The sequence below is a fragment of the Microtus pennsylvanicus genome, chromosome 1, assembly GCF_037038515.1.
Source record: "Microtus pennsylvanicus isolate mMicPen1 chromosome 1, mMicPen1.hap1, whole genome shotgun sequence".
Lineage (NCBI taxonomy): Eukaryota > Metazoa > Chordata > Mammalia > Rodentia > Cricetidae > Microtus > Microtus pennsylvanicus.
Genome location: NC_134579.1, coordinates 115,037,463 through 115,168,149, shown reverse-complemented (window position 1 = coordinate 115,168,149; position 130,687 = coordinate 115,037,463). Strand labels below are relative to the sequence as shown.

The window sequence follows — 130,687 nt, the reverse complement described above, 5'->3', positions numbered from 1 at the left end:
ACAGCCTCATGGTATTTAGAGTCAGTCAACTCTAAACAGAACCTAGAAGTGAGTATTTCTAATAAAAAGTCCGCTGCTGAGGGGTGGAGGGAACTTTAGAAGCGACTTGGGACCTTTGAAGGAATATGGAGTTCAGTCTTCTCCACCGTTCTTGAATTCCCTACCCTAGGCATTGCCTTCTTTGCCTATTGATACACCGCAGAAGGTCACCAGACTACTCTAGCCACGTATTATGATGAAGGAACAAAAGAACCTTTAATTTTTTTTTTTTTAGACAGGATCTCACTGTGTAGCCCGGACTGACCTCGAACTCATGACAGTCCTGCCTCAGTCTCCAATGACAGGCATGTGCCACCACACCAACCTCCATTTCTTTGTTTTTTGTTTTGTTTTTTCAAGACAGGGTTTCTCTGTGGTTTTACCAACCTCCATTTCTGCCTTTATGATTGATTATATGAATTGGGAGGTTTTCTTCAAGTCCTTCTTTTTTCAAAAAGTTTATTTATTTATAGATTTTATGTATATGAGTGTTTTGTTCATATGCATGCACACCAGAAGAGGGCAGCAGAACTCGTGAAACTAGAGTCATAGACAGTTGTGATCCGCCATTGTAGATGCTGGGAATTGAACTCAGGACCTCTGGAAGAGCAGCCAATGCTATAAACGGCTGAGTCATCTCTCCAGCCCCTCCTTAAGTCTATTTATTTATTTATTTAAATTTTATTTTTGAGACAAGGTTTCTCTGTGAAACAGTCCTTACTGTCCTGGAATTTGCTTTGTAGACCAAGCTGGTCTTGAACAAACTCACAGAGATCCACCTGCCTCTGCTTCCCAAATGCTGGGATTAAAGGCGTGTGCCACCACTGCCTGACTTCTCAAGTCTTAAAGCCTCATGCTTTCAAACATTTTGTGGAAAGTCCTCAAAGTCCTCTTGTCCAATTGCAATCCCTGATAAACTCAATGTAATTTTTTGACATTTGACTTCTTTACAAGTCAAAATATAGATTGCATCTGCTCCTACATTTTGCAAGCCTTAGGGACAATGGTGACCATTTCTGTTAGACTATTTTTTTAAAAAATCACAGTTCCATATTTTGCCCAAAACGCTGGTATGTGGGTTACCTAAACTGTCCACCTAGGAGCTAGAGAGATGACTCAGCAGCTGGGAGCACTTGCTCTTGCAGAGGATCAGGGTTCAGTTCCCAGCACCTTCACGGTGTCTCACTGCTGTGGAACAATCTGCCACCTGTTAATCATGTGACTGTGGATTTGTTCTGTGTGCTCAGATTCCTATAGGAAACAGTGACAGCGGTAAAATGTGGGGTGGCATGGCACTAATCATTAATAAGTTCTCAGAAGGCTTGAAAACATTTGCCGGGGAAAGGGGTAGAGGTCCAGATCTGGAAATGACAGACGCAGGCTGATAGAGTACACACAAAAAAACTAAAGAACCGGGGGATGGTGGCGCACGCCTTTAATCCCAGCACTTGGGAGGCAGAGGCAGGCGGATCTCTGTGAGTTCAAGACTAGCCTGGTCTACAGAGCTAGTTCCAGGACAGGCTCCAAAGCTACAGAGAAACCCTGTCTCGAAAAACCAAAAAAAAAAAAAAACTAAAGAAAATGAAACATCGCTCTGAAGTTGACGGAACTTTGTTGCGTCTTTCCAAACTGTTGTTCTTAACATTCCAGCGCCACCTTCTACCTGCAGGTGGCAGCATTTATCATGAAACTGTTCTCTTAGCCCAGCTGGCGAGGGTGGGGGTAGGGTGGGGGGGGGTGAGAGGGGGTGGGGGGTGAGAACACAACTATTTTTTCATTGGCTCCCGTTTATTCCACGAATGTTAATTGAGCACATCCTAGGCAGTGAAGTGCCAGCGAGACCACAGTAGCTGACCACTTAAGGTCTGGGAAATGGTCCAGTGGGTAAAAGTGTTTCTTGCCAGACTGGACAACCTGAGTTCCAGACCCAGAACCCACAAAGTGGAGGTCAAGAACTGAATCCAGCAAGTTGTCCTCTGACTTCCATCCCCCCCAATATAGAAAAAACAAGTTTTTAAGGACACTTAGAATTTACCATGGGCATGGACTCTAGAATATTCTTTCAGAGAAGCCAAGAGGTCCCCCCGAAAATTATTCAGTTGAGCATTGTTAATTTGAGGCAGAGCCTTAACTGGGATTCTCCCTCAGAAATAAAATGCTTCTTTTCATACACACACATAAAAAAAAATCTGTAAAAGACATTATTTACTATAACTTTTGTAGATTTTGGTTTGGTTTCATTTTTTTGTTTTTGTTTGTTTGTTTATTTGTTTTGTTTTGTTTTTTGAGACAGGGTCTCTCTACTAGTAGTTCTGACTTTCTTGGAAATCACTATCTAGACCAGGCTGGCCTTGAACTCAAACTCACAGAGATCTACTTGCCTCTGCCTCCTGAATGCTTTGCTAGGATTAAAGGTGTGCAAAACCATGCCTTTTATTTTTAATTTTTATTATTATTTGGAAAAGCCTACTTGCATTTTGAAAGCAGTTCAACTGGGCATGGTAACCTGACCCACAACTCCAGCACTTGGGAGGTGGAGACAAAAGGATCAGGAGTTCAAGGTCATCCTATGTTTCACAGTGAGTTTGAGCCAGCCTAAACTACATGACACCCTGTATCAAAAATCAAACAAATAAAAAACCCTAAAGTGTAAAAATATACAAACAAGTGAACACGCTTAAGAAAGAGATCAGTAAGTTTCCTTAATCTCCACCTTCAGAGGAAAGTGCTGAAATACCAGAAGACACTGGTACTGTCACCTGTTCAGTGAAGGGAGAGGAGGGTACAAATGAAGATACGGGAACTGGAGGTGAGAGAGATTGCTCAAAAGTGCTGCCGGGACTGGAAGCCAAACTATTTCCCTTTTAGGAAGAACATCCAAAATTCGGAAACAAAATCGAGAGATAACAGTCTCCTTGGTGCCTGGTACGTGACTCCCTTCGAGAGACTCACAGGGCTTCACGTGCCTTGGCCTTCAGAGTGCTGGGATCAAAGGTGTGTACCACCACACCTGGCTAGCTTCACCATTTGAACTGTTTGGTCTTTGGTAAGCTGAGTACCTTCCTGCAGTGTGTGTCTGTCTGTCTGTCTGTCTGTCTGTCTGTCTGTCTGTCTGTCTGTCTGTGTGTGTCTGTGTATCTGTCTGTCTCTGTGTCTGTGTGTGTGTCTGTCTGTCTGTCTGTGTGTGTCTGTGTATGTATGTCTGTGTCTGACTGTCTCTATGTATGTATCTGTGTGTGTGTATCTGTGTGTGTCTATGTTTGTATCTGTGTGTGTGTCTCTGTGTGTGTATCTGTGTGTGTCTGTCTGTGTGTCTGTCTGTGTGTGTCTGTGTGTGTCTGTCTCTGTGTGTATCTCTGTGTGTCTGTGTGTCTGTCTCTCTGTGTGTGTCTGTGTGTGTGTATGTCTGTGTGTCTGTGTCTGACTGTCTGTGTGTGTGTGTCTGTGTGTGTGTCTGTCTCTCTCTGTGTGTATCTCTGTGTGTGTCTGTGTGTGTATGTCTGTGTGTCTGTGTCTGACTGTCTCTGTGTGTGTGTATGTCTGTGTGTGTCTGTATGTGTATGTCTGTGTGTCTGTGTCTGACTGTCTCTGTGTGTGTATGTCTGTGTGTGTCTGTGTGTGTATGTCTGTGTGTCTGTGTCTGACTGTCTGTGTGTGTGTCTGTGTGTGTGTCTGTGTGTCTGTGTCTGACTGTCTCTGTGTGTGTGTCTGTGTGTCTGTCTGTGTGTCTGTGTCTGACTGTCTCTGTGTGTGTGTCTGTCTCTCTCTGTGTGTATCTCTGTGTGTGTATGTCTGTGTGTCTGTGTCTGACTGTCTCTGTGTGTGTGTCTGTGTGTCTGTCTGTGTGTCTGTGTCTGACTGTCTCTGTGTGTGTGTGTGTGTCTCTCTCTGTGTGTATCTCTGTGTGTGTATGTCTGTGTGTCTGTGTCTGACTGTCTCTGTGTGTGTGTGTCTGTCTCTCTCTGTGTGTATCTCTGTGTGTGTATGTCTGTGTGTCTGTGTCTGACTGTCTCTGTGTGTGTCTCTGTGTGTGTGTCTGTCTGTGTGTCTGTGTCTGACTGTCTCTGTGTGTGTCTGTGTCTGACTGTCTCTGTGTGTGTGTCTGTCTCTCTCTGTGTGTCTGTCTGTGTGTGTGTCTGTCTGTGTGTCTGTGTCTGACTGTCTCTGTGTGTGTCTGTGTGTCTGTCTGTGTGTGTGTATGTCTGTGTGTCTGTGTCTGACTGTCTCTGTGTGTGTGTGTCTGTGTGTGTATGTCTGTGTGTGTCTGTGTCTGACTGTCTCTGTGTGTGTGTGTCTGTGTGTGTGTGTCTGTCTGTGTGTCTGTGTCTGACTGTCTCTGTGTGTGTCTGTGTGTCTGTGTGTCTGTGTCTGACTGTCTCTGTGTGTGTCTGTGTGTGTGTGTGTCTGTGTGTGTGTCTGTGTGTCTGTGTCTGACTGTCTCTGTGTGTCTGTGTGTGTGTCTGTCTGTGTCTGTGTGTGTGTCTGTGTGTGTGTCTGTGTGTGTCTGTGTGTCTGTGTCTGACTGTCTCTGTGTGTGTGTGTGTCTGTGTCTGTGTCTGACTGTCTCTGTGTGTGTGTCTGACTGTCTGTGTGTGTGTGTCTGTGTCTGTGTGTGTGTCTGTGTGTGTCTGTGTGTCTGTCTGTGTGTGTATGTCTGTGTGTCTGTGTCTGACTGTCTCTGTGTGTGTGTCTGTGTGTGTGTCTGTCTGTGTGTCTGTGTCTGTCTGTGTGTGTGTGTGTCTGTGTCTGACTGTCTCTGTGTGTGTGTCTGTGTGTGTGTGTCTGACTGTCTCTGTGTGTGTGTGTCTGTGTGTGTGTGTCTGACTGTCTCTGTGTGTGTGTCTGTCTCTGTGTGTGTGTCTGTGTGTGTGTGTGTGTATGTGTGTGTGTAGGTTATTCTTTGTTGTTCTTCAGGCACTGCCCATCTTGTGTTTTGAGACTGGTGCTTGTCAAGCAGACAGGATGTGGGGCCAGTGAGCCCCGGGAGCCCCGGGAGTCCTCCTGTCTCGGGACTGCAAACTACTCACCTCCCATCTAGACATCTAGCATCAATCAGGTAGGTTCAAAGGCTCAAACTCAGGTCCTCACGTTGTGCAGCCTTCTCTTCAGTTCCTCTGTTTCCACTCTCCATGTTTCACCAGTCGTAGTTTAGAGTCAAGCGCTCTCCCTATGCTGTTGGAGCAAGCCTCTGTGCTGCAGGCACCTCCTGTGGACTCCTGTGAGCAGGTATCTCTTTTTATTTATTGGATACAAGGAAATTTTTTCTGAATTTGTTTGTGGGCATTTAAACTTTTTCTGTCATTACTATTTCTTTATTAATGTGCATTTGTTTTATATTCTAGATGGGAATTCCTTCTGTGTGCATGTGTCTGACCTCTGAAGCGGGAGTTACTATCATGAGTGCTGGGAACTGAACTTGGGTCCTTTGAAAGAGCAGCAAGTTCCAGCCACGGAGGCATCACCTCAGCCCCTAGATACAAATTCTCTATTCATTGTATGCATTATGGATTATTTTTCTCTTCCAGCTTTCAGGAGGCTGAGCTGAGGATTGCTGTGAGTCTGAGGCTAGCCTGGGCTACATAGTGAGTTCCAGGCCAGATTTGGATATAGAGTGAGACCCCCCCAACCCTGAATCAAAGCCCAAACCAGGGGTTGGGAATGGAGAGATGTCTCAGCAATTAAGAGCACTGACTACTCTTCCAGAGGTCCTCAGTTCAATTCACAGCAACCACAAAATGACTCACAACCATCTCTCGTGGGATCTGATAGCCTCTTCTGGCATAAAGTTGTACATGCAGATAGAACATTCATATTCTTTTTTTAATTGATTTTATTGAGTTATACATTTTTCTCTGCTTCCCTTCCTTCCTTTCCCCTCCCCTTCAGCCCTCTCCCATGGTTCCCATGCTCCCAATTTACTCAGGAGATCTTGTCTTTTTCTACTTTCTACTTCCCATGTAGATTAGATCCATGTATGTCCCTCTTAGGGTCCTCATTGTTGCCTAGGTTCTCTGGGATTGTGAATTGTAGGCTGATTTTCTTTGCTTTATGTCTAAAAGCCACTTATGAGTGAGTACATATGATATTTGTCTTTCTGTGTCTGGGTTACCTCACTCAAAATAATGTTTTCTAGCTCCATCTATTTTCCTGCAAAATTCAAGCTGTCATTATTTTTTTCTGCTGTGTAGTACTCCATTGTGTAAATGTACCACTTTTTTTTTATCCATTCTTCGATCGAGGGGCATTTAGGTTGTTTCCAGGTTCTGGCTATGACAAACAAAGCTGCTGTGAACATGGTTGAGCACATGTCCTTGTGGCACGATTGAGCATCCTTTGGATATATACCCAAAAGTGGTATTACTGGGTCTTGAGGAAGGTTGTTTCCTAATTTTCTGAGAAATCACCACACTGACATCCAAAGGGGTTGTACCAGCTTGCACTCCCACCAGCAATGCAGAAGTGTTCCCTTTACCCCACAACCTCTCCAGCATAAGTTGTCATCAGTGTTTTTGATCTTGGCCATTCTTACAGGTGTAAGATGGACTCTCAGAGTTGTTTTGATTTGCATTTCTCTGATGACTAAGGATGTTGCATTTCCTTAAGTGTTTTTCAGCCATTTTAGATTCCTCTGTTGAGAGTTCTCTGTTTAGGTCTGTACTCCATTTTTTTATTGCATTATTTGTTCTTTTGATGACCGATTTCTTGAGTTCTTTGTATATCTTGGAGATTAGACCTCTGTCTGATGTGGGATTAGTGAAGATCTTTTCCCATTTTGTAGGCTGCTGTTTTGTCTTGTTGACCGTGTCCTTTATTTTACAGAAGCTTTTCAGTTTCAGGAGGTCCCATTTATTCATTATTTCTCTGTGTCTGTGCTACTGGGGTTGTATTTAGGAAGTGGTCTCCTATGCCAGTGCATTCAAATTTACTTCCCACATTCTGTTCTATGAGGTTCAGTGTAGTTAGCTTTATGTAGAGGTCTCTGATCCATTTGGACTTGAGTTTTGTGCATGGTGATAGATGGATCTATTTTCATTCTTCTACATGTTTATCCAGTTATGCCAGCACCACTTGTTAAATATGCTTTTATTTTTCCATTTGATATATTTTGCTTCTTTGTCAAAAATCAGGTGATTGTAGGTGTGTGGATTAATATTTGAGTCTTCGATTTGGTTCCATTGTTCCTCCTGTCTGTTTTTATGTCAGTACCAGGCTGTTTTCAGTACTGTAGCTCTGTAGTAGAGTTTGAAGTTAGGGATTGTAATGCCTCTAGAAGTTCCTTTATTGTACAGGATTGTTTTGGCTATCCTGGGTCTTTTGCTTTTCCATATGAAGTTGAGTACTGTTCTTTCGAGGTCTTTGAAGAATTTTTCTGGGATTTTGATAGGCATTGCATTGAACTTGCAGATTGCTTTTGTTTTCTTTTTAATATTTATTTATTTATTATGTATACAATATTCTGTCTGTGTGTATGCCTGCAGGCCAGAAGAGGGCACCAGACCCCATTACAGATGGTTGTGAGCCACCATGTGGTTGTTGGGAATTGAACTCAGGACCTTTGGAAGAGCAGGCAATGCTCTTAACCTCTGAGCCATCTCTCCAGCCCCTAGATTGCTTTTGTTAAGATTGCCATTTTTACTATGTTAATTCTACCTACCCAAGAGCATGATGGATCTTTCCTTTTCCTGGTATCTTCTTCAATTTCTTTCTTCAAAGATTTAAAGTTCTTGTCATACAGGTCTTCCACATGTTTGGTTAGAGTTACTCCGAGATATTTTATGCTATTTGTGGCTATTGTGAAGGGTGATGTTTCTCTGATTTCTTTCTCAGCCCATTTATCATCTGTGTAAAGGAGGGCTGCTGATTTATTTGAGTTAATCTTGTATCCTGCTACATTACTGAAAGTGTTAATGAGTTGTAGAAGTTCCTTGGAGGAATTTCTGGGATTGCTTATGTAAACAATCATATCATCAGCAAATAGTTGAGTTTGACTTCTTCTTTTCTGATTTATATCGCCTTTGATCTCCTTTTATTGTCTTGTTGTTCTAGGTAGGATCTCAAGAACTGATGGAGGAGGGTCATCTGTCTATTTGTTACTTTCATTGGTTAATAAAGAAAACTGCTTGGCCTGATAGGTCAGAACATAGGTAGGCAGGGTAGACAGGAACAGAATGCTGGGAAGAAGGGAAGTGAGTCAGATGCCATGGAGCCAGCCACCAGGTCAGACATGCTGAATCTTTCCCGGTAAGCCACCACCTCGTGGTGCTACACAGGTTATTAGAAATGGGTTAGTCGCCGGGCGGTGGTGGCACACGCCTTTAATCCTAGCACTCGGGAGGCAGAGGCAGGCGGATCTCTGTGAGTTCGAGACCAGCCTGGTCTACAGAGCTAGTTCCAGGACAGGCTCCAAAAATCACAGAGAAACCCTGTCTCGAAAAGCCAAAAAAGAAAAAAAAGAAATGGGTTAGTCAAGATGTGAGAATTAGCCAATAAGAGGATGGAACTAATGGGCCAGGCAGTTTTTAAATGAATACAGTTTGTGTGTTGTTATTTCGGGTGTAAAGCTAGCCATGCAGGATCCAGGTGGGATGAAAAGCAGGCCTGCTTACCTCTTCAAATGGCGCCCGCATGGCAGCTCACAGCCATCTGTAACCCCTGTTCCAGAGGATCTGACAGCCTTGTACAGACATATCTGCAGGAAAAAACCAATGTACATAAAATGCAAATAAATTTTTTAAAAAATTTTCTTTTGTTACCTGGAGTTTGTTTTCATTTGCCTTTGTTTCTTCTTCATTTTGTTGAATTTATTTATTTATTTATTTTGTTTGTTTGTTTTTCAAGACAGGACTTCTCTGTAACTTTGGAGCCTTTCCTAGAACTAGCTCTTGTAGCCCAGGCTGGCCTTGAACTCACAGAGATCCACCTACCTCTGCCTCCCTAGTACTGGGATTAAAGGTGTGAGCCACCACCGCCCGGCCTGAATTAATTAATTAATCTATCTATTTATTTATTTATAAATATTTATTTATTTATTGTGTATACAATATTCTGTCTGTGTCTATGCCTGCAGGCCAGAAGAGGGCACCAGACCTCATTACAGATGGTTGTGAGTCACCATGTGGTTGTTGGAAATTGAACGCAGGACCTTTGGAAGAGCAGTCAATGCTCTTAACCACTGAGCCATCTCTCCAGCCCCAATTTTTTGTTTTTGTTTTCTTCCCCAAGGTGGGATTTCTCTGTGTGTATTCCTGGCAGTCCTGGAACTGGCTCTGTAGACTATGATGGTCTCATACTCACAGAGGTCCACTTGCCTCTGCTGCCCAAGCACTGGAATTAAAGGTGTCCACCATCACCACCCAACTCTTTTTGAGGAATTTATACATAAAGTCAGAGATCAAATAACTTTTATTTTGATCCAAAGTCTCTATATGTAGTTTAGGCAGGCTCTGAACTCTTTGTGAAAAACAATTACCATGGTGTGTGTATTTACACAGGTACCATAGTGCAGATATGAAGACCAGAGGACGACTTGCAGGTTCCAGGGATCAAGCTCAGGTCATTAGTCTTGGTGGCGAGTGCTTTACCTGCTACTTCAGCTTCCAGAGAGTGGAACTATAGGCTTAAGTCACAAAACCCAGGTTTCAGCTTAAATCCTCCCAGAGGGATGACTAATCTTGACACACACAGACTCACACACACACACACACACATACACACACACACACACACCTCAATTTCTTCTTGGGTTTCCTAAGACTTGTGGGTCTTTTGTCCCCTCTTAAAGCCTCTTCGGGAGCCTGGAAAGCTTCTATCCCTCTCACACCTGCTGGGTCTGTCTCCTGGGAAAGGCTTCCAACCTAGGCCATCCTGGCAGGTGACAGGAAGCATATCTAAGAACAATTCAGTCCTCTTTGACGTCAGGAGCAAGCCTGTTTCCCTCTGCCTGCGGCTCTCAGGCATCAGCTTCCTTCACTCTTTTCATTTTCTGCTTTGCGTGGAAAGACAAGGACCTACTTCCACTTGTCTTTCTTACATATTCTACTCATTTATGGTCTCAGCATGTAGCCCCGGCTGGCCTGGAACTCTGTGTAGACTAGGTTGGCCTTGAAAGACTTATTTATTTACGTGTGTGAGTACTCTCTTTGCACGTATGCACGCATGATGGAAGAGGGCACCAGACAGAAGAGGGTATCAGATCCCATTGCAGATGGTTGTAAGCCACCATGTGGATGCTAGGAACTGAACTCAGGAACCCATAAACCATCTCTCTAGCCCCCAGGCTGGTCTTGAACTCAAAAAGATCTGACTGTCTCTGCCTCCCCAGTGCTGGGATTAGAAGCCAGTACCACCGCCCTCGACCCTTTTCATTTTTTAAATTTCAAAATTTTAATTTATTTATTTGGAGGCAGAAAGGGCTGGGAGTAGTACAGGGGCAATGTTTGGCTAGCATTCAGGAGGCCATGAGTTCAATTCCCAGCATCACCTAAAAAACAGGGTGGGGCTGGTGTGATAGTTTAGCAAATAATGGTGCCTGCTGCCAAGCCTGATAACTCCAGTTTGATCCCAGAGATCCACATAATAAGAATTAAACTGGCAGAGGTAAATGAAAGAATAAATGCTTAGATCCGCCTTAAGGGCAAGAGCCAACTTTTTGTTTGGGGGCATTTGAGGGCAGAGGTTAGTTCTGGGCTTCCAGGATAGGGTTCCTGGGATTGAACTCAGATCACTAACACTTGGTTGCAAGCTCCTTTGCCTGCTGAGCCATCTTGCCCGTCAGAGCCAACTTTTACTGGCCTGAGAGGGGTGCCCACTGCCGCAGGAAACTGTCATGCGTAGGGGGCAGGGCTTCCCTGATCCAGAAACTGTTTTGCTGGATAAACAACTTGTCCAAGATGAGTCAGATTGCCTGTTTTTGCAGCCTCTAGGTATGTGAGGTGGGTTAGCCATTGTTCAGGGATTTCATGAGCAGCAGACTTCCTGTACCTTGGGCCTGTGTTAGAACCCTGTTTTGGGGGATGGGGGTATTTTCCCTAAAGATAGTTGAAGGAGAGAGCTGATTCCTGCAGGTTGTCCTTTGATTATACACTATAGTCAAATATATAGTCAAATATACCCATGGCATGTGAATGCACACATATATACAATTAATAAATGTAAAAAAAAAATGTTCAGACAGGGTCTCACACTGCTGCCCAGGCTGGCCTCAAATTCATCATCTTCCTGCTATTGCCATCTTGAATACTTACGATACGGCATGGGTCACCCTGCCTGCCTCATTTGTGTTCACTAATAAAAACGTACTAATATGCTATGGTCAAATACTCCTATATCCATGGCTAGGGTTATACAGCTTGTCTGGAACACACTGCAGGCAGTGAAATCTCCATCGACCGGCACCTAGCAGTTTAGGCAGGCCTCCTCTGGGACAGACAGGCTTTTCCCCAATCATATAATCTAGCTACCTGCTGAGGTCAAACTCTGTGTGCCCTCTCCCCTCACCCTTTCCTCCTGCAGGTGAGTTCCTAGGCCAGCCCCAGAAGCCTTTGTCCTTAGATCTTTGCTGGTTACAACCCAACAGAACAATTTCGGCTATCTCTAACCACCCAGAATCTACAGTTAAATTATCTTTAAGCCTAAGACCCCGATTGCACCAAAAATCTGATCTTTGTGTGTTATTTAGCCCCCCTCAAGGGTTGATCCTCGTGTGTGCCTCTTGGAGCTCTCCGAGAGCAACATCAGTGAACATGTTGGGTTTTGTGGGGAGACAGACACTGGTAACATTGCTGTGCAAATCAGGACACTAGAAATCTCAACTCTGTGTGCAAATCTCACAGGAGACCCAGTTTGGTCAGACACAGCCTCCGTCGGGATCAAACTAACTTTGCTAGTCCCAGCCTGGGTTACTTTAGGGACTAGGTATCTAGCGTATCAGTAGAAGGCATGCTTCTGAGGGTTTGGACAGTTCGAGAAAGAAAAAGGAAGGACAGGTTACACACCCAGCATCTTGTTCGGGCTCTCCAACCAGGTGCTTGCCAGAAGTCAGAAATTTCCTTCAGTGATTTCAGGGCTGAGAGACACCTGTTCCCTCTCTATGCAAATAAGTGGAGACGCTCCCTCTTCACAGCCGCTTTGTGGTGGGAACTTTGTTCTGGACTCTGTTCGGGTAGCCACGGGAGCTAGTCACGTGGTGTGTCTGTTATGTCTCCATTTTGCAAGTCAAAGCCAGAGGCTTAAGTCCTAGGTGAACCTCTTGTGATTTGTGTTTGAGGGAGGCTGGGTTTTACAAGGGGCTTCAATGAATGCCACAGTTGGTTCTTCCCGAGAAGCCCAAGAGGCAGAGTCCCAGGTTTGAATCTCATCTGCTCACTTTCTACACGATCTCAGAACCGGTTTCGTTGGTTTCACGCTGGTCAGGTGCTTCCTTTTCCGACCCATGACTCTGACCATGAGAATATGAAGTGCTGACTGGCCAGAACCAGGTCCTGTCTCTACTTTTTGTATGAGCGGGACGCATTCCTGAGTACGTGTGCACAGGAGCAAGCGCGTGTGCACATGCATGCCTGTATGGACAGAGGCTGAAAGTTGATGTCAGATGTCTTCCCTGATGGCTCTTCACCTTCTTTTTTGAGTTAGTATCTCTCACCAAACCCAGAACTCCCCAGTGAGCACCAGGGATCCTGTCTCTGCCTCCCCAGCACCAGGGCTGTAGATGCACAACCACTGAACCAGGGATCCTAGCGTAGGTCCTCATGCTTGTCAACCAAGCCATCTCTCCAGTCCCAGTGTGCTTACTCGTGGAACATTGCTCCAAGTGCACAAATCCAGAGAACAGACTTCTATTTTTAGAGAATGGAGAGGAGGTTACGGGTGTCGTCTGGAGGGGAAAGCATGACCACCCCATCCCAGCAAAGCAACCTGATGGAGCCCAGTTCCATCCTAGCCATAGCCTCCAGGAGGAGCTCAGACACCTCCCCAGCTCTCCAGTTTAAACCAGTAACACCCAACCATCCATTGGCTTCTTGGGGGAAGTTTTGGAGGATTTTTTTTGTTGTTGTTTTGCTTTCAAGACAGGGTTTCTCTGTGTAGCTCTGGCTGTCCTCAAACTCAGTGTGTAGGCCAGGCTGGCCTCAAACTTACAGAGATCTGCCTGCCTCTTTCTTCTGTGTGCTGGGATTAAAGGTGTATGCCACCATGCTTAACAAAAAAAAAAAACCAGAAAAAACACAATGTCTCACTATTTAGCCCTGGCTTGCCTGGAACGCTCTATGTAGTCAGATTCATAGAGAGCCACCTGCCTCTGACCTGAGTCTTGGGATTACAAATGTGCCTCCATGTCGCTGTGGGATAACTTTTTTATTCACCCCCCTTTCCTCAGCTGTAAAGCAGATTGCTTGTTCTTTGTGACCTCAAAGGTTTACTCAGGTTGGTCTGTCATTAGATGTTTACTTAGTGCCTGTTAAATAGCAAGCGTTCCACTGGGCCCCTGAGATAAAGTGCTGCAAGAAGCAGATACGATTCCTTGCTCTTGGGGAAACCTCACTTTTACCCAGACACTAAAGAAAATAAACGTTATGACCAAGTGAAGATGGGACAGGACTGGTGTGTGTGTGTGTGTGTGTGTGTGTGAGTGTGTGTGTGTGTGTGTGTGTGTATCTCACAGAGTCCAGAGTTTGCAATAGGAGGTAGTAAAGTAAAGCATTGTCAAGGGTGAGTGGGCGAGTAAGGGGCCACGAGGCATTGGATGGTTTCAGTGTCAGAGGCACTGTAAGCAAAGCATACTGTGCAAGCTCGGTATATGACACCACCCAGCCCTGATTTCCCATCATTATCACTCCTGTTAACTGGGAGAGTGCAAACGGTCGGTAGCCAGGTGTGGGGATGCAGACCTACAATCCCATTACTCAGGAGGCTGAGGCAGGAGTACTGTGGGCTTAAGGGAGCCTGGGAAACCAGGAAAACCCCTTTCAAAATAGTTAAAAGGGGTTCGGGGCTGGGGATGTCACCCAACAGGACAACACTTTCTTGGTGTACTAGTTGCTTTTCTTGATGCTGTAATAAAATACTGGACACAAGCAATAAGGGAGGAAGGGCTTGTTTGGGTTCACACTTTGAAGGTACAGTCCACCATGACGGGGAAGTCTGGTGGAAGGAGCTTGAGGCAGATATCATGTGGCATCTGTGGGATGGGGCCAGAGAGACGGCTTAGCAGGTAAAACCTGAGACTCTGAGTTTACCCCTGGAACTCGGTAGGAGCTGAGAATCCTGACATCCAGAGTCAGGAAGCAGAGGGAGATAATCGCCCGTGCTCAGCTCGCCGCCTTTGTTTTACTCAATGTGGGAGCCCAGCGCAATGGAATGGTACTAATGTAAGACTTTAAGACAATCCTGAAGCCATTTTTAACAATTCTGAATCCTCTCAGCCTCTGTGCCACAGTGCTTCCCCTCCTCCCCTGGGAACCAAGGACCTAACAGCTACACTAGCACGTACTCAGTTCCTGAACAATTGCACATATACATATGTTTTGATTCAGTCCCCTGGGAAACGGGATCAAAATGACCTCTTACCTCATCTGATCTGGCAACAGCTCTCCAGTCAATTATTGGTAATAGCCCTTTCGAATAAGCCAATCATAATAGTCAAAGAACAACCCCCCTTGCTTCTGTGGCCCCTTAAAAAGTAGACTGTATCAGCTATTCGAGGTCTCTCGGCTTCCCAAATGCTGGGGGACCCTGTCATGACAGAATTAATAAAATCCTCATGCTTTTGCATGCGCTGTGGTGTATGAGATGGTCTCTGGGGGCGACTCCTTCTCGGTGTTTGGAGGCCAGAGTCCAACACTACATTGGGGTGGAGCTTCCCACCTAATTAGCCCAGTCTAGAAGTCCCTTATGCCCAGAGCTTTGTCTTTTTTTTTTTTTTTTTTGGTTTTTCGAGACAGGGTTTCTCTGTGGCTTTGGAGCCTGTCCTGGAACTAGCTCTGTAGACCAGGCTGGTCTCGAACTCACAGAGATCCGCCTGCCTCTGCCTCCCGAGTGCTGGGATTAAAGGCGTGCGCCACCATCGCCCGGCCAGAGCTTTGTCTTGTATGCGAGTCTAGATCCCTACAAGTTGGCACTCAATTCAAACACCACACCTAGCTTGCTTGAGGTTTTAGGTTCAATCCCAAGAACCACTAAATAAACACTAAGTAAATAAATGAAGCGCGGGGTACCTGGGTTGGTATTGTGTACCCCCAAGCTAGCATGGGTGACCCTTTCTTGGTCCTTTTTAATTGACATATATTTCACACTCCATGAAGTTCTCTTTACAGTCTACTATTCAATGGCTATTACGGACTTTATAGGACTGGGCCACCACTGTCACTATGTGATTCCAGAATCTGAAGTCCCCCAGAGCAACCTCTGCCACATTGTCACTCACTCTCCAGCTTCCTCTCCCATCAGGCCTGGCGACACTAATCGCTTTCTCACTGAATGGACTGGCCTATTCTGTACATTTATAGAAGTGGAAGCTTGGTGTCTGGCTTCTTTCTTTTTTCTTTTTCTTTCTTCTTTCTTTCTCCTTCTTCCTCTCTCTCTTTTTTTTAGACAAGGTTTTTCTATGTAGCCCTGGCTGTCCTGGAATTCAGAGATCTCTCTGCCTTTACCTTGGGATTGAAAGTGTGTTTCACTCTACTTGGCATCCATCTTTTTTTTTTTTTTAAGACTTATTTATTATGTATACAATGCTTTGCCTGCATGTCTGCCTCCAGGCCAGAAGAGGGCACCAGATCTCATTACAGATGGCTGTGAGTCATCATGTGGTTGCGGGGGTGGGGGGTGGGATTGAACTCAGGACCTCTAGAAGAGCAACCAATGCTCTTAACCTCTGAGCCATCTCTCCAGGCCCCACGTCTTTTTTAAAAAAAATTTTATTATCTATTGTACGTCTGAATGAGAGTATGCCTTGGCACACATGGAGACAGTGGAAGACCACCTTCAGGAGTGTATTTCCTCCCTCTACCATTTGGGTCCCAGAGATTGAAACAGGTCTAGCAGCAAGCACCTTTGCCCACTGCACCATCTTGACAACCTCAGCTTCTTTCACTTAAAGGGTTTTTAAGGTTCATTCTTGTTGTCATGTATACAAATACTGAATTCCTTTTTGTGAGGAAGATGTGCATTCTGACCTTCCTTGCTCACTGTTACTGGATCTCTTTTAAATCCTGGGCTTAATTTTAAGTCCCACTCTGCCTTGCCTTTGGGACAGCAATCCCTCTTCCTCCTGCTTTTTGTTTCTTCTTTCAGAAAGGGTCCCAAAAGTCCAGTCATGGTGGTGCACACCTTTGATTTCAGCATCTGGGAGGCAGAGGCAGGCAGATCTCTGTGAGTTCGAGGCAGCCTGGTGTACAGAGCAAGTTCCAGCATAGCCAGGGTGACAGAGAAACCCTGTCTTGAAAAAAAAAAAGAAAAGAAAGAGAAAAAAGGAAGAAAGAAAGGGTCTTAAGCAGCCTGTGCTGGCCTGGAACTCACCACACGGCAGAGGATGACCTTGAACTCCCCTGCTTCCACCACCTCCTGAGTGAAGAGAGTACCAGTATTCCATGGTTTCCGTGTGCTAGGGATAAACCTGAGGCCTCCTGCGTGCTTTGAGAACCCTACCTGCTGAGTGCCACCTCCTAGGAGGCTACTTCTTCGTGTGTTCTGCTGTTCTCCACCCTTTGGGGCAACTTCTCCTTCCTGATCCTGCCTCCTTTACTTGACTGATAGAGGTTGCTTTTTCTCTCCACCCTCTCAGGGTCAACCTCCTCCCAGCCTTGCCTCAGCGGCTGCTTTTAACCTAATGAGTGCTTAGCAAGTATCTGTTCACTTGCCTGATATTGCCATAACTCACTGGTGTTAAGCCAGCAATGATTGTATCCCCAGGGGTACTGCCAAGAGCTCAGACATTTTCAGTTATCCCTCTGGGAGGGGCAGAGTGTTACCAGCATCTTGTGGAGATAAATCCGGGGATGCTGCTGCCTGTCACCTCTGGTGTCCAAGGCAGCCTCTCCATCAAAGACATAGCCTGTCCCAAATGTCAGTAGTATCAGTGTTGAGAAATCTGACCACCAATTAATGGCGAGTGTTCCTTTTGGTTAGGCTAGCAAAAAGGAGAGCAGGAAGCTCTCATTAGAAAATACATGCCTCTTTTTTCCTTTCTTAGGAGACCAGGCTATGGCAATCCCCGTGCAAAGCTTTTTCATAATGCCACAGAGGTGCCCCGAGAGCCCAGATGATATTTTCACCACTTCTTGGCCCCTGAGAGCAGCAACTGACCTCCCAGGAATCCTTGAAGTGCTAGGAATGTAACTCAGCTCAGGGTTTCTCAAGTCCAGCAAAATGTCAGATCTGAATTGCAGCCTGAGGGGAGGGCTGAGAGAGAGAGGTGTTTGCAAAGTCCTCTCCCCTGGCTTCTCTGGTGAAACTTCAGAGCTGGTGCTGGAACTGGTGATTCCAGGGAACCTCTTGTTTAACCCCCCAACCCCCAAACACAAAAGCACACAGGAGCTCTGAGAAAGGACTGCTAGCTACATGCCTTACAGAGCAACCAGCCAGCAGGAATCTCAGTGGCTTCAAATTCTAGGCATATGATCCCCGAAGTCACCACACTGAGACCAGCAGCCCCATCACGGCAGAGGTTACTGGCTATCTTGGGACGGAGGTTATGGCAAATGCCAGGCAAGTGAGCCACCTGTGTTCCCACTGGCCCAATCCAACCGGTTCTCGTGACTGACACGGAAATTGGGTAATTATACACGCCTTGAAAATAAGTTTGACTGGTCTGCAGGAGTCGGACAAGGCAAGGAACAGGGGTTGACGTGCCGTCTTAAAAAAGCTTGTCCTTGGGGTAGGATTACCTGACTGGCTGGGGCTGGCTAGTGGTGTGCGTGGTTTAAAGAGCAACCTTTAGCTCAGTTGGCAGAGACAGAAATGCCAGAGGATTCCAGAGAGGCACTGCCCTTTCTTCTGGACATGCACCGATTCTTGAAGCATATATACATGTATATATAGCAAGGGCGGATGCTTTCCTTTTTATTCCAAAAGTGAATTATTTTAACTGTATATCCAACTATAGGCCACTCACTCTGAAAAGTGATTTATCAGGCTAAATTCTGATGGAAACTGTTGTGTTCCAGAAGCTTGAACTTGGCACACTGTGAATTGCATAAATGTTTAAGGATGAGAGGACTTAGGGTGACATAGTAATGTGTGTTGAGTGGGTAATTGGCAGGACTGTAGGTGTTATTAAAAAGCTATATATATATGTGTGTGTGTGTACATATATATATATATATATAATATTAGTTTACAAGACAGGGTTTCTCTGTGTAGCTCTGGCTGTCCTGGAACTTGCTCTGTAGACCAGGCTGGCCTTGAACTTAGAAAGATTCACCTACCTCTGCCTTCCAAGTGCTGAGATTAAAGTCATGTACCACCATTGCTCAGCAAGAAAGTATAATTTTTTAAATGGAACTTTACATAGGAATCTCCAAAGTAGCTGTCATCCTGTTTGAAGGGAATTTGGGAAAAGGCAAATATTCCTGGATGAGATATTTTTATGCTACCATTAAATTACGGGGCTTGAGAGTTGGCTCAGCAAGTACAGACACTTACTGTGCAATTCTGGAAACCTGAGTTTGGTCCTTAACCCACATAGAGGCGGAAGGAGAGAGTCAGCTCCTGATAGCTGTGCTCTGACATTACACTTGCACCATGGCATGCCCCAACTCTCCACATCATGTGTATGCAAGTGTGCATGATGTGGAGATGCAGGCGCACAAGCACGCACATGCACACACACAGAGGCTTGTACGCAATAAATTAAACTAAAATTATTCAGTCCTGAGTTACTAAAGGCCAGTTCTATTTGTGAATTCCATCTATCTAACCATTTCCTTCCATCCTTTTATTATGTGTGATTCCAAGCCCATTGTTCTTTCTTTTACCCAACAGACCAGACATTTACAAACTCCTCTCTTGTATGTCAGGCATTACATTAAACCCTGACAATAGGATGTCAGTTTATCTCTACTCTTGAGGAACCTGAACTGTGATGAAATACTTATTCATTGAAAGAACTATTGATTGTTTGCCCAAATGGTCTGGGAACACAACAGAAAACACAGGACCCTCAGCTATGGAATTACATCCTAATTGGTAGGAGACTAAGGACAGAGGTACGGAGGCAGCTGTGTGCGTAACAGGAGGCCAGTCAGCAACAAAACACCAAATTGGTAGAAAAGGTATTTGGGACCTAGATTATATACCACACCTACCGGCTAGGGTGGAAAACCTGTCCAAAAATGCATAACAGTATTATATATATGAGCTAAATGGGGCATGGTCTATAAAGCCCAGCAATTGGCACGCGGAGACAGCAGAATCAGGTGTGAGTTCAAGGTCAGCCTTGACTAGATAGAAAATTCAAGGTTAGCCAAAGTTACAGGAGACCCTGTCATAAAAATAAGGTAATTATGGGCTGGAAAAATGATTCAGTAGTTAAGAGCATGGGCTGTTCTTCTAGACACCTGGGTTTGATTCCCACCACCCACAAGGCAGCTCACAACAGTCTGTAACTCTAGTTCTAAGGGACCTAACACTCTCTTCTGGCTCCCATGGGCAACTGCACACATATGACACATAAAATAAAAAAATAAATCTTCAAAAATTCCCTTAAAATAATAAGAAAGAGGCTGGGCAGGGTGGCACCCCTTTAATCCCAGCACTCGGGAGGCAGAGGCAGGTGGATCTCTGTGAGTTCGAGGCCAGCCTGGTCTACAAGAACTAGTTCTAGAACAAGCTCCAAAGCTACAGAGAAACCCTGTCTTGAAAACACCCCCCCCCCAAAAAAAAGAAGAAAGAAGAAAAAGAATCCTAGCTAGCTGTTATTCAACCGAAATAATTTCTGAGGGAAATAACTTACAGTAGTCAGAATTTGAGGAAGGCTGCTTAATATTTTTGTTAGAGCTAGGCTGAGAGCTTTAGAAGAAAATAAAAATAAGTGGCCCCTCTTTCCTTCCTCCTCTGTCTGGTTTTGTGTGTGTGTGTGTGTGTGTGTGTGTGTGTGTGTGTGTGTGTGTGTGTGTTTGAGACCGGGTCTATGTAACCTTGACTTCCCTGTAACTCACTATGTAAATCAGGCTGACCTCAAACTGGGAGATCTTCTTACCTTTGCCTCCCAACTGCCAGGGATTAAAGAGATGTGCTGTCACACCTGGTCCTTTCTTTCTGCCAAGAGATGGGCCTCTTAAGAGGCAGCAGCTGTGGCAGGAGAGCGAAAGGGGCCTCATTACTGTCAGTTCTCAGGCCTCCACAGTGTCTAACTCAGAGGTAGGGAGACTGTCAAGCTTAGGACCCCAGCACAGACGTTTTAGACTTGGGCTTTCAAGGTATCTTAATTGTGGAAATGTTAGGTTTGTATACTGCTGTTTCTTACTGCATATTGCAACATATAGAACCTCAATCTTGGTTTCTTACACAGTTATGTAAAGGAATGAATGGTGTGTGGGTGTGAAAGAAATTGTTAAACCGGGGATGGTGGTGCACAATTTGTAATCGCAGTGCTTGGGAAGTTGTAGGCAAGGAGATCAGGAGTTCAAGGCCAACCTTGGCGACAAAGTGAGTTTGAGTTCAGCCTGGCCTCTATGAGACTCTTAAAAATCCGAAAAGAGGAGCAAAAGAGATAGGGAAAAGAGGAAAAAAAGGACTCTGATCTTATCTCCCCCCCAAAAAAAGAAACAAAAAAAAAAAAACCAAACCAGTCTACTCTTCATTCTTATTAGTTTAAGATCCTATGGGAAATCAAAAGCCTGGATCCCAGGTAGCCAAGACGAAGGCTACTATAACTGGCTGAACTACAACTCCCAGGAGACTCCGCGCCCACACCCTTTGCGCAAACTCAATTCCAATGACTACATTGGGCTGCGACCCAGCAGGGGCGGGGCTTGGACTTGGGCCGCGATTAGGGGGCGGGGACGGGGCGGGGCCGAAGAGGGGGCGGCGCTGCCGGCGCGGCCCGGAACACGCTAGTGGAGCGGAAGATGGCGGCGGTTGCGGCGGATGCAGCCGGGACCCCAGTTTGGCTTAGGCGGAGAAGCCGCCGGCTCTGACCTCGCTCTGGCTCCAGTGCGTGCGGCGGAGCGTGTGCGAGGCCCCGTGCGGCGGGCAGGGGCGGTGGTGGCCAGTGCGCGCCGCCCCGAGGAACGCCCCGGCGGCGCTGCTGCGGCTGAGGAGAGAGCCGGCTCCGGGCCTCGGCGTCCTCCGGTGCCCCGGGCCCCGCGCCTCCTCGGGGGGGCGGCGGCGGCGATGTTCTCGGTTCTGTCGTACGGGCGGCTGGTGGCCCGCGCCGTCCTCGGCGGCCTGTCGCAGACCGATCCCAGGGCGGGCGGCGGCGGCGGCGGTGGCAGCGGCGACTACGGGCTGGTGACCGCGAGCTGCGGCTTCGGCAAGGACTTCCGTAAGGGCCTGCTTAAGAAGGGCGCATGCTACGGGGACGACGCGTGCTTCGTGGCCCGCCACCGCACGGCCGATGTGTTGGGTGAGTCCCTCGGCCCCGGGTCCGCCTCCTGAGGACTCCGGAGTGCGAGGCTTCCCTGCCTCCTCCGCGGAGCGCAACGCCCCGCCAAGCACCCCAAGAATCGTTTTCTGCCTCACGATCCCCCCCCCACTTTAGTGGTGAGGAAACCGAGGGGCAGAGCGGTGGAGCCACGTGCCCAAGGTCACCGCCTTGGGAATGTGTCCAGTCTGTCCCGGTGCAGAGCCACTCTCTTATTAGTCACAGCCCCCATGCGACCTCGTCCTCCTTGCTCGGCGACACCTGCAGGCTGCTAACCTCGCTTTGCTTCGTTCCCTCCTCCCTCTGCGCGCCCCGGGAATCCCTGCTTCTTGGCGAGCTCCTGATGCCACGGTCGGGCCCCAGCTGCGGGATCCGGAGCAGACCGAAGACGGACGGCGGGAGCCCTCTGGCCCGCTTTGTTTCCCCCCACACCCCTCTGCCTCGACCGTCCCCCGATTTTCATCCTTTTCGGGAAGGGCCTTGGGGTTGGGGGTCGACAGCTAGCCTGGTTAGAAATTCTAGCAGTGCTCTCTCCCAAACCGAACTTGTCTACTTGGGGTCACTTGGGGTGGCAGAAGGTCTCCTTGACCCAAAATAGAATGGCCGGACCTACTTGTAGGCTACAGCCAAGACTCGTCACCGCTTTTTAGGCCACAGGTGCTTCCTAAGACCTAAACCAGTTACACCTTGGGTGGAGGAGACAGGAGAGAGCTGTCCAAACGGCTAAACAACCCACAAGCAATCAGAAACTTTATCTAGTGTATATGCCCTTGGAGATTTCGTGTATGCCATTAAAGCTCTTTCAGTTCATGAAGCTCTTCCTTTGAAATTGAAGGACATGCTGTCATTGGCTCTAGGTTCAAATGTCACTTTGGTTTCACTTCTCCGGTGACATTGAGTTTTTAGTTACTTAAAGTTTCATATGCTAAGACAAAATTTGACATTGGAGCAAATAATTGTTTTGGGGACACTAATTGCTTGCTGCTTTTTTTTTAAAAAAAAAAAACAGCGTTTTTTGTTACCCACTTGCTGTGTACTGGAAGCTGACCTTGAACTACTGAGCCTCCTGCCCCCACCTCCGAAGTACTGAGGATACAGGTGTGTGTGTGCCATAACTCCCATTATTTTTTAATCAGATCTCAGAGAGCCTTCCTCGAGATTAGGTTTTGAAATTATACAAACTCACTGTGAAGTCTGTCTAGACTCAGGATCCTTCTTAAGAGGCTGCCATTAGTTGTCATTGCGAGTCACCTAGGTAGCACTTTCAGTGACCTGAGGATCTGTGCTACCACATATTAAAATTACAGTCAGCTGTGGGCGGCTCAGTGTAGACTGCTTCCTTGGACCATGCCTGAGGTTCTGCTTCAAGACCCAGCACCACCAATAAAACGGTGTCAGGAGTTGTAGTCAGCCAACAGATTGGGAGATAGTGAGCTGGGAAGTTTCACTTGATAAAGCTGAGAAGATAGTTGGGGTTTGTTTTGTGCTTGAAAAACCTGTGATTTGATTGATAATTTGGGAGTATAGTAGTTTCTATTTCTAGTACCTGAGGTCTGAGAATATTGTAAGATCCCAGCAGTAAACCTTTCCTAATTTTTAAATTGCATGCAGTCCTGAGTATTGAGCCGGAATCTTGCATATCTACCCAGGGGTTACTGTTTGTTTTGAGACAGGATCTTACTGTATTGCCCAGGGTGGCCATGTTTTTCTGGCCTCAAGCAACCCTCTTGCCTTGGCCTCCTGAGTAGTCCTGTGGTACTAGGACTACAGGTGAGCATGCCATACCCGATCAGGTTGTCTTGTTGTTGGTTGTATTTGCTCTAAATTGACCACCAGTTAAGTCACTGAGAAACCATCTTGGTTATCAGATCAAGTGAAGATGTAGGGTACTAATTTGTATAATGTTTTAATTTTAGCAAATGTTGTTACTATCTTACTGTACCTAATTTATAAATTATACCTTATTATAGATATGTATTTTAAAAAGAACTTAAAGGGTTCAGATACCCACTATGGGCCTTGAATGTATCCCTCAAGGAGAAAAGGGGCTACTGTATCTCAATGTATGAAATCCTTATGCTGAATTTTAATGTGCTACTATTTTGGTATTGTGGCATATTTACAAGGATACAGAAGATAGTAGTCAGACCCTTTCTAAAAAAGCACAAACATTTCATGTTTCATGCTCTGGCACTCTGGCAGGAGCCATACCTGGTTTGAGGTTAAGCTTTGCAACTTAGTTGATTTGTGATCTTTGGTGGACTAAGAGTTTGCCATTTCTTACCTGTAGAAGATGAAAGGAGTGGGCCATGAGACCTTGAGGCCTGGCTCTGGCAAGCCAGTCACATTTTCCTGTTGTCCCTCTAATAGCATGCATTCGTATGCCATTGCCACAGACACCTTCAGCAGATTTGTTTGTATGTAGCAAAGAGCTCTAAGTTCTTAAATTACCTTGGTCTCTTCTGTGGAAGGAACCTCTCCAGAGAAGAGGGCATAGAGACAGGCTTGCACAGACTCTGGTCTTCAGTCCTGCAGGTAGACCTGCATGTGGCTCTGAAGGCACAGGCTTTGGGGTCTGATGGAGATCCCTAGCTTCTTGTCTTGCAACTAGTGCTATAGGGCAGCCACACACACAGCTGCTATGTGACCAAGAAGAGATCAGTCAGAGTTAACAAATCATGTGCGCGCGCACACACACACACTCTCTCTCTCTCTCTCTCTCTGTCTCTCTCTCTGTCTCTCTCTCTGTCTCTCTCTGTCTCTCTCTGTCTGTCTCTCTGTCTCTGTCTCTGTCTCTGTCTCTCTCTCTCTCTCTCTCTCTCTCTCTCTCCAAATGGTGGAGTGTATGGGAACATTGAGAGTCATGTTTTCTACAACTATCCTGTTGTGGAGGAGCTCTTCCAGAAAGTCATCCCGAGAGTCACCTGAAACAACTTCCTAAGCTTGTCTCACTTGATCTTTGGCAGCCATAACCAGTTCATCAGCTGGTGGCCTCTGCTCTATTGACACTATCCCATCACATGCCAGACTAATGGGAGTTATGAGCTGAATTGTATTAAAGAAGGCGAATCTCTGTGAGTTTGAGGCTAGCCTAGTCAACATAGTGAGACTTTGTCTCCGAGACTCTTTTTTGCAGTTTGATCACTCACTGTGGGCTTCTCTTTAACTGTTAGGAATGAAAGTTAGTTTCTTTTTTTTTTTTTTTTTTTTGGTTTTTCGAGCCAGGGTTTCTCTGTGGCTTTGGAGCCTGTCCTGGAACTAGCTCTTGTAGACCAGGCTGGTCTTGAACTCACAGAGATCTGCTTGCCTCTGCCTCCCAAGTGCTGGGATTAAAGGCGTGCGCCACCATCGCCCGGCTAGTTTCTTTTGTATGAGAAAGAAAATATTATTTTGATTTTTTTTTTTTTAGAAATTGAAATTTGCCAGGGGTAGTGGCACATACTTTCTTTTAATCCTAGCACTGGGGAGGCAGAGGCAAGCAGATCACTGAGTTTGAGGTCAGCCTGGGCTACAGAGTGAGTTGTAGGTCAGCCAGAGCTATACAGAGAAACTGTCAAAAAAAATAGTAAAAATGGAAACTGATCTGCCCTGTTAGTCATGATGAAGAGTACTTGATGCTCACACTGTTATTGTCCCCATTGGACTTCTTTTAGGAAAAATTGGCTGTGGTGGGTGTGGTGAGACTAGGCACCACTCCCATCCCGTGGAAAATTGGCAAAGGCTCATTCTCTCTATTGGGCTAGCAGGAGTAGCCCACACGGGCACAAGCTGTAGGGACGTTTCTTGTTCCTTCCTCCCTGTAGCTTTGTTACTCTGCATGCTGTGTCTTCCTAGGTACACAGAATCATGAAAACTACCTGATGCCATCTCTGAGTTCCCTAAGCCACAGCAGCATCATTGAAAGGCTGTTGAGAACTTAGGACTTCAAAACCTTGGAGTTCATTTCTTTCATGTTTTGGTGATGAGCAAATAGAGGCCTTCAAATGGTTAGGTGACTTCAAAGAACCACTAGTTATTGGTAAAGACGGGCCTCTCTGCCATGCTTGGGAGGGCTGGAGAGGAGAAAAGACGGAGAGAGAGAGAATGTGAATGTGTTTGTAATTGCTTTATTCTCTCTGACTCATAACTGGAAAGCAACAAAAACTTCCCTGCATGCTAAACACATCTTGCAGAAACCATTGATTTGAAAATGGTCGGCATGGTCTGTACCATATAAGTTCTGACCTCTCAAGATTGAGCTGTGAAAGTGCTCCTAAAAAGCCAAGGGATGTTTGTTTAAGCTCAATTTAACTTGGAACATAAACATGAAAATAAAAGTTTTGTATTCCAGCCTTTGGTTTCAAGTTTTTACTGGGCCAGGATTCTGAAGTGTTTCTGTGAGTCTTGCCAATTTTAAAAACATTCTTTGGGGTGGTGGTGTTTGTAGGTTTTTTGTTTTTGTTTTTTATTTTTGTTTGTGTATGTTTTAATTTTAAAAAAGATTTATGCCAGGCGGTGGTGGCGCACGCCTTTAATCCCAGCACTCGGGAGGCGGAGGCAGGCAGATCTCTGGGAGTTCGAGGCCAGCCTGGTCTACAAGAGCTAGTTCTGGGACCGGCACCAAAAGCTACAGAGAAACCCTGTCTCGAAAAAACCAAAAAAAATAAATAAATAAATAAAAAATATTTATGTTGTGTGTTTGTGTGTTTTGCCTGCATGTATGTACCACATGCATGTCTAGTGCCCTTGGAGGGGATTAGGTTCCCTGGACTGGAATTCATGAGCTACCACATGAGTGACGGTAGTCAAACCTGGGTCTTCTGCAGGGGCAGCCTGTGCTCTTGACTGCTCAGCCATCTCTTTGCCCCTGCTTCTGTTTTTGAGACAGGGTCTCACTATTATATAGCCATGGCTGACCTAGAACTCACTATGTAGACTCAGAAGAGATCCACCTGCCTCTGCTTCCCGAGTTCTGGGATTAAAGGTGTGCAATACCATGCTTGGCTTTTGAATTTTAAGGTATGAAGATGAGGTGAGCTACATATAGATCTGGAGTGAGTTTGATGTGTCTGAGTCTGAGCTGCACTTTGTATAAGTGGTCACTGGGAGAGTGACCGATTCCAGCGCCTCAGGGAGGCTTCTCTGGAATCTCAAGTCCTGCCAGGAAGTCTGTGTCAGTTTATAGCCACAACTTCCTAAAAGTCAAATCTACCTGTTGATGATGACCTTGAGTTTTTGTTGTTTTAAGCTGAACTGCGGGACTGGGAAGACGGCTATGTTGGTAAAGGTGCTTGTCACCAAGCTTAATGACCTGAGTTTGGGCCCCAGGACCTACATGGCAAAAGGAGACAACTGATTCCTCAAGCTATCCTATGACCTCGACACTCTAGCCCCATAATACATGTCCTAAAAAGCCAAAATTGAGTTGCAAAGTCACAGTATGACATTCACCCTTTAAACATGTATACTCAGTTTTTAAATCCAGAAGGTTGTACAGCCTTACCTACTGTCTTGAGTCCAGAACCCGTTCCCTGCTCCTCTCCCAAAAAGCCTGCCGTTTGCAGTTGCTCTCAGCTTGTGAATGTTTCTTAGCCCTGGTAGTAGCTTGTAGATTCTCTGGATTTGCCTGTTCTGGGCGTTGTATGTAAATGGATTCCTAGAGTACGTAATTTGTGCTGTTTCCCTTCACTTAGCTTTTCTTCTTTTTTCTCCTTTTGTTTGTTTGTTTTTGAACTGGAACTCACTATGTAGACCAGGCTGGCTTTGAACGTACAGACTTTCACCTGCTTCAGCCTCCTAAGTGCTGGGATTAAAGGCATGGGTCACCACTGCCTGGCTCACTTAGCTTATTTTCAAAGTTCAAGTTAGAGAATGTGTTAGTACTTCATCTTTTATGATGGCTGCATAAAACTGTATTTCAGGGATCAACAACCCCATTTGTTGGTATCTGTGGGTATTTTTATATACTGGCTATAGTAAATTATGTTTGGTATTTTTGTATGTAAAGTTTTGTGTAAGTAGGTGTTACACTATTTTGGAGTGTGTGTGACCATTTACTGTATAGTCCGGGCAGGTCTTTTTTTTTTTTTTTGGTTTTTTCGAGACTGGGTTTCTCTGTGGTTTTGGAGCCCGTCCTGGAACTAGCTCTTGTAGACCAGACCAGGCTGGTCTCGAACTCACAGAGATCCGCCTGCCTCTGCCTCCCGAGTGCTGGGATTAAAGGCGTGTGCCACCACCGCCCGGCTTCCGGGCAGGTCTTGAATTCTCAGCAGTTCTTCTGCCTCAGCTTCTTAAGTGCTGGGATTGTAGGCATGCACTTGGCTATGCTCATGTGTTTTTAATCTTTTCAGGTATATGCCTTGGATAGATGATAAATTGGTATAGTTTGAATATATAATTATTTTATATAAAGAAAATTATCTTTAAATTACAATAATTAAATATATGAGGTCAGATTAATCAGTACTTTAAGTATATCTGATGTTATAATCTATATATCTTCAAGAGAAAAACGTCAGCTGGGCTTAGTAATACACACCTTGAATCTCAGCACGAGAGGCAGAGGCTGGAGGATCTGAATTTGAGGCCAGCCAGGGCTATATAGCAAGACCCTGTCTCAAAGAAAAAGAGCGTGAACTATTGAGGAAGTGTGAGAAGTGTGGTCTTAGAGGAAGGGCCTGTGAGGGCTGACTTTGCAGATACCGTTGGAAGATGACAGGTTTGATGTAGAGACTGTTTGCTGTGCCCTGCGCCTCCCCGCCCTGCTGTGTAGATGAGTTATACTTTGTGTAAGGGGCTTATGAGGTGCCTTCACTTTCACCATTGCCTTCAGCTATTTTTTTTTTTTTTTTTGCTTTTTCGAGACAGGGTTTCTCTGTGGCTTTGGAGCCTACCCTGGAACTAGCTCTGTAGACCAGGCTGGTCTTGAACTCACAGAGATCCGCCTGCCTCTGCCTCCCGAGTGCTGGGATTAAAGGCGTGCGCCACCACCGCCCGGCTGCCTTCAGCTATTTTTCCTGTTCACCAGTTTGTAATCTGTAAATTTTGGGCTCAATTTGACATTGTCCTGACTTTCACTTTTCTCTCGAGGCTTTAGTAATCTCTAGAGGGCTCTGGATGGGTCTTTCTGCAGAGTAAACCACTGGATTTTAGAAGTATAAATGCTTATACTTTTTAGATAGATGTTTCAGAGGGTTGTTAAATCCCAAGGAAAAGTAGGGTGCAGATGGGTTCCTGCTGGGGAGGGATTTGGGGTGGGAGGAGGCTGTCCCTGAACTTCAGCGTGGTATCATGAAACTAGGCAGCATGTAATCTGAATGTCTGTAGCAGTGTCCAAATGGACTTGGTGCTGGTGTGTGGCTTCGGGAACACTACACCAGGTCAGAATGTGACCTACAACCATGTCCTCTGGCAGATCAAACACTTGTCAACTTCAGGCTAAATGCCAAGTTCCTTTCATGTAGTTTCTCCAATGTCTTTTCTAAAGGTCTTTTCTCAGGCTGTGCCTAGGCCATAAGATTAGAATACTCAGGAAATGTTTTGGGAAGGTAAGTTCACAGTATTTTATTTCTGAAGAAGTTGGGGTGAGGTTATCTTTTAAAATCTGTGTTAATGTCCCATCATTTTGAGAAGTGATGTGTGGCATGTAGGGCACTGCTGCTGTTAGGAGCATTTATGAGTGTGAGCTTCATGTCCTCACTGTTGCTAAAGTTATAAAGTCAATCATAAGTCCAGAGCCTTCGCAAGGCTGAAGAGGTCACAGCACTGATGACAGGCAAGACACTAGTCACTTGGACTTGAGCTGGCCTTTTGATTTACTTTAAAATCTTACTGAAGAAAAGAGGTGCTGAGTGCTTCCATAAGATCCCAAGCAGGATTTGGTGGTGCACTGGAGGAGGAAACAGGTCCTTTTGTGTGAGGAGTGAAGACCTCACTTGGTCACTTGTGTCTTTTTCACACCTGACTTCGGAGTCTGCCGCCTCTCCTGAAAGCAGCACTGGAGATGGCAGATCACTTCCCTTGCTCTTTTGAAATGTGCACAGCTCCAGACGGCTGTACTAACCCATCTCCTCCTATGGTTCGTCTGTAAAGCTGACAAATCAAGGAGGTTCAGTACAGTTAGTGTTAAAGACTGAACCTAGGGCTCAGTTGCACTGACAAGTGCTTTGAAATGAGTGCTTCTGTTTTGTGCTTGTAAAGTAACACCTGCTCAGAAAACTCCTGCATAAAACACCTGTAGCATATACCTTGACTGTAATCAGTGTGACGTCCTCTGGCTTTTGCACATATAAGTGTGTATACCCTTTTGAGCAGCATTGTTAGCTGTGATTTAATGTGGATGTTTCTATACTGACGAGCAAAGTTCATCACATTTCCTGCCTTATGCGCTAGAACTTACTGAATTGGCCCTCAACTTTCAGTTATTTAGGTTGTACCTATCGTCCTGTTGTAAAGTGACAGTGGGGTGAGCCTCTCTTTGCATTGGAATAGCTCCTAAGAGCTTACTCCTTGAGGAACTCCGCAGCAGGCCAGAGTGCAAGGGTCTATGTACATAGCACCTGGGAACCTTCCAGAAAGATTGCATGTTTGATGCTCATCCAGGTGCTGAGGATCACTTTCTCCAGTAAGCTTCATGTCAGTCTGGAAGGTGTTACACTTAATATGTATGTATATACCAAGCTCTCCACAATTTCTATCTGTTCTTGGTGTGAATCCCAAGGACTGCCAAGAGACTGCAGCTTTGCCAGAGTCCACAAAAGTGGCTTCCTACAGAATAGGTTGTGGTGGGTCGAGGAATGTACAGACTGTTTTGTTGACTGCTTGTTTTGACCTTTCGAGGCTACCATCACCTAGCATGTTTTTGTTTTCTGACTTCCCAGAATCATTTCTGCACATCGTCATTTGAGGTAGCTGCCGAAGGTTGGCTGCTCTGAATGAGGCAAACAGAAAAGCGCTTGTGTTTTCACTTCAGTGTTTGGACAGCAGCTCTGGGTCAGGCTTGAGCTGTTCCCTAAAACCTGGACTTGAGCTTTGGCCACTACTGGGTAATAGGTCTCAGAGGTTCCCTTTGAAATGAGGTCTCACCAGGGATGCACCTCTCACAGGGTACTGTGTCTTTTTTGGTGATGTGTGATTTCAAATTCAAAACTGATTGACCCATGTTCTCTTAGTGGAGAAAAGCTGTTCAGCATTTTAGCTAAGTCAAATCATTTTTTACTCTTCTGAGTTGTTGTTGACACTTCTCTGAAAATACACACATGGCTATGTGACAAGCGCAAGGGATACTTGTTGGGAGCTAAAAACAAAGCCTTTGCCTCCAAAGTAGTTCCTGCAGTAAATAAATATGAAGCCATATGTGAAACAGGATGACTAGGTTTGTTCGCCTCTTGTCTTCTGAGGAGTTTCTAAACAGTTTCATACTGTGCCAGTATGCTTTGGAAGCCCGGAATCAGTTCCTCCCCTTTTCTCCTGGTTGTGAAGCTCCTCACTCCAGAGGCAAGCAGCATTATGTTGAAAAGAATGCTTTTACTGGGCTGGGAAGATGTCTCAGCAGTTAAGAGCGCTGGCTGGTCTTCCAGAGGACCCAGGTCCAATTCCCAGCACCCACGTGGCAGCTCACGACTCTCTCTGATTCCAGTTCCAGGGAATCCAACACCCTTACACAGATGCACATGTAGGCAAAACACCAATGCAAAGGAAAAAATAATGCTTTTACATATACAAGCGATTACGTAAGGATGGCCTGTGCATGGAAGGATTTTGTTTACAGGGCTACATGGGTATGGCAGTGTGGGAACAACAGATGGATGCTTTGGAATAGAACAGGTAGGAGCTGCTGAAAAAGCTGAGCTCCAAAGGGCTGTATCCAGGACAGTTGGAAGGAGCTGGGTGGGCTCCAGGCAGTGCAGACAGAATCAGCAGAAGTTAGTGACACAGGACACTGAGGAGGGAGGGAGAGAAGGGAGCTGGGTTGGCACCCAGCAGATTCTCAAGGTTTCTACTCTGGAAGTGCAGGCTGAAGGCTGCTTGTGACAGGCTGGGATGTGCAAGGGAAATGGCCAAGTTTGGGAATGAAAGGTGGGATTGCTTAGTGACCTTTGGAGGCGGGATCTCTGGGCTTGTGGAATGCTGAGTCCTGAAACAGCAACACCTGTGAGAGTCACCTATGCTGTGCAGGCATAGAGAGGGGGTCAGGGCTGTGAGGGACATCTCAGCCTGCATTAAGGCTTAGGAACTGCTGGGCCAGGTGTTGGCCAGACACAGAGGGGGGAGGGTCTGTGAGATGATGTTAGCATTCATTGAAGTTATGAAAGTGACTGAAGAAAATGGTTAGCCCTTTGTATATTGCTCATCGTCTAAAATTCCCATTTAAAACAAGCCCTACACAGTAGACAACATGTGCCAGAGACACTTGTTAAATGAAGTTGCTTCTGGAGAAAAGCCAATCCATTTCTTCAAAGTGTAGGTGCACCGTTTTGTTCTTTGTGCTCTTTGCAGACAAATAAATGCTTCTTCCTTAGTACTTGTAAATGTCACTGTTGAATTTTTAATGAGCTATTGAATGACAAGCTTGGGGAGTTGACTGGAGAACCAAATGATCTGCTCACTCATCTTTTATACATTATCTGTAAGTGGACATTGTCTTTTGGTTGTGACCACAGACCAGTGTCTGGAGAGCTGGTGGCTTACAAAAGTCAGAAAAGCTCAACAAAGTCCAAACACTCCCCTGGTTGCTGTAGACTGTGCTGGCCTCTGTGCTGCTCATCGCTGGTTCCTTTTTTTTTTTTAATCTTTATTACTACTTTATGTGCAAGGGTATTTCGCCTGTGTGTATGTCTGTACCTGGTGCCTACATAGGCCAGGAAAAGGTATTGGATTCTGGGTCTGGAGTAATAGATGGTTGTGAGCCACCATGTGGATGCTGGGGATCAGATCTAGTCCTCTGGAAGAGTAGCCAAGTGCTCTTAACTACTGAGCGTCACTTCCAGTTCCAGTTGTTTCTTTTTAAAATCATCTTCCCTTTTGGCTGTTCTAGGGCCCCAAGCCTTGCCGTGCTTCACAGTGCTCTGCCTCTGCGCTACAGTCATCCCCACTTGTGTTGATGTGTTTGTTTGAGACAAGACCTGACATATCTCAGGCTGACCTTGAACTCTTTATGAAACCAAGAACAACCTTGAATGCAAGATTTTTCTGCCTTCTTCCTCCCCAAGTGCTGAGATTACAGGTGTGCACCCTAATATCCAGAAGCTGGCTTTTCTCACAGAGCTAGTTGTGAGCAGTACACACTGTGAGCCTGTGTTCTGACAAGCAAGACAGTGGAGTTCCCTGCTGACTTCGGACAGCCAGGGTAGGAGACCTCGCCTATGAATGAAGTGGGTGAGGCTGGTTCTGGACTAAATTTTAGCTGGAGTTTCTCAGAGCTATCTCAGAGCCTACCTTGGCCCCACTGTCACTTACAGGAGACGGATGGTAACTTCTTTTATGGAGTTGGTTTTTGCTAAATCTCAGTACTGTGCAGGTGTCAGCTCTGCCTAAGCTACTAACAAAGCTCTTGATTGAGACAAGTAAGAGCCTTGTGTTGGCTTTGGTGGCAGCAGATCTGCCTTCCCTCCAGGGGAATCTCCTGAGTGCCTGGCTCCTGTGCTGCATTATTGGGCTGACTAATAGTGAGAGGTTCTTGGCATGGGTGCAGTAGGCATTTACCTAGAGGCCAAGTTTCTGCACATGGGACTCTCTCCCTGAGCCTCTCTGACTTGTGCTTTAGTTTATCCCTCTGGGTGAAAATGGCAGGGAACTCCTCAGCATCTTTCTAACTCAGGGTTCCATCCTTCAGGTTCATTTTAGACGCTTTCCCATACCTTCCGTTAGATCATAATCTGTTCAGGATTTTGTTTTAGTTTTGCTTTTTGAGGCAGGATCATGTAGCCCAGGTTAACTTCGCCTCTAATCATAGCATGCAGGAAGCAGAGACAGGCAGATTTCTGTAAGTTCAAGGCTAGTCTGGTACACACAAAGAAACCCTGTCTTGAAAAACCACCACAAAAAAAAAAGAAAGAAAGAAAGAAAGAAAAAAATGAAAAGTGTATCTTCACCCATCCCATGTCAGGCTTCTGTGGAGACATTTTCTTAATTGACAACCGCTCTTCTCAGATGGTTTTAGCTTGTGTCAAGTTGACATCAAACTATCCAGCCCAGACAATTCAGTGTTTAAGAGCACTTCACTGCTTTTGTAGAGGATCTGAGTTCTGTGTTCTGTTTTTAGCACCCACATTAGCTCACAGCTGCTTGTAACTCCAGCTCTAGAAGATCCTACCCCTGTTTTGGCATCTGAAGGTACCTGCATACATGTAGTATACATAGAGACACATATACAGATAAATAAAATGAAGATCTTAAAAAGAAAACCATACAAAAAAAAAGAAGAAGAAGAAGAACTGACTCACTTCCTGGCTGCTCTGAGGTGTTCACTTACTGCAACAATGAAATGGATGCATGTTGGAGTTGGGCCGCCCTGCACATGGCCAACCATTGGAGAAGGATGCTTTGAGGGCAGCTCTACAAGGGCTGCCTGCCTGGGTGTTCAGCCTCACCCAGGGGATGCTGTTCTTGTCAAGCCCTGCTCTTCATTTTACAGGAGATACTGGAATCAGGTTAAACATACATGGTTTTGTGAGGTGTTCTGTTTCCTGTTGCTGAGTTGGACAGGTGAGGCAGGAGGATTGATTGAACATTAGGGCCAGCCTGCCAGACTTTGATGTACAGGGTTGGGAGGAGGTAAGGGTTCACTTATTAAGGGCCAGTGGTCTAGATCTAATCTTACCAATTAAAAAGAGAAGGAAAGCCCTTCTTTCAGCCTAAGGGGCTAGTGCAGGTAGATACATGCCACCCAGAAAAGTAACCAATGGACAGCTCTTCCAGAGGCCCTCCACTCTGAACATATTAGTGCCAGCACTGATCATTGGCTTGATCCAGGACACCTGTCCTCCAGGTGATCTGTCGGTCGCTTCCTCTAGTTCCGAGAGTGTTGCTCACAGCACTTCACATTGGAGAAGATTGTGGTGCAGGCCAAAAAGGAATGAAGTGGCTTCGGAGAGACAACCTTCAGCTCTGTAGCTTGTGGAGGAAATCTGGTCAATGATTTTTTTACCAACTCTGGAGGTTACCGGTTCCCCAAGCTGTAGTTGGCACTTGAGCCAGAGTAGATCATTTCCCACTAAATCTTTGCCTTTTTTTTTTTTTGGAGACAGGGCCTCACTATGTGTCCCTGGTTATCCTGAAACTTTTTATGTAGACCAGGCTGGCCTTCAGGTCTGGCCTCACAGAGATCCCAACTATCTCTGCCTCCCAAGAACCGGGATTAAAGGCATGTGCCACCACACCCAGCTGCTTTTTTCTTTTCCTTTCTATTCTTCTTTGTTTCTTTCTTTCGTTTTTCTTTTTTTTAGTTTTATTTTTATTATTTGTCTGTGTGTGTGAGAGAGAGAAAGAGAGACAGAGACAAAGAGAGAATGAGGATGTGCATGATATAGTAAGGGTGCCCTCTGAGACCAGAGAAGTGAGATCCCCTTGGAGCTTGAGTTATAGGTTGTAATGAGCTAAAGTTGAGACCATGTCTCAAGAAATAAGAGGAACTATTGCTCTCCATCTTATTTCTTGAGACATGGTGTACTACGTTAGCCTCTTGCATGTACACATACACACACACATGCACCACACACATACACATGCACACACACGCGCACACACACGCGCACACACATACACATGCACACACACATACATGCACACACATACATACAGACGCGCACACACACATACACATGCACACACACACATGTGCGCAGAAGTTATTTCTAGTTTGTCTTCACACTCTTGCTTCCTAACCCTCTTTTCAGCATTTTTTACTGCTTTTAAAAACAAAGTAACTGACCAAAATAATGAAGGAAGGTAGGTGTGTGTGTATGTGTGTGTGTGTGTGTGTGTGCGTGTGTGTGTGTGTGTAAGAGAGAGAGAGAGAGAGAGAGAGAGAGAGAGATTACAAAGTAGTCTCATATTTACTGAGCTAACAAGAAATAGGTGGCTATTTTGTTTGTTTTTTTGTTTTCCCAAATTCTGAAACCTGAAGTAGACCATTGGTTCTTGCTTGAATCTTTTTGCTTGTTGCCCATTTCCCTGGGCAGCCTATTTTCTCACAGGATCGACCCTTTCTTTCTACCTTTCAGCTTGATCTTACCTGTTAGAGATCTAAAGAGCTTGATGGAGGCCCAGTCTCTGGAGGCAAAAGACACAGGTTTCGTTGTGATTAACGCAGAGTGGTTGCTTTGGGGAATCTCAGTGCAGAGGGAATTCCTGGCTTGTTGAGGCAGGCAGAACATTGTAATCCCTGTAATTTCTCTAGAGAACTGAGGACTGTTTGTCAAAGCAATCACATTGTGAGCAGCTTGATGGTTGACTGTGTGTATCTTTTTTTTTTTTAAGTAATCTTGCTCTTTTTCATTCCCTTTGGGATAACCTTTTGCAGACACATTTCCCAGTCCTATGTCACAGGGGAGTATTCCCCAATGCCCTAATAGTTGAAGCTACAGAAATGTTGCTGTAAATATGACTGTTTGTTCCTGTTGACACAGAATCAACTATGTGCTTCTGTCTATCTCATTTCCTTCTGACCGTAGTCTTTGTGTTGTGGTGTCCTGTCAGGGTTGCAGGAGAGCAGTGGCTCGGATGAGAGCCTCGGTCTCTACCCAAGTGCTATAGCACTTGGAGAAGCCATGCTAAGTGCTCCTCAGCAGGGGCTTAGTTCATCACGCAGGAGTTCCCTTCGTTAGTAGCACTCATGTCCAAGTCACATGGGAAAACCCATCCCGGAGAAGCAACTTGCTTCTGTGGAGTTTGAGGAGCCCATGTCAGTGAGCCACCCTCTGAAGGGTGATGCTACATAATTTTTCCAGTTTTGTCATCTCCTGTATTAAATGTGTTGGATGAAGAAGAATGGCCATGTTTCCTTCACTGGTGTTTATATCAGAACTGGGATTTAGTATTCTCTAGGTGTTGTTGTCCAGAATGACCTCATAAATAATCGCAGGTCAGTTTAAAGTTGTATGTGAGAGGGAATGTCAGAAGCTCCATGCTTAAGAGAGCGTAGCACTCTTTTTGTTTTTTGTTTTTCCAAGACAGGGTTTCTCTATGTAGACCAGGCTGGTCTTAAGTTTACAGAGACCCTCCTACCTCTGCCTTCCGAGTGCTGGGATTAAAGGTGTGTGCCACCACTGCCTGGCAAGTGTTTCACTCTTTCAGAGGGCCCAAGCTTGGTTGCCTGCCCCAGTGTTGAGTGGCTCACCACCAACTATAACTCCAAGGGATTCTGATACCCTCTTCTGGACTCCTCAGGTACCTACACTCATGTGGCACTGGAGCATGTGTGTGCGCATACACACACACACACACACACACTCATACACACATGGACATCTTAAAAAAATACACAACATGCACCTGCCATGGCTGGGAGTGCGGGGCACTGTTGGAGAAACTTCACTAATGGCAGCTTAGCTTAGGAGCCTACCCAGGGTCTGTCTCCTTCTGCAGCTTCACAGTTAGGTAGCCGTGTGCAGCTGGAGAGGTAGGATTTTGAGGTTCCGCAATTTGAGTTTATTTACCAAACCTATCTTCCTTGGACTTTTGCTCAGAATAAAACTGTTATATGAAATTAAAGATGAAAAACTGAGTGATTATTTTACAGTAAAGAAAAGCTTTGCCTCTCTGTGGTGCTGAGGATTGAGCCCAGGGCACAGGCATGTGGAACTTACATTGTGCAGCTGAGCTCCATCCCAGCCCTCCAGCTCTATTTTTATATGGTTGTAACTGTGGCAAAGATAGAAGCATGGTAATTTAAAAAAATGAAAATTATTACTTAGAATTCTACTTATAAAAGCAATTAATTAGAGCAGAACAAAGAACGATTTGATAAGGAAAGGGGAGAAAGAACTCCTGGGAGTGAGAGGGGCTCCAAGAAAGGAGTGCTCACAGTGGACACCTTTAGATAATGAGAGGTAGGCAGAATTGGCTTTGCTGCGTGCTTAGTTTTTATTTCTCCACTTTAGGAAAACAGTGTATGGAAGACTTTATTTTTATTTTATGGTGTTTTTACCTGAATGTATGTTCTTATGAGAGTATTGGATTCCCTGGAACTGGAATCACATAGTTGTGAGCTGCCATGTGGGTGCCAGAAGTTGAACCCAGGTCTTCTGCAAGAGCAGTCAGTGTTTTTAACCACTGAGTCATCTTTCCAGCTCCAACACTATGCTTTTGAAAACTTCTAAGATCTGGGTCTTTCCTTCTCTCTCTCTCTCTCTCTCTCTCTCTCTCTCTCTCTCTCCCTCCCTCCCTCCTTCCCTCCCTTCCTCCCTCCCTCCCCATCTCTAAGATTATTTATTTATTTATTTATTTATTTTGCAGTGTTCTCTCTGTCAAGCAAGAAGGAGGCACCAGATCTCTCATTAGAGATGGTTGTGTGGTTGTGAGCCACCATATGGTTGCTGGGGATTGAACCTGGGTCCTCTGGAAGAGCAGCCAGTGCTCTTAACAGCTGGACCTTCTCTCCAACCCCAAGGTCTAGGTCTTATAAGTGGCTCTTGCCTGTAGTTTCCGGCACTCAAGAGGTCTGACCAGAAAGAGGAGGGTTGCTTTACTTTCAAGGCCAACCTCAGGTACAGAGAGACCCTGTCTCAAGCCAAACACAAGTTTAAAGCCATAAGTTGTTTGTAGTTAGTTGGTTTTTTCAACTCAGGACATAGTGGTGTAACTAGAGGACTTTCTGTGCTCTGTAGTCTCTTCTCAGACTTTTGCTCAGCTGTTCTGATATGTAGACATTATCTTCATCTAATAATAGTTGTAATTGGATTTGGGGTCAAAGGAAACACTTGAGCTAGCTGTGTGCTCAGAGAACATTACTACTGGAGACATAAGATGATTACAGTGAATTAAAGGCAGCTTCTAAATTCCATGGCAACTCTTCAGGTGGCATTAAAGACCATTTTCGCTATAACTCAGCCTATCTTCTCAGCCTTTCTTTGCTGATAGATATTAAGTACAGACTGGATGCATAATAGTCCCTTGAATTCAGTGGGTCATGATTGTCATTTGTTACCTAAAGTAAGATACAGCCCACAGGTGAGCTGTTTGGCCAGGATTCTCAGGATTTCTAAGATAGAAGTACTTTGAGCACACACCTCTGCAACCCCTTCCTGTTTACTCTGACCCACCACTGTGGTGTCAGATCTCATCCACCTCAGTGCCTAAGTTTATGTAGACACATCCACACGGATGCCTGCTGACCTGGGGTTCAGCACACATCCTAGGTGAAATGAGAATCTTACACTGGCATCTCCACATTATTCTAGCTGTGCACTGGCCTACATAGCAAGTTCTAGGACATCTGGGACTACATAGAGAGACCCTGTCTCAAACAAACAAAACCCCAGAAATCTGTTGATACATGGGTTTTCCCATGAAGTCTTGACCCAGGGCAGAGTGCTCTTTCTGTTGAATTAGAGGCATTCCTGTTAACTACTGAGGAGAACTGGAGGGCAGAAGCGCAAGTCTGTTCAGGATGCATTATGGATGCCATTCTAAGTGTTCTCATCTTGGTTACTGTAAAAAAAAGGGGGGAGGGTAGAATATTCCTGAACTGACACATACTACTGTGCCTTGGTGGTTGTGGTCCCAAAAAAGCAGCAGAATCCGAAAGCTTTTCCATCCCTAAAGGAGACGATGTCCACGGATATCTTGTCAGAAGCCCTTAAACAAGGAAAGTGAGAGGCCCAGGACCAGTGCACTCAAGCTCTACTGTGTTGTTCCTCCACAGTGTCCTGTAACACAGATGCTGACATTGCTCTGAAGAAACAACACACATAGAAAAATAAAGAGGCTACAGAAGATGCTAAATCTTTGATCAAGAGAATAAAGGAAGTCAAAGAGAAATACCAAGAACAGATTACCAAGAGTTGGAAGCTATCCTTCCTGAGAGCTTCTAGCCCTGTCCAGAATAAGTCTTGGAGTCACAAGTAAATGATCAGGCTTTGGGGGGGGGGAGTGGAGATAGAGGGCCATCAAGATGGCTCAGAGGGCAAAGGTACCGACCACCATGAATAATGGCATGATCCCTGGGACACATGTTGGGGAAGGAAAACTCAGACTCCCACATCTTATTGTTTGACTGACATACATATACTTTGGCAAGCCCATGTCCTTCCCCCCCTTCAAAATTAATAAAATTTAGACCAATATAATAGTTAATTTTATTTAATATATTTAATTAACACATTAGACTTAAAAAATTTCTGTAGCAAATTTCTAGTGCTTTGTAGCAAACCCTTAAGGCCGCTGTACAGTGTTTTTTTAAGCAATATCTTTAATTTTCAACTTTTTAAATTATTTATTTATTATGTATTCAATATTCTGTCTGCATGTATGCCTGCCCACCAGAAGAGGACACCAGGTCTCATAGATGGTTGTGAGCCACCATATGGTTGCTGGGAATTGAACTCAGGACTTCTGGAAGAGCAGCCAGTGCTCTTAACCTCTGAGCCATCTCTCCAGCCCTGTACAGTGTTCTTATAGTCCAGACTGTTACATTTCATAGTAAGCAGATGTCTGCACACTCGGTAGTCACATGTAGGATCAACTCCCTGTGAGACAGGTCCCTTCCCATGTCCTTCTCTGCCTTTGAAAATTAGAGGATCCTCTAGAGACAGCCGGATGCCACTTTTAAAGAAGGCCTATAAACATTCCCCATTCATGCTAGGACCCCAGTCATGATGTCTAGTGCAGGTTCACTGGGCTGTCACACACTGACCGCGGCTGCTGCTTTTTGAAATACAGTGCTGAAATCTCTAGTGGTCTTCAGGAAATTTTCCAGGTCACAGTTTCAGCAGTTTTGGGGTTTTGCCTTTTATATATGCATTTCTAAATAGCGACTTTATCTCAGGCATGGTTCACCTTCTCTTTGTGGTCTGAAGTTTCAAATACACATGTGGTGCAGGTCATTCTGGCCCTGCACCACCTCTTCCCCTTCTAGATCTGAGTGAATTTCAGGTGTAAACTAAGGCTCCCCCCTCCTTGTTTTATTGGAAATTTGAAGCGCTGTTTGAGTTTCTTTTTTCCCTCAAGAGATTGAGCCTGTGGCATTTTGCCTGGGATACTTGTCTGTGAAAGGTGAACAGGTGCCTAGGAGATTGTGCTGCTCCAGGAGAGGCCTGCCTGCTGTGGAAGGGCTGTCCAGGCACTCAGCCTCTGGTGGGTATTTTCAGTTAATTGTGGTTGTTGGACCAGAGACTGGGTAAGAAAAATTCTTTCCCTGAGCAGGCAGTAGAAAATGCATGATTCATCATCAGATGGTGTGCCTGGGACTGTAATCTCGGATTCTGTGTTTTATCATAAATTGTTACATTTAAACCTTGTGAAGCAAGAATTCCTCAGAAGTATTTCAGTAAGCATTCTTCTTTTCTCTGTCCTTCTCAATGCATGCCTGCTTGAAGATCAGGGTAATAAAATGTGCCATTGGCTCCTGTGAGGAGTGTCTTGTGGTTCCAGATGCTAAGTTCATGGATTCTCACTGGGGCGGCAGCTCATGCTGAACCAGACTTCCATGCAGCAGGCACAAGGGCGGCTTTTCTTTAGCTTTGTTACTGTTGCTATTATTTTACTTAATCTTGATGATGTGGAAATCTTCCGGTATATCAAGGTAGAGGTGAGTGCAATTCTCATTCAACTTCAACAATTCATGACCAGGCTTGACTTCTCTCTCCTCCATTGCCTGTAGCTCCAACCCCAGTTATTTTGAAACAGATGCCAGGCTTCTAGTATACTATCAGCTGGTTTGGAGTTGCTCCAAAGCGAGGTGTGGCTTGCTGGTGGTCATATATGTGGAGGAGTTGCTGCTGTGGTCTTCCTTCTGCCTCCTTTTACTTTCTTGGATGTGTTTTGTCTCTGTTGACAACCACTGCTACCAGAGAGTTTCCTGTATCTATCCGTTTTGTCCAAGTATGTTTTTTAAGGATGCCTGTGAAAGTTAAATGTACAAAAATGTAAATGTTTTATTGGGAAGTGGGAGACTGTGTTTCATACTCAGAAGGTGTTGGATTTGGGCCAGGGATGTAGCTAGATGGTAGAGTACTTGAGCCTTACAATATAAATAAATAATTAAATATGAAAGAAATAAAAAGCCTACCCATTTCTTCGTGTGTGTGTGTGTGTCTAGCCCAGACAGACCTCAAGCTCACTGTCCAAGCAAAGTTGGCCTTGAACTCTTGGTTTCTCACTTCTCAAATGCTGGGTTTATGGGTATGTGCTATTGCTATCATGCTTGACTTTTTAAAAATGTTTATTTATTAGTTCATTTATTTATTTGTGTGTGTATTTTTGGAAATGTGTATGCCACAGCATGTACATGTGGAGGTCAAAGGATAACTTGCAACAGTTTTCTCTCCTTACCTATCAGTCCCTGGGTTCAAATTCTGCCCAGCCATTATCAGCTCAGCCATCTTGTTTACCGCTCCCCCTTAAATTTAAAAGTAAAATCTTGGAAACTAGGGAGATGACTCTGTTGATAAAGTACCCACTGTGTGTAAGCATGAAGACCTGCATTTGATTGTCAGCACCCACGTAAAATCTAATGTGGTGTGCACTGTGATCCAGTACTCCAGTGCTGGGAACAGGTGCTAGAAGGATTCTTTGGGCCTTTCAGGCCAGACGCTTCAGCTGAGTCAGTGAGCTCAAGATTCAGTGAGACATACTGTCTCAAAAAATAAGGTGAAGGGCCTGCAAGGTGATTCAGCAGGTCAAGAAAGGTGCTTTCTGTGCAAGCCTGGTGACCCGTGTTTGAGTCCCAGCAGCCACATGAGGTAGATGGAGAAAACCGGCCTAATGAGTTTGTTCCTTGGCCTCTACATGGGTACTAAGGCACACCTTTCTACGCTAATACATTGGTATGATGATGATGATAAGGTGGAAAGTTGTTGACCTCTGTTCTTCACAGACATATGCACACACATATGAACACATAATAAGATAAAGCCATGGCACATGCTTTGGTAAAGATAAAATTCAAATAATATCAAATGGTATAATGTTAATTTCTGTGGTTCTGGGATTGAACCCAGTGTTTCACACATGCTAAGCAGGTGCTCTTCCCATTGAACTGTACCCTCAGCACCCTTAGACATTCTTTCTGGAACAACTATTGTTAGTATTTTTTTTAATATTTTATTTATTAATTATGTATACAATGTTCTGTCTGTGTGTATGCCTGCAGGCCAGAAGAGGGCACCAGACCCCATTACGGATGGTTGTGAGCCACCATGTGGTTGCTGGGAACTGAACTCAGGACCTTTGGAAGAGCAGGCAATGCTCTTAACCACTGAGCCATCTCTCCAGCCTACCTTGTTAGTATTTTTTACAACTCCTTCCAGAAGAGCCATTTAAAGCCTTAATAATGTGTATTTGTCTGACATTTTTCTGTTTCTTTGATGCCAGTAGGCAGAAAAAATTGATTTTAACTTTGGAAAGAGCAAGAAGTGTGTTGTTTTGCAAGGGGTGAGATGAGAGATGGTACAGTATTGATGTTCAGGTTCTATTGACTGAACATTAGTCTCCTGTTGCTGACAGGAGCACTGAGAAGACTGTGCTCACTGGCAGCCCCCTGCACCTGTGGAAGTCCCCTGCACCTGTGGAAGTCCACATTAGTATCATCCAGTAGAAATAAATATAATGTGAGCCACATATGTGATTTTAACTGTCCTAAGAGAAAGTGAAATCAGTTTCAATAGTGCATTCTCTTTAGTGAATTCTACCCAGATTGTTATTTGTACAAAGTACTAGGTGTTGAGTTCAGGGTCTTGTGAGTGAGCTATAGCCCAGCCCACTTTTGACTTCTTATTTTGAAACAGAATCACTACATTGCCCAGCCTGACCTGCACTTATAGTCTTCCTGAGTAGCTGGAATTATAGGCCTGTACTACCAGGCCTGGCTCCCAAATACTATCGGAGGATCTGGTCAGTATAAAGTAATGAGAACATTCTCCCTTGTTCATACTAAGTTTTCAGAGCCCACTCATAGCACAACTCAGTGTGGATCAGCTTATCTCCAGAGTTCCCTGAGTACTCATGGTCTGGCCAGCTAACCCTGTACAGGGCTTGGTTTTTTGGGTTTTTTTGTTTTGTTTTCCTGCAGGAAGAGGAAAAGCTGGAATGTGGTTTCCATTTTCTTTATTTTTTGATGTAGCATTATTTATGTGTGTATTTCTTGCTTCTAGGGTTTGGTTATGTGTGCATGAACACTTGTTCTGGCTCTGCTTTTGTTCCTTGTCTGATTGCCAGCTCTGGCCCAATGTTAACATTAACATTGCTACTCAAAGAAAAAGCCAAGCTGGGTGGTAGTGGCGCACACCTTTAATCCCAGCATCCAGAGGCAGAGATAGCAGATCTCTGTGACCAAGGCCAGCCTGGTCTACAGAGCCGTTCCAGGAAGCTAGGACTGTTACACAGAGAAACCTTGTCTCAAAAAAACCAAAAGTAGAAACCAGAGACTTGAGAGATGGCTCAGTAGTTGAGAGCACTAGCGTCTCTTGCATATGACCTGGGTTCGGTTCCCAGCGTCCACATAGTAGCTCAACAGAAGACCTGATGACCTCTTCTGCCCTCTATAGGCAGCATGCACGTGATGCTGGCAAAACACTCACATAAATCTTTTTAAAAATAATTTTCACTCTTTCTTACAAAACCAATAATATTAATAACTCCATTACTTCTGTATAATATATGTAATAATTTTGGTAAACTTTATATCTTAGCCAATAGACAATGTGCTCTTGGGTAGTTTAAGATTATTCATGAATATTTGATTTCTTACTTGCTGTTGGTTTTGTTTTTTAAAACAGGGTCTCTGTTTTGTAGCCCTGGCTGCCCTGAAACTCACTATGTAGATCAGGATGGCCTCACACTCACAGAGATCCACCTGCCTTTGCTGGGTTTAAAGGTATGCACCCCCACATCCAGCTGTTCATGAACATATGAAAGACCAAATGATAAGAAGACCAAATGATAGAGGGTGTTGAACAGAGGTGTTAGTTTTTGCAGTGGTGCTCCTGAGTAAGGCTGCAGCTGTGTGTGAGAGAGAGAGGTGGAGTAAGGGTTGCTGGGAAGTTGGTAGCAGTGGTGTCTGGCTGTTTTTGGCAGTACTAGGGACTGAATTTAGGGCCTTGTGCGTCCAAGGTAGGAGCTCTGCCACCGAGCTACGTTCTCAGTCAATGGCAATGGTTTTAAGAGCACTTTTTTCTTCCTCAGGAGTTGCAGATGGTGTTGGAGGATGGAGAGACTATGGTGTGGACCCATCTCAGTTCTCAGGGACTTTAATGCGAACATGTGAGCGGTTAGTAAAAGAAGGACGCTTCATTCCTAGCAATCCTGTCGGGATTCTCACCACGAGCTACTGTGAATTGCTGCAAAACAAAGTACCTTTGCTGGGTAAGTAGATGATTGTGCCTTCTTACAGCACCCACTAATGGCTAAACAAACAAGATTTTACCAGTAATCTAGGTTGGCCTCTAACTCAAAGAGCTTTGCTACCACCGCTTCCTGAGTGCTGGGATTAAAGGTGTGCACCACCATGCCCAGCATTCTTAGTTGCCAGAACCTCTCCCTTGCTCACACCTACATTTAAAGAGAGTAGTGGTGTAAGCTGTCCCTTGCCTTGGATTTGAACCCTTTTCACAGAGGCTCTTTTCTCTCTGCTCCGCCTTCTTCAGTTTTCTGTAAACAGTTTTGTCTTCCTGCTGTAAATTCTCCTGGGTTCAGCATGGTGCTGCTTTTCTGACTTCCTCTTAAAGTTTTTATTTTATTAGTAGAAGTATGTGTGGTGGGGTCAGAAGGCTACCCAAGGGTGTCCATCTTTTCCTTCCTCCATGTGGATCAAACTCAGGTGATCAGCCTCGGCAGCAGACACTTTACCTGCCGAGCCATCTCAGCAGTCCCCTGCCCCCTTTTCATTACTCATTTTATTTATTTCTTTTGTGTGTGGGGTCACGTGTTCATAGTGCATGTGTGGAGGTCAGAGGATAACCTCCTGGAGTAGCTTCTCTCTCCAGCATTCAGGTCCTGGAGCTGGGGTGCAGGCTGACAGGGCCTTTACTGGGCTGGCCCCTGCTCCTCTTGATGTGCTCAGAGGCTGTGCTTGGGTCAATGGGACATTCTAGAGTCCATCCTAGTACCTCTGTCAGAGCTGTAGGGCTGTGGAGAAATCATTTAGCCTGGGAGTGGAAAGCCGTCTCCTAGGCAGTTTCCAGTATGTCCCTGGGAGTGGACACCATCCATCTCCCCAGCCCTGCTGTTTACTTGGACATAGGGCAGCCAGTTACAGCACAGAACATCCTGCTTTTTTGTTGCCTAAAAGGTTTGAGTCTGGGAGAGGGGGATAATTTTTTCTTGTACGTTTTATTTCCTTCTCACCCTATGTAACTTGGAGATAGTAATACATAAATGTAAGGACATGTTTGAGGTTTATTTATAATGTTGAGATTACTGTTTCTTCTAAAATCCACTGGAATAATCCTTTGTTGCCATGTTTGTGTGTGCATACCTCCCTGACCTAACCCACACACCTCCAAGGCATTTGCAACTAAACTGGAACAGATCTGGCTGACTGCTGAATTGACTGAACTTTGATTAAGCACAATCGTAGACGTGCTTTGATTTTTAAGTTATTTTGTTGCTTTTATGTGTGTGCCTCTGTGAATGTGTTGTGTGTTGGTGCTTGTGGAGGCCAGGAGTTACACAGGTGTTGTAAGCCACTCTCTATGGGTTCTGGGAATGGAATTTAGGCTCTCTGGAAGAGCTGGGTGCTCCTAACTACTGAGCCATCTACCCAGCCTGCCTTTTTGCTTTCTTATCCAGCAATTGTTAAAAAATGTACAAAGTAAATCTACTCTAAAGGACAAGCCTTCATTTTTGATGTAATGGTCCTTAGAAACCCTTAAATACTGCAGTAAGTTCTTAAGAATCTGAAGGGTTGCTGCCCACGGCGGCTCATGCCTTTTATTCTAGCACTTGGGTGGTAGAAATAGATGGATCTCTGAGTTTGAGACCAACCTGATCTACAGGGCAAGTTTCAGGCCAGCCAGGATTATAAATGTGAGTCCTAGCTTAAAAAAGCGGGGGTCTTGAGTTAGGGCTCTAACACAGTGGCCTAGCATGCACAAAGCTGTTTAGTCCCCTGCACCACAAAAGAAATGAAGCTGAGTGGTCAGACCTAGACGGTTATTATAGTTGGCTGAGAGATTTGACCTGAGAGAGCTGCCCAGGTACCTGCTGATGTGGGTCAGTCTCCTGAACATCCGACCCTCATCTTTTTTTTTTTTTAAATATTTATTTATTATATTATGTGTATAGCATTCCTTCCACGTGTGCCTGCAAGCCAGAAGGGGGCGCCAGGTCTCATTATAGATGGCTGTAAGCCACCATGTGGTTGGTTGCTGGGAATTGAACTCAGGACCTCTGGAAGAGCAGTCAGTGCTCTTAACCTCTGAGCCATCTCTCCAGCCCCCGACCCTCATCTTCAACATGCTCTCCCACATGTATGGGGTCTGAGCCCTGTGCACTTGGCAGTCACTTGAAGAGGGGAGGAATGTAAGCTGCCAGGTTGCACATGCTCTCAGTCATTGTTCCTGCTCTGGCTGTGAAAGCCCCATCACTCACAAGGGCCATGCTGATTCCATAGGGGCATGAAATAAATGGTGGCCTGAGGTTGTCACAGTGAGTCATTAGGGGTGTTTCCCGAGGAACAGCTCCAGGGCTGTGTTGTTTCTCACTCTCAAGATTTAATTCCGTCAGCGTTCAGAAGATCTTTTGTGTGGCCATGTTGTAATGATGAGTAGTTGGAGGCTTTAAGGAAGGAAGCTGGCTATACTGAAGGCCATGGAGCAGGTTCTGACAGCCCTCCGGCAGGTCGCAGCACCCACATTTTCTTTCTCATAGGCACCGCAGGGCTGTCAAGATCACTACTAATCAGTCTACTTCAAATAACAAGGAAGCTGAATTGCCAACCATCAATGATGAAAGAGGCTATATTAATTCTTTACATTAAATTACACTTTTTTTGTTTGTTTTTGTTTTTGGAGACAGCTTTGGAGCCTGTCCTGGAACTAGCTCTTATAGACCAGGCTGACCTCAAACTCACAGAGACCCACCTATATCTGCCTTCCGAGCGCTGGGATTAAAGGTGTGCTCGTTCCATCACCGCCCAGTGAAATTACACATTTTAATTGAGACAAAATAAAAATAGCCAGAAAACTGAATACTAGTCTCTGTGTTTCTATTTTCCCCTCATGTGTCTGTGCACAGGATAGTGGTGTGTCGTTTTGAGTGTGCTCTGTTTTCACACCTGGTGAGGCAGGCACATAGGAATTGTCTCTACATCTGGCTAAGAAGAAGCTCAGACTGAGTGGCTTGCCTGTGGTGTACACTGAAAAGCAGCACCCTGGGATTAGCTGTCTCCACAGGCTATTCACTTGCTTTAGGTTTGATTTTTGTTTTTATTTATTTTTTCTCCTAAAAAGATAGGGTCTTGTGCAGCCCAGGCTAGCCTCAGACTCAGTATGTGGCTGAGGATGATGTTTCCTGAACTTCATGCCTTTACCTCCCAATTGAGTGCTGGGACCACAGTTGTGCGCCCCATATCTGTTTTGTGTGGTGCTGTTGACTGAACCCAGGACCTGGTGCATGCTCAGAGAGTGCTGGACCAGCTGCTGAACTACTTCTCAAGCAATACTGTTTTTTTTTTAATTGAATTTATTTACTTATGTGTATATGTATGTGAGAATAGGAGTTCCAGACGGTCATGAGCTACCATGTGACTGTTGGGAATCGAACCTGTGTCCTCTGGAAGAGAAGCCAGTGCTCTTAACCACTGAGCCATTTCTCCAATCCCCAAATACTAGCTTTTAATCTTACTTCATTTATCTTCTCTTTCCAAGTGTATTCTTTAACGCTTTCCTAATGACTATCATTAGATAGTCACACTTTTAAAGTTTGCCATGACTTAACTGGTTTTGCCTCATGGATTTTTCTGTGAGAGGTATACTCTTGGTCCTGTTTCTGTGAACAAGGAAGCTGGATCGCAAAGCTTGAAAGTGGCAGAGCTGGGGCTCAAATGCAGATAGACTGACTACCGTTCATGCCGCTGAGTGTTTGTGACAGTACTTACCTATTTCTGTGCCGGAGATAGAGTGCAGGGCTGTGCTTGTGCTAGCTGCACCTCTGCCACTTAGCTGCCTGCCTGACCTAGTGGCACAGGAGAGACATGCAGCTCACTCCTGGTTCTCTGGCTCTTGAGTAGTGTTTTTTTCTTTTAGTCTCATTTGCATTTTTTATTGTTTTCTTACACAAGTCTTTTCAGGAGACAAAGAATATGTAAGTTTTCAGAGCTGTGACTTCTAGATTAATTTTACCCAGTGCCTCCCCAGAATAAGGGTAAGTGGGTTTCCCGCACTCTGGCCAGCCCTGCACTAGCTTCTTATGGTTCTTGTTGATAATCTGAGAGAACCAACTGTCAGTGTTGTTCCACATACACAGGCATGTTCCATTTGTTCCTTGGTGTGCTGCATATTCTTTTGGTGGAGGCAGGTGCAGTTTTTGCTGCAGTCAGCCTGGCCAGAGACTGTGGGCCTTGTGCAGTCTCTGGAAAATGAGCAGGTTGGTCTGCAAGCCACTTGTGTCCTCACTGTGAGTCATCCAGAAAGTGCTTTATGGCTTCAGCAGACGGCAGTCTGGTTTAGAAGACTGGTTATGTTTATGGTTAAATGTTAGTAAGTTTAGTGAAACCTTGATACCCTGACTAAATAAAGAATAGTGTTGGGTGTGGTACCCTTGTTCCAATAATTATTAAAACACAGTACCCTGCTTTGGATGGAGCCTTTGAAGGTGGAAGGAAGAAAGGAAGGAGGAAGAGTGTGTGCCTCCTCAGTGGCCCACTTGCCACACCCCTTGTCTTCAGCACATCATCCCTGCTTAGGTTATTGCCGTAGTTCTTGGGGGTGGGGCAAAAGAGGGTGGTCCTATGTAAACAAGAGACTCAGACTACAGCTGCTCCCTGGAGTTGAGTGATGATTGGCAGCAGCCCAGGGGAGACAGTGAGCGGATGCCCATTTTGTTTGTAGGTAGCAGCACAGCCTGCATTGTGGTACTGGACAGAAGTAGCCACCGCTTACATACGGCGAACCTGGGTGACTCGGGCTTCCTGGTGGTCCGGGGCGGCGAAGTCGTGCACCGATCTGATGAACAGCAGCATTACTTCAACACTCCATTCCAGCTCTCCATCGCACCACCTGAGGCTGAAGGGGTTGTCCTGAGTGACAGGTAATCTTGCAGCCCTTCCCTGGAGCAAGATGTAGCTTCCCCACAGTCCCTCCCATCCTCTTGAGGATAAACCGCCCGTTCGCGGGATCAGCTAGTGGAGCCTTTGCAAGGGGGTTAGATTAAACTGAGTAACACAGCTGAGCCAAGTTGTTCTAAACATCATCACATGAAAGGGTTGTACAGAGGCACTCAGCTTTTTGTCTGTTGTATTTTCATGCCAGCAGCACACTGAGTGCAGGATGTGTTAACTCACTAGGAGTTGAGTTGCTCAGAGGCCTCCTCTGCCTGTGCAGATTTTCATGCATTGCTAGGGGAGCACAGGTAGGTGTCTGTCTTATCTGTCAGAATAATTTCCCCTCTCTTCATACACATACCCACCAGAAGTGAAGTGTCCAGGCCTGCTTCTGTCCCTAATGGGGTCACTAGGTGTTCTCTTTCTTGCTGATTGCTAATGACTCTTAGTTTATTTTTGTACTTCCAGGAACTTTCAAAATGACTGGAACTCTTTAAAATTAAGTTTTAGTTGCTCTTTTTGTAGACTAGAGTAAGGCTAAGGCTTGGCCACCTTACAGGCTACGGAATGCTCACCAGTAACTCCCAGTGGGGTTTTTTGTGAAGAAACTCCTGGCAAATTCTCTTTTCCTTTTCTACCTATTATCTCTTAGTGAGCCAGATCTTAAAGCCCAGCTAAAATAAAACAGGCGTTTCTGCCATCTTTGATTTTGGAGTGAGGGTATCATATTGTTAGTACTTGGTGTTGTCTATTTAAATAGTCTGCTTGCTGGGTAGACTTGCACTTGTAATCCTGGCATTCAGGACGGTAAGGCAGGAGGATTACCAGTTTGACGCCAGCCTGGGCTATATATAGCAAGACTCTGCCTTAAAACATGTGAGTATTGGCTGGGTGGTGGTGGCGCACACCTTTAATCCCAGCACTTGAGAGGCAGAGGCAGATGGATCTCTGTGAGTTCGAGACCAGCCTGATCTACAAGAGCTACTTGTAGGACAGGCCCCAAAGCTACAACGAAACCATCTCAAAAACAAAAACATGCGAGTGTCAGTGCTGACTCTGGAGAAGGAAATACTTTGAGCTTTCAGGTCAGACTAGTTTCCTGAATTAGAAGAGCATTTGATAAGACATTTTATTGTATTTTTAAAATATATTTATTTTGTGTGTTTGGAGGTGGTGTGTGTGTCGTGGTACAGGTGTGCAGGTTAGTTCTCTCCTTCCCAGCATGTGGGTTCCTGGGATCAATCTTGGGTATCAGTTTGGCAGCAGGTGCCATCACTGAGCCGTCTTGCTGAGCCAGCTCTCCTGTGTTTGGAGTGGACTGTGATGCACAATAGCTGCAGCTGTTTGGAGTGAAGGCCTCGGAGATACCAAGCTCAACTGACAGCTTCCAGAGTGTGGTACTTTATTTTCCAGATTGGCTGCTGCCTGTTTTGGCACCGAAATACCAGATCCGCAAGCAAGATTTGGGATAGGCCGGCTAGCGGCACACTCTGCTGGCCTGATGTGAGGTGGAGGTGGCTGCCCGTGGAGCCCAGCTCGCCAGCATGTGACTGTGGCTCGTGTTTCAGTGCAGTTGAGAGTTTCCAGCAGCACAGTGTGTTCAGTCAGAATGGGCAGAGCTGCAGCTGGCAGAACACCAAGCTCGTGGGTGGGAGTATTAGCAGAACACGGGCTGTCCAATGAGAGTGAGGCTCTCACAGGCAGAATGGCAAAGGCCACTTGTGGGGAAAGAAAAACCTCAGCATAAAACAGAGCCCCCGTGCCAACCTGGTCATTAATCTGCACCTCCAGAACCTGACACGCTTGCAAAGACAGCAGGCCAGAGTCTTGCGTGTTTGCCTTGATTTTTACAGAAGGAACTAACCCAGTTTCCACCAATATGGTGGCTTTCTCTTCTGCTGTATGTCCTCAGTTGCCACTCTTATCTATCAATGTGTGCTGCCTCCTTCCCTCGGCCATGCGAAGCTGAGCCAGGAGTTTGCTCAGGGCACAGTGCAGATCCTTAGGAATGACGGACTGACTTTGCGTTTCTCTCTTACCTCTTAGCCAAGTGTGGGGTACCTGTTAAGCCTCAGTGCTTTGGCTTTGGCCTTGTTGGTTAGTGTCTACGGTCTTCCTTCTCTTTTCACCGCAAGGTTAAGGATACGATTAGATGCCTCTGGTTGCCCTTTCAGCCTAGGAAGCAGTGAAGGTGGCCTCAGGAATGACTGAGAGCCAGCCTCATGGGGCTGTGAACTCCTGCCTGCATCTCCCCCGTTGTTAGGTCTGTTTCCTTCAGGTTTTGTTAGAAAAATAATCTCCCATCACTTCCTTTAAAAGTTGTACCCAGTGGCACATACCTGTCATCCAGCACCCAGGAGGGTGAGGCAGGAGAATTATGAGTTGAAGGCCAACCCGGGCTGCTTGTTGAGACCTTCTCTCCAAAACAAAACAAACAAAAAAGGTTACTCAAAAAACAAGCAGTCGGGGACTGGAGAGATGGGAGAGTGGTTAAGAGTGCTGACTGCTCTTCAGAGGACCCGGGTTCAATTCCCAGCAACCACACGACAGTTTATAACTGTCTGAAACTCCAGTTCCAGGAGATCTGGTTCCCCCATACAGACATACTTGCAGGCAAAACACCAATGTATATAAAATAAGATAAATCATTTTAAAAAAAAAAAAGCAGTCTCCTCTGCCCCTGCTGCGGCTTCACAACCTTTGGCAGGCTCTGGGGTTAGATTCTCTCTAGATTGGTGCTCTGAGCTTAGATGGTTCCCCGCATGTCTTTTCCCTTCTCACAGAAGGAGCTGTATCTACCAATATTTCTGCCTTTGCTGTTTAACAACATATTAAAGGTTTCCTCTCAATTGAGAGGGTTATTCTGTTTTGCAGTGAGTCATTTAACATGTTTACTGAAGCCCTACATGCCAGGCATACTCAAAACAGCCCTTACCTGTGCCAAAGCCTCTCTAGGTGTCCCTGAGTATTGTCCCAGGGGGCTCCTTGGGGACCCAGCCTCCTAAGAGCCAGAAGGGTGCAATGGTGAGAAGAAAAGCCTTGCTCTGAGGCTGCAGGCTGGAAAGGAGAAGTCAGAGCGGGCTTCCTCTTGAGCCCGTGACATAACTGGTCTGACGGCCCAGATTCAGCTTTACTGATAGCTTCTGCTGATAAGCCTCAAGACATTGAAATGGACTTTCAGCTCATTTTTCTTACTATGACTATGTTGTGGGGTGGGGTCATGAGTGTGGAGGTCACAGGGCACCTGCAGGAGTGGTTCTGTTGCTTTGACATGTAGGTCCTTTGGATGGAGAACTAACTCATCAGTAGACTCGATGGTGGCCACCCTTGCCTGCTGAGCCATCTCACTGGCCCAACTTTGCTTTAGTGGATGTCGTTTTAAAAGCCTCCTTACACTGTAAAATTCTGGTAATAGGACCATTGACCCATATCTACAGGGCTACCTTCACCTTGCTCTCCCTCTTCTGTCCTTGCCACAGCCCGGACGCTGCTGATAGCACGTCTTTTGACGTCCAGTTAGGTGACATCATCCTTACGGCAACAGATGGGCTCTTTGACAACATGCCTGATTATATGATCCTTCAGGAGCTGAAGAAACTGAAGGTAATGAACTTGGAGCCTGGTGAGTGTGTAGACGCTGGGAGCTGTGGTCTCTGCACTGCCAAGTTTTATTGAGTTCCTTGAATTGTCTCTTGGTTTGGAAAGGACGATTTTTTGAATAGTTCTTCAGGGGAATAATGGATGTGATATTCCAGGCAATTATAAATGGGAGCATTCGGAAGAGAACTGGGGGAAAACTTCCAAACCCCTCCTGCATAGGGAGGCTCAGGCAGAATGGGAGGGTGTCCTCACTAGCATTTTTCTTGGTGTTTTATGCACTTGCTTGTCCTTCTCTCCTTTTATTCTTTTGTTTGTTTGTTTGTTTTTTGAGACAGGATTTCTCTGTGTATCTCTGGCTGTCCTAGAACTTGCTTTATAGACCAGGCTGGCCTCGAATTCACAGAGATCCGCCTGCCTCTGCCTCCCTGAGTGCTGGGATTAAAGGTGTGCACCACCACTGCCTGGCTCTTCTTTTATTCTTACCATATACCAGAAACTGCTGAGGCTGGAAGGTTAGGAAGCAGTTAACCAGAAGGCAGTCCAGGAGGCAGGTGCCTGGGTGTGATCCGAGCTGAGGGAAGTTTGGCATCTTCCACAGAAAGTGGGGATGCCAGAGGCTAAGCTCCCAGAGACTCTTGGGCTAGTGCAAGTACTGACTGGCAGAACCTAGCCCTTCTAAGGCAGTCAGCCCCTCACCATTCTGGCTTGGGGTGTCTCTTCTGCTGCCCAAGCAGTAAGTAGTTCCCTTGCCTGTAAAATGGGAAGTAGGAAAGAGCTTGACCTTCAGGGTGACAGGGAAGAAGGGAAGAGTCACCAAAACCACAAGAAGAGTCCTAATGCTGTGTCTGACCTGGCAAGTAGAAAGTATGCAGGCCCTGCCTCCACCTCCGCCCCAGGTTTACAGTCTAGAGGTGAGCCTCTGGGAAAGAGGAATATACGATCAGGAGCCTCTGTAAGGTGGTATGGAAGCATGGACCTGTTTGGTTTTCATTTTAGTTCCTCTATACAATTATTGTTTTTATCTTATGTGTATGACTGTTTGCCTGGTACCTGGGGAGGAAAGTAGAGAGTGCTGGGCTCCCTAGAACTGATTGGTCATATGGGTGCTAGAAACTAAACCTTGGTCCCCTGCAGGAGCAGCCAGTGCTCTTAACTTCTGGAGCCATGTCTCCAGCTGCCCTGGCCCTCTGGTGGTTGATGTTTAGACAGAAAGATTCAGAACCTTTGAAGTCAGGTCTGAGCGGGGTCCTTGCCCTCCTGTGTCCATTTTGTAGGTGAATGGAAGCAGCTAGAATAGGGCATGGCCAAAGAACACACAGCAAAGCAAGCCTCTTCGTGGTGATGCAAAGCCTGAAAGGCATTCCCAGCACAGCCCTCACCAAGCTGCCCTTACTTGGAAAGCAAATATAGCTGGCTAGGGTGTGTTGCCAAACATGGGGACTTCTGCAGCATCCTGAAAATGTGGCCAGAACCCACCTTTTTAGATCATCCTATTTTAGCAAGAATACCTAAAAATTTTTGAATGGAAAACCAAAAATGAAAAAATCTAAATTGAAGCTCTGGAACCATTTCAACAAAAGGCTTTCTCATGGATCAGGGCCATAATGGACTTGTTCCTGGTTCTCTCCATGTCTTCTCTAACTAGAATAAAACTTAAGCACAAGGGGAGAAATGTTCAGGTAGATGTTCTGCCTTACAGTGCTGTTCGCACGAAGTGTTCTCCTGCAGAACTCACACGAGACATTGCGGTAAAAATAACTCTGTGCTTTCATTTTAGAATTCAAATTACGAGAGTATACAGCGGACGGCAAGAAGCATTGCTGAGCAGGCACATGAGCTGGCCTATGACCCAAATTATATGTCACCTTTTGCACAGTTTGCATGTGACAATGGACTGAATGTGAGAGGTAAGCATTCTCTGGAAGGTTCTGAGCTCCGGGTGAGAGTGTTTAAGTGTCCTTCCTCTCACTCACAGCAAGGTCAGGAGGGTGGCAGCCAACGTGTAGCTCGCTTCTCCTCTGAGGTGCCCTTCAGAACTGACCTTGCCTGAATGAGAGACAGGTAGAACCTGAAGCCTTTACTCCACCACTGATCTGATCACCCTGGGCCATATTCCCAGCAGCTTAATGTTCTGCACCTCAAGTGACTGATCAAACTACCACAGCAACCTGCAAAGGGAAGTTATATGACATTGCCCTCAACTCTGATGTTTTCCAATCCACTTCATGATGTGACCGGGGAATTAGGCCAGCCCCAGCTGATTCTTATGATGTTGGCATCGGAAGTGTGGGGCTGCCCAGCTGTTGCTAGTGTAATATTATTATGACATGCAGAGCACATCTGAGCCCAGGAAATGTTAGAATAGAGAAGAGCGCATGCCATAGCTGCTTGGCACATTAGAACACAGGCTATTCCTAGTTTCCACATAGTGGGCATGTTTGTCCAGATTAGGACAGTGCTCCTGTGAGTGCTGGCTGGAGCTGCCCTCCAGACCGTCACTGCAGCTGATGCTCTGCGTGGCCGTCGGCACAGCCATCATGGGAAAGCAGCAGGTGGGTTTGGGGCAGTGGTTTTAAGCTTCAATTAAGTCACTTTTTTGATTTAGTTTCTTTGAAACAAGATCTTAGATAGCTCAAACTAGCCTCAAATGAGTGATGATCCACCTGCCTCAAACTACCAAGTTCTGAAATTATAGGTATGCAGAACCATGCCCTGGCTTTTGGTTGTGTTTAACTACCTTATTTGTTTTATTTTAGCGTTGGGGGATAGTTTCCTGTAACATAGTCTGGGCTTGAACTCCCAATCTCCCAAACCCAGAGCTTACAGCTTTTAGCTGTTTCTCCACTCTTGTGCACTGACAAACCAGATCCACTGAAAGATGAGCACTTGTCTCTACAGTACTACCTGGACCACAACTTTGGTTGACTCTTCCTACACATATACTGATAAGTTCCATTTGTGTTTTAGGTGGAAAACCAGATGATATCACTGTCCTCCTCTCAATAGTGGCTGAGTATACGGACTGATTGGCCACGCTGGCAACTCCTGCCTTTCCCTGTCACCCCATTTTTCCCTGCCATGTGTGCTGATCCTGCTGGCAGGACCACATTTCTTTGCCACTGATCTCAGTGGCCAATGCCGATGCCTGGCCCTTGTTTGAGACCCATTGAGATCCTTGTTGAGAACCACTATTGTCATCTACTAGCCCAGGACCTGCTGGTGACCACCAAGAGAAGCTCGGTGACTGCTCCCTTCTCCTGGAGGGGTTCAAAGCCTTTTACCTTTCAAAAGCAGTTGAAGTTTTGAAAATAAGTAATGTTGATAAAGTGAATTCAGAATTTCAGTGTGTTAAAGGGATGTAACATCCAACAGACAGTAAATAGTGACGTCATACTGGAAAACACAACAACCCTCCCAGGAGGAGCCCGTGCCCACAGGCGCAGTCTGCCAGACCTGCCATGGCTTTGTGTTTTCTGTATAAACTCCTGTTTCCCAGGAGTTCATATCCTGCTCCAAACCTGTGCTGGGTTCTGACACTCAACCCTAGCAGCTTACAGTTTTGATGACAAATTGGAAGAAAATTTTCATTCTTTGGATGCAGATATTTTGTGCTTTTTAAAAAGATGCTTAATTGTGCTCCTGTGATTGAAGCTATGGCAGTTACTGATTTTCCATGTCACAGGCTCGAGGCCTGGTCCACAGGAGGGACAGAGGAAGGAGACTCTACCAAAATCTATTCCCAGAAATGTAATGCAAAATTGCAAAACTCATCAAAGCCTGAGAATCAAATGCTGAAGCTGAAGTCTTCTGTGCTGCCTGTGAGAATGCCACGGGCCTTCCCGGCCAGGCAAAAGTATGCAGCTGCAGCTTGTTATGGGGTTGGCTGTGGACAGCCTCGCTCCTTCCGTCCCTCAGGAGTTCACACCCTTAGAGCATGCCCCAACTGTGCTGTGTCCTCAAGGTGACAGCGTGGTGGCTGCAGCACACAGAGTCCACAGGAAAGCTAGTGATGACCTGACGTTCGCAGTGGGTTCTGAGTCCAGCTTAATGTTTACAGTTCCAATAGCCATTTGCAGTAGGTGACGTTCCTTCTCAGACTTTCCCATTTCCTGCGAGTGCAAACTTACTTTTAAGGTTTATGTACAATTGACTGCTGTAAAGATATATATTTTTGGTCCGTTCTTTTCCTTCTTTAACTTGGTGGTAGAAAACCATATATACTTAGAAGCCCTTAAATTAAAGCCGTGTTTTCTGTGTAAGTCAGGTGATGTTGGTGTGAAGAGCACGTGAGCAGTCGCACAGCCCTTCCTCTGCAGGAGACACTGGCTCCCTGGTTACTGCATTCAACTTGTGTTTGAGGTTACCTCAACTTGTTTTTAAAAGATTTTTGTCTGTGAGTTTGTATATTTGAGTAGCTGTCTGTTGTTTTATTTAAATTGTTTACCATGTACCATGTACATGTCATTGCTGTATCTCAGTGCATCATGCTTGTAACAGGCATTTCGTTTATAAGAATGAGTTACTCATTTGTAAGCTGTTCAATAATTTATCTACTATTCCTAAATTGGCATAATGTTAGATTCCTATTTTGAATCACCTTTAATTACATGTCAGAATGCCTTAACTACCCTAACCTGACGACACTGAGTTCTTTGGTGAGGAGATACAGGGGCCGGGTATGGAGGGAGACTGGGATAAAGAGATGTCATGCTCTGTTGATGACGGAGCATGAGGGGCACTGGTGGGTATTTATTTTGCACAAACTCTTGGCAGTGTCTGTGTTTAGAACAGTAAGGTTGTATCCAGACGGGGTGTGTGGCCCTAGGACTGACTACTCCAACTCTTTTCTGTGGTTTATAATTAGTTTCTGGTCAGATGTATTGTAACCTTACAATCTGGATATATTTTTGCATTAATTTTCCAATGCCAACATTTAATTCCTGCTAGGAGCAGAGCTGGTCAAGTCACTGGCTTTTTTCTGCTCTTACTTAACCCATCAAGCAGTCTTTCTAAAGGTAGATGGGTGTATTTTCTACAACTCACTTTTCTGAGCAGTGGTGTTAGACGTGGACAGTGCGGCTGTTGTAGTGCACTGGAAACCATGGGGCAGCATTGAGATTCAGACTGAAAATTACTTTGGGCCTGGTGCATGGACTAGTGACATTACATATTCCACTTGCTCCACCCCTGTCCTTTTTCTTACACACTTATTTTTATGGCTGTCAGACGCCAGGTGGAGGAGTACTGCCTCGCACTCCCCATGGCCAGGGGCTCTGCCACACACCCCTCACCAGGTCCTCTTTGGAACCTGGTGTGTGCGTGCATTGTATTTTAAATCAAGCAATGTAAGCACTCGTATTTGTCTCATGGAGTGAACTTTTATAACAAAAGAGAAATTTGGGTTTTAATTTACAAATGGCAAATTATTTATCCCTCTCTGGATGCACCAAAGACCAGTAAAGTTTATAGCTTTTCCATCTATATTTATAAAGCAATACTGTATTATAAAAAAAAATCACTATTTTTATCACATGCTTGAAATTTTTATTTTGTTCTGTTTTAAAAATGTGCACTCTAAACATATCAGAACCTTATTTCTTCCTATGAACTTAAGCTGCCTGCGCACAAGAAATAAATAAGATTACCAAATGGAGGTGAAATAGCTAGAGTCCCTAGGCTCTTAAAAATTGAAAGAAATGAGGGCGAGAACAAGTTATTTGTCCTGAGTTACTGTATAAGCTTGACTTGGTTGGTCGGTTACTAACTCACAGAGAATCCATTCCAAGTGTGCATGTCTGGGTTGGGCTGTGTCTGGAGTAGAGACTGAGTATGAGCTTTCTGAGGCAGGAGAGTGCCCTTTTCTGCTGCTGTCCTTGTTGTGGAAAGAGGAGGCAGCGAGACCTCACAGGGCTGCCCTCCTGGTGAGTGTTGTGGAGGTGGCCAGCAGGATTGGGTAGGGCTGTCTGTACATGTTTATACTTTGGGTAGGTTCATGGCTCCTTGTCACTGTCCACCAACTATCTTCGGCAAAGTTAGAACAGTTTCTCTGGAGACTGTCACAGTTTTGTGTTTAAAAAATTTTGCGATACAAGAAAAAAACTGCTTATAAAGCAAAATATGAACCAGAAGACATTTGGATTCTATTTCTTTCAAAAAGTAAATTTATCACAAAATTGAATTTCTCAACTAAAGCGGTGTCCATGTCAAAATGTAACTGTTAGCAGGTAGTTTGTGGCAAAAGCGACTAAGTGATGAAGCAAATCTGAATCCATGTGTACTAATGAGCTGTGTTTTCTGTTGAGACTATCATTGTTTGTCCTAGAAGAGGCAATGACCTGAATCAATGTCTGAAATATAACTTATGCAGGAATAGTTCTGTAAATACATTTAAATAAACTGTAAAGATATTTAATAAATATAGTATTTATACTAATTGCCACTCTTTGGTTTGAATGGTCAGGAAATAAGACACCAGCCCTCGGTATTGTCATCGTCTCTGTCACGCTCTCAACCCCAAGCCTCTTGGTCTACCTAACAGTGAGCCAGCACTTCAGAGCTGTGTCTTTTGTGCGTTACCATTTGAGCAGGTGTGGTTGTTAATCAACAGCTACTTATCTTCCTCAAAAATTTACCAATTGAGTGTAAATTAGAGAAGCTTTTTTCAGCTGGGGCATTGTGCCTTCCAAACAGTATTGAGTGAAGCTACCAGAGCATGCCTCTGTGAGGGCTGGGGCTTGGTGGCAGAGCACTGACCTACTGTGTGCAAGGCCGTGGATTCTATCCCAGAACCACACAACATGAACACACACACACACGCCTTGCTGGTGCCCTGCTAGAATCTCAAAGCCCTAAGTGCTTCGAGTGTGACACGTGACAGTGTCACTGTCTTGTAACAGACCAGTGCTGCACGCAGGCGATGCTGACCAAGGTGCTTTGGATGAACCTAGGCCTCGTCCAGCAGGGAGACTACAGAGCTGCTCTGCAGCCACTTGTGTCAGGTAGGAATGTCATCAGGGTAAACATGAGATTCATAAACCCTCAGCCTACAACAGAGAGGACAGAACTGTGATGGGTGGGCATTGCCAGTTTCCACAAAAAGCTCAGTGAAAGCCCATTTTCATTCACAGAGGAACATTTTGGGATAAAGTTGGGTTTTTATTAGGTTACTGTGGGCAGCTGTGACTCATTGCTAAGCTACAAGAGCCAAATCACTCTGGTTTCAGCTAGAATCTGTTCACACTTTTAAAGCACGCTAATCCACTTAGGCGGCACTTCCAGTTTCTCAGAGTCTAAAGTACAGTGGCCTGCTGGTTGATGTTTCCTTATGGCTTGATGGTTTTCCCAAGATTTAGCAGTGCTACCAAAGACTCCTTTGTGGGCTTGTAATTAACCTAACAGGTCTGGGGAAAGAGAGTCACACACTGTAAGATGTTGTGTAACACTGTGCAGGTACACAGCCAGATGACCTGAGAGGAGCAATGGACAGGCATTTGTTCCCCAGCTCTCTCCACTGCAGCCTGAGCTCGGGCTGCTGCATGTGGTGATGACTCAGACATACTTGGCTTCGCTACCTGCTTTCTGTATCCCACTGCATACTGTGCAGGAACCAGAGCAAATGGAGGTTGAGGAATGAAATTGTGTAATATGTAAAATGACCGCAAAGTGAAAGGCTAACTGTATATATCTTTATTCACAACTTTTTTTAGTCTGGAGAAAAAAGAACAATGAACTGCCAGGTTGCATAAGAAGGGACTGCATGACTGTTGTCTGCAAACATGTACAGAAGAGTCCTAGGGGCTCTTGAGAGCCCCACACCCAAGCCAATGCTGAGGAAAGCCCTTTAGGAACCGGCAGAGGACATATCAAGGCTGCAGGGTAAACAGTGGTGTCTCAGAACCCTGATAAGTTCATTCCTGTGCCTCTGGCTCTGTCCCCAAGTGACACAATAGATTTGTAGTGCACCCTGATATTGGGAAGAGTAAAGACACCGTCTCTAAAAAAGCCAGGGCCAATGTCTGCTCCATTCTCCCTTGGCCTTCAAGGAGCCAGGGCCCAGCACCCAGTGCAGCTATCGCTGAGCTGTGGATACTCATCCACTCGCATCCTCTTCACTGTCACTTGCTGTCGCTAAGCTGTCCAAGGGGTGGCCGGCATGTTCTTGCTGCTCAGAAGAAACTGCTCCAAAGAACATGCAGGAAAACTGGAAGGAAAAACAAAAGCTTACAGTTTATTCCGAAGACAAAGCCTGCTCACTGAAGGCTCCAGGCAAGCCTCTGAGAATGAGGTCAGGTGTTGCCACTGTCTTTGATGGTGGTAAATCATGGACACCATTATCAACTGAACTCATCTAGATTGAGAGCCTCTTCTGACATCATTATCCCAGGACAGGACCTTTAGGAATGGTGGTCCACTGTGATCTTCCCTGGAGCTACAAAACTGTCCACCAGGTGCCTTCTGCAGGGGCGACAGCAGCAGCTTCTGATCCCTCATTCCAGTGAGCCCAAGCTTAGCTGTGGTGAGCAGAACAATAGCCCTACCATGGACTAAACCCTAGAACCCCAGCACACAGGTAGGTAGTGATGAAATCAGGCTGCACAGCTGGTATTAGCAGCCAAGTGGGCTAAAATCTTGACTACCTGGCTTGGGAAATGGAAGGGGACAATGAGCCTAAGAATGGACGAAGGTGCCAGACTCCGGCCATGGCAGAAAGCTCCTGAAAGAAGGCTAAGTGACACCCTGGTGCTTAGCCCTGTGAGAACCATTTCACACCGTGGCCTTTGGAACTAGAGTGCATCTGTGCTGTTCCTGCAGTGAAATCTGTGGTCACCTGTTAAAGAACAGCAATTGCTTTGAACTCAACTGGAAGCAATTTCTATTGATTGACTAAGGTCAAGGTCCTAAGACTAGAGGTGACCCAAGAAGCCTCTTCTGTTGTGTGTTTGGCCCATGCAGTAGCTCTCAGTAATGTTCACTGTACCCTCCGAGGCTGCAAAATTCAGGCTTATCTTGGTGTTTGAGCATTGCCTGGCATTGCTTCAGGCTTGAGCTGAGTGCTGTCTGCCACCTGCCCTTGTTCTTGATGTCTACTTGGACTTAAAATCTTTGACTGGTTGCCAGGGAGTAGTGGTGAACACCTTTAATCCCAGCACTCAGGAGGCAGAGGCAGGTGGACCTCGAGTTCAAGGCCAACCTGGTCTACAGAGTAATTTCTGGGACAGTGAAAGAGCTACAGAGACCCTGTCTCAAAAAAACACAAAAAACAAAAGCTATAGCTAGTTAACCATCCTCCCTACATCAGGCAAGAACCATGCACACACAGGAAAGAAGGCTGACTGGGCTCAGTGGTAGAACAGTCTGCCAATGTGCCAGAGACCTGGGTGAGACTCCTGGCTCTGGGTCACAGGTATGGGATGTGAGGCACAGAGGCATGAGCAGAAACAGTACAAGGGACTGGAGAGATGGCTCAGCAGTTAGAAGGGTTTGCTTCTTTCATAGGACCTGAGTTCAGTTCCCAGAACCCATGCTGGACAGTCTCACAAACTCCCTGTAACTCTAGCTATTGGGTAGCCAACATCTTCTGTCCTCCATGGACACTACACACACATAAAGAAAGCAGTACTTGACCACATCTGGGGTAGGGAGGAAACAGGATGCCTGCCTCTGGCTGCAACTCAGGAGCACATGGCAATCAGGCCATTTCTGTCCGATGTGACTGTGCTGGGGGAACATGAGCAAGAAGACAACTCAGCAAAGTAGACAAAGTCAACATACAGAACAGCTGTGCACACAAATGTTTGCAGTCAGTGCACATTAATAGAAAAAACATTGCCGGGCAGTGGTGGCACATGCTTTTAATCCCAGCACTCAGGAAGCAGAGGCAGGTGGGTCTCTGAGTTTGAGGCCCAGCCTGGTATACAGAGTGAGTTCCAGAACAGGCTCCAAGGCTACAAAGAAACCCTGCCTTGAAAAAACAAAGATAAGAAAAAGAAAAAAATCCCAGCAACAGTCACGTAAACCAAGCTGGCTTCAGAGCAGTATGTGCACCACCACACCTGGCCCATACAGTGCTGGGGATCAAACACAGAACCCAGGGCATCCTAAGCAAGCACTCTATCAACTGAGCTATTACCCACTCCCCCCTTTTTACCCTTTATTTAGAGACAGATTATGATCTTCCTGCCTCACCCTCACAAGTGTGGAATTCCAAGCATATGCTCCATTCCCAGCCAGAAAAACACTTAACGGTATATACTCAGAACCCTATGAGAAGCTAGATGTGTTATCCACTGTCCTAGTTCAGAAGGCTGAGGCATGAGGGTTGGGAGTTTTCATCTGGGCTACACAGTGAGACCTTGTCTTCACTACACCACCTTCCACGGGAACAAACTGGGTGTGGTAGCGCATTCCAGCCCTTGGGAGAGAGAGACAAGAGGTCCATCAAATGCAAAGGAAATTTGAAACAAATCCGGGCAACTTGAGACCCTGTCTCAAGAAAAATTAAAAATAACTTTAAAGTCTTAATTCTAAAATGACCTCAAGGACATAAGTGAGCTTAAAGAGAAAAACATCACTTGGGCCAGGCAGTGCTGGCATGGCTAGGCATTGGTGGCGCACACCTTTAATCCCAGCAGTCAAGAGGCAGAGGCAGGTGGATCTCTGAGTTTGAGGCCAGCCTGGTCTACAGAGAAGAGTTCCAAGATAGATTCCAAAGCTACAGAGAAACCCTGTTTTGAAAAAACAAAAAAACAAAACAAAACAAAAAAAATACTACTTGGTTACAGGTGGATAAGTGAACAGCATAACAGCGCTTTGCCTAAGAGAAATGTAAAAATAGCTCAGATACCAGCAGGTGTTTTTTATGGAGATGGGTGAGTTGTTACTAAAATTTAAATTACAAGTAAATGTTCAAAAGTACAACAAGGTAAGTCTGCAAAAAGCCATTAGGCCACCAAACTAGAAGCCACTGAGGAAGTGGCAGTGAGTATGAGACAAAAGAGCCACAGCAAGTTCAGACACTGGCACAAATATGCCAAGTTTCTAACATGGCAAGGAGACACCAGAACCCTGGGCAAAGGCAGGCTATAATTGTAAAAGTTTAAAGGGGTAGCTGCAAAGCCATTCTGGAAAGACAAAGTTAGAGCGGTAATTTACAGCGTGCATGAAGGAAAGACTCCAGATGGCTCAGAGTAAACATAAGAGGAAAGGAGTGGATTTCTTAACCTGTGTAGGAGAAGCTTTCCAACTGACTCAAAATTATTTGAAATTAGAAAAAAATTACTATGTAAAGAAAAAATGCTTTGCATGGCAAAAATAACAAAAACCAAAATAAGATATGTAGGTGGGTGCACCAAACACTACAGATAGTGACTTAATAAGCCTGTGTATCCAGTGAGCACACAGAGGGGACAGGGCTGTAGACTGCAGCTGGTAAGAGCACTTCTGTTCTTTTCAAGACCCAAGTTTGGTACCCAGAAGCTATTAAGCTTAATTCACAACCAGAGAAGTGTACATTGAAACCATGTGGAGAGAGAGAGGAGAGATGGCTTAGCAGTTATGGGCACTTGCAACCTGATTTCCCCTCCTATAACCTAAGCTGGGTGGCTCACAACTGTCTCAAACTCCAATTCCATGGAGTTACACCTCTGATTCCAGGGTACCACACACATGTGGCAGACACACACACACACACAAAAAAAAAACAAAAGGGTTTTAGTCCCTGAACAAAAGAGCAGGTGTATTTGCAAGTGTGAGGATAGCCTGGTCTATATATCAAGTTCCAGGAAGCCAGAGATATGTAGAGAGACCCTGCCTCAAAGATAGATAGATAGATAGATAGATAGATAGATAGATAGATAGATACATACATACATACATACATACATACATACATACATACATACATAAAACAAAACTGGAGCTAGAGAGAGGACTCTGTAGTTAAGAGCACCAGCTACTCTTGTAGAGAATCCAGATTGAGTTCCCAGCACCTATATACGGCTCACAACCATCAGTAACTCCAGTCCCAAGAGACTCAGCTCCACCTCTCTGGGCACCAGGCACACATGCAGCACACACACTTACACAGGCAAACACTCATACATAAAACCTTTTAAAAGCAAAACAATGCCCAGCAAAATCCCAGCAAAATTCTTCAAAGACCTCTAAAGAATGGTATTCAACTTCATATGGAAAACCAAAAAACCGAGGAGAGCTGAAAAATCCTGTACAATAAAAGAACTTCAGGAGGCATCACAAGCCCTAACTTCAAACTCTACTACAGAGCTACAGTACTGAAAACAGCCTGGTATTGGCATAAAAATAGACAGGAGGACCAATGGAACCAAATCAAAGACTCAAATATTAATCCACACACCTACAATCCAATCACCTGATTTTTGACAAAGAAGCAAAAAATATCAAATGGAAAAATGAAAGCATATTTAACAAGTGGTGCTGGCATAACTGGATATCAACATGTAGAAGAATGAAAATAGACCCATATCTATCACCATGCACAAAACTCAAGTCCAAATGAATCAAAGACCTCAACATAAAGCCAGCCACACTGAACCTATTATAGAAGAGAAAGTGGGAAGTACACTTGAATGCATTGGCACAGGGAACCACTTCCTAAATATAACCCCAGTAGCACAGACACTGAGAGAAACAATTAATATATGGGACCTCCTGAAACTGAGAAGCTTCTGCAAAGCAAAGGACATGATCAACAAGACAAAACGACAGCCTACAGAATGGGAAAAGATCTTCACTAACCCCACAGCAGACAGAGGTCTAATCTCCAAAATATACAAAGAACTTAAGAAATTGGTCACCAAAGGATCACATAATCCAATAAAAAATGGAGAACAGACCTAAACAGAGAACTCTCAACAGAGGAATCTAAAATGGCTGAAAAACACTTAAGGAAATGCAACATCCTTAGTCATCAGAGAAATGCAAATCAAAACAACTCTGAGAGTCCATCTTACACCTGTAAGAATGGCCAAGATCAAACACACTGACGACAACTTATGCTGGAGAGGTTGTGGGGTAAAGGGAACACTTCTGCATTGCTGGTGGGAATGCAAGCTGGTACAACCCCTTTGGATGTCAGTGTGGTGATTTCTCAGAAAATTAGGAAACAACCTTCCTCAAGACCCAGTAATACCACTTTTGGATATATATCCAAAGCATGCTCAATCGTGCCACAAGGACATGTGCTCAACCATGTTCATAGCAGCTTTGTTTGTCATAGCCAGAACCTGGAAACAACCTAAATGCCCCTCGACCGGAGAATGGATAAGATAAATGTGGTACATTTACACAATGGAGTTCTACACAGCAGAAAAAAATAATGACAGCTTGAATTTTGCAGGAAAATGGATGGAGCTAAAAAACATTATTTTGAGTGAGGTAACCCAGACACAGAAAGACAATTATCACATGTACTCACTCATGGGTGGTTTTTAAACATAAAGCAAAGAAAGCCACAATTCCAGAGAACTTAGACAACAATGAGGACACTAAGAGAGACTTACATAGATATAATCTACATGGGAAGTAGAAAGTATAAAAAGATAAGATCTCCTGAGTAAATTGGGAGCATGGGGACCTTGGGGGAGGATTGAAGGGGGAGGGTAGAGGCAGGGAGGGGAGCAGAGAAAAATGTAGCGCTCAATAAATATAAAAAAAACAAAGTTTTTGAACTATAAATTTGGCAATAAGTTTTTCCCCAAGTTTGGCATCACGAGATGTTTGCAGAGTTGAGAAAACACTCATTCCCCTTCACTGCTACAGCAAGCAGACCTCAAACACTATCTGCACAAGGTTGGGCGGTGGTGTCGCAGTCTTTAATCCCAGCGCTTGGGAGGCAGAGGCAGGCAGATCTCTGAGTTTGAGGACAGCCTTGAAACTCTGTCTTGGAAAACACACTTGGGTCAGTTATCACACTTAGAAAGAATTTACCGAGGCCCCACTTCTTTATTTTTTATGTGGGGGCTAGGGAGCAGATTTCAAGACAGAGTTTCTTTGTGTAGCCCTAGCTGTTCCGGACTGGCTTGGTAGAGCAGGCTGACTCACTCTGTAGCCCAGACTGGCCTTGAACTCAGAGATCTCACAGATTCCTTTGCACATAACAGAGCTTCTACACACTCACCAATATTCTTTACTATGATGACTGTGTCACTGATGCACTACATGGTTGTGAGCCACGATGTGGTTGCTGGGAATTGAACTCAGGACCTTTGGAAGAGCAGGAGAAGCTCTTAACCTCTGAGCCATCTCTCCAGCCCCTGATGCACTACATGGAACAGGCCTGACTCTGCAGATTGTTATTGAGTCAGCAGATAGACCAGTTCCCCTATAGAAACACTGTAGTGCAAACCACTCAGAACTATTCAGTTATTTGTGTAAGAAACTGAAGATCCTCCTGCTCCTGCCTCCTTGTGCTTGTGATAGCTTTTGTAATTACAGAATTCTAGGGGACTATACATGGCCATGTAGAACGGTCGAGCTAACCCACAGGGAAGATGTCCCAGCTGCTGTGCAGAAAGCAGTGTTTTCCAGTTGTGTTAAGTGCAGGAAGCAGCATTTGTATATGAAAATATGTGCAGCTGCTCATTTGTTCGAGAAAGAAAACAAAGTGCTTGGTGCACAAACATGAGAACCTGAATATGGATCCCAGCACCAGCGTCAGAATCTGGGTAATATCACCTGTCCAGGGCTGGGGGTGAGCACAGGCCAATCCCTGGAGCTCACTGGTCAGCCAGCCTAGCTGAAGGAATGAACTACAGGTTCACTGAGATACCTTGTTTCAAAAAATAAAGAAGGATTGCAGTGAAATGCCTCAGTGGGCAAAGTCTGGATCACAGGCTGTACAGTGAAGCTCCTGCAGAGACTAGAAGAAGGTGTAGGATTCCCTGGAGCTGGACTTACAGGGAATTGTGAGATACCCAACTTGGGTGCCTGGAAACTCTTTGCAAGAGCATCAAGCACATTTAATCACTTAACCATCTCTCCAGCCCCCCACGAGTATATTTTTAATTTAAAAAAGTCACCCAGCATCGACTTTGGGCCTCCATGTGTAGTTACATACACAGGTGTACACACAACTCAACAGACATAATACTATACATATACAATACCATTTTTTAAATTGGTGAATCCAGCAATATACAGTTAGTAAGGGGATTTGCTGTCAAGCTAATGACTGTGATTTGAGCCCAGGGACCCACAGAGTAGGAGAGAATTGACCAGAAAGTTATTCTCAGACCACCACTCATGTGCTGTGACCTGTGTGTGTGGCACACATTCACATATACACAAATTTCCATTGGAAATAAAATGATCAAAGACCTTAATGTAAATGGAAACAAATTAGAAGATAATACAGACAAAGCAGTTACAGGAACAGCTAAGAGCTTTGTGGAAAGGACGCCAATAGCTCAGGTAAGAATACTAAGAACTGGGGCTGGAGAGATGGCTCAGTGGTTAAGAGCATTGCCTGCTCTTCCAAAGGTCCTGAGTTCAATTCCCAGTAACCACATGGTGGCTCACAACCATCTGTAATGAGGTCTGGTGCCCTCTTCTCGCCTGTAGGCATACAGACAGAATATTGTATACATAATAAATAAATAAAAATAAAAAAGAATACTAAGAACTGACTGCTGGCATTGCATGAAGTTAAGAAGCTCCTGCACAGCAGAAGGAACAGTGAGTGAACACCCTGCAGAATGGGTAAAATCTTTGCTAGCTACGCATCTGACAATATCATTATCTACAATGTATAAAGAACTCAAAAAGAATGGAGGGAGGCAGGAAAGCAGGGAGGCAGAGAGAGAGACAGAGAGAAGAGGAGATCCAAAATCAAACAAGGGACTGGCAAGATGGTTCAGCAGGTAAAGGCAATTGACTGCCAAGCCTGATGAAGCAGGTTCAGTCCCCGGAACCCACATGGCAGAAGGAGAGAACTGACTCCTGCAAGTTGTCCTCTGACCGTTACATGTACATGCATACATGTGTGCACAACACACATACACATATGTGAAAACAGAAACCTCGGGGGCTGGAGAGGGGGCTCAGTGGTTAAGAGCATTGTTGCTTTTACAGAGAACACAGCTTCAGTTCCCAGAACCTGTTACTCCTGCTCCATGTGATCTGATGTCCTCTTCTAGCCTCCATGGACGCTGGACACATTGGTGCACATACGTACATGGAGACACACACATACACATAAATCTAAAACACAGAACTCACAAATAAATGCCAGCAAGAATATTGGCAAATAGGAACTATTACACACTGCTGGTAGAAATGTAAATTTATCCTCGCCTCATGGAAATCAGTACAGAAACATGAATGTACTATGCTGAGCATGGTGGCACAGCTGTGATTAGTACTTGGGAGGCAGGTCAGGAGGATCAGGACTTCAAGGCTACCCTTGAGTACACAGTTCAAGCCCAGTGAGATCTCATCTTGTAGTGATATTCTGGGTTTTTTTTGTTTGTATGTTTGTTGTTGTGGGTTTTTTGGGGGGGGCAGTTGTTTTTTGTTGTTTTTGGTGTTGTTTTTTTGAGACAGGGTTTCACTGTAGCTTTGAAGCCTGTCCTAGAACTAGCTGTTGTAGACTATGCTGGCCTCAAACTCACAGAGATCCACCTGCCTCTGCCTCCTCAGTGCTGGAATTAAAGGCATACATCACCACCCAGGTTTGTTTTGTGCTTTAACAAATAAAGCTCGGGGGCTGGAGAGATGGCTCAGAGGTTAAGAGCATTGCCTGCTCTTCCAAAGGTCCTGAGTTCAATTCCCAGCAACCACATGGTGGCTCACAACCATCTGTAATGGGGTCTGGTGCCCTCTTCAGGCCTGCAGGCGTACACGCAGACAGAATATTGTATACATAATAAATAAATAAATATTTAAAAAAAAAATAAAGCTCGCCTGAAGATCAGAGTACAGAGCTAAACCACTAGAGGACAGTGGCACACCCCTTTAATCCCAAGAGACAGAGGCAGAGGGATTTCTGTTAGTTCAAGGCCACCCTGGGTTACACAAGATTGAATCTGTCTAAAAGAAAAACAGAGCTCACGCAAAGGTGATCCCAGCACTAGGGAGGTGGAGACAGGAGTGATATGGCTGGCAGGAGGACAGAGGAGCCCAGGGCAGTCTGTGGGTGCAGTCTGAGGAGGTAGTCTGGACTTTGGTCTGAGCATTTTTTGGTAGACGTAAGAACGCTCTAGTGGCTCGCCACACTGCTTCTCTGATCTCTCAGCTTTCACTCCCTAATATATGGCTCCGGGTTTTTATTATTAAGATCAATTAGAATTTGTGCTACACTGTCTGAACACCAAAAAGAGCCAGGTGTGGTGGCATATGCCTGTAATCCTAGCACTTTCGAGGGAGAGACAAAAGTATCACAAGTTTAAGGCCATCCTTGGCTATGTAAGTAGCTAAAGGCCAGCATGGGTTACTTGAGATTCTCTCCAAAACAAAAGCCCTAGAAATTCTGTCACATATGATGCCTCAGCCATATGACTTCTGGGTACTTGTGAGTGTATAACCATAGGAGCTTTAACATGTCCCAGAGACACCCGCACATCCATTTTATTGCGCTGCTTTGCAATAACCACCTTATATAATCAGCCTGGCTGTGCATCATCAGATAAGTGGATAAAGAAACTGTGGTCCATCTATGCAATGGATTTTTAAAATTTATTTATTATGTATATAGTGTTCTGTGCACCAGATCTCATTATAGATGGGTGTGAGCCATCATGTGGTTGCTGGGAATTGAACTCAGGACCTCTAGAACAGCAGTCAGTTCTCTTAACCTCTAAGCCATCTCTCTAGCCCTATGCAATGGATTTTATTCAGCCATAAAGAAGAATGGAATGACATAATCTGCTAGACAATGGATGAAAATGGAGGTCATCATAGCAAGTAAAAAAAGCTGGACTCAGAAGTGTAAGTATTGCATGTTTTCACTTGTGGATCATACATGTACAAATATATTATACCATATATACGATCATATATGACACAGATGTAAAAAGCAAAAGGGATGCTAGATGAAGGGAGACTAGCAGAAGGGCAAGAGGGGAGGGTGGAGTGTCTTCATGAAACAGGTGGCCTGACTAGGGCGACATCAGAGGGATGCTGTGAACTGGGCTGACCAGCCTGCCTCAGCACTGCTCTCCTACCTTCCTGAGGTGTGACGGGCCTGGCCCCTCCTCCATGTCGCTGACCACACTTTCAGGCACTTCGGAGATGTTGTCCTGGTTGGTGCTGGCTCTCTTGGTCTCTGTTGCAGAGCTGCTGTCCAGAGGCTCCTTGGGAAACAACCTTTTGGGGGCTGCTCGAGAGATGCTCTCTGGGGTCTGGCTAGCTTGGCTTTTACCCACCTGGGCATTTGACTGTGTGGGGTCTGACCTGGAGTATTAAGAGGGATTAGTTTGAGTTGTTTAGTGGGAAATACATTTTTATGTAACTAAGAGAGCATGTTAGATGAGAACTGTGAATTAAGTAACTGAAGTATTTGTTGGAAATTAAGATTAATGTGTACAGTCATTTAGAAATGCCCTGTACAGGCTGGGTGGTGGTGGCCTGCGCCTTTAAATCCCAGCACTTGGGGAACAGAGACAAGCAGGTCGCTGTGAGTTCAAGGCCAGCCTGGTGTACAAAGCAAGTCCCAGGACAGCCAGGGCTACATAGAGAAACCCTGCCTCAAAAAAACCAATAAATAAATAAAAAGATAACTGTGAGACAGTCGTGATAACACAAGCCTTTAATCCCAACACTGGGGAGGAACAGGCAGGTGGATCTCTGAGAGTTCAAGGCCAACTAAGTCAACACAGTGAGTTCTAGGACAGCAGCACTACATAGAGACTCTATCTCAAAAGACAATTCTGGTCTTTTTCGTTCACTTGTTCCAACATAAAGGGTAAAGCCTTCACTATGCAAGTGTGAGGCCCTGTGTTTGGATCCTCAGGACCTATTTAAAGCTGGACTCAGTAGTATGCATCTGTAATCCCAATGTCGTATGTCAGGGACGTCACAGATGTGTGGTGGCACACGTGCCATGCTGCGGGAGGACCTTCCGCTCCTTCAGCCAATAGCTGCTGAAATACCAGCCCACTGGGGCGTGGTCTATTTATCTTTAAAAAAGAGTGGCGAGTCTCGGCCTGCTCTCTTGATTCCAGCGCTTGGTTCCTGCTCTTGCTCTGACGGTTGGTGCTTTGTGAGTTTTACCCCCAAAATAAATACCCCTTTAAATACTAACTGGTGTGGGATTGTTCTGCGCATTAGTGCCATCCCCCAGACATTCCACCAGAGAGAGAAGAAGCCTGCAGCCTCACCTTCTTTGTACCTGGGAAAGACACAGTGACTGTGGTGAAGACACTCTGCTTGGCTGATCCGCTAACGTGGCCAGGATAAAGTTCGCCTCCAAGAGCATGTCGTCAATACTCAAAACCACGGGTCTAGAAGGACAATCGGCACAAAGCATGTCATTTCTGACGCTGTCAGGCATACATCAGCAAGTACCAGCAGTTTAGGGAGAGAGTCAGCAGGTGCTGCTTCCATATCTTCACAGGTCAGCTTCCTAAGGAAGCCCTCAGCACCCCCAGGGAGATGATCTGATTCAGCTTTACTTCTGAACTACACTAAAGGCTTACACACAGAATCCATGTGCTTGAGCCATGCATAATTTCCTACTTAGACAATTTTGTCAGGAGACAAATGTTTCATGTCATAGAACAATTATCTATTTCAGTCAAAGTACCAAATTTCTTAACTTTTGCTTTCTTGAGACAAGGTCCCATAGCACTTGCTGGCCTCAGACTCACTGTGTGACCAAAGCTGACCTTGAACTCCTGATCCCACAGCCTCCACCTCCTACATGCCAGGACTGCGACTGCAGACCTGCAGACGCATGCTACCACATCTGGCTGCATTACCAGTTTCAAAGCACCGTGTTATAGCATCTTTCAAACTCTTAGTCTGACAAATGTTGCTAGTCAAGTTCAAAGAGTACTGGGGTGTAACATCAGCTTCACCATGCTCCAAAGGCTTTTGTTACGGGAACAAAAGGGAAGAGACAGGGTTCTTGGGGACCTACTTCCCAGGAAAGTCAAAGTAGATGGATATAGGAGCATGCATCACTTCTGAAAAGGCGAGGATCCCCTGCAGGGAGAGGAGAAGAAAGTGGAATCACTCCTTTAGCACTAATGAAAACTTGAGTTTGACTTCAGCAGTAGTGTCTTCTTACCTTTAGTTCTCTAAAGCAAAATGTTACTTCAGTATCGAGTCCAACTTGAAAGAAGTCAAACTCTTCAGGGCCAAAGGACATCTCACTGTACACAGAACTGCTTAAATCTGTTTAATGTCAGGAAATAAAGGTTAAAGCTGGACTAGAGACATGTGTTAACGTTTGCACAAACATGAAACCCTGAGTTAAACATAGTCAAGGAGTTTTTGTTTCTCCTTAAAGGTGGGGTTAAAGCACCCTGCCCCACGAATCTCTGAAGCCTGTGACTGGTCTAATCCACAGGGAAAGGAAGAGGAAGCCACGCCCTGTGTGCTGTCTTTAGGTATTTGGATGCTTCCAGCCTGAACTGTCTAACCACAGCTGCATGAGGCCCTGAGTGGCAACTGCCCAGCTGAGTCCCATTAGCCTGCAGAGTCCTGAGGGGTAAGAAAGGGCTGTCCCAGCTACTATGTTTTGAGATGACTTTCTGTCACCAATAAATAACCAGAACACCATAAAAACAAACATTTTTTTTATAAAGTTTTTAGTGAGGCAGCCTCACATGTAGCCTAGGTTGGCTCCAAAATCATTATATGACCTAAGGTGACCTTGAATTCCTAATCCTCCCTGCCTGCCTCCACCTCCCAAGTGCTGAAATTACAGGCCTGGGCCATGATACATGCTGGAGCTAACTCATTCTTAAAGGGATTACCATAAATATAGTTTACATGTAAAAACAAGTTACAGCTTATTAGCGAACTATATCCCATATTGTTTTAAAATGTTAAAAATTTAAAACCTCTCAAAAATTTTTACAAAATGAATGGAAAGATTAAAGGCAATCAGACTAAATTATAAAATCATGGATTAAAAAGTAAATTTAGGGTTCAAGGCCAGCTTAGGCAATTTAGTCATGCCCTGTCTCAAAATAATAGCTAAAAAGATGGCTAGAAGCCAGGCATGATAACTCACACCTATAATCTAGCATTTAGAAAGCTGAGGCAGAAGGACTACCACCAGTTCAAGGCCAGTGAGCTAAGCCACTCAGTGAGTTCTAGGCCAGGCTCAGCTAGTGTGAGACCCCGTCTCAATAAAGAGAGGGATGGGAGGCCCTGGAGACCCAGTGGTAGAGTGCTTGCGTACTATGTGTGAGGCACACCCAGCAATGGAGGAAAAGACAGTAGAAAGAAGTGAGGCATGGGTGATAAGCCGCATTACCCTAAAGACAGCACTATATCCCCTTTCAAGACGTGTTTTTCCTGCGTTCTGTCTTTCCGCGTCACTTAATGTCACCTTTCTTGTCCTCTTTTCTGCATGTTATACAGCATTCACACATATATGTGTGTATATATATACATAAATGTATATGTTATACTGAAGAATCCACATATGAGAACATGTGTTTTTTTTTCCCCTCTGTGATCGGGTGACCTCTGTATATAATACAGTCTAAGTCCATCCATTTTCCTCCAGATTTTGTGATTTTATTTTTCTCTAGAGCTAAATAATATTCCATTTTATCTTTTTTTAAAAAGTTTTCCAAGGGGGCTGGAGAGATGGCTCAGAGGGTAGAGCATTGCCTGCTCTTCCAAAGGTCCTGAGTTCAATTCCCAGCGACCACATGGTGGCTCACAACCATCTGTAATGAGGTCTGGTGCCCTCTTCTGGCCTGCAGGCATACACACAGACAGAATATTGTATACATAATAAATAAATATTTAAAAAAATTTTTTTTCCAAGACAGGTTGCCTCTGTGTAACAGCTCTGGTTGTTCTGGAACTCATTTTCTAGACTAGGCTGACTGACCTCAAAAATCCCAGAGGCCAGGCGGTGGTGGCGCACGCCTTTAATCACAGCACTAGGGAAGCAGAGGCAGGCAGATTTCTGTGAGTTCGAGGCCAGCCTGGTCTACAAGAGCTAGTTCCAGGTCAGGCTCCAAAAAGCTACAGAGAAGCCCTGTATCGAAAAAAAAACCAAAAAAACAAAAACAAAAACAAAAAAAAATCACAGATATCTGCCTGCTTGTGCCTCTCAAGTGATAGGATTAAAAGTGTGCACTACCACCTGGCCTCCATTTTACATATATACCAGATTTTCATTATCTGTTCATTACTGATAAATAACTAAGCTTGTTCCATTTCCTTGTGATGGATGTAAGATTCCCCTCTGTATGCTATGAATATGTTTTATTACCATTGGTTAATAAAAAAGCTGCTTTGGCCTATGGCAGGGCAAAATATAGGTAGGCGGGAAAACTAAACTGAATGCAGGGAGAAAGAATGCAGAGTTAGGTAGACACCCTGTAGCTGCCAAGAAGCAAAAGGTAAACAAACACAAAACTTATGGTAAAATATAAAATAATAGAAATGGGTTAATTTAAGATGTAAGAGCTAACTAGCAATATGCCTGAGCCGTTGGCCAAACAGTATTGTAATTAATACAGTTTTGTATGATTATTCGATCTGTGTGGCCAGGAAACTAAAGCACGGACTCTGTTTACATCTTTGTGTTAATGAAAAAGCACTGAGGTGCAAATATCTCTATAAAAGGGTATGGAGTCCTTTGGGTATATGCCCAGGAATGAAATAGCTGGGTTATGGTAATACTATTTTTAATTTTTGTTTTGTTCATTTGTTTGTTTTTTTGAGACAAGGTTTCTCTGTGTAACAGCCCTGGCTATCCTAGAACTTGCTTGGTAGACCAGGCTGGCCTCAAACTCACAAGAGATTTTTGTCTGCCTGCCTCTGCCTCCCAAATGCTGGGATTAAAGATGTGCGCTGCAGCCACCACCAAGCACACATTTATTTTTATAGTTTTTTTGTACATATGTTGGTGGGTTTTTGTTTGTTTTGTTGTTTGGTTTTTTTTTGAGACAGGGTTTCTCTGTGGCTTTGGAGTCTGTCCTAGAACTAGCTCTTGTAGACCAGGCTAGTCTCGAACTCCCAGAGATCTGCCTGCCTCTGCCTCCCGAGTGCTGGGATTAAAGGCGTGCGCCACCACTGCCTGGCTATACGTTGGTGTTTTTAACTTCTCATTACTAAACTGCTTTGGTTGGCTAGATGTGATGGCTCATTCCCAGCACTAGGGAGGCGGAAGCCAGTGGACTGCTCTGAGTTCAAGGCTAGCCTGGTCTATACAGAAAGTTCTAGGCACACACTAAGACCATGTCTCAAAACAAAGAATCAAAAAGACTGCTTTGCAAAACATCCATAACACGGGGAGGATGGGAGAGAAACATATTTACACACAAAGATTCCTTTACTATTTCTCTTTTTAAAATTTGTTTATTGATATTTATTGAGCTCTACATTTTTCTCTGCTCCCCTCCCTACCTCTAACCTCCCCTCTTCAACCCTCCCCCAAAGTCCCCATGCTCCCAATTTACTCAGGAGATCTTGTCTTTTTATACTTTCTACTTCCCATGTAGATTATATCTATGTAAGTCTCTCTTAATGTCCATATTGTTGTCTAAGTTCTCTAGGATTGTGGTTTGTAGGCTGGCTTTCTTTGCTTTATGTTTAAAAACCACCTGAGTGATAATTATCTTTCTGTGTCTGGGTTACCTCACTCAAAATAATGTTTTCTAGCTCCATCCATTTTCCTGCAAAATTCAAGCTGTCATTATTTTTTTCTGCTGTGTAGTACTCCATTGTGTAAATGTACCACATTTTTCTTTTCCATTCTCCGATCGAGGGACATTTAGGTTGTTTCCAGGTTCTGGCTATGAAAACAAAGCTACCTATGAACATGGTTGAGCACATGTCCTTGTGGCAGGATTGAGCATCCTTTGGATATATACCCAAAAGTGGTATTATTGGGTCTTGAGGAAGGTTGTTTCCTAATTTTCTGAGAAATCACCACACTGACATCCAAAGGGGTTGTACCAGATTGCATTCCCATCTTTTACTATTTCTTAGTGCTGCAATGCCTTAGCCAGGCTCCTGGGATGTGCAGTCTCAACTGTAGGAGAGGCTTCACCTCAACAAGGCTCATGCCACAGCTAGTGCTGGAGCAGAGGAAGTCCAACAACAAGATTAGACAGTGGCTAGTCAACCACAGTGGTAGCCACTCATTAGAAAGTTCCTCTTGGGCAGTGCTTACGGGCTACTAAACAGCTACCTTCATCAAGCAGACCCTTTCATCAGCTATGTGTGTCTTTTCTAGGCCATGCTCTCCTGAGTTGCAGAAATTAAGTTGGAGCAAACCCAAGGGAAGTCATTTAAAAAGTGCATTAGTAAGAAGCTATATCCTGAAGCCCAAATAGGACCACAGATGACTATGAAGTGTGACGTAGGCAGGCCACATGGCTCCTGTGCTTGGAGTCTTCACATCAGTGGCAGCACCTACCACACCCTAGTCTCCAAATACTAAGTGATTCCTAGGTATACTAAGGAAACACAACAGTCACTGGGCCCAGTGTAAGCCCTCCACCTACTGGCTCTTCACTTTAAATACCACAGCTCCTGACCCAGCACATGGCGCAGCAGCAGAATGCTCATGCAGTGGGCATGTGTGTGAGCCCCACCATAGATCTGCAATACAGAAGATGACAACACAGTTTCTTCCTTTCCACTCTTTCTAGCACAGTCACAAGGAACAAAAGATCCCTGGCGAAGGCACTGCAGAGAGCAAGGCAGACCCAAAGGAGCCCCCTTTCAAGATCTCATCACCAAAATTCCCTTCTAGGAATTTTGTCTAGGGAGAACTGACTGAGGGGTGTTCCCACGGTTGCCTGTGCACTTGCCATCTGGGGTACTGTAAAGTTCTGACCCAGAGGCACCTTTTCTTCATGTGTAGTCAGAGTTCATCTCAGTCAGATTCCTGGCCTCTTAGAACAGGAAAGGATGAGACCCAGACCTTGAAAGCCTGACTGAAGCTGGGCATGTTAGAGAAAGCCCATAATCCCAGCTACTTGGGAGGCTGGAGGCTGAGTCAGGGGAATTACAAATTCTCAGCCAATCTGAGTTACATATTGAAACCCTGTCTTTAGAAAAGGTGGGGGGGTTAGGATAGAAGGAAGGAAAAGGAGGAGGGAAGGAGAACAACAGTAGATCAGTCCTTACATGAAAATATATTTTCTCAATAACTACTTTTCATTTTAAAGCAACCTGAAAATTCAAAGCCATATACTTGGATTGTGAATTGTATAAATTTCCCAGACCTGGTCATCATTTTTACCATTTTTCTACATTTTGGTGCTTCTCAGATAGCATCAGGTGTTACACCACTGACAGGCACTCTATGTGTAGTTTTGAAGAAGCAATAAACACATTCCATCCCATCCCAGCACAAGGCAGATATCACCCTTACCCAGGGATTCTCCACTCGAACTCTTGAGGCAGAAACTCCCTGGAGTAACAGAAAAGGTGACTTCCTCTTGATTTGACGTTAGAAGAACAATGGCCTCAGCCAGCAACCTGTAAAATGTGGTGAAATGCATTGACATTTATCTGGAAGTCAGCTGTAACCTTACTGGTATTCAAATCTTGATTCTGGAAACAACCAGGTCTGGGTTTAGGAAGCTTCCTCCAAAGTCTGCCTTCTTTCTTACTGTGATTTTTAAATCTACTTTCCTTAGAAGGCTCACTAAGAACTTAGAAATTAAGGGCATGAGAGATGGTTTACTGCCTTAGGAAAACATGCAGGAACCACAGGGTGACAGGACACGGGGACGGTTCTTCGATTCTGCTTCCATGCTATAAAGGGTGACAGCAGAACATGGAGCTACTCACAAACAGCTGAGGTGGTTTGAACTAACATGGCTCCATAGAGCTAAGGTCTGAACACTTGGTCCTGGTTGGTGGAACTGTTTTGGGAATGATTAGGAGGCATGGCCTTGTCAGAAGAGGTTGGCCAACGCCAAACTGGGCGGGGTGGTGCAGGTCTTTAATCCCAGCACTCAGGAGGCGGAGGTAGGCAGATCTCTATGAATTCCAGGACAGCCACGACTATACAGAGAATCCCTGTCTCAAAAAACAAACAAACAAAAAGACAGGTGCCATTTGAAGTTAGTTCTCTCTTTGCCTCCTACTGATATATGAGATCTTAGCTGTTCCTGCTGCTATCATGGACTCTAACCCTCAGAAACTGTGAAACTGTAAGCCCAATTAAACTTTCATTTTTATGTATTTAATTAATTAATTAATTAGAGACTGGGTTTCTCTATGGAGTCCTGGTTATCCTAGAATTCAACTTGTTATGTAGGCCACCCTAGCCTCAAACTCACAGAGATCCTCCAAGTACCACCGTGCCCAGTTGAGCTTTCTTTGATAGTTATTCTGGTTATGGTGTTTTGCCACAGCAATTGAGAAGTATCTAATTTGCCCCACAACATAGCAGGCAGAAGGTCCCACCCTGGGGCTGGAGAGATGGCTCAGTGGTTAAGAGCATTGCCTGCTCTTCCAAAGGTCCTGAGTTCAATTCCCGGCAACCACATGGTGGCTCACAACCATCTGTAATGAGGTCTGGTGCCCTCTTCTGGCCTGCAGACACACACACAGACAGAATATTGTATACACAATAAATAAATAAATATTAAAAAAATTAAAAAAAAAGAAGGTTCCACCCTGCGTGCCACCTGGATTTTCTGTATGTATCGTAGACTATCTAATTAACACTTGCTACTTCAAGGTTCTCTGACATCCAGCTACCCTTTTATTCTGAATCCCCTTTGGGCTGTTTTCTTCTTTTTTTTCTGAGACATGGTCTCTCTTTCTCTGTAGCCTAGGCTGGCCTGGAACTCTTGCCTCAGCCTTCTAAGTGCTGGGCTCACAGGGGAGAGCCACCATGTCTGGTTTAATTATGCACCCCTTTAAAAAGAGATGCATCCACAGAAAACTCACTTGAGTGAGCTCCACAGGCCTGAAGATTGCTTTTTGCTCTCCCAGTGATCACCATACGGAACATCATCATGTGCTCTCTGTGCACACCAAGGTCTTCATTGCCCAGTTCTAGTTAGATTGCCTTTTTAAAACTGTGTAATAGAGCCAGGTGGTGGCGCACACCTTCAACCCCAGCACTCAGGAAGCAGTGGCAGGTCGGCAGCCTATTCTACAGAGCAAGTTCCAGGACAGCCAGGGCTAAAACCCTGTCTCAAAAAAAGTATAATAGGTGCTTGAGAGCTAGCTCAGCAGTTAAGAGCACTAGCTGATCTTGCAGAGGACCCAAGTTCCAGTCCCAACACTACTCACAACCATCTGTAACTCCAGCTCCAGGGGATCAACACCCTCTTTTGCCCTCTAAGGGGACCAGGCATGCACGTAGTACACAGACACATGCAGACAAAAACTCCCATATATAAAAAATACAATGCTTTAAGATAAAATTGCATTATAATAAAACAAAGAGAAATTGCAAGTTCTACCATCCTTTTGAACTTAAGGTGCTGTTAGATAAAAATGACATTCTTAAAATTTATACAGGCTTAGCTGTTAGCTGGATGCTAGACATGGTTAGCAGTGCATCCTGATGTCAGGATGCCAGGAACAACTATCATGCTCATTTGGGGATCTCTCCCTTGTTTATAGGGAGGTGTTATACAATTGCCAAGTAAATTTGTCTGAGCCCGAACATTGCTATGTAGCCCAGGCTGGACATGAGTTCATGATTCTTCTGCCTCAGCTTCCCCTGTGTTGGGACTCCAAATAATTTTTTTTGTGTTTATGGGGGTCAAACCCAGAGATTTGTATGTGTTAGGCAAGAGTTCTATCCCTGTATTATACCCCAGACCACAAGATACCAAAATAACTTGATATATAAATAATGGCAACATGAATGTGCGTGTCAAAGAGAGGAAAAATGTGGGCATGATAGTGCATGCCTATAGTCCTAGCACAGGGAAGCACAGGCTCTCTCTAGGTATGAGACCTTGTCTCAAAAGTCTAAAAAAAACAGAAAAAAACCCAAACTGTTAATAAACATATAATTCTCAGACTCACTATTAACAATGAAAAGGCAACAATTTTACCCATGAGGCTGTCAAAATTTATAAAGATTTATTATGTCCTCTATTCTGGTGCGAATGTGAAGTGACAAACTCTCCAGAGACAACTGAGCTCAGAACACATGGAATTCAAAGGAGACTCAGTGTGACCCACTAACTCCACTTTTGGACACTGTTGGGCAGCCTGTACCATGGCCCTTAAATCCCTCCCATGTAAGCTGGATGGAGACTCGTTTCAGAGAGGAAATCGCAGGAGCTCTGAGGTGGCAGCTCTGACGTGAGTGTAAAAGGCCTGAGGCCCCTGCCGTGGAGCTCTTTCTCATCATCATCTGGCGTTTGGGAGGATTCTCAGGACCTGCATGTTTGGGAATGGGTCTTCCTGAGTGTCCAGCAGCCATACCAGTGAATTCGGCAGTGCCTCCCTCAAGGTGAGCCTTCAGGTGACACTGTAGCCCTGGTGGTATCTGTCTTCCAATTCAGGAGAGACCTTGACCCAGGGATACCCAGACAAGGCCCAGCCATTTCAACAGAGTACTGAGGTCTGCCTTGGGAAGGCTGTGCACTTGGGGACATGTGTTCCACAGCAGCTAGAGGATACTATTTTGTCGTCGGAACACGTGCTATTCAGCATTGTCTCTGACAGCAAAAACAGCAACCTAAGTGTTCCCCTTGGAGAGGAGTCAGTAGGAAATTATAGCCCAGATACACAATGCAAAAAAAAAAATATGGAAAGACCCTCACAATATCTTAAATCTCAAAGGCATGTTTAGGGCCAGAGATGGCTCAGCAAGTCATGGCCCTTGCTTACCAAGCCTGATGACCCGAGTTCCATCCCTAGGACCCATGTGGTAGAAGGAGAGACCCAACTCCAGCATGTTGTCCTCTGACCTCCATCCATGTTCGGCAGCATGTGCATTCACACACATGGGGGCAGGCAGTGAGGATGTGCTGTAGGGAGAGTCACCAGATTGCTAACAGAGAGCTACAGAAGGGGCAGAAGGGCCAGTCTCTCTGTTCCCTGTCTAACAAGGATTCCTTCTGTAATTTAAAAGAGCAGTAAGATAAAATACACTTCGCTCCAGAGTCAAGCTAACTAATAGCCAATGCTGCAGTTGAACTGAGTGATTAAGCCTTTCACCGACAATGCTCACCCATTACCTAGGAAAAACTGAAAAACCAATTTGCATAAGAATGTTCAAATTCCCTCAAGCTGTGTGTTCCAAGGCTCAAACAGAAGCTGTCCAGGTGTGAAGCAGTGCACTAGATTTCCCCTCTGGCTGGAGCTCCAGGTGTGAAACCGTGGATGGGATTTCAGGGCTCCTGGCCACTGCCCAGCTGCCTTCAAGCAGTTGTCACCTGTCTTTCTCAGTGTCTTCTTGACAACGTCAATGATTGTGCTAAGTCACAAGTTAGCCTTTTAAAAAGGTGTAACTGGTGGACAAGAGCGGGTAACGGGGTGAGTGTGACCTCAGTACAACATGCACAGCATGAGGTGTCCTCCAGAAACCAGCATCTTGTGTGCTGACTTAAAAAGGGAAAGAAAAGCTCTGGGGTGAACTGTTCACTGCCTGAGGACGCTGTGTTCAGGAGAGAAGGGGGTGTCAGGAGACCCGTTACCTTGGTTTAATCATCAGGATATTGGCACACACACTCTTTTCAAAGAGAATTTTCAAGGGCTGGCTGTCTTGGAAATACACATTGTGAGTTCTTTTAATACCTTAAAGAGAACAAAGCAACCTCTTAATAACTGTAAGTGCAAAATGAACAGGCTTTAAAAGCCTGCCTTTCATGGCTAAATTAAAGCAATAAAATTAATGTTCCCTGTGTGGCAGGTGCATACAACCTGCCATGGAACACGGCCTTAATGAAATTGTGTTGTTGCCCCCTAGTGGACAAGGAGCAACATTCACATCGTCTGAGCAAACTAGACCAGGTCTTGGGCATCCCGTGGGTAGCTGAGGATAACCTTGAACTCCCTAGGGCTGGGATAACAGGCCTGTACCATCCTGCTCACACACTGGAAATTAAGCATTCCGCAGACTTTGCCACATCTCCAGCCCCTGAAAAGAAACTCCTTAAATGTGCGTGACACAGTAACTGGCACTACAGGTCACAGAGCTACAATTCTCATTTTAAATATTTTATTCAGGAGACCAATCTTTATAGGAACGTTGGCAGTTAAACCTCTAAATCTGGTCTGTGAATTCTTTTTCTTTTTTTTTTCTGGGGGTGGGGACGGGGGTTGGGTTGAGGCAGGGTTTCCCAGTAGCTATGGAGCCAGTCCTGAAACTACTCTGTAGACCAGGCTGGCCTCGAACTCACAGAGATCTTCTTGTCTCTGCCTCCCGAGTGCTGGGATTAAAGGCGTGTGCCACCACCATCTGGTTGACTTCTTTTCACTTTAGGAGCAATTGCAATACAGGCCAAGTGTTCCTGTTCTAAATGCTTAGTGTTTGAGAGGCTGGAGAGATGGCTCAATGGTTAAGAGTACTTGTTCTTGATGAGGGCCAGGCTTCAGCTCCCATTCCCCTCGTCTAGCTTGTGACTATTTGTAACTCTGGTTCTAGTGTACCTAGCACACTCCCCTGATCTCTGAGAGCACCAGACATACGTGTAGAACACATGCAGTGCACATACATGCAAGCAATACAGTCATACAAGTAAAATAAAAATATTTTTAAAAAGTGTTTCTGATTTGGAAAATTTTTTTGGGAATATTTCTATAGAGTTTAAAAGTTGAATATCCCTAATCTGAAAATCAAACTTTGGGGGCTTTTAGACTCAAACTTTCAGATTAGGGTTCTCTATGTGCCAGACACTGGTACGCATTTTACGTGCATTCTCTCTCGTCCTTACTGCAGCACTTCTGGGGAGGGAGGGACTCAAGCTCAGAAGAGGAAACGGCACATTGGTAAGGCTAAGTGACTTTTCAAGGTTACAGTGTTCTAACAAGTACAGAACCCATGATGATAAAGGTGGCTTTTAGTTGGCTTTCTACAAGCTAGACTGCAGGAGGCATGATGCCGCAGTACAAATCAAAAGATCTAACTAGGACCAGAGAGATGGCTCAGCCAGATGGCAAAAGTACTTGCCACCAAATCTGATAGCTTTAGTTTGAACCATACTAAATGTATACACACACACAACACACACACACACACACACACACACACATTTTTAACAAAAGTTTGAGATTTCTTTAAAAACTGTCAGGCTTGGTGGCATACATTTTTAAACCCAGCACTCAGGAGGCTGAGGCAGGCAGATCACTGTGAGTTCAAGGCCAGCCTGGTCTACACAGTGAGTTCCAGACAAGTCAGATTTTGTCAGGCCTCATCCCCCCAAAATAAATAAAACTGGACATATATCTCAGTTTATGTGTTTGGTAAGATTCTTTGTTGTATTTGTTTGTTTTACTGAATAACAAGAAAGATTAACTGACTGTCTGACTGACTGATGGACTGAGATGGTTTTATTTATTTATTTATTTTTTGGTTTTTCGAGACAGGGTTTCTCTGTGGTTTTGGAGCCTGTCCTGGAACTAGCTCTTGTAGACCAGGCTGGTCTCGAACTCACAGAGATCCACCTGCCTCTGCCTCCTGAGTGCTGGGATTAAAGGTGTGCGCCACCACCGCCCGGCAACTGAGATGGTTTTAACAATAGCCTTGGCTGACTGGAAACTCACTATGTAGACCAGGCTGGCCTCAAACATTAGTAACCCTGCCTTTGCCTTCCAGTGCTGACTAGACACCCCTGCATGAAGCGATTATTAATTTAATAGATATGCACACCTGTGTAATATCCAGTCTTGTTAGTTTGGCTGTATAACTAACCACTCTGAAATTGAGTTCCTTGTAGGAGTAAACACCTGTTATCCCTCATGATTTTACTAAGTGATTCTTGAGGTCTATCCTAGGCTTATCTTTCTATGAATGATCATCTGAGGTGGCTCACTGTCTGTCTGGGGCCTCAGTGGGAGCAACGAGGGTGGGTGGCTGAAGCCACATGGCCTATTCCAGAAGTCTATCCCTGACTTGTTCTGCTGGCAGAAAAGTTGTGAAGTAGCACTGAAGCTGACAGGCCTGGGCTGGGAAGCTATGTAAACCACTGCTGGTGTTAAAGTAAGATCATGACAGGCGGGAGCTGGAGAAACAGCTCTGTGGTTTAGCACATTGGCTGCTCTCCCTGGGTTGAGGACCTGGGTTGAAGTGCCGGCACTCATATGGCGGTAATCCAACCATAACTCTAGTTTCAGATGGCCTGGCACCCTCTTCTGGTCTGTTCAGGCATTGCATACACATGATACAAGTATGGACATATCTATGCGGGCAAAACACCCATATATATATATATATATATATATATATATATATATATATATATATATAAAGACTAAGATTCAAGGGGGCTGGGGAAATGGCTCAGAGGTTAAGAGCATTGCCTGCTCTTCCAAAGGTCCTGAGTTCAATTCCCAGCAAACATATGGTGGCTCACAACCATCTGTAATGGGGTCTGGTGCCCTCTTCTGGCCTGCAGGCATACCACACAGACAGAATATTGTATAATAAATAAATAAATAAATATTAAAAAATAAAATCTTTTTTTAAAAAGGACTAAGATTCAAAATGGGGAAACAGATTCCAACTTTTAAAGTGAGGGGCTGTAGATAATTTGGCAACTTTTGTAGGTGACCACAGAGGGATGATTTTAGGAGCTTGAACTAGCAATACAGGAGAAGCTGGGATGGTAAACTGAGGTTAGAAAGGATGTACTAAGCTTGCTTAGGAAATACTAAGTTATACAAAGTAGAATTTAACTAAAGGAGCACTCAAGAATGAGCAGTACTGGCCATGCTCTGCAGAAACTGCAGAAAGAAAACACTGCCGGGCGGTGGTGGCGTTCACCTTTAATCCCAGCACTTGGGAGTCAGAAGCAGGCAAATCTCTGTGAGTTCAAGGCCGGCCTGGTTTACAAGAACTAGTTCAGAACAGACTCCAAAGCTACAGAGAGACCCTGTAAAAAAGAAAAAGAAAACACTTCTACTTGAACATAATTGAAGTGTAGGCTTGCTGAGTATATGTTCTGCATATGTTCACTAGCTGGGGCATACCTTTAGTCCCAGCATTTGGGAGGCTGAGGCAGGTGGATTTCTGTGAGTTCAAGGCCAGCCTGGTCTACAGAGTGAGTTTCAGTTTCAGGACAACCAGGGATACATAGAGAAACCCTGTCTCAACAAAACAAAACAAAAAAGACGTGTTCCCTAAGATAGCCTCCAATTAGGCCCTAGTCCCATAACAAAGAGCACAGCTGGCCATCAGGCCCATTCCCATATCAAAGAGTATGCCTCTATAGTGCAGTACAAGGTGGACAGCATGGGTCAGAGTTGCCAGTAAGTCCTGGTCCATTATTAAGGCCAGGTTCTCCTAGCAATAGTGTAATTCTTCCCAGCCAGGAAGGATGACCTTGAACAACTGCCCTGGAAAAGCAGCCCTAGTGTATCTCTCCGTTTGCCCAAACAGCTAAACCTTGGAATGTCTTGTCTGTGTAAAACATGTTTCATGAAACTATGTAAGCTGATGGGACTTTTGTTCAGGGCTGGCTCCCTTTTGTGCATTAGCCAGAAGCAGTAGCCTGTTATTAAGTTTTTCCTCTACTAATCTCTTAGTAGATCTCTGGGAAGGCAGGTTAAGTCTATAACATAGGCAGAGAACAAACCAGATAAAATCTGTCTTCTTGGATCTTTTTTTATTTATATGTGTGTATGTGCATGTCCATGTAGTGCCCAAGGAGACTAGAAGAGATCACCAGATGCCCTGGAGCTGGAGTTACAGCTGCTTGTGCTGCCCCATGTGGACACAGGGAAATGAACTTCATTCTACTAAAATAATAGCAAATGCCACTAAGCACTCTTAACCTAATTTTTTTCAATATTTGTTTTGTTTTGGGGGGAGGGTGCCATGGCATGTGTGGAGGTCAAATGACAACATTTAGAGTCAGCTCACTCCTTCCACCGTGTAAGTTCCACGATGGAACTCAGGTCAGCAGACTTGGCAGCAAGAGCCTTTACTGGCTAAGCCATCTTGCTGACCCCTCAGACCTTAAGAAATGGACACGGATTGCTTGTTTGTTTGAATGTAAAACAACAGACTGTGTGGAGCTGCACATACGTCTTAGGAGACATTTTCTTGGTCCCCAGACAACAGAAGAGTGCATTTGAAGGTCACTGGCTTTTCTCTGAGTAAAATGAGAAGATATTTCAGAGTTTTGAACTCTGGAATGATACAATCATCATCTGGCTCTTTTTGTATGTGTGATAGAGTTTTGATATGTAGCCTTGGCTTTCCTAGTCCTCATTCTAGAGGCCAAGCTAACCGCGGACTGAAGATTCTTACATTTCAGCCTCTTGAGGACTAGGCTTACTGTGTGTGTTTCTCTGTTTACCTAGAATGAGGACACACAACAGGATGAGCCCCGACTGGCCTGGAAATGGAACTCATTATGTAGACTAGGCTGACCTCCAGGGCTCACTGCCTGGAGATTTTTTGACTCACAGAGCTCCAAGAGCGGGCATTAAAGACAGACCACCAAGCCTGGCCTCATCTGACCCATTTTAAAGAAAGCTCCAGGGCTACTGTTTTGGGAAAACACTAAGCTCAAAAGCTGACAAATCTCCCCTGCTGTAAAAAATATTTCCGTGTTACTTATGCTGAGGTGCACATGGTGGGAATAGGAACATCCTTGGAAGCAGGTGCTGCAGCTGTCGGGAAATCAACACCACCTGTGGAGCTGGTGTGGCGGCGCACACCTTTAATCCCAGCACAAGGGAGGCAGAAGCAGGAGGACCTCTGTGAGTTTGAGGCCAGCCTGGTCTACAGAATGAGTTCCAGGGCAACCAGAACTATACAGAGAAACCCAGTCTTGGGGGTAGAGGGAGGAGGAGGAGGAGGAGGAGGAGGAGGAGGAGGAGGAGGAGGAGGAGGAGGAGGAGGAGGAGGAGGAGGAGGAGGAGGAGGAGAAGCAGTAGATCTAGGAGCCAGCATTACCACACAGCTGCTTTATCTGTGGAGCTTGTGCTTTCAAAGGCAGTGTCAACTTCAAAGGTGGCAGTGTTCTTAACCAGTTTGAAGTCATTAGCACACCTGCAGGTTGCCCGGCAACAAAAACCTAAGACCCTTGCCTCCACTTTTTTTTTGTAATCGGTTTTTCAAGACAGGGTTTCTCTGTGTAGTCCTGACTATCCTGGAACTAGCTCTCTAGACCAGGCTGGCCTTGAACTCACAGAGATCCACCTGCCTCTGCCTTCCAAGTGCTGGGATTAAAAGTGTGCGCCACTACTGCCCAGCATGAGCTGAATCTCTAGAAGGATCACAGGCTTTTCCCTTTGGGCACATGCCTGGTGACTGACGTCCCGTAGACTGTTTATGGTTAGAGTGAGGTGACTATGTGGCAGCTCATGTGGATGACAGACACTAGCCCCTGGCTACCAGGTAGAGTCTAGGGTGGTCTAGTCACAGCAAAGTCAAATTCTTCCTTCCTTTCTTTCTCTCTCTCTCTCTCTCTCTCTCTTTCTGCATTCCTGTTTTGCCTGTGTGTATGTCTGTAAGAGGGGTGTTGGGTCCCCTGGAACTGGAGTTACAGACAGTTGTGAGCTGCCATGTGGGTGCTGGGAATTGAACCCAGGTCCTCTGGAAGAGCAGTCAGTGCTCTTAACCACTAAGGCATCTCTTCAGCCTCAAAGGCAAGCATTTTTGCCAAGGGATGTACAAGGCAGAGCTTTAGGCAGCGCCTAGTGTAGGAAAGCATCTAGTCACTGCTGCTGGAGAAGGTCACTGTTATAAGTTTTCTTGTGATGGTACTGATACTGTGTGCTGATATGCTGTGAGTCGAACCCTGTGGAGGAAAATAAAGATGAAGAGGAGAAGAAAGGAAGATGAGGAAGAAGACAAGGTGAGAAGGAAGGAGGAGGGAGGGAGCAAAGGAAGGAAAGAAGAAGAAGGGAAGAGGAAGAAGGAAAAGAAGAGGGGGAGAGAGAATAGAGGAAGAGGAGGACGAGAAACAGAAGCAGCAGCAGTTGGGGAAGCCTGAACTGAGCCATGCCAGCAGCACAACTTCAAACTCTCACCTGAGCCAATGTTAGTGAGCTGAATTGTCTGACTTCCTCCACTTCTGTTCCTTTCTTTTCTTTTCTTTTAATAAATCTACAACAGTCTGCCCTCTTTTCTTTCTCTCTCTCTCTTTCTTTCTCTCTCTCTCTCTCTCTCTCTCTCTCTTTCTCTCTCTCTTTCTTTCTCTTTCTTTCTTTCTTTCTTTCTTTCTTTCTTTCTTTCTTTCTTTCTTTCTTTCTTTCTTATGTATACAATATTCTGTCTGTGTGTATGCCTGCAGGCCAGAAGAGCAGAAGAGGGCACCAAACCCCATTACAGATGGTTGTGAGCCACCATGTGGTTACTGGGAATTGAACTCAGGACCTTTGGAAGAGCAGGCAATGCTCTTAACCTCTGAGCCATCTCTCCAGCCCCACTTCTGTTCTTTGTATCTTAAAGCATCCTATATAATAGAACCAACCTATAAAAACTATCTTAAGAATCAATCACAAATATTCTTGTTTTAATTTTTGCTTTTGTTTTAAGATGGAGGCTCAAGTATTCCCGGCTGGCCTGGAACTTGCTATGTAGCTAAGAATGATCTTGAATTTCTGATCCACACCCCCTGCCTCTAACCTCCTCAAGTACTGAGATTATAGGCATACACCACTAAGCCCAGTATACAAATATTCACTGGGAATAGCTCTAATAGCGCCATGTTTGAGACACTGCACATACTGAACAGCTGGTTCTCTGAGGTTCACGTGGAAGGGAAGGAGGAGATCGCACTAACAGTCATGGCTGATGAGCACTTTACTTACTCTGCACCAGGCTCTGTACCTGTCCCTCTGAGACCCCACCGTCTCCTCTCAGCAGCCTGTGGCATGAGGGCAAAGCCACCCCCAGTATACACAGCAGAAGGGAAGGCTCTTGGAGCTAACAAGCGGTGGTGCAGATAGCATGGCTACATTTGTGATGTACAGCATGCTGTCCTCTCAAATACTCCCTATACTCCGCTTGCTATTACATGGATTCAGATCCAAAGAAGGGAGAAATAATGTTACACCATTCATATTTATAGAGAAAATTTAGGGATTATAAATACACACTGAAATAAAAACGTATAATTAAGATGAATTTAAGTCAAAATTAAGAAGTGGGAGCCTGCTGGGCAGTGGTGGCGCACGCTTTTAATCCCAGCACTTGGGAGGCAGAGGCAGGTGGGTCTCTGTGAGTTCGAGGCCAGCCTGGTGTCCAGGAGCTAGTTAGTTCCAGGACAGGCTCCAAAGCTACAGAGAAACCCTGTCTCGAAAAACCATTAAAAAAAAAAAGAAGTGGGAGCCTAACGGTTTTATAGAAGTTAATGGAAAGCTCTCATTTTGCTACAATTGAGAGCCTGCAACTAACTAGAGAGCTGCACTGACCTCTAACTCGTGATCCTATTGCATCAGCCACTTCAGTGCTAAGTTCGGAAATGTGTGCCATCACACCCAGCTAGAGAAGTCAATTCAGATTGAACTGGACATTTGTGTAGGGGTCCTGTGTCATGTGTGCACATGTGAGTGTGACTGCATGTGCACGGTGTGTAGTGTAAGACCAGAGTGTCGTTCCTCAGGGCCTATTTACCCGTTTCCCTAGAGGGCGCCTCTTACTGGTCTGAGGCTCACCAAGTGGGCCAGGCTGCTGGACAGCCAGCTCCGGGAACCTGCCTGTTTCTGCCCCTGCAGCGCTGCGACTACAAGCATGTGTCATCACACCTAGAATTTTGTTGTTTATTTCGTTTTGGTTTTTTTTGAGACAAGAGTTTCCCTCTGTAGCCGTGGCTGTCCTGGAACTCGCTCTGTAGACCAGGCTGATCTCAAACTCACAGAGATCCACCTGCCTCTACCTCCTGAGTGCACCACCACAACCCAGCTAGATTTTTTTAAATTAACATGGGTCAAATGAAGATCCATGTGCTTGCAAGGCTGACTGACTCATCTCCCCAGTTGGACATTTTTAAAGTCTGCTCTGTTTTGCTGCAGACCAGCTTATGTCATGAAGTCCTGAGGAAATAGCAGCGGCCACCTTACAGTACAGCAAAGACAGGTGACACACCTGTCATGCTCCATATCTGTACATATCTCACGTCACAGTAGGTCTGCATACTGTACACATAAAAATGCTAAGAAACACACTGCTTAGGGCTGGAGAAATGGCTCAGTTGTTAAGAGCACTGGCTGCTCTTTCAAAGGTCCTGAGTTCAATTCCCAGCAACCACATGGCAGCTCACAACCATCTGTAAATGAGGTCTGGTGCCCTCTTCTGGCCTGCAGGCACACATGCAGACAGAACACTGTATACATAATAAATAAATAAATAAACAAATCTTAAAAAGAAAAAAACCACTGCTTTCAGTGGCACCTACCATGCCTGCAGAAGAACTGAATGACGACTCTGCATTTATCTGATCTGGTGACTATTTTGCATTTCTCTACACTTCTTTCAAGATAATTCAGACATCTAAAGATTGGTAGAATTGACTGCAACATAAATACATTGTAACATTAAACACATACTTAGTATGGCTGTCCCATTAACTTTTTAAAACTGAACTGATAAAAAGTCTGTGTATTCATAAATGGCATTGGAATGATTAAGTATATATAGTACAGCTGTTATATCCTACAAAAGGCGTATTTCTCCCTTTTAAGAGGAAACCAACTTTTTTACCTTTATTGTCAATTTGCAATTTAAATTCATCGTGGCTGAGGGTGACCATTGATATTGTTGAAAAAACAAAGACGAGAACAGAATATAGCCATATGTTGAATGACAGGAATTCACAGACCTCAGAGCAAGCTGGAAAAAAATAAGTTAGTTATTTCAGAGAAAATCAACTTCTATCCTGAATTGATCCTATTATGAATATAATGCTACAAGTATATTCAAATGAAACCAAGCACATTGAATTTACACATGGACCCCTACATATATGTATCTATATTGAACATATGTTTACAAAATCTATAATCCTAAACTCTGGCACTGTAAAAGCGTAAATGTCTACAGTGACCATAGTGTTAATGCATAAAAGGATGGAAAAGGGCTAGAAAAGGGCCCTGAGCAACTGATCATCTCATCTCTTGTCCATGGGGAGAAGCTACCACTCAGTCAGCCATCCTGGGAATGCCTAGAACTGTCAGGTTCTAAATTAAGTGCTTGGGATTATACCTGCCACCCGGCCCTTCGACTTGGCTCTTTTAACCATCTCTTTTCTCTTTTCGATTTATTTATTTATTTTTGTTGTTTTCAAGGGTTTCGCTGTAGCTTTGGAGCCTGTTCTGGAACTGCCTCGAACTCACAGAGATCCACCTGCTTCTGCCCCCCAAGTGTTGGGATTAATGGCCTGTGCCATCACGTCGGGCTTTTTTTTTATCCCCGAGAAAAGGTTTTACTGTAGCATTTGGAGCCTGTCCTGGAACTCTGTAGATCATGCTCGCCTCGAACTCACAGAGATCCGCCTGCCTCTGCCTCCCGAGCGCTGGGATTAAAGGCGTGCGCCACCACCTGGCTCACGCTGGTCTTTTTTTTAAATTTTTTTTAAAGATTTATTTATTTATTATGTATACAGCAGTCCTTCCATGTATGCTTGCATGCCAGAAGAGGGCACCAGATCCCATTATAGATGGCTATGAGCCACCACGTGGTTGCTGGGAATTGAACTCAGGGCCTCTGGAAGAGCAGTCAGTGCTCTTAACCTCTGAGCCATCTCTCCAGCCCCTCACGCTGGGCTTTTTAACTGGACTTACTTACGCCTTTCTCAGATGGGTCTAGCCACAGGTCATCACTCACTCGTGATAGAGTCTGTATTGCTTTTCCAAATACTGTGGAGGAAAAGAAAGGTGCTGTTTATATTCTTTCTAGCAATAAAGAGAAATCGCAGGACTACTTCTGCATGCACAAGACTCAAACGAAAACTGGAAAGGACAGCAGGATCAACTGAACAAGTTAATCATGCCGGTCAAATTCTTCAGTGGAGCTCTTTATTACTACTGCCCTGTGGGTAAGATTCCCAGAGATAGAAATAGGGTCTTTTGGTAGTGCAGAGACTACCCAACCAAAGCACTGGAAATTGTTGGCAAGCATCCTACCCAAGGCCTATTCTGTACCACTGCTTCTTCAGCCTGGCTCTGACCATTCACTCTGATCCTGGGCAAGAGACTGGAAAGTCACTGGCTATCTCGACTTTAACAACATTCGGCATCTAGGCCTCCAGTATGTCCAGGTTAGATCATAATGATCTCAACTTTGATGCTCTCTCGAGTCCTAGCAAGTTGCATCACCGTGAGAAGAATCACCGTGAGAGGAATTCACCACAAAGTGACCAGATGTATGTATGTTATGCCACTGAGCTGGAAAAAGTGGCCTGAAATCCCCTTTTCCTTTATGTGTCTCAACAATTTCCCATTAAGTGATTACATTTGACTTTTAGGTTTAGGGTGGAACAAAGCTCAGGATGCACCTGAGAGTTAAATTATTCAGCTGATCCCCACAGCATTTTATAGATTAATTTACCTTAAGAAATACCATATAATACCCTTTACATACATAGTAAGAATTCAAAAACAGAGAAAAAAGAAACAAAAAAATTCATTAAATCTGCAGTGATACAAAATGATGTCTCCTGCAAGTCAATTTCTACGGTAATGCTTTCGTTCATTTTCTTTTTGGGTTCTCCCACACTCTGCAGGCAGACTGAACCTAGGCCTTGTACATGTCAGGCAAGCTGTCTGTGCCCACGAACCCTGTTCCAAGCCCAGTCATTCCCTTTTGTAAGGCTGTGTACAATATAGTTCCCCACATTGTCCTTCTAATTACTGGGCTCAATTCATCTACTTCATGCTTATGACAAACTCTTATCAACGACAGTGTTAATATTAGTCTCATCTTCCAATTAAGGGAACTGAGCTTCAAAGTGACATAGTAGCTTGTTCTAGTATATATATATGTGTGTGTGTGTGTGTGTGTGTGTGTATGTATGTATATATATTATATATATATATATATGAAAAGAAAAAAAACAACAAACCAGCCTGGTCTACAAGAGCTAGTTCCAGGACAGGCTCCAAAAAATTCTCTGGTAGAATCTCAAATGGAGATCGGGTTTTCCCCGGACTCAAAATTCTTTTGTTGGTAAAGTGTTATTTTCTTCTCAACTTCTCCCCACATCAGCCCTGGTCAATCCGAGCTTAATGCCCAATGCTACAATTCATTTCATGGTCACCAAATTACTAGGCTAACTAAAGAAAAAGGGGCTGTCACGCTATTCGAAGCGCAGCAGGGCCCTCATGAGGGCGCTGAGGCGAGGCTTTGCGTCCTCAGTCCTGGCGAAGCACGGCAGAGGAAGCGTAAGGAGACGATGGAGACACTTCAGAAACACTAGGGTCTCCCTCTTCTAAGTAGCAAAACAAGAATGGCCGCTCCACCTTTCACCTGACCGCCCGTCATCCCACACTTCAGCATGGCTACCGGGAAGACGGGCACGGCGGGCGGAAGCGTACCCGCCGCTGGTACCCGGATGTTATACACACTGCCCACTGTCTCCGCCTCTATCTTGGCCCCACCCACGCGTTTCGCTTTCTGACTGGGACTGACCTTTACGAGGCCTCGTAGGACCGTCCCTCGCAAACTCCGCGTCTTATTGGTGGCGGAAGAAATGGGCGGGTCTACTAAGAAACCCGAGGAAGAGGGCGGCGGCGTTCGTGGTGACTGAACGAAGCCTGGTGACAGGATGGTGAGCACCGTGGCGGCGGCCACCGATATCGGACCAGGATACTCCGGCGTCGGGGACGAGGACGCTCTGGGAGGCTGGGGCGGGCGCGGCCTAGGAGCGAGCCTGGGGAGGCCGCGGAGGAGGGAGGGGGAAGATCGCGGCTGACCAGGGTGCGGCCCGGCCTGGCTCGCCCCTCGCCCCTGCGGCCAGAGGGCGTGCGTGGAGGACCCGGCCTCTCGTCCTGTCACGAGATCGGCTCGCTGTGGCCGGGAGAGGCCTCGGGCCGTCCGCGTGGCCGGACGTCTTCTTCCTGCTTCTTCGGGGCTTGCTGGGGACAGCCGGCCTCGGTGCAGAACGAGAAGTAGCCGCTGCATTGGCCACTCCGGGCGGGGACCTGGAAAGGGACTGCTTGTCAGCTGTGGCTGCTGCGACCCCTTAGAGCGAACGCACGGGGATCGTTTGAAGTCTGAGATGTGCGTGTTATTTGCAGAGCTTTAGCTTCCCTAGTCTGCATCAGGCCTTTGCTCCCGATAGATTGCTGCCCCTGCGACCTTGCTCAATGAAACCTGGGGAGCAGAAACGTCCATGTAATCAGACTTTTAAAAGACATCCTGTGCTCTCCAAAGTTTGTAGAGGGCGGTTGAGCTTTGCTGTTTGTGCTGAGGAACGTTAAAGTGAAGGGTACCTCTTTGACTGATGGGCACACGTTGCGTTTTTAGAGATTATTCTTCAAACGACCTTTGAAAAGGTGGTTTATAAATGTTCCAAAGATGTGTGCTTAACAAAGATTTTCGCTTCTAAACAGACTCCAGTTTAAGGTATACTAGTTAATTATGGCAGTTTGGAGATACTTCCAGGAAAAAGAATTAGCTGCCGTGATCCATGTTTCTGAAGTCGTTTTGAGAAGTGAACACTTAGGTTTAAGGGTCACTACTATTCATCACGTTTCTTTTAAAAATTTATTTCTTTTAATTTTTGTGTATGTGTGTGTCTCCGTGAGTTTTATGTGCACCACCCAAGTACAGGTACCATTGGAAGCCAGAGGGCTTGGGATCCCAGAACTGGAGATACAATTGTGAGATGCCATGTGGGTGCTGGAAACCAAATCTGGGACCTCTGCAAGATCAGCAAGTGCTTTTAACTGCTGAGCCATCTCTTGATGCCTAAGTCAGGTTATTACAATATAGCACCCACGCTGGCCTGGAATTCACAGAGATCTGCCTGCCTCTGTCTCCCAAGTGCTGGAACCAAATGAGTGTGTCACCACACTGAGTGTGTGTTGGTTTTTATTGTCGTGATCTTTCTTGGCATTTTCATCATATGTATTCACGTTAGTAATGTTAGTATAGCAAAAACTTCCCCTGGAGAATGGGTTTTTACTACTAAAACCTCAAACATTAAAAAAAGATAAAATAAATGAACAAATAAAACCAGTGTACTCCAGAGACAGCAAGACCCCAGGAACCAGAAAAGCATAGCCTTAACCTCTTCCCAGTGAATTCTTCAAATTATAAATATCTAATCTTACAAAGAGTAAACTGAATGAAAAATTAAGGAACAGGAGTCAACGTGGAAAGCAAGGTTAGAGAATGTAGATGACATTGGCAGGGCAGGTGTGCTGTGTTTGTCCTCTGCTGAGAGATGAAGTGAGTACTTCTGGAATTATTTTCAGCACAGATGATTTTTTAACATTTCCTTTCATAACATTCAGAAATCATTAACAAATTTTGCATATTTGGTATGTTTTTTTTCTTTTAACTTTTGTTGCTTTCTTTTAACATTGGTCATGTTTCACCCTTTTTTTTTTTCATTCCCCTGTCTGCAATCAACTTCTTCATTCCACTAAGGCTGGGCACAGAGTAAGTTTCTTTTCTACGCTCCTACTAACAATGGTGGTTGGGTGGCTGATAACTGATCTCTCAAGTAGGAAGTGGCCCAATCCCCATGCTTTGTTTAGGTTGTTTATATGAATATAACAAGACAGCCATTTCCAGACCCTTTGCTGCCTCTCATGTTTGTCTAACCTGATCTATCACCATGGAGTTTAGGCAGGGGCACTTGTGACATGTGTCATGTATGTCTCCTAACTTGGTCATCAGTAGAAACCATAGGACTCTGTCCTACTGTGGATCTTTGATAGTTCCTGTGTGGCCATTTATCCAGTGACAGTTTTCACATATTAATAGTCAAGGAGATGGATGGCACCTCATAGAATTGGTGTCTTCAGTCATAATACAGTACTGTGTCTCGCTAATGTTCTTTCTGGCATATTCTGACTGAACAGTTCATTTTTTTAGTCCCAGAGATAAACACCCTCTTATGAGTTCCAAGATTTTTCTTTTAGTATAGAAAATGTTTTCCAGCATGTCACAGTAACTGTTCATTAATCCAAATGTGAAGGGACCCCTCTTCAGTGAAGACTGTTCTATGTCAAGGTGCTTGTTACTGATTGAGGGTGGATACTTTGTAGTCAGTTTAGCTTTCCAAGGTGTTCCCCAGCGTGGACTGCTGCAGCTGCCCTGTGTTGGAAACAGTTCCTCTTATTTACAGTCCTTTTGACTTTGTTGCCAGATAATCAAGCTTGCTCTAGTAATCATTCTTACTGGACATATTCTGGGTTTTGATTGATCTTAAATTTTAATTTTTTTAAAATTTGGTTATTTTATGTGGATGTGCTTTGTCTGTATGTCTCACTGTGCACTACCTGTGTGCCTGGTACCCTCCAAGGCTAGAAGAGGGAATCAGATCTCCTGGAACTGGAGTTAGAGTTGTGAGCTGCTGTGTGCTGGGAATCAAACCTAGATCATCTGAAGAGCTGTCAGTGCTCTTAACCACTGAACCATCTCTTCAGCTGCCAAATTATTTTAAGTCAGTTTTAAAATTATGGTGGCCAGGCCAGGTGGTGGTAGCAGTCTCCATTAATCCCAGCACTTGGCAAAAAACAAAAACAACAAAACAATTATGGTGGCAAAAGTTTTATCATATTAAACATGTAATGCTTTCTTTGAAACTGTTGATAAGCATGACTTGAAAAGAGTTATAGTGTGTGCATTGATGAGTGGAACATGGTACAATGAAGATCCTGTAAGTGTGCTTATACTAATCAACACGGAAAATCTCTTCTGTTACTCTCGGGAGGGGGGGGGGCATGTGTTATCTTTAAATGAACTTTTTTTTCCCTTTTCTTTTCTTTTGGAGTGGTGGGGAGGTTGACACAGGATTTCTCTGTGTAACAGCTCTGGCTGTCCTTGAGCTCACTTTGTAGACCAGGCTGGTCTCAAACCCACAGAGATCCGCCTACCTCTGCCTCCTGAGTGCTGGGATTAAAGGCGAGCCACCAACGCACAGCTTTAAATGGACTTTTTTAAACAATAATGTCAGTTTATTTTGTTCACTCTTGAAATTTTTAATATAAAATTTCATGGGATTGTTCCTCCCCCTTTTTTGGACAGGATTTCACTATGTAGCTTTGGCTGGTCTGGAGCTTGCTATGTAGACCAGGTTGGCCCTGAATTCACAGAAATCTTCCTGCCCATTCTTCCTTGGTGCTGGGATTAAAGGAGTGTGCCACCATGCCTGTTTTAGGCTTGGCTTTTTAATTCTTTGACATTTCAGAGCAAATTTTGTTTTTGTCATCTGAGACTGTGGCAGCTCTAAACTGCTCCCTGCTGATCTCATTACTCAATCATCTGCCTTTTTGTTATACTCTCTAATGCACATGATGATTGGAAAGTGTTATTTTTTTTTAAGTTTACACACTATACTGAGGGAGTGGAAGAAGCAGTTTTATCCAGGTAATAGAAATATGACAGTGGGGATTTCTAGTGAAAGAAAGTGAAGACAGCAAAACTTATAAGAAGAAGCACATATGTATCTATTGAGACTCTAAAGTATTAGGCCTTTGTGCCCTGTGACATACTGCTAAGAATTTGAAATAGCAAAATCAGTTAATTTGGACTAATGTTCTCCAAAGAGTCCTTTTTTTTTTTTCTGAAGCTGAGGACCGAACCCAGGGTCTACCACTGAGCTAAATCCCCAACCCCAAAGAGTCCTTTTTTTGAGTTGAGGACCAAACCCAGGGCTTTGCACTTGCTAGCAAGCATTCTACCACTGAGCAAAATTCCCAACCCCTCCAAAGAGTTCTTAGCACAAACTATAAAATTAACTTTTTCCCTAATTTTTTATATTTTTTTTTAAATATTTATTTATTTATTATGTATACAATATTCTGTCTGCAGGCCAGGAGAGGGCACCAGACCTCATTACAGATGGTTGTGAGCCACCATGTGGTTGCTGGGATTTGAACTCAGGACCTTTGGAAGAACAAGCAATGCTCTTAACCACTGAGCCATCTCTCCAGCCCCAATTTTTTATATTTATATACATACATACATATATGTATGAATTTTGTGTGTGCGATAGTTTCGCTTGTAGTATTGGCTGGCCTAGAACTGGAATTTGCATGCCATGTAGCCCAGGTTGGTCTTGAACTAGCAGTCCTCCTGTCTTAGCCTCCTGAATGCTGGATTTACAAGCATGAACCTCCATACTCTATATTCATTCCTCCCTCCCTCCATCCCTCCCTCCCTGCTTCTCCCTCCCTCCCACTCTCCTTCCTTTCCTTCTCCCTCCCTTCTCCTTTTGGGACAAGGTCTCACTGTATTATTTTAGGCTGCCCTGGAGCTTACTTTGTAGACAAGGTTGTCCGCCTGCCTCTGTCTCCTGAGGGTTAAGATTAAAGGGCATGTGCCACTACTGCCCAGCCATATTACCACAACTGTTTTGTCTGTGTGTATCTAATCACACCAGCTAGTGCAGTACTTGAAAAGCTCAGAAGAGAGTGTTGGATCCACTAGAGCTAGAATTAAATGGTCAGCTGTCTTGTGGGTGCTGGGAATTGAACCTGGGACCTCAGCAAGAGCAATCAGTGCTCTTAACATCTAAGCCATCTCTCTAGGGTCATATTTCATTTCTGATAATTTCCTTTAACAGTGATTTTGCAATTAAATAGGTTTATATTACAGCTGCAGATAGAATTACTGTGTCATCCTTCAAAACTATCGAATGCTGTAGATTCCAGCAGTTCAGTTTGCAGTGTCTATCTTATTCAATGATTCAATGTAATGTATAGGTTTCTAAATCAATCTTTTTTTACTTTTTCTGAGACAGTATCTCTGTGTGTGGCTGTGGCTGACCTAGAACTCACTATGTAGACTAGGCAGGCCTTGAACTTGCAGTGGTCTCTTGCCTCTGCTCCCCACCCCAGTGTTGGGTTACAGGTGTGTGCTCTCACCTGGCTAGTGGATCACTTTAGAAAACTTGATTTTATTATATTTTTTATTGGTTAAATAAAATAACACAACTTTAGATATCCAAGATTAAGATTAGTTTAGAACAGATATGGTACCACAGGCTAGGAACCGCATCAGTAACGTTCGTTCTGCTGGGTTCTTGGACTCTCTGCCAAGTCTAGAGGGGTAGTCATGGGAGGATCGTGTTGTCTGCCATCATATCTAACGCTGTGTTTGTTCCACTCCGACACCTGAAAGTTGGTGTTGGTGTTAGGAGATCTGCACATTCCACACCGGTGCAACAGCCTGCCGGCTAAATTCAAAAAACTCCTGGTGCCAGGAAAAATCCAGCACATTCTCTGCACTGGGAACCTTTGCACCAAGGAGAGCTATGACTATCTCAAGACTCTGGCTGGTGACGTCCACATCGTAAGAGGAGACTTCGATGAGGTGCCATTTTCCTTTCTCTCCCATCTGTACTCCTTTCTTGCTGTTTTGTATAAACTTTATTATTTAAGCTTGAGTTTTTCCATGGTCGCCCCACCACCGCCACTTTGAAAAGTTACCCTTGAACCTAGAAATGTTTGGTGGTCGAACACCTCTCTAAGCATACACGGTGCCTGGGTTCAGTCCTCAACAGCATAGTTATTTGTCACCCAAATAAAAATTAGAGGTGAACTATCCATTAGTTTGCAGCCAGTGTTCTGAATTTAGTCATTCTCAGATTTTGGGATATTTGCACATATATAATGAGATGTTAGTGGTAAGAACCAGGTCTAAACAGCAAATTCATTTTTGTTTCATATTTTTAAATTTGTTTTTCAAGACATGGTTTCTCTGTGGCTTTGGAGCCTGTCCTGGAACTCACTTGGTAGACCAGGCTGGCCTCAAACTCAAAGAGATCCACCTGTCTCTGCCTTTGGAGGGCTGGGATTAAATGCATGTACCACTGCCCGGCTACATTGCTATATACTATATACACATAGCCTAACGATACAAATAAATTTCTGCCGGGCGGTGGTGGCGCACGCCTTTAATCCCAGCACTTGGGAGGCAGAGGCAGGTGGATCTCTGTGAGTTCGAGGCCAGCCTGGTCTACAAGAGCTAGTTCTAGGACAGGCTCCAAAACCACAGAGAAACCCTGTCTCGAAAAACCAAAAAAAATAAAAAAATACAAATAAATTTCTGGCCATGTGTGTGGGGCTCTAAAAGACCCTTTTTGGAAGGGGAATAAAAATTAAAGAGTTGTTATGCAGGGAGGTGGTAGCTCATATCTTTAATCACAGCACTTGGGAGGCAGAGGCAGGCAGACCTCTCTTAGTTTGAAGCCAGCCTGTTCTACAGAGCAAGTTCCACAGCCAGAGCTACACAGAGAAACCCTGGCTTGAACACCCCCCCCCCAAAAAAAACAAAAACGCCAGGCAGTGGTGGTGCACACCTTTAATCCCAGCACTCAGGAGGCAGAGGCAGGCAGATCTCTGTGAGTTCGAGGCCACCCTGGTCTACAAGAGCTAGTTCCAGGACAGGCTCCAAAAAGCTACAGAGAAACCCTGTCTCAAACAAAAAAACCAATCATAGGGTCCTGAGTTCAATTCCCAGCAACAACCTGGTGACTCACAACCATTCATAATGAGATCTGGTGACCTCTTCTGGTCTGCAGGAATACATGAAGACAGAACACTGCATACATAATAAATAAATCTTTTTTAAAAAAATTGGGTATTGTAAGTATTAAAGCCTGGATATAATTTAAATAAATCCTAGTTTATAAGTTATGTGCCTTAAGTTGTGAAAATTACAAGTTTGGGGATAATTACTCTCTAAATTTTTTATTACAATATTTGTGCATGCATGTAAATAGTACTTGTGTGACGGTCAAAGGACAACAGCTTGTGAAGTCAGTTCCCTCTTTCTACCATGTGGGATCCAGGGATAGAATCCAGGCTGGGGGGCAAGTATCTTTACTTGCTGAGCCATCTCCCAAGCCCAGGAATAGTTATTCTTTACAGCACACCCTAAAGAACCCATATTCTATAAAAATTAACTCAATAAAGCAGTTGCTTGGAAGCTTCCAATTTACATTGGCTGAATTGGGTTTTATACACTATTGCAGTTTTACAGGCTGAGGAGAAACTTTTTATAAATATATTTGTTGTATGTAGGTCTGAAGATACCTATATGAGGTTGAATATTTAAACAAATTGAATAAGTTTCATCCTATCAGAAATGTGTATTTTCCTTGTGTCTTTTTTTATATTAGAATCTGAATTACCCAGAACAGAAGGTTGTGACTGTGGGGCAGTTCAAGATCGGTCTGATCCATGGACACCAAGTTATTCCATGGGGAGACATGGCTAGCTTGGCCCTGCTGCAGAGGCAGTTTGATGTGGACATTCTTATCTCAGGACACACACACAAATTTGAAGCATTTGAGCATGAAAATAAATTCTACATTAACCCAGGTTCCGCTACTGGGGCATATAATGCCTTGGAAACGTAAGTACCACAACTTAGCATTTAGTACTTTAGAAAAAGTAGTAATTGCATGACGTTCATAAAGAGAAATACAACATTTAAATAAGAGTCTGTGTGATGGCACACACTTTTAATCCCAGCATTCTGGAGGCAGAGGCAGGTAGATCTCTTTGAGTTCAAGGCCAGCCAGGGCTACATAGTGAGACCCTATTTAAAAAAACACACAATAAACAGGTAAAAAAAAATTTGTTTTGCTTTTGTTTTTCGAGATAGGGTTTTTCTCTGTGTAGCTTTAGAGCCTGTCCTGGAACTTGCTCTGTAGATCAGGCTGGCCTTGAACTCACAGAGATCCTCTTGCCTCTACCTCTTGAGTGATTGGATTAAAGGCTTGTGCCACCATGACCCAGCAAACAGGTAAATGTCAGCAACCCCTTTTTATTATTTTTTTTCTTTCTTTTTTGAGACAGGGTTTCTTTGTGTAGCCTTGGCTGCCCTGGAACTCACTTTGTAGACCAGGCTGGCTTCACACATACAGAGACCCACCTGCCTCTGCCTCCATGAGTGCACCACCCCCACCTTGTTACTGGTGTTCTTTTCAGTGTGAAGGTAACAATCAGATTTCTCCTGGAGTTCAATACCTTGAATTGAAATTTACAGTGCTTTTGCTTTAGTACAAAACACTAACACAGTTTATTTCTCTTCCAGAAATATTATTCCTTCATTTGTCCTGATGGATATCCAGGCTTCTACAGTGGTCACTTACGTCTATCAGCTTATTGGAGATGATGTGAAAGTAGAACGAATTGAATACAAAAAATCTTAAAGCTAGGCTTGTCTTGATCATTTTCTGTTTTTTCCCCCCATTTTCTTGTTCAAATGAATTAAACACTTAAGAGGCACACAGTTGTGTCACTTTTATAATATTTTGCACTAAAAGGTATCTTCTGTTTAGAACATAGTTCCTCTAAGATTCCTGTAAACTATAAGAATATTCTTAGCTTGCAGTATATGGTTTCTATGAAAAGAAGTCCACCATACAGTATAGGGCCATTTAAGAAAAATTTATCTTTGTAAATATCTTCCTAGTTGGTATTTGGACTTCATTACAAAACTAGTGCATGAAGAGAAAGAATCCAGAATTTCTGTGTATGTTTTCTCTTCTTTAGTAATAAATGTTTACCTTCCATTTAGACTTTCTTGAAAACCTGTGTTTAATTTAAAAACTACAGACTTAAAATCCCAGTAATCAAGAGACAGAGGCTCTTAAGACTTGAATACCACATAGTAAAGGCGGCTTACACCTTTAATCCCTGAACTTGAAAGACAGAGGCAGGAGGCTCTCTGAGTTCAAGGCCAGCCCTGTCTATAAAGTGAGTTCCAGGATAGCTAGAGCTACACAGGGAAACACTGTCTCTAAAACAAAACAAGCACAACGTTAAAAAATGAGATATCAAATGCAACCGCAGGTGTGTTAGAGTGAAGGGGTGCACAGCCACAGATGTGTTAGAGTGCAGGGGTGCACAGCCACAGATGTGTTAGAGTGCAGGGGTGCACAGCCACAGATGTGTTAGAGTGCAGGGGTGCACAGCCACAGGTGTGTTAGAGTGCAGGGGTGCACAGCTACAGGTGTGTTAGAGTGCAGGGGTGCACAGCTACAGGTGTGTTAGAGTGCAGGGGTGCACAGCTACAGGTGTGTTAGAGTGCAGGGGTGCACAGCTACAGGTGTGTTAGAGTGCAGGGGTGCACAGCTACAGGTGTGTTAGAGTGCAGGGGTGCACAGCTACAGGTGTGTTAGAGTGCAGGGGTGCACAGCTACAGGTGTGTTAGAGTGCAGGGGTGCACAGCTACAGGTGTGTTAGAGTGCAGGGGTGCACAGCTACAGGTGTGTTAGAGTGCAGGGGTGCACAGCCACAGATGTGTTAGAGTGCAGGGGTGCACAGCCACAGATGTGTTAGAGTGCAGGGGTGCACAGCCACAGATGTGTTAGAGTGCAGGGGTGCACAGCCACAGATGTGTTAGAGTGCAGGGGTGCACAGCTACAGGTGTGTTAGAGTGCAGGGGTGCACAGCTACAGGTGTGTTAGAGTGCAGGGGTGCACAGCTACAGGTGTGTTAGAGTGCAGGGGTGCACAGCTACAGGTGTGTTAGAGTGCAGGGGTGCACAGCTACAGGTGTGTTAGAGTGCAGGGGTGCACAGCTACAGGTGTGTTAGAGTGCAGGGGTGCACAGCCACAGATGTGTTAGAGTGCAGGGGTGCACAGCTACAGGTGTGTTAGAGTGCAGGGGTGCACAGCTACAGGTGTGTTAGAGTGCAGGGGTGCACAGCTACAGGTGTGTTAGAGTGCAGGGGTGCACAGCTACAGATGTGTTAGAGTGCAGGGGTGCACAGCTACAGGTGTGTTAGAGTGCAGGGGTGCACAGCTACAGGTGTGTTAGAGTGCAGGGGTGCACAGCCACAGATGTGTTAGAGTGCAGGGGTGCACAGCCACAGATGTGTTAGAGTGCAGGGGTGCACAGCCACAGATGTGTTAGAGTGCAGGGGTGCACAGCCACAGATGTGTTAGAGTGCAGGGGTGCACAGCTACAGGTGTGTTAGAGTGCAGGGGTGCACAGCTACAGATGTCTTAACAGTAGTAGTTCTCAACTTGTAGGTTTTCCCTTTTGGGAGTCAAATGACTCTTTCACAGGGGTCACCTGAGAGAGACCTTCAGAAAACAGATATTTACAATTTATAACAGTAGCAAAATTCTATTTTGAGTTATGAGATAGCAATGAAAATAATGTTATGGTTGGGGTGATCACAACATTAGGAACTTTATGAAAGGGTCTCAGCATTAGAAAGGTTGAGAACCACTGTGTTAGAGTAAAGGCATGTGGTGGCACATGCCTGTCGTTCTCTTCAGGAGGACCAGGCAGAATGGTGTCAAAACATGAGACCTGCTTCGTAGCTTATGAACACTGTACCATACTGACAATAAGTCAGCAGTGATTCTTAAGTCCTCCTGCTGCTAATGTGTTTATCTGTTTGTAACAATAATTTCTTTTTGAGGAGGTTTCACTATGTAGCCCTGGCTTACGTGGAATTCAAAGTGTAGACCAGGTTAGCTTGGAACTCAAAGAAACCTGTCTTTCTTCTCAAGTGCTAGGATTAAATATATATGCCAACACGCTTGTCTTATCCATAGATTTATAATTTATATTTAATAGCAAATATTGAGTACCTGCTTTACACGTGCTATTTTGTGTAAATATTTTTCGGTTTTCCTACTTTAATCAAGAAAAATCTTATATAATATTCATCTATTACTATTTTGGAACTGATTATAAGCTGAAAGAACAATTAATATATTTGCCAGATTGAAAAAAAAATCATACCAGGCATAGTGGTGCACACCTTTAATCCCAGCACTCAGGAGGCAGAGGGCAGGTGGATCTCCGTTTGAGGCCAGCCTGGTCTGAAGAATGAGTTCTAGGACAGCCAGGGCTACACAGAGAAACCCTGTCTCAAAAAACAAAAACAAAACAACAACAAAAGAGGCGCTGGTGCTCTTCTAGTGGACCTGGGTTCAATTCCTAGTACCCACATGGCAGCTCACCAGTATAATCCCAGGAGTTTCAATACCTTTGCACAGACATACCTGCAGGCAAAAAGCCAATGCACATAAAATAAATTTTTAAAAATTTAGTGTATGTGGCAAGTAAAATTTTAATTGTTCCTAGCTAGAAACAAGCATACATTACACAGATATCATTGGTACACAGAAGCATATAGGATAAAGAAGGCTGTGTCAATTTCTCAACAACTCAATTGACATACAGGTGACTAGCACTATCCATACATGGCTCACAACTCTTCCCTGTCCACCTCTGGCTCAGCATCTGGATGTTGGCTGATGGCTGACCTTGGTCTGGAGACTTTGGGGCTAAGATGGGGTGTCCGGTTCTTGAATAGACATGGTTTGCATGCACTCATTCAGTAGATCTTCTTCCTTTGTTCCTTCACTCGTGCATGGCTGAGAACCATCTGAAGAAATTGAAGGGAAGGGAGGAGTTTATAGTCTTTTGGAAATAAAATTTTTATTATATGTGTATGAGTGTTTTGCCTGCATGTGTGTCTATGTACTTATTCTGTGTGTGCGCGCACCTGGTCTCCACAGAGGGCAGAAGAGGGCCTCAGATTTGGAACAAGAGTGGTGGGTGCTGGGGATTGCAGGATCTCTGAAAGAGCAGCCAATGCTCTTAACCACCGAGCCTTATCTCCAGCCTCATTTACTTATTTTTTGAGACAGGGTTTTTGTAGCTCTGGCTAGCCTGTAACTTGATATCAAACTGGCCTCCTAGTCACAGAGATCCACCTGCCTTTGTACCCCGAGTGCTGGGATTAAAGGCATGTGCCAATATATATTACTGGATATAAAATTCTAAGCACCTAAAAAAAAAACAAACCAAAAAACAACAACAACAAAAAAGGCTCCAAAGCCACAGAGAAACCCTGTCTCGAAAAAAAAAAAAATTCTAAACACCTTTAAAATGACCCAGCCTATTGAGCTTTTAGAAAGACAAATTCCTACTGTTTTCAACTTAGGTACGTACTCCTACTTGCCTCAGCCTTTCTTATAGTAGTCACAGCATTGTACTATAGCAGCTCCTGCAGTAAACACTGTATTCCCACTGGTTTTAAAAGCCTTCTAGTTGAGGGAGTTAGGAGTTAAATAAAGTAGTCAGTAATGTCTTCAGAGTCTCCATATTCCTTTAGTTCTTTCTCATGGCTTGAGGACCTCGACAGTGTTTCCTCTACTGGGGTCTTCCCTAGCCTTTTAGACTAGACTTAACCTCCCTGCCTTTTCCCTTATGTCTTGTGATAGGGCTTTGCACATGGTAGGCAGACATCTAAAAAATACTTCTAAAGCTAGATATAATGACACAAGTCTATAATCCCAGCACTTGAAAGGCTGAGCAAGAAAGATCACAAATTCAGGGTTGGTCTGTGCTAGAGAGAGGGAGAGTGTCTAAAACAACCAACAATGACAATAGTGACAAATCTTGGAGGACTAGGGGTATAGGTTCGTGTAAAGAGCATATACCCAGCACAGAAAAAGAACAGACCTGATTCTCACTCTTTGAGTAGTGTATCCTTTTTTTCCTGGTTTTCAATATATGGTTTCTCTGTGTGTAGCTCTCATTGTTCTGGAACTCACTCTGTAGACCAGGCTGTCCTCAGATTCACAGAGATCCGTCTGCCTCTGTCTCCTGAGTGCTGGGATTAAAGGTGTGCGCCACCATCACTGCCTAGCAAGTAGTTAATTCTTTTAAATAGAAGCATACACTATTTGATGTTTAGTTGGTTTGGTTTTTGAGATAAGGTATTACTGTGTAGCTCTGGCTGTGTAGACCAGGCTGCCCTGAAACTCAGAGATTCCCTGTGTCTATGCTGGGACTCAACTTACGTCATAATGTTGCTATGGTTAGTTTTTACTTGAAATGACAGATCTCATCACACTTGAAATTTTTAATCAAGACAATTAAAATGATTATCTGATTTGGTATATTTTAAAGTGTTCAAAAGTGCAAGGCAGGCATGGTAATTCTACCCACTAGTACTTGGGAGGTGGAGGCAGAAGAATCAGGAGTTCTAGGTCCACCTGCGCTACATGAGACCATGTTTCAAAAACAAAAATCTTTTAACTCCATTTATATGTGTGTATGCCTGCTTAATTCCACATTTACCTGGTAGCAAGAGCAGTCCGCTTGGTCTTCTAAAACTCCTCAGTGACTTGCATCTTGTGTTCAATGCATATCCAATTTTTACCCTGTGACAAAGGGAAATATTTTAATTGGAGACACCAAAGTGACCACTGCTGGGGAACTCAGAAGAGTCTTCACTAGCTGCTGGCTTTACCAAAGGCCCTCATTCTCCAATCTCCTGGATTGCAGCATGTTATCACACAGTTTGAATACTAAAGCTTCTGTTGTTGTAAACTATAGATTTGTTATTTTGAGACACAAGTCTCATATAGTCCAGGCTTGCCTCAGATTCACTCAGTAGACCAAGATGCCCTTAAACTCCTGATCCTCCCAAGTACCGAGAGCACAGGCTTATGCCACTATGCCTGCTGACAGCAGCTTTTCTCCTCCTTCCTCCTGGCTTTATAGTCCTCCCCTTTGCGGGATCACTATGGGCTGCTTCTGGAGGCGTTCCATCATTTGGAACCTGAATGAGAAGAGTAGACTATCTCTAGCTGACCCAGAACTTCTTTGTTTATTGTTTACGGTGTGTCTCAATATGGGTGCATGTATGGAGGTCAGAGGACAGCTTTGGGGACTCTGTTCCCTCCCCCTCCCCTGGGTTCTAGGGCTCAAACACAGGTTGCTTTTACCTGCTGAACCATCTTGCCCTGATTTAAAAATGTTTTCAAATCTACTAATTATATTGTGAAGACTGATACAGCTGGGTGTGGTAGCACACCTGTACTTCCAGCATGTGGGGAGCTGAGGCAAGAGGATTTCCATGAGCTTGAGGCATACCTGGGCTATTTGTCATGGCACAGAAACTCCAGCTCCCTGAAGTGTCATATCCCACTCATCTCAATAAAGAAGAAGTGGCCCCTTCGTCTGAGTTTAGCAGAGTGAACATATAGGAAATAGGAGCTTTATATCACCCAGGAGGATCCCCTTCAGACAGAACTAGGTATCGTTTTTCCTTCTTAACCTCAAGAAACAGACCCTTCTTTGTGTCTCAGTGGCCGCCAGAGGGAATGGATGATCATTTCAGGTGCTGCAGCTGCAATGTTCCAAGAGTCCTCTCTCTCCAGGTGGTGTCGCCACGGAGTGCAGGGGGGATGCTGTTTCTGTGAGTAGCGGGAGCTGGTATGGCTCCTGTGATGTGTGAGGACACCTGTCATACAAACCACCTGTTAGGAGACCCTTTCATTTCTCATAAGGACTGGCAAGAAACCAAGAGGAGGTGCACCTGCCTGGCTTTTGTGAACCATGACGAAACATATGCATGTACTGCCGCTTCATTAAGGTCCTCAGATAGCTGGAGTTACAGATCTTAGCGATGCTGCACAGGTAGCGCTTCTGGCCTGAGCTGAGTTCCGGATGCTGAAAGACAGAATGAGAGGTCTACTGACTGCTGTATTGTAGAAGGCTCACAGGTAAGCCCTAGAACCAGGAATATTAAACACACAGGTCATCTTTCCTAAGGGACAGATGTATAACCTGTGATTAATAGCCTAGTGACCTTTGCATTATCTGTGTGGCCAGGAAACACCAAATCCTCCCCAAGACCCTTATCAAAAAAGGCCCTTGAGCCTCTTTCCTCAATTAATGTATAGTACTATCTTGTGCTTTGCAGAGTTTTGATGTAGTCATGCATTAAGTTTTGCTGTGTACACATGATTGAGTTCATTATCACCAGGAAGCTTTTCCCCAAATTGTGCTGTGCTTACCTGTGCCTAAAATAAACTACCTGAGGTCAAACTTTTGAAGCTTAAACCAACACCAGCTTCTGAGTTGTGTTGAACTGCCTTATCTGTCACAGACTGAAACTCTGCTGGCCTTGGTTCCCAAGACCCCCTCACTGTAGAACACATGTTAGCAGTCTTTTTACTGAAAGGATAGATGTTGAGGGTTGTCCCACTTCACCTATATAGTTTTCACAAGCAAATTTAGCTGACTCAACTTTGCCAAAGGAGAAGAAAATGACCACTTATTTAAACATACAAATGGTTCTGGCTGCCATTCCACAGTAATGCAGATCTTGAAAGGAGGGGGCTGTGCTCTCTGTCTGCAAGCTTTAGAACCCCCACCTAGCTTCTCAAGTTGGATATCTTGCCCTTTTTAATCTATTTATTCATTTACCTATTTGTTTAATTTATTGTGCATGTGTTGGGGAGGTACTGGGAGTGGAGTCAGGGGACAACTTGCAGCTTTGGGTTGTCTTCTTCCACCGTGCAGATCCCAGGAATACAACCCAGGTCCAGGCTTGTGTCAAGCACCTCTCCAAGCTGAACCTTCTCCCCACCCTTGCTGTCTTACTGTGGTGTTTTGAGGGACAAGATGGTACCTGAAAGCAGCTTAGTTTGCTTGGTCTCAACTAAAGATACATCTTTTCCTGGAGCAGAAGAGTATCTGCTGCCTCTGTGGACCATACTGTAAGTTAGTTTCCAACCTAAGTTTTTAAAAAAGTCTGTGTCTATATGTGGGTATGTGCACACAGAATGCAGAAAAGGGTGTCCAGTCCCCTGGAGTTGGAGTTACAGGTGGTTGTGAGCCTAGACATGGGTGCTAGGGCTGAACTCTGGTCCTCTTAATCACTCAACCATCTCCTCAGCCCCTAATTTTTTTTTTTAAAAAACATGGCTTCAAACATCGCATGCTGGCCCTGACCTTGAAATGTAACAGAATGACCCTCAATTTCTGGTCCACCTGACTCCATCTCCTGAAGACTGGGATTACAGGTGTGTGCCACCATGCCAGGTTTTATCATTTAATCTAATTTGACTGAGTGTACTTCCTTTTTAAAAGAAACATGTCCTTCCTTAAGATGCACAACTCAGCCAAGTGGTGGTGGCACATCCCTCTAATCCCAGCACTCAGGAGGCAGAGGTAGGCAGGTCTCTGAATTTAAAGAGAGTTCCAGGACAGCCAAGGCTACACAGTGAAACCCTGTCTTGCCCCCTCAAAGATGCAAAACTCAGTTATTGATGTATGTATACATACACCTAGAATTTACATTATTGAATAAGTCATTAATCCAAAGAGGAGTAGGAAAGTTGGCCAGAAGAACCTACCAGTCCACAGAAAGCTTTATTAGATCTCATTACAGATGGTTGTGAGCCACCATGTGGTTGCTGGGACTTGAACTCAGGACCTTTGAAAGAGCAGGCAGTGCTCTTAACCTCTGAGCCATCTCTCCAGCCACCCTGGGTTGTCTTAAACTCCTGAGCTCAGGCCACCCTCCTGCCTCAACCTCCCCAGTAGCTAGGACTACAGACACATGCCACCATACTTAGTTCTCACAGGTTTGATCATTAATGAAGAATAAAAATCAATAGTTCTGCCAGGCAGTGGTGGGACACGCCTTTAATCCCAGCACTCGGGAGGCGGAGGCAGAGACAGGTGGATCTCTGAGTTCCAGGCCAGCCTGGTCTACCTGGTCTACAGAGTGAGTTCCAGGACAGGCTCCAAAATGATAGGGAATCTATAATCCTTGTAGTCATTCATGAATTTATTCAATATACTTACTGACTCTGCTTTGGGGATGGGTGAGTTTTGTTTCTGTTTTATTTGTTGTTGAAACAAGGTTTTACTATGTGGCCCTGGCTGGCTTCTGACTTTCTACATAGACCAGGCTGGCCTCAAACTCACAGAAATTTACCTTCCTCTGCTTTCCCAGTGCTGGAATAAGGCCTGTGATATCACATCAATTCTTTCTGAGGACATTTTTTTTAAGCTTCAGGGAAAATACAATAGGCCAGGTAAGCTGAAAATTTCTGGCAACTGCCAGGAGGAGGGGGATGGAAAGAAAGCCAGGCCTTTCAAGTTAAGTATGAAAGTCAGAGAACCAGGGAGAAAGCCTAGAGTGCCAGGGACAGCATGCCTAGGCTTTGGCCAGTCTCCAAAAGGAAGAGCTACAAGAAAAATGGAAGCAGACAGGCTTCACAGTGTTGCCTGACCACTGCTCTGCAGGAGGCTGCCTTCACACACAGACTCCTTGACAGTGTTCTGGATACACCATGTAGTCTTCTGGGCCTAAACTTCTATCCGAGTAGTTTATCTTCAGACACAAGTTCTGGATCTATAGCTTGGTGTAGATTACTTGGTTAGTATGCATGGTGCCCTGGGTTTAAGATTCAGCTTCCTTCAAAAACATTTCAGAGGCTGGCAATATGGCTTAGCATGTAGAAGTGCTTGCTGCCAAGCCTGACTGCCTGGGTCTGCTCCCTAGGTGGAGAGTACTGGTTCCCACAAGTTGTTCTCTGACCTTCACACAGACAACTATAGGTAAATTTTTACTTTAAATTCTGGTCTTACCTTTAGAAAAGATGAATCTGTCACTGATTTAGGTATATGAATTGTTTGGATTTGAGTGGTTTTCCATAACTCCTGCAGTTTGGCAATGTGTGAGTACACTCTGTGCCCTTCTTTGATTCTATCTGTAGACAAAGATCATTAATAATTATGAATATATATCTATATTTATACTTGTGAATATCCTGAAGCAGTTATACAAGTATTTTAAGTCAGATAGTTAAAATTTGAGGGAATGCATAATATATATGCCCTTTATTTTTAGAGCACACAAACATCAGAAATGGACATGTCTCCAAAGATGTTAATACATAGCCAATAAACACTTTAAAAGATGCTCAAAAGCTGGGCAGGGTGGCCCATGCCTTTAATCCCAGCACTTATGAGGCAGAGGCAGGCGGATCTCTGTGAGTTCAAGGCCAGCCTGGTCTACGTAGGGCAGCCAGAACTGTTAGAGAAATTCTGTCTCAAAAAATGTTCAGGCCGGGCGATGGTGGCGCACGCCTTTAATCCCAGCACTCGGGAGGCAGAGGCAGGTGGATCTTTGTGTGTGAGTTCGAGACCAGCCTGGTCTACAGAGCTAGTTCCAGGACAGGCTCCAAAGCCACAGAGAAACCCTGTCTCAAAAAACCAAAAAAAAAAAAATGTTCAGAATCACTCATCAGCAGTTTAGTGCAAAGAAAAATAAGATGCAGGCCGGCAAGATGGCAACCTGAGTTCAATCCCTGGAATGTAAAATGGAAGGAGGGACGTTACTCCACAGAGCTGTTCTCTGGCATTCCCTACACACACCTGTGCTACCAAGACCAGTAAACCACCTCCCCTTCCCCTGGAAAATTAGTAAGAGGCCTTGAGGAGATGATGTTTTTCTCTTAACTTCATCAAAAAAGAGGTATCTGAAAAGTGCTCCTTGTGAAATAGCTGATGGTTTTGAAGCTGTTTGTGTAGAATTTCCCTTCATTCCATGTGTAAACAACAGGTATGCCCTCTACTTTCCAACCAATGCTTATTCTCAACACAGTTCTTTTAGAATTCATTGGTACTAAAAAAAATATTATAGAGTCAGGGTTACACACAGAAACCCTGTCTCAAAAACATTATAGATTAACATAAGAGAAAGAAGTGATCTTTGAAACTCTGAAAAGCGTTTCAAGTTTACTGAGGATGTTAAAGTCCATTCTTTAGGGCTATAGCTCAGTAGCTGTCTAGCATGCACAAAGCCCCACATTCAATCTAGTGAAGTCTGTTTTACATTTGCGGATGTGTGAGGCGGGGAGAAAATGGGAAAGCAGGATGAAGTCAGAGAACAACTTAAAAGAATCGGTAGGTTCTGAGGGAACTGAAATCAGCTAGTCCATTTTGCCAGCCCTTTGAGCCTATTGTTTAAACTCCATTGTGTAATTAGTGTCAAGCAAACTGGCTTCTCTAGAGTCTGCAATCTACATGCATTACCTGCTTTATGCTGCTCACCAGTGCCTTTCGAATTCTGGTGATAAAAGCGTCCAGCTGACCTGTTAGAAAAGAACACACATAATATATAATCTGGCAGCTTGAGAGCCAGTGAAGACGGAAAGTTCAGTGACAGACAGCTCACGTGCTTTTTTACTTTTCCTGTTTCCATCAATGTCTTGCAAATTTTCTCCTAGGACGAGAGTGAGTGCATTACTGGGGGATAGCACCCAGGGCTCACAAATGCTAGGCAAGTGCTCTACCACTAAGCCATCGCCCCAGTCCCACTTTCATAGCTCCCCAGTCTAATTCTTACAGCGATACCAAGTGAGTAGTTTGGTTCCTGTATGCAGGATATCTTTCTTGTTCTTTGATAATTTCTGTACTGAAAAGAATAACTATTTTGTGCTGGAACTACTAGTAAATTGAACCAGAACTGGCCTGTAACGTTTCCAATCTTGTATCGGTTCTTTTTACTTTTCTCAAAAAATTAAATTGCTTCCTGCAGTTTCTCAATAACTGTCATTGAACCAACACACCTCCAAGCATTGTGAAGAACATGAAAGAATCTCACATTTCATCTTTAAGAAGTCTTAGCAGCAAATATATACATACGTACAATAAAATGTACATTTAATATGAATATATATTTAATAAATGTAAATATGTATTTCACAGCCATGGATTCAGCAAGCGCCATGGTTGTGAACCTATCTGAATCCCAGTCATCCTGCTGCTCTTGATTTTAAGGAAGCAAAAGTGGGGGACGGGGACAGGGAAGCATGATTAGCCGCCCTTAGCCTTGACATCAGAAGCCTACGGTCCTCTCTATCCAGGAAACAGTTAAAACCCGCCCAGGCCAGGAGTCTACACCTGCCATCCCAACACTCCGAAGTGGAGCAGGAGAACGAGTAGTTCAAGGCCAGCCTGAGCTACGTGACTGTGCGTCGCATCAAGAAACCAATCCGCCAAACAAGTCAAGATCAACTTGCGAGCACACAGCTCCATCCGACAAAGAGGCTGCCAACGTCGCAGGGAGTGGATTGGTGGCGGGGCTGGGGGACTGGGAGCCGAGGGGCTGGGTCCTCGGCTCCCACTGGGTTCGCAAGGCCCTTTCCGGGGCTGAAAGCCCGAGCGGGTGACAGTTGCTGTCCTGCTCCTAGTACGCCTCGCAAGCCCTTCCCCTCGTCAGCAGAGTCCCGGCCTCACCAGGGGCCCTATCCTAAGCAGGGGTTCCCGGGCCTCACCCGTCGCCGTCTTCCGTCCTGGCCAATGCGGGCAGCTCAGCGGCTCCGGGATAACGGCTCGGCATCCCGTCTGTACGCGTGCGCCACGCCCGCTGTGAGGCCGTGTCCTCCGGCTCTACCCTCCGACCCTGCCCGAGCGGCTTCGGGACGGTGCCGAAGGCGACCCGAGCCCCTGGAGCTAGACCCGGGTTGGAGGAGGCCTCAGGTGACCAGGCTTCTGCGCCTTGGCATCTCTCCGTGACAGGGACGCGTCTGGGCAAGGTCACACACACGCTCCCTTAAAGCAAAAAGCGTCTTCCTCGTCAGTATTCCAGACCCTCAGTGGATCTGCAAGTCTTGGGTTGTCACCCTAGGAGTCAAACCCAAGAACAGTGCGCCTGCCCTCGGGTGCTGAGCGTTATTCGCGATTCGCTATCACCTAGGCAACCACCTTCGTCCGTGGACCAACCGACAACTGCCCGCAGCTCTCTTTGCGCACGCGTGAAACCTTCTCGTTTTTCTCAGGACGCGTTTTCAGGAGTTTTGGCTCTTGGGACGCTCCGTAGTCGGAGGTGTGGTACGTACCAGTGACGATCTGGATCGTGATTGGCTTGTACCCAACGCCCCGGAACTCAGGGGTCCTCGCGCGAAGGCTGAAGGGAGTGTGGCAGGCGGCAGAGAACCCTGCCGGCCGGAATGCCTCGGTACGCGCAGCTAGTTATGGGGCCCGCGGGCAGCGGGAAGGTGAGGCTGGAGGAGCTGCGGTTCGTGGGCGCTGGGGCCCCGGGGCACCCTGGGTAATTCGCTCCCGCTCTCTGCTTGTACTTTGTTTTTGTTGGGGGAGTAAAGGCAAGCGTTAGTAGTTACTGGGGGCAGAAGAGATGGATGAGCGCGTAAGAGCTTGTTCTGCTGTTCCAGAGGACTCGAGTTCGGGTTCCTGCACCCACACACAGTTGTCACTCCAGCCCCAGGCCTCTGCGAACGGTGCATCCATGTGCACGTTCCCACACGCAATACAGACTTTTAAAATAATAACAGTATTAGGATACTTTTGCTCCAGGAACTGCTCTGGCCGTCCCAAGTGTTCTCATAACCACTCCGTGAGTTTGGGCCTATACTCATTCTACAGATTAAAAAAAACGAGATACGGTTAGTTCTGGCCAGAATTTGAGTCCATTATTGTCTAATTTCAGATCAGGCCCCCTGCCACACACCCAGAATAGGGTCTTGTTCGTCACTGTTAGTCAGTTAGAAGTTTGAGCGTTGGGTTCCATCGCAGCCCTGGGAGGTGGGGGGGGGGGAGAGTTGGGTTATGGATTTCTGAGGTATGTCTCCCTTGTATGCACTGCCCAAAGAGACCGGAAGAGTGTGTCGCTTGCAGAAATCCCAGATCTTCAACAAGAGCAGCAAGTGCCCCTAAACACTCAGCCATCTCTGCAGTTCACAAAGGATGTATATTGCAGCTTTTTCAAGACAGGGTTTCTCTGTAGCTTTTGGAGCCCGTCCTGGAACTAGCTCTTGTAGACCGGACTGACTTCGAACTGCCTCTGCCTCCCGAGTGCTGGAATTAAAGGCGTGCGCCGCCACCGCCCTGCTGTATTGCAGGTTTTCATTCTTTGTGTGTGTGTGTTAGGTATTTTGTTTTTGTTTGTTTCTGAAACAGTCTCACTAGCTTTTAACTGGCCTGGAACTCATTGTGTAGCCCATGGTATCTATCTAGTCTCCAACTCAGAGATATGCCTCAAGTGCAGGGATTAAAGTTGTGCACAACTATTCCCAGCCCCTAGGCAACAGCATTAGTAAGGCTGTAGCAGTGGTGTGCTTTTGACCCCAACACTTGGGAAACAGAAGTCAGGAGAATCTTGAGTTTGAGGCCAATCTGAGCAACACAGCAAGAAAGACCCTGTCTCCAAGAGAAAAACAAAATCTAGTTTTCTGATTGGCTGACCAGTGATTAGGGTGGGCTATTAGAATAGGAAAATGAACAGCAGATGCTGAGGCCTCCAAGGATGGAGTCAGGGGGTTGATAAACATAGCATGCCTCCTGCCCTGAGTAGGCTTCCCACGTAGATTCCAGAAGTGCAGAATGTGGGGCTGCACACCTCGAGTCCCAGCACTTGGGAGGCAGAGGCAAGTGGATCTCTAAGTTTGAGGCCAGCCTGGTCTACAGAGCGAGGCAGAACACCTTCCACAAGTGGGGCTGAGTAGCACATGCCTGTTACCCAGCACTGGGGGCGTGGATCAAGAGGAAAATTGTAGGTAACATAGGTTGGGATCTAGCTTGGTGGTAGGCGCTTGCCTGTTACTGACAAGGCCCTGAGTTCAGTCCCCAGCACTGTAAACAACAACAAGTTTAAAAAATTTGAGTTTGATTGTTTTTTTTTTTTTTTTTTTTTTTGGTTTTTCGAGACAGGGTTTCTCTGTGGCTTTGGAGCCTGTCCTGGAACTAGCTCTATAGACCAGGCTGGTCTCGAACTCACAGAGATCCACCTGCCTCTGCCTCCCGAGTGCTGGGATTAAAGGCGTGCGCCACCATCGCCCGGCCAAAGAGTTTGATTGTTTTTGAAGACAAATTCTTCCTGTGTAGTCCACGCTGGCCTTAAACTCATGGTCCGCTTGCCTCAACTTCCTTTGTTCTGGGATATAGGAAGGCACCCCCATGTCTGGAAAAAGTTACTTAGAATTTTATAGTTACCTTCATATTATGAGGAATATACTCATAATTGTTTTTTATTTTTAATTGTGATACAGTGTTTCCTTGTTTTGTTTTCTTTTGAAATAAGGTTTCTCTGTGTAGCCATGACTATCCTAGAACTTGCTTTGTAGACAGCCTGGCCTCGAACTCAGAGATCCATCTGCCTCCGCCTCCTGAGTGCTGGACAATGTTTCCTTGGATAGATCTATTAAGGGAATAATCATAGGGACACTAAACACAGTAGAAAAGGCAAAGATAATGATCACATACCAAGTTTGGGGAATTCCCAGTGTCCATGGAGATGTTGTGTTACTTGAGTATTTAATAAACCCATGGTTCTGAGTACCAGAGACGTACATAGCACTCCACAGAGCCTGTAATCTAGGAGGTGGATAGCTGACCTGTCAATCACAGTACATTTTGATGCGTGAAGGGGTTGTATCAGTCAGAGAATAGGTGTCAAGAGGGAAGCATGGTGGAGATCATTTGTATAACCTGAGTTGATTTGGGGGCTGTGTTAAAGCCCCCTAAGCCTGAGCCACACCTTGTTCTATAGCTCTGCTTTCACTGCCTTCCCATGGCTTTCCCCAAAGGTGCAGCTTTGTCCTGTGTGGACACTGCCCCAAAGAATGGAGAAGTCCCTCGGGTGTGGAGGTGGCACCATACTGCCCTCTGTGCTAACCACCCCCCTTGTCACATTACAGAGCACCTACTGTTCCACCATGGTTCAGCACTGTGAAGCCCTCAACCGCTCTGTCCAGGTGGTCAACCTGGACCCTGCAGCAGAGCACTTCAGCTACCCTGTGATGGCTGGTAAGTCCTGGCAGAGCCTCCTGCAGTGAAACGGCCAGTTACTCTCGGGCTCAGCCCTGGTTTCATGATGAGGGAGATGAAGCCGAGGGTCATTTGGTGATGGGTATCCGTGGGTGTGGGTGTGATGACGTCCTTTCTTGCTCTTTGCTGTGAGACTTAAAGGTGAGTGGGCTTCTGCCTTTCTGCTTTTCCCTGTTGTCCCTTTTTTACTTATGCTGGTAAGACCAGGGTAATACGGTTTGTATGCAGCAAACAGCACCAATGCTAGCTTAAATGAAAAGGTGAGCTCAGGGCTGGGGGTGTGGCTCGGTGGTATAATCCTTGCCTGGGGTAATGTAGCCTTGGGTTTGAGCACCACAGAAAACTAAATGAGATGGTGCATGTTTGCAACCTCAGTGCTCAGTAAAACAAACCAAAAAAATTTTTTTTTATTAAAAAAAATAAGTAACTGGGCTTGGCGGTGGTGGCACACGCCTTTAATCCTAGCACTTGGGAGGCAGAAGTAGGTAGATCTTAGTGAGTTCTAGGCCAGCTTGGTCTACAAAGTGAGTTCCAGGACAGCCAGGACTGTTACAGAGAGAAACCCTGTCTTGAAAAAAACAAACAGACAAAACAAAACAAAAAAAGCAGTAACCTTAGGCAGGTGGTGGTGGTGCAGACCTTTAATCCCAGCATTTAGGAGACAAAGGCAGACAATCTCTGTGAGTTCAAAAGGAGACCTGGTCTACAGAGTTCCAGAACATCAAAACTGATATTACACAGAGAAACCCTGGGTGGGGGAGGGGATGACAAACCAATAGTAAACCTCATTCAAGTAGAAACTGCTCATTTAGATGGAAGACGCAAATATTTGGGCTAGCAGCAGTCTAGGCACATTGAACCCCAGGATGGGTGACCTCATCTTGGGAGGGGTTTGTTAGAGAAGAGGAAGTGAGCTGAGCCCTGAAGGTCTGTGTTCTTTGGAGGCTGTTAGAGGAGTTGGCCTCAGTGAGATGTGAGGAAGGTCAAGGGACAGAGGGAAGTTCTCAAGAAAGAGGTGTGGTTCACGTTAGGTCTGAGCAGTTGTGTAACACAGTGACACCTGTTAGATGTGGGGACATGGTGACAGCGGTAGCTCTGACAGAGTCAGCAGTGGGACTGCAGGCAGGTGGGAATGGACTGGAGAGTGAAGTTGAGGGGCCACTGTGGACAATGCCACACAAGTTTTGTTTTTGCTTGAGTTTTGAAATAGAGTCTCATGTAGCTGGAACTTCCCTCAAACTCATATAGCCAAGGATGATGTACTTCTGAACTTCCTGCCTTTACCTATGGATTGCTGGGGTTACAGGCTTGAGCCGAGGGTGTGGTCATGAGGACAGTGTGGACTCTAGTATGTGGAGGAACAGGCTGAGAAGGGGGTGGAAACCACCTTGTCATCTCTCTAGAGAGAGAGGGAGAGGGAAAGACAGATTTGCTTCAGGATCCCGTGAGTGGAAGCACCGAGGCTGCGCCAAGTGAAAAGATATGTCAGAAGGACCTGGGGCCTCAAGAGCCCCGGAGGGGAACTGAGACGAGAGGCCAGCTTCCTGTATGTTTTACTTTGATCTCAAAATGAGTGAGAACTGTTTGTATGCTGAGGTATTTAATACCTTTCTGTAGGTAAGTCACACAGTTCCCATCCTTCCACTCAGGATGAATGTGCGCTGGAGTTAACTAGCTTCTTTGGATCATCGAGTTAAGAGATAGCACTTGACTTCATTTTAGCTTCCTTCTTGACATAGTTAATACTTAGCTGAATGGTCAACATTTGAAGGACAGAGAAGAGAAAGTATGCAGAAAAATCAGTCAAATCGTGACCCACCAATCAAATCTGATCCTTTGGGCAGCCAGTGTTACTGGTTTCTGATGTGTTACTCCATGAGCAACTTGTGCATCTAAAACCCAGCCTGAGTGGACAGTATATAATGTGTTTGCAGTGAGCTTCTGTGTTTTGTTATTTGCCTTGAAAAAGGACCTAACTGTATGGATCCTCTTAACTCACTCTCCAAGAGCAAAGATTATTCTGGACCATCACAATCAGCTTTTTTCTTCCAGCACACCCATTTTTTACAGGAAGCTCTATGCTTTGAGTTTTTTACTTAATGATACAGCCGGGAGATTATATTATAGCAATGACTAAAGAGCTTCCCTTTAAAGCAGGGCATGGTGGTGCACGATATTAATCCCAGCACTCAGGAGGCAGAGACAGATAAATCTGTGGGAGTCTGAGGCCAGCCTGGTCTACAGAGTGAGTTCCAGGATAGCCAGAGCTACATAGTGAGACCCAGTCTCAAAAACCTAAACACACAAAAAAGAGCTTCTCCTCCACTTTTTTTTTTTTTTTTTTTTTTTGGATTTTTCAAGACAGGGTTTCTCCTTAGCCTTTTGGTTCCTGTCCTGGAACTAGCTCTTGTAGTCCAGGCTGGCCTCGAACTCACAGAGATCTGCCTGCCTCTGCCTCCCGAGTGCTGGGATTAAAGGCGTGCTGCCACCACTGCCCGGCTTCTCCTCCCCTTTCTCTGTGTGCATAGTGTTACTTCTGTGCAGTAATTTATTTGCTCAGTCAGATGTCTTGCTCTCACCCCACCTATTCCTTTGAGGAGTAGGGTTTCCAGCTGAACCTGGAGACAAGCCCTGGCAGCTCTCCCTCCTTTACCCCACAGCACTGGAGTTACAGACATGTGGCTATGCCCAGCTTTTTTCACGGGTGCTAGAGATTCACACTCAGGTCCTCATGCTTGTGCACCAAGCATTCTTAGTCATGGAGCGTCTTCTCAGCCCCACACGTGAGTTCTTATATACCTGTTAGTCACTTCTAGAGAAGATAGTTTTCCAAGTGGATACTCATTCTGGTCCCTGCCTGGCTCTCTAGACATCCGGGAACTGATCGAGGTGGACGATGTGATGGAGGATGATTCTCTGCGGTTTGGTCCCAACGGAGGATTGGTATTCTGCATGGAGTACTTTGCCAACAACTTTGACTGGCTGGAAAACTGCCTGGGACACGTTGAAGATGATTACATCCTTTTTGACTGTCCAGGTATGTCAGCTACTTGAATATGCTGTCTGCCCTGAAGCTGTGATGGCGTGTCCTCGTCGGGACTGCCCTGAGGGAGCCTGGGCCAGAGCCATGGAGCTTAGGGTCCCATGGCAAGCAAGCAAGATAAAAGACACGCCATGGTTAATATTTGTGGCAGGGACTCACAAAAGGAACACAGGCTGTTCTGCAGAAGAAGTGTTCAGGAGGCTACTGAGACAGCTGTGCAGGCAGAAGGCTAAAGACAAGAAGCAGTAGGTAGATTGGAGGTCGAGTGGCTGGGGCACAGTGGGCAGAAGTGTTGTGAGGTGAAACTGGTGAGGGGTAGGGAATGCCACAGCTTCTGAAGGGTGAGTGTGAACTTACCTTGCTCACCTGTGGCTTTCACTTGCTTTCTTTTTCTTGCTTTTAATCAAACACATGGACTCCACAGAAAAGTGTTTGGGAAGCCTGGCGGTGGTGGCGCACGCCTTTAATCCCAGCACTTGGGAGGCCGGAGGCAGAGGCAGGCGGATCTCTGTGAGTTCAAGGCCTGCCTGGTCTACAAGAGCTAGTTCCAGAACAGGCTCCAAAGCTACAGAGAAACCCTGCCTCAAAAAACCAAAACAACAACAACAAAAAATAAAAGTGTGTGTGTGTTCTGGGTGTGAATATTCCCAGACTGCATGCCCCTTGTACTTGGATTTTTATTTTTCTGTGCTAGAGTTGAACCAGGGCTGGCTCATGTCAGGGAGGCAGTCTGCCACAGGTTCTCATCCCTGATCCCAGCACTGGCAAAAGCTGAGGTGTTAAAATTAGTACTCTGCTCGATGTTTTCTTGATGACCATACCTTAGGTTTTATGGTTGTCCTGGGAGTCTGTAAGGCCCCTTACCAGCTGAGTGCAGGGCATGGAGATGGGCTCAGAGGTTAAGGGCACTTACGCATCCTGAGGACCCGAGTTTGGTTCCCAACACCTGTATCGGGTGGCTTACAACTTGTATTTCTTCCACTCTGACACCCTGTTCCTAGCCTCCACATTCACCTCAAAGACCTGACATGCAGACAAATCAAAATAATAAAACTCTTTCAGGAAAAAAGATGCAGAAAAAACAAAACTTAATGCAGAGTCTGCGCGGACGGCATGGTCACAGGTCACAGAGTACTTGGCTAGCCTATTCAAGGCCGCAGTCCAGTCCCTAGCACACAGACAAGACAAAAACACCTGGATGTCGCAGCAGGATCTGACTTCCTTCTCTCTTCAGTACTGGAGATTGAACCAAGGGCTTCACACACAGTAGGCATGCATCAGAGCACTGTGTGCCGCTTCCCCTTTACACCATCTCTGCAGCATCCTGTGTGGACATGTGCTGCGGTAACCAGGAGCATCCCATGTGTGCACGTGCTGCAGTAACTGGGAGCATCGCGTATGTCCATGAGCTGTAGTAACTGGGAGCATCCCATGTGTGGATGTGCTGCAATAACCAGTTACTGCATTCTGGTGCTCTCCCTACAGGTCAGATCGAGCTGTACACACATCTGCCTGTGATGAAGCAGCTGGTCCAGCAGCTTGAACAGTGGGAATTTCGAGTGTGCGGAGTATTCCTTGTTGATTCTCAGTTCATGGTGGAATCTTTCAAGGTCTGAGGATGAATCTCTTGTAGACTTTTCAGTCCTGGGTAGAAAGCAAGTGTCAGTCTCTGCCCATTCTGTGTGAGTCTGTACATTTCATAGGCTATTCCATTTATCTAGTGTCTTCAGTGGTCAGATTATTATGTGAATATATACTTAATTAGAAAGTAGATTTGAGGGACTGGAGAGATGGCTCAGTGGTTAAGAGCATTGCCTGCTCTTCCAGAGGTCCTGAGTTCAATTCCCAGCAACCACATGGTGGCTCACAACCATCTGTAATGAGGTCTGGTTCCCTCTTCTGGCCTGCAGACATACACACAGACAGAATATTGTATACATAATAAATAAATAAATATTTTAAAAAAAAAGTAGATTTGAACTGGATTTGGTGGTGCATGCCTTTAATCCCAGCACTTAGGAGACAGAGGCAGGAGGATCTCCTTGAGTTCCAGGCCAGCCAGAGCTGTCTGTCTCAAATATATATATATATATAATTTGAAAGAACTGCTTATGAAGTAAAAATAGAGGCAAATGGGCACTGTATTAGATAGCGTATTTTAAAATATTAAGCTAGAGGGAAGATAGGGCTGGGAGGAGAAACTAGTTGGGATATAATATATGAGAGAATAATAATAATAATATAATAATAATAATAATAATGGGGGCTGGAGAGATGGCTCAGCTGTTTTAGAGCACTGGCTGCTTTTCCAGAGGTTCAATTCCCAGCAGCTACGTGGTCGCTCACAACCATCCATAATGAGATCTGATGCCCTTTTCTGGCATGCAGGCATATATGCAGGCAGAAAACTATACATAATAAATGATATTAAGAAAAAGAAAAATCTTGTCTTGAAAGAACATGACATATGTCAGTGTATATATATATGTGTGTGTGTGTGTGTATATATATATATATATATATATATATATATTTATATGTAAAAATACTGAAGTGGGTATGTGGTTCATGCCTGCAATCCCAGTATTCAGAAGGCTGAGGCAGGAGGGTTGCTGCAAGTTCAGGACCAGCCTTGTCTACAGAGTAAGACAGTATCTCAAATATAAAGATTCAAATAAACAGAAAAATCTGTTTTTAATTTCTAAGAATCTTTTGTCCAGTTTAGGAGTTATAGACTTTCTCAGTAGTCCTAAGGGGTGTTTGTGGGGTAAAAAAGGCTAATCTCATGGTCAAAGTCAAGAAATGTGGTCAGGGGCTGGAGAGATGGCTCAGTAGTTAAGAGAACTGACTGCTCTTCCAGAGGACCTGGGTTCAATTCCAGCACCCACATAGTGGCTCATAGCTGTCTGTAACTCCAGTTTCAGGAGGCCCAACACCACCTTCAGGCAAAATACCAATGCACATAAAATAAAAAAGTAAATTTAAAAGAAGAAATGTCATTAGTGTAGATTGATTCCTTGATAGATTTGGGATACAGTCTTTCTGAGTAGCAAAGACTGGCCCAGAACTCGCTCTCCTGTTCAGCTGGGATTAAAGGTCTGCCACACCCCTCTGGTCAAGTAGATGAGGTCACATCTTCCCTGACTCCTTTGGGGCCAAGGCTCCACCACCTTTTTAGCAAGCAAGATAGTATCCTGCATCGTGTGCTAATGTCCTTCCAGTATGTCCTTGTCGGCACTAATTCATAGCTTCTGCTCGCTTTTCTTCTGCAGTTTATTTCTGGCATCCTGGCGGCTCTCAGTGCCATGATTTCTCTAGAAATCCCACAAGTTAACATCATGACGAAGATGGACCTGCTGAGTAAGAAAGCCAAAAAGGAAATTGAGAAGTGAGTTCAGGGCAGTCTGTCTTGTTCCCAGGGCTCTCCGTATGGGATGAGCCTTCTGTCCACCAAGACAAGTCCCAGGGTGCCAGTCTCTTCCCTTATGTAGTCCTCCCTTCCTTGTCTCTCTCCTCACCTTTATAGGTTTCTCGATCCAGACATGTACTCTCTGCTAGAAGATTCAACAGGTGATTTAAGAAGCCAAAAATTCAAGAAATTGACAAAAGCTGTGTGTGGCTTGGTAAGCTTCGGCTGTGGTTTCTTCAGATCTTCTCTAATGGCTCCTCAGGTTCTGTCCAGGGCCAGCTAGTGTCAACCGTGTGGGCAACACAGTTCAACTTTGTTCCCTGCAGAAAGCAGGAGGGTGGGAAGGAACTTGACTTGTTAGTTCAGACCCTTTGACAACTCAGAGCTGTTTGAGCCTTCACACTTCACCACTTCAGGTGACTGAGGAATTGAAATAGGTACCAGTGAAACCACTTCTGGTTACCTAGTAACCTGTTATGTGCCAGCAGGTTAGAAGTCAGAAAGATTAGTATCGGGGTCCATTTGGGGTACCAGCCCCTCAGAACTCTACAGACTCGAGACTGGTAGTGGGAAGCAGGTTTCTTGGCTTTGTGACTGTTTTCACACATAACTAAGGGTTGTAGTCAGTAAACCCCAAATGCATAGGGGAAATTGCCCAGTAAATGATCAAATAGTGTTGAACTGTGGGAGATAAATGCCAAATTTCTAACAGATGGGGATAAGCTACAGAGAAATCTACAGTGAGAAACAGCCACTTTATTCACAAGGCAGTAATTCCAACACGCCTCGCATCTAATTTCTCCAAACAAAGCTCTTGGCTCTGATGGGTTGACCTTGTGAAATGATGCTGATTAGTTACTGAATAGTTCTGGCTCTCCCTTTCCTAGTTCAGTGCATTTGTGGATTTGTTTGTTTACTTGTTTCTTACGTTTATTTATTTGTGTGTGCGTACACGCTTGTATACCAGGAAGACAAGCTTTGGGAGTTGATTCTTCCCTTCTATCATGTGGATTCTAAGGATGAACTCAGGTTGTCAGGCTTGGCAGCAAGCACTCTTACCCACTGAGCTGAGCCCTCCTGCCAGAGCACTTTGTTTTTGTTTGTCGAGGCCGTGTGTCTCTGTAACAGTCCTAGCTGTCTTGGAATTTGCTGGTTAGAACTGGCTGACCTTGAACTCACCGAGCTGCCTTCCAAGTGCTGGGATTAAAGGAGTGGCCACCAACACCCAGCCAGCTCTTGTGCTTTTAATGGGAAGTATAACTGATTAGAAAACACAGACGTAGAGCTGGGAGGTGGTAGCCCACACCTTTAATGGGGGGGGGGGGCAGAAGCAGGCAGGTCACTGAGTTCAAGGCCAGCCTGATCTACAGAGCAAGTTCCAGGACAGCCAGAACTACACAGAGAAACCCTCTGAAAAACAAAATAAAAAAACACCACAGATCCAGGATGGCAGTTGTATGCTGCACCCCCTGAAAGTGACTCTCTCTTGAACCTCACACCCTAGATCGACGACTACAGCATGGTTCGGTTTCTGCCATACGATCAGTCGGACGAGGAGAGCATGAACATTGTGCTCCAGCACATCGACTTTGCCATTCAGTATGGCGAGGACTTGGAGTTTAAGGAGCCAAAGGTATCTTGGGATTCGGGATGTTAACTCTCTTGAGGTGTGTGTGTGTCCTAGAGGAGGGGATTCATTTTCTGTTCTGTATGTCTTTTGTGTCAGGAACAGGAAGAAGAGTCTTCCTCCATGTTTGATGAGTATTTTCAGGAACGGCAGAACGAGTGAGGTTGACTGCACGGTGACCATCTGATTGTGGCTGTAGGAATGCATTTCTGGAGGAGGTGACTGGAAGCCACTGCTTGTTTTAATGTAAACAACACTGGACCCTCCCCGCAGTGAGCCTGGATTGTGCTTGGAGCTTTGAAACCATTACTCTTTCTTTTTCTTTTTCTTTTTTATTTTTTTGGTTTTTTGGTTTTTCAAGACAGGGTTTCTCTGTAGCTTTGGAACCTGCCCTGGAAACTAGCTCTTGTAGACCAGGCTGGCTTCAAACTCATAGAGATCCACCTGCCTCTGCCTCCCAAGTGCTGGGACTAAAGGTGTGCGAAACCACTACTCTTTTAAGAGGTTCTATTCTGATTTTGGATTTAAAAAAAAATCAAAGTAGCAATTGATGCACAAAGACTTGTATATAATATAAATCAACCGATCCACACACATATATCTCATGTGTGTGTGTGTGTGTGTGTGTGAGAGAGAGAGAGAGAGAGAGATTGAGAGAGAGTGTGTCTAACTTTATTTTTACGGTTGGATTTTTGGTTTTTGAGGGGTTTTCTTTTGATTAATTTGTTTCTGGAGAGAAACAATTATTGTAACAAAACCATATATCTCCATCCAAATTAAAAAACTGAAAAGGTATACATAAATCTTATTTTCCCAAATCAAACATGTATTATTTATATAATTAAAAATTAAAACTGTTTTGAATATGTGTGTATGAATGTATGTGTTGGAAAGAAATGGGTCCTCCCTTTTTGGTATTTTTTTTGAGACAGGATTTCTCTATGTAGCCCTGGCTGTCCAGGAACTTGCTGGACTCAATGATCTGCCTGCCTCTGCCTCCCAAGTGCTGGGATTAAAAGCGCTACCTCCCACACCTAACCAGAAAAGCTTTTAAACAGGCTAATTTCCCCAAAGGTCAAAATGTAGGCATGACTGTTTAGAAATCTTGTGTGTATCTGTGCAGGCGTGGTGGCTCGTGCCTGAAGTCCCAGCATTCAGGAATTGAGGTAGGAGGATTACCTTGAGACCAAGTCCAATCTGGGCCACTTTATCAATAAATAAATAAACAGATTTTGTTTGTAGTCTCTGAGAATTTAAAAGCTTAGATACTCTGTAGTGATATTTCTTTTTTTTTTTTTGTGGTTTTTTTGAGACAAGATTTCTTGTGGCTTTGGAGCCTGTCCTGAAACTTGCTCTTGTAGACCAGGCTGGTCTTGAACTCACAGAGATCCGCCTGCCTCTGCCTCCCGAGTTCATTTGTATTTTAATAAGTAAAGCTTACCTGAAAATCAGGAGTAAAACAGCTGCACTGATAAGCCTTATAGTCCAGACAGTGGTGGTGCACATCATTAATCCCAGTAGCCATACTAGTTAGCCATAGAGGCTGGGTGGTAGTGGTGCATGCCTTTAATCCCAGCCCTAGAGAGGAATGTAAGACTCAAGGAGACAGCTCTCACACACAGTCTCATTCTGAGATTCCTGGAGGCACCATCGCCATTTTGGACTGAGGTAGAGGTAAGAGCCAGTGGCTGGCTCTTTTGCTTTTCTGACCTTCAGGTTGAACCCCAATTATCTATCTCTGGCTTTTTATTAATCGTGCTACAATATGCCTTGCATAGTGCATACCCTAAATCAGACGAAATAATTTTTTCTTTTAACTTACTGCCACATTGAATTGTGTTCAGCTTTTCAGAACCCTTTGGCGGCAGGTGTGAAGAAGGTCATGGGGAGCAGCCAGCTGGAAGGTTTTGCTCTAGCATCCCTCAAAGGTCAAACTCTGGCGGAGTGAGGCTGAATCTCATTAAGTCCTGTTAGACTTTACATTACAGAGCATTTTACGTCATTTCTTTTGTTGAGTCCTCACAATTAGGTCCAAGGCTTCTCTGGTTATTTGGTGACCGGTCTTCCTGCTGATGCTAATTAATCCCTCATAGAAATGTAATTTAGGGCATGCCAATGGTGGTGTACGCCTTTAATCCCAGCACTCAGGAGGCAGAGGCAGGAAGATTTCTGTGAGTTCAAAACCAGCTTGGTCTACAGAGCTAGTTTCAGGACAATCAGTGCTACACAGTGAGACTCTCAAAAAAAAATTATATAAGGTTTATGTCAGTGGTGGGTTTGTCTTCATCTTTGCAGACATGAGGCATCACTCTGGCCCTTATGATGCAATTGGTTTTCATGGCCACTTAATCCTTGCTATGGAAGACGTACGCCATACCTGTGGGAATGATACAGGACACACATTTAGTGGATGACAGGTCAAGGTGTAGGCCCTTTCCTGCCCTTTATCCCCGTGGTGCTCCCTGACTGTCTGAATGTGACAAGGAAAATAGAGACATCACAAGTATGTCAGGCGGTGGTGGCACACGCCTTTTATTCCAGCACTTGGGAGGCAGAGGCAGGCGGATCTCTGAGTTCCAGGCCAGCCTGGTCTACAGAGTGAGTTCCAGGACAGCCAGGGCTGTTTCACAGAGAAATCCTTTCTCGAAAGACCAAAAACCAAAAACCAAACAAACAAAAAACCCACCACAAGTTAGACATCTTAAAACTAAGCAAAAGCAAGCAAACAAACAAACCAGGGAGTGCTGGGGATCACACCTGTGATGCCAGAATAAAAGTGTACAAGTGGAGGCAGATGGATCGTGAATTCAAGATACATATGTACATATATACAGTGGAGGGCAGCCTGGAATCAAACTCAAGACTCTTAGGAAAATAAAAATAAGGGTTATCAAGATGGCTCAAGTATGTAAGGGTTACCCAAGACCTGAATTCGACCCCCAGATCCCCTATTGTGGAAGGTGAGAAATGAT

General features: G+C 45.0%; 5 protein-coding genes across 7 annotated transcripts; 3 read left to right on the top strand and 2 right to left on the bottom strand.

The window, feature by feature from the left end:
* Positions 1-21,060: 21,060 nt before the first annotated feature.
* Pptc7 (protein phosphatase targeting COQ7) lies at positions 21,061-60,042 on the top strand. Its single transcript, XM_075979990.1, has 6 exons — positions 21,061-21,595; positions 44,933-45,112; positions 49,798-49,996; positions 53,489-53,612; positions 55,387-55,516; positions 56,577-60,042. The coding sequence occupies exons 1-6, from the start codon at positions 21,118-21,120 to the stop codon at positions 56,633-56,635; spliced, it is 1,170 nt and encodes a 389-aa protein (XP_075836105.1). The 5' UTR covers positions 21,061-21,117; the 3' UTR covers positions 56,636-60,042.
* A 1,283-nt stretch (positions 60,043-61,325) lies between these two features.
* On the bottom strand, positions 61,326-95,397 carry Rad9b (RAD9 checkpoint clamp component B). 2 transcript variants are annotated; one of them, XM_075957490.1, is made up of 11 exons: positions 95,346-95,397; positions 93,673-93,743; positions 92,590-92,718; positions 92,285-92,399; positions 83,411-83,510; positions 79,162-79,268; positions 73,873-73,979; positions 73,723-73,787; positions 72,962-73,084; positions 71,807-72,035; positions 61,326-61,809 (listed from the first exon to the last, which is right to left on the bottom strand). In XM_075957490.1, the coding sequence occupies exons 1-11, from the start codon at positions 95,380-95,382 to the stop codon at positions 61,699-61,701; spliced, it is 1,194 nt and encodes a 397-aa protein (XP_075813605.1). In that variant the 5' UTR covers positions 95,383-95,397; the 3' UTR covers positions 61,326-61,698. The 2 variants fall into 2 exon arrangements, with proteins under 2 accessions (XP_075813605.1, XP_075813595.1); XM_075957480.1 differs by lacking the exons at positions 92,285-92,399; positions 92,590-92,718; positions 95,346-95,397 and having other exon boundaries at positions 93,673-93,728.
* Positions 95,398-95,569: 172 nt separating this feature from the next.
* Positions 95,570-104,588, top strand: Vps29 (VPS29 retromer complex component). Its single transcript, XM_075979979.1, has 4 exons — positions 95,570-95,653; positions 101,182-101,373; positions 103,184-103,419; positions 104,104-104,588. The coding sequence occupies exons 1-4, from the start codon at positions 95,651-95,653 to the stop codon at positions 104,219-104,221; spliced, it is 549 nt and encodes a 182-aa protein (XP_075836094.1). The 5' UTR covers positions 95,570-95,650; the 3' UTR covers positions 104,222-104,588.
* A 114-nt stretch (positions 104,589-104,702) lies between these two features.
* Positions 104,703-116,587, bottom strand: Fam216a (family with sequence similarity 216 member A). Its single transcript, XM_075979966.1, has 7 exons — positions 116,129-116,587; positions 114,885-114,943; positions 113,436-113,557; positions 110,372-110,501; positions 110,121-110,292; positions 109,125-109,207; positions 104,703-107,421 (listed from the first exon to the last, which is right to left on the bottom strand). The coding sequence occupies exons 1-7, from the start codon at positions 116,191-116,193 to the stop codon at positions 107,321-107,323; spliced, it is 732 nt and encodes a 243-aa protein (XP_075836081.1). The 5' UTR covers positions 116,194-116,587; the 3' UTR covers positions 104,703-107,320.
* Positions 116,588-116,717: 130 nt separating this feature from the next.
* Gpn3 (GPN-loop GTPase 3) lies at positions 116,718-128,581 on the top strand. Of its 2 annotated transcripts, none has more exons than XM_075979951.1 (8): positions 116,718-116,811; positions 119,507-119,615; positions 122,506-122,673; positions 124,165-124,289; positions 125,952-126,067; positions 126,206-126,302; positions 127,593-127,721; positions 127,815-128,581. In XM_075979951.1, exons 2-8 carry the CDS (start codon positions 119,525-119,527, stop codon positions 127,875-127,877), a joined length of 789 nt encoding a protein of 262 aa, XP_075836066.1. In that variant the 5' UTR covers positions 116,718-116,811; positions 119,507-119,524; the 3' UTR covers positions 127,878-128,581. The 2 variants fall into 2 exon arrangements, with proteins under 2 accessions (XP_075836066.1, XP_075836057.1); XM_075979942.1 differs by having other exon boundaries at positions 116,739-116,851.
* The last annotated feature ends 2,106 nt before the right edge of the window (positions 128,582-130,687 follow it).

Bases quoted from the DNA above. Each gene is read 5' to 3' on its own strand.
- Pptc7 (XM_075979990.1), top strand. From the start codon at position 21,118: ATGCAGCCGGGACCCCAGTTTGGCTTAGGCGGAGAAGCCGCCGGCTCT. The intron at 49,997-53,488 runs GTAATCTTGCAG...TCCTTGCCACAG, and splicing joins GGGGTTGTCCTGAGTGACAG to CCCGGACGCTGCTGATAGCA. The intron at 53,613-55,386 runs GTAATGAACTTG...CTTTCATTTTAG, and splicing joins AGGAGCTGAAGAAACTGAAG to AATTCAAATTACGAGAGTAT.
- Fam216a (XM_075979966.1), bottom strand. From the start codon at position 116,193: ATGCCGAGCCGTTATCCCGGAGCCGCTGAGCTGCCCGCATTGGCCAGG. The intron at 109,208-110,120 runs GTCTGTTTCTTG...CCTTTGTCACAG, and splicing joins CCACTGAGACACAAAGAAGG to GGTAAAAATTGGATATGCAT. The intron at 107,422-109,124 runs GTAAATGTGGAA...CAATTTCTTCAG, and splicing joins CGGACTGCTCTTGCTACCAG to ATGGTTCTCAGCCATGCACG.
- Rad9b (XM_075957490.1), bottom strand. From the start codon at position 95,382: ATGCTGAAGTGTGGGATGACGGGCGGTCAGGTGAAAG. The intron at 93,744-95,345 runs GTGGAGCGGCCA...TTTCCTCCACAG, and splicing joins GACGGGCGGTCAGGTGAAAG to TATTTGGAAAAGCAATACAG. The intron at 92,719-93,672 runs GTAAGTAAGTCC...ATTTTTTTCCAG, and splicing joins TAGACCCATCTGAGAAAGGC to CTTGCTCTGAGGTCTGTGAA.
- Gpn3 (XM_075979942.1), top strand. From the start codon at position 116,804: ATGCCTCGGTACGCGCAGCTAGTTATGGGGCCCGCGGGCAGCGGGAAG. The intron at 116,852-119,506 runs GTGAGGCTGGAG...GTCACATTACAG, and splicing joins GGCCCGCGGGCAGCGGGAAG to AGCACCTACTGTTCCACCAT. The intron at 126,068-126,205 runs GTGAGTTCAGGG...TCACCTTTATAG, and splicing joins GCCAAAAAGGAAATTGAGAA to GTTTCTCGATCCAGACATGT.
- Vps29 (XM_075979979.1), top strand. The intron at 101,374-103,183 runs GTGCCATTTTCC...TTTTTATATTAG, and splicing joins TAAGAGGAGACTTCGATGAG to AATCTGAATTACCCAGAACA. The intron at 103,420-104,103 runs GTAAGTACCACA...TTTCTCTTCCAG, and splicing joins GCATATAATGCCTTGGAAAC to AAATATTATTCCTTCATTTG.